At 37.0% G+C, this 144,179-nt stretch overlaps 3 protein-coding genes and 2 long non-coding RNA genes across 13 annotated transcripts; all 5 read left to right on the plus strand.

Moving 5' to 3' along the window:
• Positions 1-13,333: 13,333 nt before the first annotated feature.
• LOC110932911 (receptor like protein 21-like) lies at positions 13,334-71,141 on the plus strand. Of its 9 annotated transcripts, none has more exons than XR_004892034.1 (13): positions 13,342-13,872; positions 14,057-14,218; positions 15,668-15,751; positions 26,590-26,739; positions 64,071-64,145; positions 64,231-64,389; positions 64,490-64,561; positions 64,737-64,877; positions 64,960-65,103; positions 65,229-65,300; positions 67,574-67,691; positions 68,602-68,745; positions 68,878-70,160. XR_004892034.1 is itself a non-coding variant. In XM_035989725.1 (12 exons), exons 1-12 carry the CDS (start codon positions 13,341-13,343, stop codon positions 71,046-71,048), a joined length of 3,909 nt encoding a protein of 1,302 aa, XP_035845618.1. In that variant the 5' UTR covers positions 13,334-13,340; the 3' UTR covers positions 71,049-71,141. The 9 variants fall into 9 exon arrangements, 6 of the variants coding, with proteins under 6 accessions (XP_035845618.1, XP_035845619.1, XP_035845621.1 ...); XR_004892035.1 differs by having other exon boundaries at positions 64,960-65,097; positions 65,226-65,300; XR_004892033.1 differs by having other exon boundaries at positions 13,343-13,872; positions 65,226-65,300.
• Positions 71,142-77,321: 6,180 nt separating this feature from the next.
• Positions 77,322-78,009, plus strand: LOC110932912. Its single transcript, XR_004892037.1, has 4 exons — positions 77,322-77,355; positions 77,441-77,599; positions 77,700-77,771; positions 77,946-78,009. It is a non-coding gene; the product is annotated as an uncharacterized LOC110932912 (long non-coding RNA).
• Positions 78,010-78,022: 13 nt separating this feature from the next.
• LOC118491711 lies at positions 78,023-79,442 on the plus strand. The gene is made up of 3 exons (XR_004892036.1): positions 78,023-78,086; positions 79,100-79,243; positions 79,361-79,442. It is a non-coding gene; the product is annotated as an uncharacterized LOC118491711 (long non-coding RNA).
• A 13,573-nt stretch (positions 79,443-93,015) lies between these two features.
• Positions 93,016-94,830, plus strand: LOC110932913 (receptor like protein 21). The gene has a single exon (XM_022176165.1). The coding sequence runs from the start codon at positions 93,016-93,018 to the stop codon at positions 94,828-94,830; it is 1,815 nt and encodes a 604-aa protein (XP_022031857.1).
• An 18,182-nt stretch (positions 94,831-113,012) lies between these two features.
• LOC110932914 (secreted RxLR effector protein 161-like) lies at positions 113,013-113,471 on the plus strand. The gene has a single exon (XM_022176166.2). The coding sequence runs from the start codon at positions 113,013-113,015 to the stop codon at positions 113,469-113,471; it is 459 nt and encodes a 152-aa protein (XP_022031858.2).
• Positions 113,472-144,179: the final 30,708 nt, after the last annotated feature.

Consider the following 144,179-nt stretch of genomic DNA (forward strand, 5'->3'; position numbering starts at 1 on the left):
ATCTCTCGGGTGTGCTTCTGTCTCACAAGTCTATCTCTGCATCTCTGTCTTCTCACATACACTGCATGGGTATATATATACCCAGCCCAACATGTCTGGTCCGAAGGATCCGATAGATGGTCCGAAGGATCATCTATCGAATACATGGCTTTCGAAGGATCACAAGGACCTCGAAGGATGATCTATCGATCATCCATCAAAGGTTCATCTTTCGAGCACCTCGAAGGATCAACAATATCCTTCGATGTGCTATCCTTCGATCCAGACAATTCAACCAATGACTAACTGTTTGACCAAGTCAATCCGGAGGATGGTTGACTCGGTCAACTTACAGACTAACTAGGACATCGTTTTACATATAGACCGAGTACAGACAAAGTACAGACACAAGTGCATCAACAAAAAGTAATTGGCTAATGTTAGTCTTACCCTTTTAATCTAAAAAATGATCAAGGGTCAACATTAGTTCACTCAGTTCACTCTCAAGAAGTTGTTCACTCATTATCCTAATCATATATATATATATATATATATATGGAGAGGATCATGAAAAAACTACATATAAATGAGAAAACTAGAAAACTAACTAAAAAAACAAAAAAAAAGGCTAAAAACATACCAAATTTTTTTTTTTTACAATTTTGTATAAAAAATCGCTAGTTTTTATATATAAAAAAAATTTAAAAAAAAATTTGTTGTACTGCACATGTGCATTATATGTGTACTACACATGTGCACTATATCCGTAATAGTGCACATGTGCAATACAAAAAAAAATTATTTATTTTTTTTTTTTGAAATTTTTTTTCCATGCATAAAAACCTGTGAATTTTTTTATAAATTTTTTTTAAAAAAAAATTGGTATGTTTTTTAGGCTTTTTTAGTTTTCTCATTTAAACTGGTTTTCTCATGAATTATCCTATATATATATATATATATATATACATATATAATGGAGGTATCTATAGAAAATCTTTATAATTGAGAAAACTTGGAAACTCTAACCTCCCGAATTTAAAAAACAATTACACATGTTATATAGATGTTTTTAAGGGTTTTGGGAAAAAAAAAAATCAAAAAACGCCGAGTGGATATTAAAAAAAATAAACAAATTTCTGGGGTAACATATGTCAGACGAATGTAACATATGTTACACTGAAACTTGTTTATTTTTTTTTAAATATCTACTTGGCGCTTTTTTGATTTTTTTTTTGCCTAAAACCCTTAAAAACATGTATATAACATGTGTAAATTTTTTCAAAAAAAAAAAAAAAAAAAATTCAGGAGCTTTGAGTTTCCAAGGTTTTTTAAACACAAGTGGGTATTCTATACATCCTTCCCCTATATATATATATATATATATATATATATATGGAGGGGCTCATGCGAGAACCACCCTTATTGTGAGAACCTTGAGAACCAATGTGAACACAACCTAACCCCCACCACCCCCCCCCCCCCAAAAAAAACCTAACCCCCACCCCCCTCCCCCCAAAAAAAAAACCTAAACCCCCCCCCCCTCCAAGGCTAAATGCTAAAAACTAAAATCGCAAAAAACCTAAAAAAACGTAAAACCCCCCCCCCCCCAAAAAAAAAAAACCTAAACCCCCCTCCCCCACCCCCACCCCCCAAAAACCTAACCCCCCCCCCACCCCACCCCCCAAGCTAAAAATACTAAAAACTAAACCCCCAAAAAACCTAAAAAAATAAAAAAAAAAATCTAAAATATTTTTTATGCTCCAATCGCTATTTTTTGTGTGATTTTTAGCTATTTTTTGGCATTTTTGATGTGTTCACATTAGTTCTCGCGGTTCTCACAATAAGAGGTGGTTCTCACATGATAATCTCCCTAGATATATATATATATATATATATATATATATATATATATATATATATAGAGAGAGAGAGAGAGAGAGAGAAAGTATAATGTACTTCAAGGCTTAACCTACATTAACATACATGACAAAAAATATAACGTGCGTTATTATCATAGAACGTGCGTGATTATAGTTCCATGCGTAATTATGTGGTCCCACGCGTGATTATGTGGTCCCATGCGTGATTATACCCCTGATCCAACGGTTACCATTGTCTCCTACGTGATGTATGATAAGGCTTTTTGTATGTTAACCTTACTCTATATATATATATATATATATATATATATATATATATATATATATATATATATATATATATATATATATAGTGAAAGTGTAAAATACAATATCTCTTAACGTACAATACGTACGATATAGTAAAATCGCATGTTATAAAATAGCATGGATGAAATCGCATGTGATAATTTTGATGAAATCGCTTGTTGTTTTTTATTAACAATTTCGCATGTGATAATTTTGATGAAATCACATGTTGGTTTTTGTAACAATTTTCGTATGCGGTAATGTTGATGAAATCGCATGTTAAAAAACCAACATGCGAAATTGTTACAAAAAACCAACATGCGAATTCAATGTGGGATGAAGATCTGACGGCTGAGATGATCGCGTACGTAATGTAGGAGTAATGTAGGATAAGGGCTCTAGTATGTTAACCTAACACTATATATATATATATATATATATATATATATATATATATATATATATATATATATATATATATATAGCGCCAGGATCATTTCAGAACTATAAATATTTACAGAACTCGCATAACTCCTAATAAACAATCTTTTTATTTATATATTTTTATGTTTAGGATAATTTTATCATTTATTATGTGTATTTTTTTACGATTACATACATGTTAGGAGTAATTTTGTCATTTTTATATGTAGTTTTATAATTACACATATGTAAACCTACTTTTAACATGTATCTAATCAAAGAAATACATATAATAGATAATAAAAAAATCCTAAATAAAAAAACTTATATATAAATGATTGTTTATTAGGAGTTCTGAAAGTTATGTAGTTATTTAGATTTCTTAAAGTGTGAGAACGGTGAGAATGATTCTCAGCCACAAGATCTTAGTGGTTTGCGGCTGAGATTGATGCGGTGGTAGTTTTGTAAATAATAGGGGCCTTGGAACTACCAGGAGGGGTAAAATAGGAAGATCCAAACAAAGGTGCACATGCTAATCACATGCTGTAGGTCCCTCTCGGAGGATCGAGAACAAACCTAAACCTTGTTATACTAACCAACTAGCGAGTGCGGAATCCAAGCTAGTAGGCAAACCGGAATGATGCAAGAACAAACACAAGAACACACAAAGTTCACCGATTAACACCACTGTATTAATACGTATGAAGGTTTACGGTTACAAGCACGGTGTTTACAATCTGTTTGCAAACTCTCTAAAGTGTGTGTGTGTGTGTGTTTTCCAGCAGAGTTTCTCTAACTCTCTATGTGTGCTTCTATCTAACACTAACACACTGCATGGGTATATATACCCAAGCACAGCAGGTCTGTCCGAAGGATTCGACAGATGGTCCGAAGGATCATCTGTCGATAACAACAAGCTCGAATGATCAGCATTTACCTCGAAGGATCATCCTTCGAGGTCTAATGGTCGAACCATGGTCGAACCATATCTTTCGAGCACCTCGAAGGATTAGTTGCATCCTTCGAGGCTATCCTTCGATCCAGACAAACATCATGTTGTCTAAGTCAAACTAGGAGGATAGTTGACTTGGTCAACTTACAGACTGACATAGGACATCGTTTTCATACAGACCGAATACAGACAAAGTACAGACACAAGTGCATCAACAAACTCCCCCTTGGCTGTAGCTTTGTCTTCGTCTTCTATATACTGATCTTGTCTTGATCTTCTATAGCTGTAGACTCGTTTTGAACTTCGACGATCTTTGGTCTTCGAGTTCCCAAAACTCTGATGTCCTTTCAAGTCTGCATTGTCGGAGGATCTTCAAAGTCTTCACGTCTTGAAAGCAGAGAGTGTATCAACAAACTACCCGTATCATGTAGGAAGTGTGTTGACAAACTCCCCCTTAACATAAGCTCCCCCTTGAGTTATGCTCGTGAAAAACTTTATTTTTATGAAGTGAGATCCTTGAGGTGTTGATAATGGCCAGCGGCAACTCGTTCATCTTCATCACTTGAGTGCCTTCACGTCGTGTCTTCATTCCAAAGCTTGTCATCGACCATGTTCTCCTAGCCTTTAGAATCTGCACATGCAAGAAATCTAAACGCATAATGAGAACAACTGCTTGGAATATAGTTACAATAAACAAGTGACACACAGATGACCATCTCACAATCAAACACCGTCCGACAGTTTGGAAGTGTAACAATTTCAACCTTTTCTTTCAAAAACTTGTAGATTTCGACCGTTTATGAAGATTTAGTCATTTTGGTTTTCGTTCAGACTTTAGGCAACGAAGACTAGAGTTCCAACATCGTACGATCGAAAATAAAGAAGAAATAAAATCTTTTTGGCTTTTTATAAAGTTTAGATTAAAACACACCTAAAATCTTTTTGGTATTTTTGAGTATTTTGAAAGTAAAGACTGAAAGCAGTAAATAAATATATATACAGACATTCTTTTTGCGAGTTTCGAGGGTAAGAGAATCATATCAGTGTACGGTCATGCCAAAACACTCTTGTTGTTCTGTTAGTTAACATTAAGATAAGCATCCTATAACAATTATCAGTATTGTTGTCCACTTAAGCTCAACTTATCAGATGTAATCATGTTTAGAGGATACGTTAATGTATGATTTATACTTACCGACCGGTGTTCATCCACATCACGACACATTCCCGTATCAAGGTATGCACGAGGGTTCATCTTACCGGTGAGTATACCGATTATCATCTGTTTGACCGTATATGATGTGAGATTCTCACTTATTTTGATTTGAAAACAAGCCCTTTGTGATATTATCACTTATTGATGAGGAACTTGATTTTCATATGCATGAGGGCACAGGTGCAAGTCCGTGAACAGGTCAGTACTTCCGTACAGCAGAGAGACGAACTTGACACCCGGATAATGTGATATTTTATCACTTATTTGATTTGGACATGTGATTGTTGATCACTTATTGAGGTCGAATGCAGTATGTATTATGTACACGTATGTATAGTATCATGGAAGATCTTAGACTTAGTCTATTTATAGAAGCAACCATGATACCCAGATGATAAGCAGCATAAAGACCGAATATCTCAGAACCTCGGCAATCTATCAAACGAAATTTCGGTACTAAGACCATATGCCAATGAATGGTTCCCACCTGGTCTTCAGTCGATTAAGATTTATATCCCCTGCACACTTTAAAATGATTGTGAGCCTACCGATACATCTTATATAGAGCTGCTTATCGTTTTTCATTTAAGGTTAAAAGAGGCTTGGATAGACCACTGATGTACTATCACTTTCTCTTTTACTCGCCAGGAAACTCATTTTTGATTTTCTATTGTTTTTGTGTTTTTGAAGTTTTTCGATGTTTTTGGATTTTCTGATTTTGGATTTACTCCCCCTAAAATCAATAAACTAAGATAAATTTAAAAACACAAAGATATTTACAAAAATGATTTTCCGATGTTGGTTTTACTCTTGCTTGACCTTAATGCCGTTTACCAATACTAAAAAGTCAAATCTAGATTTGTCAAATGCTTTGGTAAATAAGTCGGCACGTTGGTCATCGGTGTGGACCTTAACAACATCGATTAATCTTTTTTCAAAGCAATCACGTATGAAGTGATACTTGATTTCGATGTGTTTGGTTTTAGAATGCTGCACAGGATTTCTAGTGATCTGTAATGCAGCAGAATTATCAACGTAAATAGGAGTAGTTAGGAATTCAAAACCGTAGTCCCGCAATTGTTGTTGGATCCACAGAACTTGTGAGCAACAACTTGAGGCGGCAATGTATTCAGCTTCGCATGTTGATGTTGCGACACACGTCTGCTTCTTGCATTGCCATGTGACTAGGCGATTTCCTAAGAACTGACATCCAGCCGTTGTGGATTTGCCGTCGATTTTGCATCCGCCAAAATCAGAATCACTGAATGCGACCAAATCGAAGTTATTATCCCTAGGGTACCACAAACCGGTGTCTGGGTAAGCCTTCAAATAACGAAAAATCCTTTTGACAGCTGCAAGATGAGACTCTTTCGGATTGACTTGATATCTGGCTAGCAGGCACGTTGGGTACATTATGTCTGGTCTTGATGCTGTGAGGTACATAAGAGATCCGATCATAGCGCGGTAATATGAAGGGCTAACAGCTTCTCCCTTCAGATCTGGAGTAATCCCGTGATTTACTGCCAATGGGGTACCAATGGGCGTTGCGTCAGACATCTGAAACCGGTTCAAGACATCACCAACATATTTAGTCTGATGGATGAATATCCCAGACTCTGTTTGTTGTACTTGTAGGCCCAAAAAGAAGTTCATTTCCCCCATAGCGCTCATCTCGAATTTATCCTGCATTATGCGCTCAAAATTCCTGCACAAAACATCATTAGTAGAACCAAAAATAATGTCATCAACGTATACCTGTACCAGAAGAAGATCTCCATCTTGTTCTTTGATGAAGAGAGTACAGTCAATAAGACCCCGTCGAAAACCGTTCTCCAGCAGATAGTTTGATAAGGTTGCGTACCAAGCTCGCGGTGCTTGATGAAGACCATATAGAGCTTTGTTGAGCAACCAAACCCGATCGGGATGGATAGGGTCTTCAAAACCTGGAGGCTGTTCGACATATACCTCTTCTTCTACCACACCATGTAGAAATGCACTCTTCACGTCCATTTGATAAACCTTGAATCCCTTGAAGGACGCATAGGCTAAGAAAATTCTAATTGCTTCGAGACGTGCCACTGGTGCATATACTTCGTTGTAGTCGATGCCTTCTATCTGACGAAAACCTTGAACGACTAAACGAGCTTTGTTGCGAATAACCACTCCACGGTCGTCCTTCTTGCATTTGAAAACCCATCGAGTACCAATCTTCTTGTAGTTCTCAGGTTTCTCGACCAGCTTCCAAACACCAAGCTTTTGAAATTGCACCAACTCTTCCTGCATAGCTTCAACCCATGAGCTATCTTTCATAGCTTCCTTCCACGACTTTGGTTCTTCTTGTGACACATAACACGCGAAGGACCAGTCATTTTGTTGACCAGATTCTCTTATAGCTGAATACAAACCAGCATTCCGGTTGTTTCTCAGCTGATTACGCGTCTGCACACCGCGATGGACATCTCCTATTATGTTCTGCTGGGGATGGGTATCATGAATCCTCATTTCAGGATTATCTGGAACACGAGCATTGATACCCAAATTGTTCAAGTTAAGATCAACAACCAACTCCACACCAGGAATGTGCGTAGAGGTGGATGCATTCCCTTCAGCAGTATCCACATTCTGCACATGAGGTGTATCAACAGAAGCACCTTGAACAGGAGCAACTGGAGCAGAAGATCCTTCAGCTGCATCATGAAATTCATCATCTTCAGAAGACTCATTATAGTCAGCAGCATCTTCATAAACCTCATTTTGAACCGTATTGTTGACTGATGAAGAACCTTGAGGATCAACAACAATAGGTCTAACCAAAGGCGATTCAGCAGCGTTGTCACTTTCCAACAACATTCGAGCCGCTGCCGATTCTTCGTCAAAGGTTGGCAGATTGAAGGAGTCAAACAGTCCATCATAATCGAACATCCACGGATCACCCGGAGCCCTAACAGGACTCGTATACCTTTGAACCCTTACCTCACTCCAGAGCTCTACCTTTCTGGTAGTTAAATTCCAGACACGAAAGTTCGGAGTTTGGTATCCAAGAAAATAGCCCTCGATGGCTTTAGCACCAAATTTGCCATCTGGTTCAATCATAGTACAAGGACCACCAAAGGGTTCTAGGTAAGAAAGATCCGGTTTCCTTTTCTGAAGGAGTTCGAAGCAAGTCTTCCCATGTCTCTTTACTGTAAGAACTCTGTTTAATGTGTAGCATGCAGTCGACACAGCCTCCCCCCAGAATTGAATAGGGAGTTCCGACTCAACTAAACCGGATCTTTCTTACCTAGAACCCTTTGGTGGTCCTTGTACTATGATTGAACCAGATGGCAAATTTGGTGCTAAAGCCATCGAGGGCTATTTTCTTGGATACCAAACTCCGAACTTTCGTGTCTGGAATTTAACTACCAGAAAGGTAGAGCTCTGGAGTGAGGTAAGGGTTCAAAGGTATACGAGTCCTGTTAGGGCTCCGGGTGATCCGTGGATCAAACCCTGGAGCAGGATTTGTCTGAGAAAATGGCAGAGAACTTGTGTTTGACACGAAAGCAGTTTGTAGCTTCGGTTGTTGAGCAGCAGCAGATTTTGCTAAGATGTCGAAGCCTGGAAGATACATTTCAGTATTTTGAGGAACTGGAGCTCTCTTAGCTTTCCTGATCTCCTCCTCATTCTTGTGTTCCAGTTTCTGAATGAACTCATAGATATTCACAGCATCTAGAGTTCCAGTGTGCTTCAACAACTCAATGAACGAGCTCCACTTTGGAGGTAAAGCATCAGCAAACTTATTCACCATGTCTTGTTGAGTGGCAATAACCCCATACGCACACATTTCACTGATCAGATGATAGAAACGTGTGGTCATATCATTCAGAGTCTCGTTTTCCAGAAACTGAAACGAGTCAAACTCTTTCTTCAACAAGTCGTGACGAGACTTTCTTGTAGCTGCATTGCCTTCTCCTCTAGCAACCAAAGCATCCCACAAAGTTTTCGTGTTCTTGCAGTAGGAGAACTGATGATAAATATCTTTGTTGAGCGCTTGGGTAAGTGTTGCAAAAGCCTTCTTCTCTAATTCATAAGACTTCTTATCAGGCTCAAGCATGTTTGCATACCCTTCTGAAGTCGAAGCAGCAACCTCAAGAGCAGCATTGAATGGATTGATGAAGCACGTCCAAAGATCAGTGCTTTGCCCCTGAACATAAGTGTGAAAACGGTTTTTCCAGGATGGAAAATCATTCATGTGATTCAACTTGGGAGGACGATTGTTGCTGCCCGTTTCACTTTCACTGATGAGAAGATTTTGAAGGCTCTGACTTTGATTAGAAACCAACGCCCATTGACTAGGACTGATAGATGGCGATGGAAACATACTCTTGGCCCAAGCATCAGCAGTCGTTAATTCTTGACTAGATTGAGAATTTAAACTCCAATCCCAAGGACTTGTACAGCTCATCTTGATCAAAAATTAACAAATCACCTACACACCACAAACTGTTAAAAAGAAACAGACAACAATTGAAAGATGCAACCTGTTCGAAAGATCAATACTTGTTCGAATGATCAACAAGGTTTGAAAGATCCTTGTTGAGTTTCGAACAGAGATTTCGAAGGATTGACTTCGAAAGATTGACTATACGAAGGGTCCTTATCTTTCGAAGAATGATTTCGAAAGATTCTCCTTATGTTTCGAACACAGGCCTCGAAAGATGACAGTTGTTCGAAGAATCAACAGTGTTCGTAGGATCACTGTTGATGGCTCGAACAATAACCTTGAAAGATTCACCCAACACGAAGGATCCTTATCTTTCGTAATGAACAGTAACTCGAAGGATATATCTATCGAAAAGATTCCTTGATTCGAAGGATAACACACTGACTTCGAAAGATGTTCGAAGGATGGTTATCTTTCGAATCTCCTTGATCGAAGGATGATCCTTCGAGCTCGAAAGTTATCTTTCGACGGCTGACACACTGACAAAAGTACTGATGGGTTGGTGAGAAAAGTGACAGGTTGGTGTACCAACTTTCGGCTGAAAGGATGGTCTGCCAACAACTTTTCACCAAACAATTTGACTTTCAAAAATTTTACCAAAATAGGCAAAACCTTATCTTCAAAGTCAGTCACCGGAGACAAACCGGAAGTATGGCCGGAAAAATCAAAGTTTCAAAAAAACACGATTTTTATGTTACCCAAACCGACCCCGAACACTCCCGATAGGTTTAGTAGCCGTTTTCCAGTTTATAACACCAAAAACGGGTGCTAAACCAAGTGTTCAAAACACACCAAGAACTCGAAACAAACCGGTTTTAAACAAGGTAAAGAGCGAGGCTCTGATACCACTTGTAGGTCCCTCTCGGAGGATCGAGAACAAACCTAAACCTTGTTATACTAACCAACTAGCGAGTGCGGAATCCAAGCTAGTAGGCAAACCGGAATGATGCAAGAACAAACACAAGAACACACAAAGTTCACCGATTAACACCACTGTATTAATACGTATGAAGGTTTACGGTTACAAGCACGGTGTTTACAATCTGTTTGCAAACTCTCTAAAGTGTGTGTGTGTGTGTGTTTTCCAGCAGAGTTTCTCTAACTCTCTATGTGTGCTTCTATCTAACACTAACACACTGCATGGGTATATATACCCAAGCACAGCAGGTCTGTCCGAAGGATTCGACAGATGGTCCGAAGGATCATCTGTCGATAACAACAAGCTCGAATGATCAACATTTACCTCGAAGGATCATCCTTCGAGGTCTAATGGTCGAACCATGGTCGAACCATATCTTTCGAGCACCTCGAAGGATTAGTTGCATCCTTCGAGGCTATCCTTCGATCCAGACAAACATCATGTTGTCTAAGTCAAACTAGGAGGATAGTTGACTTGGTCAACTTACAGACTGACATAGGACATCGTTTTCATACAGACCGAATACAGACAAAGTACAGACACAAGTGCATCAACACATGCCATTTTCCCCATCAAATTTAAACGACAATAAATATTTATACGTGATTATTTTTCGAAAAAAATTACACCAAAAAACTCAGCGTTATTTATCTTTCCAACGAGTATACAATTGATATGCTTTTCGAAAAAAGAATTTAACTGGGTTTTATGGCGTTTTTCTGAACTGCGAGTTTTATGGCATTTTTGACTAGGTATTTTCATGGCGTTTTTATGAACTACATGTTTTTATGGCGTTTTAACTAGGTATTTTCATGGCGTTATTCGGAACTGAGTGTTTTATGGCATTTTCAACTGAGTTTTTCCATGGCATTTTTCTGAACCAGGTGTTTTATACGTTTTTAAAGTACAAATTATGATTTTTCTGAGCTTAAAAAATATTAATTTAGGCACACATTTTTTTGAGCTATATGGCTCAAAAAAAAGTTTTTTGAGCTATTGTAAATTATAGCTCAAAACAATAGTTTTTTTTGTTATGGCGTTTTAACTGGGAGCTATGTGGCTCAAAATTTTTTTTTTTTTGGAGTTGTTGTAAATTATAGCTCAAAAATAGCTTTTTTTATGGGTTTTAACTATATGGCTTAAAAAATGGTTTTTTGAGCTGTTGTAAATTATAGCTCAAAAAATAGCTTTTTTTGTTATGACATTTTAACTGAAAGCTATATGGCTCAAAAAATGGTTTTTTTAAGTTGTTGTAAATTATAGCTAAAAAAATAGCTTTTTTTGTTATGGAGTTTTAACTATATGGCTCAAAAAAATGGTTTTTTTGAGCTGTTGTAAATTATAGCTCAAAAAATAGCTTTTTTTTATGGCGTTTTAACTGTGAGCTATATGGCTAAAATATGGTTTTTTTGAGCTGTTGTAAATTATAGCTAAAAATTTAGCTTATGGCGTTTTATTTGAACGCCCAGTTCATGTGAGTGAGTTTTTTGACAATATTACCCCTTAGTGTACTTTAACATCATTGCCACATGTCACCACCAAAATCGTTCTCACCGTTCTCACACTTTTCATCGTTCTCTATAAATCCTGACCTTATATATATATATATATATATATAGGGGACCGCTAAAATGAAAACCACCTACGGTTGTAAGAACCATGAGAACTACACCGTACGGGACGAGTTGGACCAATTTTTTTATAAACGTAGATGCGTGTATTATAAACACATTTGTAAAAAAATTAAAAAAAATGTCGTTTGTTTAGTTTTGAGCACCAAAAGTTTGTGTTTACGGGTACCGTAAATTTTATTTAAAATTTACGGTACCCGTAAACACAAACTTTTGGTGCTCAAAACTACATACACACCGTTTTTTTTTTTTTGATTTTTTTACAACTGTGTTTATAATACACGCATCTACGTTTATGAAAAAAAAAATTTGGTCCAACTCGCCCCGGATCAAAAAGTTCTCATGGTTCTTACAACTGGAGCTGGTTTTCATTTTAGCAGTCCCTTATATATATATATATATATATATATATATATATATATAGGGGATAGATGTATAGAAAACCCACTTTAATTTAGAAAACCCGGGAAACTCAAAGCTCCCGATGTTTTTTTTATTTAAAAAATTTACTCATGTTATATACATGTTTTTAAGGGTTTGGGGCAAAAAAAAATCAAAAAAGCGCTGAGTAGATATTTAAAAAAAAAATAAACAAGTTTTGGTGTAACACATGTTACATTCATCTGACATACTTGTAACATGTGTTACACCAAAACTTGTTTATTTTTTTTAAATATCTACTCGGCGCTTTTTTGATTTTTTTTGCCCAAAACCCTTAAAAACATGTATATAACATGTGTAAATTTTTTCAAGAAAAAAAAAACATCGGGAGCTTTGAGTTTTCCGGGTTTTCTAAATTAAAGTGAGTTTTCTATAGATACTTACATTATATATATACATATATATATATAACAAGGATATATAACTTTGTCAATCAATAAATGCCTTTTTCAAATAAGAATATCTCAATTTTTTGGGACGATTTAAGGAGACAAAAAAAGTTGAGGGATTTTAAAATGGAGAAAATACAAATGTTTGGGCAAGTTGGATTAGGGGTGTGCAAAAAACCGAATTAATCGAATTATAACTGAATTAACCGACAAAACTGGACTGAAAAACCAAACCAAATAAAAAGCCGGTGGGTCGGTTAATGGTTTTCTGAACGGGTCGGTTATGATTATCATTTTTTCCATACCCACCATAACCGAAATTTTTGTAGGATTTAGGACTTTTCACCACATTTTTAATATTTGATGTTTCTGACTGAAGATTTTTAGTACTTATTGGTTTTTCATATCGTTTTGTGATTTTGGTTGAATGTTAATTTGAATTTATGGAATGTATCATATCACTTAATTTAAATATTCGATAAATTGGTATTAATATTATAGATTATATGTATTTTTTTAATACTATGTAATATACTAATATATACAAATATGCAATAACAATTTATTTCATGTTAAAAAAATTAAGCTATTTTTAGCTGAGCTAAATACACGGTTAAGCACCCATAACCGACCCGCTATAACCATCAAAACCGAATAACCATAACCTCCATAACCGATCGGTTATGGTTATGGTTATTCAATAACCGACATCGTGGTTATGGGTTTTGGTTAAAACCGACCCATGCACACCCCTAAATTGGATATTGTGCGAACAATATTATTTCCACTATTTAAGAGCGTACCTTGTGATACAAATTCGGCCTTAATTTCTTTACTTTGTAAGAAAATGGGGAGTTGGTGTTTAACCAAGCAATCATCATTCTTGATACTTATGATGTTACTATTTTCTTTGGTTGGATGGATACAAGGGATCCATATAGAAGATGATAGAAAAGCACTTCTTGAAATTAAAGCCTCGCTTCGTGAGGCATCAAACTTTTTCGATGTCGACAATCTTCTCCCCACTTGGTCTGATCAAGGAAGCACCGGGGGAAAATATTGTGAATGGGAAAGGATCAAATGTGACGCAACCTCCGGGCATGTAACAGACTTGTCTTTGAGCAACATCTTCTCCTTAGAAGACTACCACTTTGAGAGGTATCGACTTAGAGGGATGATTTGGCCATTAAATGTTTCTCTCTTCCTCCACTTCAAAGAGTTGAGAAAACTTGATTTATCATGGAGTTATATTGGCAATACGTTCATAAGCACAGGTATCATGTGGTTCAGTTTTCTTGACATACTAGTAAACAGAATAATATTCATGGAAGCCTTATATTGCTAGAACAGGGATGCCTATAAGTTGATCATATGTTTACTTTAGATATTTACTATCATTTCAATGAATTAATGTTATCACATATTCACACAAAATTAACAAACATTATTTTTCTGTAGGACTTGACAGACTGTCGGATTTAAAGAAGTTGGAGCATCTGAACCTTAGCTACAATTATATAGATTACAACATCTTTCCATCATTGAGTGAGCTTACTTCACTGAAAATATTGGATCTCAGTAACATTAATAATGAATATGAAGAATACTCATCTACTCATGGAAAGTGTTTGTCTATTCAAATTTTTAATTTTTGTTGGCTGAGAATATTAGCAAGGTGCCTATTTGCACACTTTAGGGTTTATATACGCTGCGTATAGATTTATACGTAACATATAGGGTTGCATAAAAATCAGTGTCTGACTGAGTTAAGTTTTGATCTGGCTGCTCCTATACGCAGCATATATAAAGAGTCAAAAAGACAATATTTTGTAAGGTGTGGGGTTAAAAAAAGAAAACCCTTTATATACCTTGCGTATAGATCTATACGCAGCTTATATAAATGGTCAAAAAGACAATTTTACCCTTGTTTTGGGCTGCGTATAAACCCCAATCCAGAGGTGAAATTGTTTTTTTTACTATACGCCACGTTTGGCCCTGTATGTTGCGTATATATGGGGCAAGTTTGGTAAAAAGGTCCATTTTACCTCTGGGTTGGGGCTATACGCAGCTCAAACCAGGGGTAAAATTTTCTTTTTGACCCTTTATATACATTGCGTATAGACCTATACGCAGCGAATGTAAATGGTTTTTTTTTTTTGTTTTTTTAGAAACATTTATACAATATTAATCGTTTTAGTAAAGCTTTATAAAAAAACCATTTTAAATACATAAAAAAGTATTTATACAACATTTTTAGAAACATTTATACAATATTAATCGTTTCTTACAAACTTTTTTTATAAAACATTAATCATTTTTAAACGATAAATATCGTATCGTATAGGTGTAGTATAGGTCACATATTAACCTCGTATAACCCTATAGGCATATACAAGACATATACGAGACTTATACTACACCTATAGGCCTACGTGGGAACTATATTAAATCTATAGGCCTATACGAGACCTATAAGCCCATTTGGGAGTATGGGACTTATACAAGACTTATACTACACCATATAATATGATACCACACCTATAGGCCTATACGAGACGATACTACACATATATGCATATAAATGACTTATGCTACACTGTATGATACGACAGGATACAATATTATATTACATGTATGGGCCTATAAGAGATTTACATTATACTATATGATATGATACTACATCCATAGATCTGTACGAAACCTATATTATACTATACAATAGAATACTTAACGATATTTTTTATTTATCTATTTTTAAAAATTACTTATTATAAAAGTTTGCTAAAACGATAAATAATATATAACAATATTTCTTAAAAAACTACCATTTATATACGTTGCGTATAGGCCTATACGCGGCGTATATAAAGGGACAAATTCCCACATCATATCAGAGATTCTCTTGGAAATTGAAAAAGGTAGCTATACGCCACGTATAGACGTATACACGACGTATATAAAGCTAGGGTTTAATGTGCAGATAGGCATTTTGCTGTTCAAATATGTACACCCTTTTTGTTACCATATGCATTCAAGATCTGAAAAAATGATCATCACACATGTTTACAGATATCTCTGACTTTCGAGTTCCAGAAAATCTAGAGTTATTGGATCTCACCGGGTGTGGCTACTATGGTACCTTACAAATGCAAGGTATTGATTACATATCCATCCATCTTAGATCTTAAGTTATGGTGGGGCGTGGGTTGGGGGCATGGTGCGACACGTAGAGTATGGGGCACACAAGACCAAAAGCCAATTTCAAAGGGGTTTGGTGGGGCGTGGTTGGGGTGGCGCGAAAAAAAAACCAATTTCAAAGGGCTAGTGCTCTTGGCCAATAAAGTTCCGCCATGTCATGTGGGTAGCCCCGCTCAACGCCCAGGCTGAAACACCTGCCCAAGGGGCCACACCGAAACCCAAGCCCACCCGGGATGGTGACTTGGGCGTTTGTAACCAACCCCCAACCCCCGCCCCATACCCCATAGTCTTAAACCCCTTGTTGTAAGATCGACAACCCGTCATTCGATGAGATGTTAAAGACAAATACAACGTACCTATTACAAAAATATGTTTATTTTCTTGGGAAAAAGAAAATTCTTATAAAATCAGTTAATTTAGACTATGAGTAGTCGTGAGATATGTGATTTGGTATTTTTCCACACGTGTCGTCCACGTCATCAACTCCTCCTGAAAATTGGGTAAAATGAAGTAGTGGTAAGATATGTGGTTTATAATTGAAAAAAAAATATGATTGTTTAAGCCATAGCCCAACCAATCATAACAACTCTCTCTCTCTCTCTCTCTCTCTCTCTCTCTCTCTCTATATATATATATATATATATATATATATATATATATATATATATATATATATAGGGTTAGGATCACGTAAGAAGTACTAAACTAATTGAGAAACTTGAGAAGCATTCTATATCACACATTTCCCATAAGTTTTCGTAATATACACATATATATAGTTTAAAATTGACTATATACATATGTGTATATTACGAAAAGATTAGGAAAAATGTGTGGGTCAGAATGCTTCTCACGTTTTTCAAATAGAGTGAACTTCTATTAGGATCCCTACTATATATATACATATATATATATACACACATATATATATAGAGTAAACTGCCATTTTGGTCACTGTGGTTTGGTCACTTTTGCCACTTTAGTTCAAAACTAAAACCTTTTGCATCTGGGTCCCTGTGTTTTCAGTTTATTTGCCATTTTGGTCCAAAAATGAAATCATGTCATATTTGTCATTATAAAATCCTGCTATTTTGTCCTTTTCCGCAGAAGCAAAATGGTCATTTCTTTTATATAAATAAATACCAGATTTTATAAGACAAATATGACCTTATTTACCATTGAGGAAAATGACAAATTGTAGGATTTTATAAGACAAATATGACATGGACCAAAATATTAGTTTACTCATATATATATATATATATATAGGGAGGGGCTCATGCGAGAACCACCCTTATTGTGAGAACCTTGAGAACCAATGTGAACACAACCTAAAATAGCTAAAAAAAACCTAAAAAAACCTAACCCCCACCCCCCTCAAAAAAAACCTAAACCCCCACCCCCCCCCCAAAAAAAAAAAACCTAACCACCCCCCCCCCCCCAAAAAAAAAAAACCTAACCACCCCCCCCCCCAAGCTAAAAAAACCTAACCCCCACCCCCCCCCCCCCAAAACCTAACCCCCCCCCCCAAAAAACCTAAACCCCCCCCCCCACACCCAATCTAAAATGCTAAAAACTAAACCCCCAAAAAACCTAAAAAAATAAAAAAAAATCTAAATTTTTTTTTTGATTTTTTTAATATTTTATAGGTTAAAATCGCTACTTTTCGAAGCAAAAAAAAATTTAAAAAAAAAAACAAATTAATTTTTTTTTGCTTCGGAAAGTAGCGATTTTAACCTAAAAAATATTAAAAAAATCAAAAAAAAAAAATTTTTGTGTGATTTTTAGCTATTTTTAGGCATTTTTTGTGTGTTCACATTGGTTCTCGCGGTTCTCACAATAAGAGGTGGTTCTCGCATGATCTTCTCCCTATATATATATATATATATATATATATATATATAGGATTAGGTTCAAGAGTGAACACTAGTGTAGCTTGCGAACTGAGTGAACTAATCCTGGCCATACACGTGTGTAGATCAATGGCTAGGATTTGATGTTGAAATACACTAGTGTATTTTACGATTTGATGATGAGATCCTGGCCATACACGTGTGTAGACCAATGGCCAGGATTTGTTCACGCAGTTCGCAAATACACTAGTGTTCACTCTAGAACCCCACCCTATATATATATATATATATATATATATATATATATATATATATATATATATATAGGGGAGGGTTTAAATGAGAACGCTAAATATTTGTGAGAACCGTGAGAACAAATGAAAAAACCATGAGAACTTGGTCAAAAACAATTCAAATTCAAAAAAATTTTCTACACTTATCATTATTATTCGAATACAATGTTAGAAATTCAATTTACACGTTTAAATTTACGTGAATTCATAAATAAAGAAAATTTACACATGTGTAAGTTTGCCATTTACACATGTGTAAATCTGCTATATTTACACATGTGTAAAAAATCTAAAAAGCATGATTTTGAAATAAGAAATGAATTATTTGATGTTATAAATTCTTGTTTTGATGTTGTATCTTAATTACAATGAGGTTTGTATAAAAAAAATTGGTTTTGATTGGTTTTTTCATTCGTTCTCACGGTTCTCGCAATATTTAGCGTTCTCAAGATAACCCTCCCCTATATATATATATATATATATATATATATATATATATATATATAGGGGAAGGTTCATTGGGGAACACTAAAAAAGTGGGGAACAACGGGGAACCGGCTCAAACGAACTCCGATTGGACTCATTCCAGCGGCGTTGGAACCGGCTCGTCGAACTCTAACTAAGATCTCTTAACCCTAAACCCTAAATCCTAACTCCTAAACTCTAAACCCTAAAGCTAAAAAATAAGACTAAAACCTAAGCTAAATCGTAAAATCTAAACTATAAACCCTAAAAGCTAACCCTAAAGGCTAAACCTAAAACTAAACCCTATAGCTAAACCCTAAACCCTAAAGCTAAACTTTAAACCCTAAAACTAAACCCTAAAGCTAAACCCTAAGGCTAAACCCTAAAGCTAAACCCTAAAAGCCAAACCCTAATATATTTAGGGTTTAGGGGTTATGATTTAGGGTTTAGGGTTAAAAGATCCTAGTTAGGGTTCGACGAGACGGTTCCAACGCCGCTGGAATGAGTCGAATCGGAGTTCGTTTGAGTCGGTTCCCCACTGTTCCCCACTTTTTTAGTGTTCCCCAATGAATCTCACACTATATATATATATATATATATATATATAGGGGATGGTTCAAATGAAAACCACTTTTATTGTGAAAACTCAAAAACTATCTAAAAAAAGCCTAAAAAACACATCAAAATTTTTTTTTTCAATTTTTTATAAAAATCACAGGTTTTTTTGAAATTTTTTTCCATGCATAAAAACCTGCGATTTTTTTATAAAAATTAAAAAAAAATTGGTATGTTTTTAGGATTTTTTAGTTAGTTTCTTGGTTTTCTCATTTAAACTAGTTTTCTCATGATCCATCCCCTATATATATATACATACATATATATAGGGGAAGGTTCATTTAAGAAGAAATTTAATGTGAGAAGAAAAAGAAGAAAATGACATATTAGTAAAATGCTATTTCATTTATAACTCATATCATTAATTTTTCTCTATTTAATTAACTAGTCAACTAATCATTAATTATCTTACGTATAATCTACAAAACCTACGTATATCAAAATTTTCCTACATATACCCTACACATTGTAGAATTTTTTCCTACACTGTCGAAATTTATCCTACGCACCATTAAATATATCCTACACAACTCGTAATTTATCATACACAACTAGTAATTTATTCTACACTTTAAATTAAGTTGATTTTTCAATTTGAAAAAAAAAATATATATTTTGAAAAAGGAGTTACAAATTTATTTTAGCTAGTTATTAAAGGGAAAGAATACAAATTAATGATTTATGTAAGTTTACCAATATACCCTTATATTAAAATTAAATATAAATATTAAATGAAGTAAAATGAATCATTTTTATTGGTTGAAACTTTTTTTTTTCTTCTTGCAAAAAAATCTTCTCATTTGAACCCTCCACTATATATATATATTCATGCTCGTATCAACAACCACATGAAGGAAGAGAGGGTTCCAATGTGATTTGCAAACCACATTAAATATCTTAGGTAATAAATAAGGGAGTTAATTGTCAAAATCGTCTCTGATCAAAATTTTCCTACATATACCCTACACATTGTAGAATTTTATCCTACACAGTCGAAATCTATCCTACGCACCATTAAATATATCCTACACAACTCGTAATTTATCCTACACAACTAGTAATTTATTCTATACTTTAAATTAAGTTGATTTTTTAATTTGGAAAAAAATATATATTTTGAAAAAGGAGTTACAAATTTATTTTAGTTAGTTATTAAAAGGAAAGAATACAAATTAATGATTTATGTAAGTTTACCAATATACCCTTATATTAAAATTAAATATAAATATTAAATGAAGTAATTTGAATCATTTTTATTGGTTGAAACTTCTTCTTTTTTCTTCTTGTAAAAAAAAATCTTCTCATTTGAACCCTCCAATAAATATATATATATATATATATATATATATATATATATATATAGTGGAGGGTTCAAATGAGAAGAAATTCTTTGTAAGAAGAAAAAAGAAGAAATTTCAACCAATAGAAATGCTTCATTAGACTTCATTTAATATTTGTACTAAATGTAACTATAAGGGTATATTAGTAAACTTACATACATCATTAATTGGTAGTTTCATCTTTAATAACTAACTATATAAATTTGTAACTTATTTTTAAAATATATATTTTTCACAAAAAATAAAAATAAAAATTCATTTATAGTGTAGGATAAATACGAGGCGTGTAGGATAAATTACGAGTTGTGTAGGATAAATTTCAATATGTGTAGGATAAATTTCGAAATGTGTAGGATAAGTTTTGATGTGTGTAGGCAAAAATATTTAGTGTGGAGGATTATAGTCTTAATGACTAATTAATTAGTCAAACATAATAATAAATGATATGAGAAAAAAACTATTTAATGTTTTACAATTATACCCTTTTATTCTTTTTCTTCTCAATAAAATTTTCTTCTCAAATGAACCTTCCCCTATATATATATATATATATATATATATATATATTCAAGCTTGTATCAACAACCACATGGAGGAAGAAGGGGTTCCAATGTGATTTGCAAACCACATTAAATATCTTAGGTAATAAATAAGGGAGTTAATTGTCAAAATCGTCCCTGAGGTTTGGGGACGTTAGTCATTTTCGTTCAAAATAACGTTTGTAACTTTTTGCCATTTTTATCTAAACCACTAACTTAGTTTATTTTTTTCTGTAAAATTGAGGATATATTTGGATGAATTTGTCAAATATAAAACCACAGGGACGATTTTGGCAATTTACTCAAACTCTTTTAAATTTCTTTTATTTAATTAATTTTGTTACATATATAATAAAAAAGAATATACATGCAGTTTTTATATGAAAAAAATAATAACTCTGTCACATAATTTTTATAAATTTTCATCCAACCACTAACTAATTTAATTTTTCTATTAAGGTGAAGGATGTTTATAAACTAAGCCAAAAACTAATTTCTAATTTTTTATGTAGATCAATTTTATAAAAATAAATTCTACTTAAACATCTAAATTTTATAAAACTAAAATGCTGGTTACCTTATTGAAAAATGTCAAATAAAAAAATCTTATCATATGTACCAAGTTTGTAATTCATCTTCTACTCTTTTAAATTCGCTCATAAGGAAAAACAAAAGCCAGTGCCCCCCCACCCCCCTCTTCTTCTATCAACAACGTATCGTTACCAAACCTTAAAATTGCCCACCAAATTGTAATTATAATACTATGAACCAAAAGTTTCTTTACTCAAGCCACTCAGAATAAGTATTAGTCAGTTACCCTCATAATCTTAATTAAATAAATATTCTATTTCTACCAACATATTTCCTGGGTGCTCAACACATTTAAAAATATGTAATGTTTTACTATTTTTTTTTTCTATCTCTACAACTTCTACAACTGATAAATACTAAAAGTTGTAATCGATTGTTATGTGTTGCACACCAATGATGTTTTCTCTTTATAAAACTGATTTATATAAAAAAGCTGTAAATTAATTTCTGTCTTAATTTATAAAATTTAAAACATCTTTCACCTTAACAGAAAAAATAAACTGAGTTAGTGATTCGGATGAAAATTTAGAAAACTTATGTTACAAAACTATTAATTTTTGTTTTCTAAAAAATCCATGTATATTCTTTATGTAACAAAAATAATTAAATAAAAGAAAATAAAAAGGGTTTGAGTAAATTGCCAAAATCGTCCCTGTGGTTTTATATTTGCCAGTTTCATCCAAATATCCCCAACTTAACCAAAAAAAAAAAAAAAAAAACTAAGTTAGTGGTTTGGATGAAAATGGCAAAAAGTTACAAACGTTGGGGGCAATTTGGTACAAAAGTGTCATTTTGGACGAAAATGACAAAAGTACCCAAACCCCAGGGACGATTTTGGCAATTAACTCTAAATAAGGACATCACACGTAAGATTATTAAATATCATGCAAACATATATAACGAGCACACCTCTTACCAAAGAACTTTTGACCTAGCGTTACAAAGTGTTGGATAAGTCTTTTTCTTTCTAAAGTGTAAGATTTTACGCTATGTGGTAGAATTAAATAGTGAGTGAGTTTTCGTTCTAAAAATAAAGTACTGAGTGAGTTTTCGTTCGACAATCCGTAGCTTTAGGAAGTAATTTTATATTTACTTTTTAGTAAATTTATAAATATTTACAAGAGTTTCAATTTAGATTTTACTTTAGTATTTCTAAAAACAAATTATTTGTTAATTACAAAAAAAGAATAAGAGTCCCCAAAAGAAATTTATGGTGGTAAATTTTGTATTACGACTTTAAAATACACAGGTCAAAAAATTGGATGGTGCAGCTCCTAGACTTGTAAATATTGTGAGCAACTTTTAGTTTTTCTATAATCAAATTGGAATTTACATTTAAGTTATGCAACTTCTATTTCCATTCAACGTTTCTCAAGTGCAAATATATGAGCAACAAAATTTGAATGACATAAATTGTCCACCCCTATTCTCATACCCGACAACCTAACTCGGTATATCGAAGAATAACTCATAGGCCCACAGGAGGATCTTAGTTGGGGCCCAAGGAGACCCCCAACCCCCTTGTTTGTTCGCTTCCAAATGTAAATTATACCGAAAATTTTGGAAATTTCTATATGTATTCAATCCGGTCACCCCTAGTTTTTTCTTTAACCCCTCACCCCCAACCCACCCATCCCCTCCCTCGCACGTTTAAAAGTTTAAGATCCGCCACCATTTAAAGCCCTGCACCTCTGGTGACTGAAATCCAACCAAACCGAATCCACAGCCCTGGGCTTATACAAAAATTATGTTTCTTTTATTTGTTGGCACACGGGGTATGCTTATGAGGTATAAATTTTTTGGCTAGAAACCAAACCCATACCCAATACCATTGGCTTTTTAAATAGGGAAAATGGATTTTATCACCCCAAACTAATCAAAATTGGCCGTTCGATCCACTCTCAACTTTTATTTTGGCTCCCACCACTCTCTACTTAACATTTAGGTTGCTGTGTCACCCCTTCATTAAATAATCACTAACTCAGTTGATTTTTTAGTCCTACGTGTCAAGGGAGTTGTGAGTAGGCCTCGTTACGTGGACTCACCCTTTACTCTCTACCGGACAAAACCTCTGGCGCCACATTCCGGTCATCGTTCCGGCATCACTGATAATGATGCTTTTTTATAAATTTATCATACGTTTTATTAGAACTTTTAATGAGGACAGGTAAATAAGCATGTATTTGCTACAGTACAAAATAATTGAGTATCATTATATCACTTATCAGTGATATGTTGGTAGCCAACCATCAGAAGCTGCCCACCACCACTCTTCCCCAACTTCGAAATCGCAAAAATCTCCTTCTCAAAAGCCACCGTATATTCAACGGAACCCCATCACCAACACCACCAAAATCCGTAATATTAAACGCCACCGGCCGGAACACCGGCACCACTCTTACGGCATGCGATGTGGAAAACTCTAAAGTGTTGCAGTTAGACTTGCGATGTTATACGAAACTGATTGTTAGGGCATCAAGAATACACAGGTGCATAACTTGGAGGTAACAAAGATGAGACCGCAAAGGTGGATATGTTGGCACACAATGTCGGGCTAGATAAGAATTCTTGTTTTTTGACAAAGGTAAAGGGTGGCTAGAATATTGGATAATATTAGGGAGGGAAATTGAGATGATTTGTAAATGTGAAGATGAAACATATCACAATAATGGTTAGATAAATGGAATCCAACAATGTAAGGGAGGGGGTTGAGGCACGCCTAATTTTAATTGGATTTGAGCAGATTAGGAAGAATTTGTTAGACTTGCACCTCTCTAAATACATTGTCAATGATAGAATTTCATAAAAGCGTTTGATCAATATTAGTATTTTTTAGGGGGTGGTAGGTAGTGTTTTTGTCTTGACTCCCTTTAAGAGCATTCACATCAATTCCATCAATTTTTCATTCTAAATTACATTAAAAACACTATATATTCTCTTACTTTTCAATTAAACAATATTTTTTTATACGTTTATCATTACGTTTTCTCTCTTCTCCACTCACAATCACTTTTAAAATATATTAAAAAATTATACGGGGTGAACGATGTCCCCTCAAATATACAGATGGACAGTAACATTTTCTCTCTCCTCCACTCACAACCACTTTTTATACTCTTTATATTATAAAAACTTCACTCACAAATTTTTATGGGTTGGATATGATTGCTCTACATGTACCTTCATCTTTTCTTTTTCATTTATTTTATTTTATTTTATTTTCTGTTATACTTATCACTTGCACATAGAGTTTTCAGAGCCGCCAGAGGTCTAACTAGAAAAAAATATTTCTATTGTTTGGGATAGAGGTATGGTTTCCCTACTTTTTACCCTCATAAACCTTACCAATAACTTGCTATTGATGGGATTTTTTTGTAGGTATGTTTGATCGGTTGAAATTTAGGCTATTTACCAAATATAAATTAGCAACATTTTGTTGCTTTACATTATTGTAACTTATGGATTGGGTGTTTTTCAAAAAAGTTTTAGTATTTTCCATTTTTAACCCAAAAGTCCTTATCTTTTGCATTTAAGCTCTTTAACTTTTTTATTTTTAACCCACATCTTTTCATCTTTTACAATTTACCCCTCATACTTTTTATTTTTAACTTTTGTCCCGTCATACTTTTCATGTTTTGCAAATTTTTCGTTTTACGTTTTGTTTTAAATTTTGCGAGTCAACACGCCTCAACGTGCGTGTGAGGTTCAATCGTTTTTCGTCTGCTTTTTCCTGTTTGACAGACCAGTCACAACGCGTCTATTTTTCTTCGTTTAACAAGTTCGTTGTAACATGCGGGTCCTAGATCGACTTAGTTATTATTTTCAACGTTTAACGTTTATGGTTTATTTTTTCACATTAACACGCCGCAACGGACGTGCGTGGCTGAACGATTTTACGTCTGTTTTTCGTTCGGTGTTATTTTTTTTTACTTTTTTTATTTTATTTTTACGTGCTCTTCTAACGTTGGTGGTCGTTGTCAGTGGTGTGACATTTTTTCTACTTGTCACGATTTTAAGAATGTATTTAACCTATTAAGTTATTACTAATAATTTGTTTTGAGTTTACCACCGTACCCCCTTTACATAAGAAAAAAACTAATTTTTTACGTGCATATTTTTTGTACTTGTCAGTATAAATTCGATTTGCTCTATATTTCGACGTAAAAGTTTTTGGAGAACGAGTCAGGTGAAATATAATATGTTTTGTTGATTATTTTATGAATGTTTTGTAAATTTTATTTCGATCGGAGTGGAGTCAAATTATAGTTTCTTTTTTTCCCTTTTTTAAACGCTCTAATTAATCTCTTTTGATTATACATGTCAACTTTTTTGTTATACCCATTACATTTTCTATGTATGTCTAAGGTCACATGTAATACGTTATGATTGTACGGTATAAATTTGATTTATTTTATGTTTCGATCCAATCACAGTGTTTATATAGGTTACATTGAGTTCAATCGATTACGTCGAAACGTGTGTTTTCATACGGTTAACGCAACACATAACTTTTGGACTCATCTATTTGATGTGTGCGATGTACCAGCGCCGCAACGCCCGCGGGTGTTAATGCTAGTTGCAATTTATTTTAAATATTTATCCAAAATAAAAGCCAATTTAAATTTAAAACAAATTTATTTTGGATAAATTGAAGATAGAAAAGTAAAAAAAAAAAGAAGTTCAAATGCCAGATTATAACTATAATTGATCCTAGTTTCATAACCTACCCTTCCTTACCCGGGTACATATGAGGGTTTTTACCTCGCTACGCGAACCCAGCCCGGTTTTCTTCCAAATGCCTTACCGCGTTGACCATACACCCTCCTGGTTCCATAGCCAGAACCGGGTGTTGAAAACAACTCTATATGTCCAACTCAACTCCTCTGTCTTGTAGCTTGTATATCCCCAATTAGCAGAACCTCTTATCTTCGTTATCTTAATCATTTACAACATAAACTATTTTTTGTTTCACATAAAACTTTGAAATGATTTAATATTACAAAAATTAAACACTGTTCATTTCAGATATATTTGGTAACTGATACATCAACTTATAAAACTCATCAACTAACACCAAAAACTTTCATTCATGACCAGGGAGCATTTCCACATTAAGGAAATTGAGAATTTTAAATCTTGGAGGCAACCGACTCAATGAAAGCATTGTAAAATCTCTTAGTGCTCTACCATCACTTAAAGCTCTAGATCTTGGAGGCAATTTGTTTTCTGGATCATTTCCATTAGAAGGTATGGGTTACAAATATGTATTTTTTTTTTTGAGTTAACTGCCATTTTCGTCCCTGTGGTTTGGTCACTTTGGCCATTTCAGTCCATTTTTAAAAAATGCGCCATTTTCCTCCCCGACGTTCTGGAAAGGTGCCATTTCAGTCCAAAAATCATAACCCAGTTAAGTCGGTTTGTAAATAAGGACTGATTGTGTAAATTTGTAACATAAAGGACCATTTAAGTAAAATGTATAAATATTTATACAATTATAAAATATATATATATATATATATATATATATATATATATATATATATATATATATATATATATATATAATGTATACACACAGACGAGAGAGGGAGAAAGTCGGAGAGAGAGAGAGACGTTTATGGTGGTGGTTCCGGCGGCGGCGGCGGTGGTTCTGGCGGCGGCGGTGGTGATGATGATAACAGATTATATATATATAATGTATACACACAGACGAGAGAGGGAGAAAGTCGGAGAGAGAGAGAGAGAGATAACGACGAGAGAGAGAGATAGAAGGAGGCGGGAGAGAGAACCGGCGACGGTGGGGGTGCCGTTTTTCCGGTGAGTTGCAGGCGGCGGCAGTGGTGATGAAGACCAAGATGATGTACTGTTCATCATCTTCCCCAAATGTTGGTCAACAGAAGTCAAACAGCCCGATTACCATATCTATACTGGATTATATTGCAATTAAGTTTACAGGAACATAGAATAGGCAAGAACATACCGAAATATCGAATAAAACGTGACTGGTATCAGTCGGAAGGGAGAAATCGGCTAAGTCCGGTGACGTTTTCCGGCGACTTCTTTGCAGACGTGAACAGGAGCGATTTCGGATGTATTTGTGAGTTTTGTATGGTGTGTGATGTTCGTGGGTGTACCAGGAGACTTATAACACAACTTAATTGGATCGAATCGACAATTATCAGTGGATAAACCACTTCTAAGTTTTATAAAATAAAAATCGAATGGATGGGTGTCAGGCACGGGTATCGGACAAATAAAACGCGTGGGGAACTTGGTTCAGTCGAGGAGAATAAGCATGCAAACATGGTTATCGCCGGAAAAAACGGCATCACCATCGCCGCCGCCGGAACCACCGCCGCCGCCGGAACCACCACCATCAACGTCTCTCTCTCTCTCTCCGACTTTCTCCCTCTCTCGTCTGTGTGTATACATTATATATATATATATATTATATATTTTCTATAATTATATTAATATTTATACATTTTACTTAAATGGTCCTTTATGTTACAAATTTACACAATCAGTCCTTATTTACAAACCGACTTAACTGGGTTATGATTTTTGGACTGAAATGGCACCTTTCCAGAACGTCGGGGAGGAAAATGGCGCATTTTTGAAAAATGGACGGAAATGGCCAAAGTGACCAAACCACAGGGACGAAAATGGCAGTTAACTCATTTTTTTTTAACATGATTTTTTACTATGATATATATTTGTAGATGTTATCATACACATAGTCTGTGTTAAGCTAATAAAAAACATATGAATTGTATGACGTTGAAGATATTAAATGTTTTGCGGCAAAAGATTTATAAGGGGGTTTTTCATGTTAGATTTATCTCAATAGTAGGTTAGTTCCCCGTGTGTTACACGGGTTGAACAATTTAAACTATATAAGATAGATATTTCCTGTAAATGCAAAACAAAGACATAGACATTTACATACCATACTGACATCAATGAGTTAATATAAATGTAATCCATCAACTCGTACATATTAATTAATGTCGTAGAGTTCGATAAGACGGCTCTAATGTCGGTTGAATGAGGCCAATCAGAGTTTATTTGATACCTTTTATACGACTTCTTATTTTTTGAATCTTTGTATTTGATTCTAAACCTATTACTAATATTATTGATAATAATTTTAGTTATATATATCAATAATATATTATATATATATATATATATATATCAATAATATATTTAGTCTAACATATTAATATTATTATGAATTTCAAAACTTATTTAGCTAGAATTAAAGATTCTATTGAAGTTTTAGTTTAACAATAGGTTATTGAATTAATAATAAGAAATTTGTATTAGATTAGATTAAATATAATTATTATTTGTATTAGATTAGATTAAATATTATTATTATTAGTATTAATTTTAATCAATTAAATAAGAGAATAACAAGTGTCACAAAACAGGTTTCTTTTATTATATAGTATAGATATTATATATTGTATTAAACATATTCATACATACATACATACATACATACATACATACATACATACATACATACATACATACATACATACATACATATATATATATATATAGAGAGAGAGAGAGAGAGGATCGCAAAAATGAAAACTACCTCCAATTGTAAGAACCAAGAGAACCACTTTCTAGCCATTAGATCTTCAAGATCAATGGATGATATTAAAAGTAACTAAAAATAATATTAAATGATTTTTGTCTTATTATGTCTTTAATATTATAATCCAAAAGGGTAATTTTGTAAAATGACTCTATTTTGTCTTTTTGTGTTTATTGTTTTTTATTAGTTTTTTGTATTATTATAATACTTTTTATTTTTTAAAACATAACTTTTTTATTAAAATCATTTTTAAATTCAGAATTTTTTAAAAGATTTTTTAAACTTTTTACCATTTAAGTTTTACGTTAAACTTTTTACGTTTTACGTTTTTTTTGACGCGCCGTTTTTACGCTGGGTTTTTTCAAGCATCGTTTTTTTAACACGCCGTTTTTTTAACGCGCTGTTTTTCACGTGCCGTTTTTTAACGCCGTTTTTTATGCGTCGCTTTTTTAACGCGCCGTTTTTTTAACGTCGTTTTTTACGCGCCGTTTTTTTAACGCCGTTTTTTACGCGCCCGTTTTTTTAACACCGTTTTTTTAACGCGGTTTTTTAAAGCCGTTTTTTACGTGTCGGTTTTTCACGTTAACGTTTTTTACGTTTTACGCGCCGGTTTTTTACGTTAACTTCTTTTTACGATTTACGTGCCGGTTTTTTACCTCAACATTTTTAACGTTTTTACGTTTTACGCGCCGGTTTTTTATGTTTTATGTTTTACGTTTTACGTAAACTTTTTACGTTTTATGTTTTACTTTTTACATTTTACGTTTTACGTAACACTTTTTACGTTTTTACGTTTTATGTAACACTTTTTACGTTTTACGTTTTACGATTTACGTAAAACTTTTTACGTTTTACGTTTTACGGCTAACGTAAAACTTTTTACTGTTGCGTAAACCTTTTAACGTTTTACGTAAAACTTTTTACATTTTACGTTTAACGTTTTTACGTTAAAAAGTTTACATTTTACGTTAAAAAGTTTACGGTTTAACTTTGTTTTTTAACAAAACATTTTTACGCAAAAAACGAATGCACCCATAAATCGCAAACTCTGGAGGTGTCTCAGATATATTGTTATCATCATCGACTAGAGGGGAGGGGAATAAAAAACCAACAACATCAAAACAAAGTGTATCTCGAAAAAAAACGGGGTTCGGCTCAGATTATCCGATAATCAAAAGGCTGCAAAAGTGGGGTTGCAGGTTCAAAAAACCTACCCTCCGCCGACCTTGCCGCGCCATCGTCGTCAAAGTCTACGATTTTTTTTTTGCATCATCATCGCCGCCCAACCAAAAACAGATCAAAACCCGGGAGAATCAAAGAATACAAATGCATCATTCAAAACAACCTGCATCATTCAACAAACATTCAAACCAAATGCAACTCAGTTTTCCCAGATCCAAAAACACATCCAAACATTCAAACAAATGCAACTCAGTTTTCCCAGATCCAAAAACACATTCAAACAACTTGCAAACAGCAAATATTTGGTCAAAAAAAGGGGACACAATATCAGAGATTGGGCAAAAACATCCAAAAAAAATATTCAAAACAGCCTGCAACATCAAAAGATCAGGACCACACATCCAAAAAAACATTCAAGAAACCATTCAAAACAACCTTCATCGGGCCACCCCTCCACCCCTGATTCACCGTCGCCGCCGCCTACGACCACCGCCCCCTAACCAACCGTCGCCGCCGCCTACGACCACCGCCCCCTAACCCACCACAACAACCCCTTTCACCCATCATTCACCGCCACAAACATCAAAAGACCGGGACAAGAAAGGAGACACAATATCACAACAAAAAAAGCATCAAGAAAAACGTTGCTACCTTTGTCGGCAACCCACCGGCCACCGCCGCCGTCCTCTTTCTCTTTCATCGGACTCTCTCTCTCTCTCTCTCTCTATAACGTTTCTTCTTCTTTCTCTGAAAATCCGACCGTATGTGCGTCGGAACCCCCAAAAACGTAGGGTTTTCATAGTGGTGAACGAGTGTGACAGTGAGAGAAACAAGGGTGTGAGAGAGAGAGAAACAGGGATGAACGAGTGTGGGAGAGAGAGAGAAACAGTTGTGGGCGGCGGTTTCATCATCACCGACGATCATCATCATCATCAGGGCTTTTCTTTTCATTACAGGGGGTGGTCGCCGGCAAGAAGAATCGGATGGTGGGGGTTGCTTTTGAATTTAGGTATGGTGTAAGAGGAGAGAGGAGATGAGGTTTTAAATAGGTGAAGAGATTTGGGGTTATATGACAGTTTTAAATAAGAGGAGAGAGGATAGACACTTCTGACAAATATTAAATGAGGAGAGAGGTAGATGAAATGACATTTGGTGTTAAATGACCAAAATAACCTTTTGAGTGGCAAAATCTGATTGGTTAAAAGTGGTTCTTACGGTTCTTACAACTGAAGGTGGTTTCTATTTTAGCGGCTCCCATATATATATATATATATATATATATATATATATATATATATATATATATATATATATATATATATATATATATATATATATATATATATATATATATATATTTCTCTTTCATCGGACTCTCTCTCTCTCTCTATAACGTTTCTTCTTCTTTCTCTGAAAATCCGACCGTATGTGCGTCGGAACCCCCAAAAACGTAGGGTTTTCATGGTGGTGAACGAGTGTGACAGTGAGAGAAACAAGGGTGTGAGAGAGAGAGAAACAGGGATGAACGAGTGTGGGAGAGAGAGAGAGAAACAGTTGTGGGCGGCGGTTTCATCATCACCGACGATCATCATCATCATCAGGGCTTTTCTTTTCATTACAGGGGGTGGTCGCCGGCAAGAAGAATCGGATGGTGGGGGTTGCTTTTGAATTTAGGTATGGTGTAAGAGGAGAGAGGGGATGGGGTTTTAAATAGGTGAAGAGATTTGGGGTTATATGACAGTTTTAAATAAGAGGAGAGAGGATAGACACTTCTGACAAATATTAAATGAGGAGAGAGGTAGATGAAATGACATTTGGTGTTAAATGACCAAAATAACCTTTTGAGTGGCAAAATCTGATTGGTTAAAAGTGGTTCTCACGGTTCTTACAACTGAAGGTGGTTTCTATTTTAGCGGCTCCCATATATATATATATATATATATATATATATATATATATATATATATATATATATAACATTCAAATGAATAGTGCTACAGTGTGCTAGGTGTGCTACAATATTTTTTTTTATCTTTTGACTTTCTTTTGTTTTTTTTTTTTTACTTTTAACCTTTAACTTTCAGTATTAACTCTTACTACCCCTTAACTTTCTAAATACTTTTTAACCGAGTTTTATGTCTTTATTTTTATTTACGTGTCGATATAAACTTAAGTTGATTTACGTTTCGACATAATTTTGTTTGTGTTTTCTCAACTTTTAGTATTTACACTGACAACCCTTTAACTTTCTAAATATTTTTTTAGTCGGTGATTTTTTTTCTTTTTTTTTTGTCTTTTTGCTTCTTTTCTTTTTTTACTTTACCCTTTAATTTTCAGCATTAACTCTTACAACCTCTTAACTTTTTAAATATTTTTTAATCGACCTTTACGTCTTTAAATTTACTTACGTGTCGATATAAACTTAAGTTGACTTATATTTCCACATATTTTTTTTTTGTATTTTCTCAACTTTTAGCATTGATAGTGACAACCCTTTAACTTTTTAAGTACTTTCGTAATCGAGTTTTCCGGTTGATGTAAAACACATATCGACGTACTTTTTTACTTACCACGACTTTATTTTGTAAGTTTTCTCTTTCGACTGCTATATCGGATCAAAAATCGGCTCGCCCCGCCGCAAAGCGCGACTGTTACCCACTAGTTTTATATATATTGTATTTAAACTGATGTAAGGAACAGGGATTATTTGGTTTCGTGGGTTTATCTTAAGACATTAAAAGTCAAAGGAAATTTGCTTTTCATATGATTTAGATTTTGAAGGAAGTTATTATTAATTATTAATATAACAATTCAGCGTGTTCGGAGGCTACATCACCCTTCCATTTTTTAATTTGCGCATCTCACCCTCAGTTCAATCCCCACACTAATTTCAAACTTTTGCCATCATCGAGGATGTCGGCCGGAGGGGGGCTATCATGGGGGATATATCAACAACAACAACTATGAAAGCGACAGCCGCAACAACAATAACCAAGGTCGTAGTCGTGGTGATAACCGCAATCAGTTCTCTTTTGCCTCTACATAAAATACGGTTTATGGTTTGTGCAACAGGCGTGAAATTGCGCATCTTCCTTTTGATTTCCCCAATCATAATCTTTCCACCATCCACAACCGTTCAAATTTCGACCATGCGGATTTTCAGCCTCACCACATTCACCAAGAGGCTGTTGGTTACAGGCCCCTGATTACACACTCTCACAACACACACAAACTCACGTATACGTATGTGAATGAGAGAAGGTTTCCAAGAGATGTTTCAAATGAAAAGAGGTTACTGTATTCAAGTGAAATGGGTACATAACAGAAAAACTAATACACCTATTTATAATAAAACAAAACTAATAAAAACACATGCCAAATTAAACCAAACAACCCACGTAAAGCTGCTTCTCCGATTTACTTGGTCAAACAATTTACCATATCAATAAACGTGCCTCCAAAATCACCAACATTTTCCCATGTACAAAACAGCCATAATTGACCATTTTACCCTTTGAACAGATCTACTCTTGACCCACAACCTGCTGCTCCGAATTGAACCTGCAACCAGTGTTGTAAAAATCGGAATTAATCGGCGCCTAGGCGCTTGTCGGGCGTTAACTGATTAATTTTGAGCTAGTCGGACCATTAGTCGGTAGTCGGTCCAAGTCCGTCCTGGTCGGTGCAAGGCGGCCCAAATCGGCCCAAGTCGGCCAAATCGTTTCTAGTCGGCCCACTCTTTTTTAGTTTAAATCTGGCCCAAACAAATGTTTTTAACCATTAAATGCATGGCCCAAGTTGTTTAGTTCCAACTTGGCCCAAAATAAACTTGCTTTAAGCCATTAAAACATATTCCATAATGCCTTGACTGATGTGTTAATGTTTGAATATTTAAATACTTAAATTGCAATGTTTTAAACTTCGTTGTTTAAATTTTGAACTACTTTTAAGTATTATATTGATATTAATGTGTGTATTGAATGTTTAAATACTTGATTTGTTATGTTTTAAACTTATAGTTGTTTGAATTTTGAACTATTTTTAAGTATTATATTGATATTAATGTATAGTTGTTTGAATTTTGAACAATCACCCCCTTAATCGGTGTTTGTTTACGCCTACCGCAGCACCGAATCACCTCGGTTTCGAACCACTATGACATCTAACGGACACTCGATCTTCACCTCGATCACGTCCAATGTCTCGGTTCAACCCGAATAAAAAAAACACCACGCTCGTAACATGTAACATGGCATAACGTTGGAACACCGTTCATTACCATCACGACTTATCACAGATCAACGAACTCTCCCCGATCACATCCAAAGCCACTCGATTGAACTCCAACGCTATAATGTCACCACTGTGTTCTTCATTTTCTTTCAACAACCTTTTTCCGATCACCCTTGTTCAAGAGGCCTCTCCACCGACCAAGAAAACAAAGCCACCCGCTTTTAACATTTTCTCACCTTGCCGAACGAAGCGAATCCAAAGCCCACATGCTTTGACGGATTTTTCTGCCCATTTTTCACGCACCTACGCCGGTCTCCTCTTATCACGAACCAAGTTAATCAAGGCACCATCATAACACTTCTGCTGTTGTTACTAGTTGTACACCCGCTGCACAAACCTGCAACCATAAACCAAAACAGCCCTGAATCGTCTTTCTTTGATGACCACTTACAGCCACGGAACACACCGGTGTTCACCCGTCACCCCATCGTCCAAACCGGAACTTCACCCACGACAACGACTGAAACGAACACCCTCCGCCTTCAGCTGTATAATAGTCCTGAAACAGCACCAAAAATTGATGTCGATCACCCGTTGTCTAAACCTGTACATCTACCACAACAACGGTTGACCCGAAACATCTTTCTGTTTCCGTCTAACACTGCAACCAGTCCCGAACATCCACCTGTTGTCCCGAACAACCCTTTTTCTTGTTGCGTTTGCCCCGCAGTGACGGGCTACACCCCTTTCTTGAAACCGACTCTCAAACCGCCCTTCTCCGTCTTCACGAGCCCTAGGCTCTGATACCAAATGTTGGTTACTGGCCCCTGATTACACACTCTCACAACACACACAACCTCACGTATACGTATGTGAATGACATAAGGTTTGCAAGAGATGTTTAAAATTAAAAGAGGTTACTGTATTCAAGTGAATTGGGTACATAACAGATAAACTAATACACCTTTTTATAATAAAACAAAACTAATAAAAACACATGCCAAATTAAACCAAACAACCCACATAAAGCTGCTTCTCCGATTTACTTGGTCAAACAATTTACCATATCAATAAACGTGCATCCAAAATCACCAACATTTTCCCATGTACAAAACAACCATAATTGATTTTACCCTTCGAAAAGATCTACTCTTGACCCGCAACCTGCTGCTCCAAATTGAACCTGCAACCCGTGAACCGTGTGACCCGTAAACAAACCCGAATAATCCAACAGAGGCTTTACCTAGCTTCTCGACATCGGGGCCAACAATCATGTAGCATCAGATTTGGTTAGTGTTGACAATTCAAAACATATCATGGTAATGACTTTCTTATGTTGGTAATGGTAAAGGTCTTCCTATTCTTCGTATTGGATCATCAAAAATTCCTTCTTCAAACAAATCATTTTACGTATCTGACATTCGCCATGTTCCTGAATTTAAAAAAGCAACTTTTGTTTGTTACAAAATTGTGTTTAGACGATATTTTTTCTTTGGATTTCACTCTTCATTTTTTGTTGTGAACACACTACCCTCCTCACGGGCCCATAGACAATGCGCTCTACACTCTTCGCCTTTTGCTTCTTCAATCTATTAATAAGCACACATTCTTTCCCTCACAAACATCTTCTGATGTCTGGGACCGAAGTCTTGGTCCACCACATGAGAGTTTTCAAATTTATGCTTTCCAATTGTTCTCTACATGTAACAAAACTTCTAGGCTTATTTCTTGTACTGCTTGTCCTTTAGGCAAATCCACAATGTTACATATACTTAATACCAATTTTCGTGGTACTCCTTATTTTGATATAGTATATTGTGATGTTTGGGCCCTTCTCTTGTTTGAACATCCGATGTCCATCATTAATTAATGTTGTGTGTTGATCATATTTTCTCGTTATATGCGGATTTTCTCTTCATCAACAAGCAGTGTTTATAAAACCTTAACAAACTTTGTTCAAATGGTTGAACAACAATTTAAAACAAAAATCAAACAACTTCTGACAAAATGGGGTGGTGAAATTAGACCTTTGTCAAACTTCTTTACTTCTCTTAGTATTCTTCATCATTTATCTTGTCAACATACAAGTGAACAAAATGACTTCGTCTAGCGTCATCATCGACATGTTGAAACTGTTGGTTCAGGCCCCTTGCAACACACACACACACTCAATACACAAACTCACGTATATGTTATGTATGTAATCTTGCAAATGGAGAAAATAGTAACAATGAAGGTGAAAGCTTTCTATAGAATGAAAATATGGGTGTTTTTATCTCAATAAACAAATGGCCTTTTTATAGCCTATAAGACACAAAATGTGCGAATATAAAAAAGAGTAAACTAATATTCTATCCTAAAAATCAGCACCTCTGACGACCCAATCTTCTACTCAAACAAAATGCAACATATACTTACTTGAGATTCGGTCAAACCTCATACTAATTCCTTACTAATTAAACTATTATATAAAATAGGAATAAAGACTTCATGAGCCATGCAATCAACGTGAATATGAAGATGCCTTTAAATCCACTTGACCAATTAACTAATTAAACCGTGACCTGATAACCTGCTAGCCGTGTGACCCGTGAACCGTAACTAACTGATTAATCCAACAATCACCCCTTAATCAGTTTGGTTACACCCGTCACTTACAGCACTGAACCACCATTTTTTTTCATCCTGAACCATCTCGACTTCTACCGGACACCTGACCTCAACCGCGGTAACGCCCAAAGCCTTCTCGGTTCAACCTGAATTACAAACCACCACACTTGTAACATCTCACATGGCATCACGCTCGAAACGTTCACTAATACCACAACTTTTTCAGGGATCGACGGCCTCACCCTGGTCAAATCCAAAGTCACCGATTTGAACTCCAACGCCATTATGTTTACAACCGTGTACTTCTCCAATATCTTCGTTTTTCTTGACAGCCCGTACCTTTTCCCGATCAAACCTATTCCAGGAGGCCTCTCCACTGACCAAGAAAACAAAGCCACCCGCTTATAACGTTTTCTTTCAACTGCTAAGCGAACCGAATCCAAAGCCACCTACTTTGACGGATCCCTTACGCCCATTTTTCACGCAACACGTCGGTCTCCTCTTATCACAAAACAACATGATTAAGGCACCTGCGAAACCTATTGTTGTCACCGGATATATACCAGTTGCTCAAACCCGCAACTAATAACCAAACAGCCCCGTTCTTCCTCCTTTCATCACCACTAACAGCCACGGAACACAAGTGTTTATCACCGGTCACCCCATCGTCTTAACCGGTACGTCTACCACAACAACGGCCTACTGAAACACCATAACGCCTCCGATTACGACTTCTAAACAGACCAGAAACAACACCCTGCTGTCCCGACCCTTCTTCACCTTCTGTTTGCAACTACGGACCTTCTTTCACGCTGCCCTCCACTGACTGACACACCCGGCGGCGGCGGAGGCTTCCCCGATACGAGCCCTAGGATCTGATACCAGATGTTGGTTCAGGCCCCTTGCAACACACACACTAAATACACAAACTCACGTATATGTTATGTATGTAATCTTGCAAAAGGAGAAAATAGTAACAATGAAGGTGAAAGCTTTATGTGGAATGAAAATATGGGTGTTTTTATCTCAATAAACAAATGGCCTTTTTTATAGCCTACAAGACACAAAACATGCGAAAATAAAAAAAGAATAAACTAATATTCTATCCTACAAATCAGTACCTCTGATGACCCAATCTTCTACTCAAACAAAATGCAACATATACTTGCTAGAGATTCAGTTAAACCTCATACTAATTCCTTACTAATTAAACTATTATATAAAATAGGAATAAAGACTTCATGAGCCATGCAATCAACGTGAACACTATGAAGATGCCTTAAACCCACTTAACTAATTAAACTGTGGCCCAATAACGTGCTAGCCGTGTGACACATGAACCGTAACTAACCGATTAATCCAACAGAAACCGCTCTCGCTCTTCCTTCTCGATTATATATTCCCAAATGTTTTTGGCAATTTGCTTTTGACACTATTGTCTATTTTATTAATTGCACGCCATCTCGATCTTCTTCCAACAAAACTTCACTCGGACACCTCTTGATCACTAATCGCATCTACATTACTGGACATGTTCGGTTCCTGGAACACAACTTTCCCTACGAAAATACATCTACCTCAACTCTTCCTTCACCTCTTGATTCCAATTCTTACACCTCTTTTTCTGACTTCACAATTCCCTTTAATTCCCTTTGACAATCATCAACCTCCACAATCTCCGCCTCCAACCGAACCTAACACTCCTCTAACATCACAAATTAGTCCCACATCCTCTCCTTCTTCATCCACCCCCCACACACATAATTCCTCTCCTACCACAACACCTCCTTCTCCTCATACTCGTCCTTATAATCTTTGTCAAAATCCAAAACCATGCATAGCATACATGAATTATGCAAATATTGCTTTTTCCAACCTACGTACAGTTGAACTATCTTCTTTTAACTTTGCTAACAAACATCTGGAGTGGTATCACGCCATTGCTGACTAATTTTTAGCTCTTGTAAAAAATGGGACATGGAATCTTGTCCCTATTGTCTTTAATCTAGCATTATTGACTAAAAGCAGGTCTACTAGATCCAGAAAATTCAACACGACGATGTTACATGCTATAAAGCTTGAGTTAGGGTTTGTTTCTCTCTCTAGAATACAGTCTTGCACGGGAATTTTTCTCAAAAAGCGTTTCTTATTACTCCAGATTGCATACATTCACTTAATTAGTATATATACAATCACAGGTACAGACACATGAGTCCTTACAAACAAACCCTAGTCCATATATATCACTAAATACGGACATACTAAACTAAATAACCTTGTCAGTACTTAACATATTAAGTACCGACAACACACAAACTACAAATTTGGACAATACAATAAGAACTAATAAGTACTAACAAGGTAATCTACAAATTCGTACACATATGAGCTTATAAGTTCTGACGAATTAAAAAACACAAATTCGGACAACCTAGGCATGAACTTATATGTTCTGACAAGTCCAATTCCACAAATTCGGACACCTTATTACACAAATAAGTCCAAATTTATTGGACTACCTTTCAACAAATTCCAAAACAAGTCCCTGAAGATTCATTCTTTGGTAGGATCCAACATTTATCAACCTTAGGTGCATTTATAGTCTCCCCTTGATATATGCGGGATCGACAAATCTTTATCAAATCTTCGACTAACAACATCGAGCATTTATCATCCTGAGGTGCATTTACAGACTCCCCCTTGATGCATGCGGGGTCTGGGATCTGCAAATCTTCTTCAAATCTTTGAGAAGCCGCTTCCCGCTCCAGCCTTGTTCTTCATGTAGCATCGGACAACTCGAGAACACCGAAAAGCGAGCTTCCTGTCTTCTTTCAATTAATCTAAAATAGCTTGTCAAACCTAAAACTTCATTTGAACATATTAGAATGCTCAGACCTAAACCAATAAAAGTCTAGAAACTTTCTAAGTAACTCATACATAGAAAGATATCAAACAACTTGGAACAAACAGTTTCCCACACAGACAACATACTTAGGCCAACTTAGCAAGATTGATTGTTTTTATTAAAAGACTTTTTTTAAATTACCTCATCGGATTGTTTTTAACCCGTTTTCAAAACAGTAAAAACCTTTTTGAGTATCATTAAAAATACAAAGCCCACACATGGAAACGAGAAATAATTTTTTTTTTGTATTTTTCAAACTTTATATTAAAACACACCGAAAATCTTTTTGTAATTTTCCATATTTGAAACGGAAATGAAAGGAAGATATTTACAAGCAACATCTTTTTGTTAAAACACGGGCAAGAAGATCATAGTGGCTAATCTGTCAAAATCTATCACAGTTAGTACCCATTTAACCAATATAAGCATAAAGAATGATAAGGACAATTCAAGATGTTTAACGATATATTTGTCCACTTAAGCTTTAGCACGTGTTCGAACACAGTTTTTGAGATATGCAATTAAGTGTCTTCTTAGCTGATATAACTGTGTTCCCCACCTCAGAATATACTCCCATATCAAGACTACCAAAAATTACATCTTACAGGTGAGTATATCCAACTATTATCTGTATCTGACTAAAATTGCGAAAACTTGAGAGCTCAGGTTAGTGCCACCGCACCGACAGAGAGATGAAGGCTCGACTTTAGGTGGTGTACCAACGGTTTGGTAACTTTTGCTGCACTTTGGCATTTTTTAGTTTTATGTACCCGGTGGTAACATATATTTTCAGTTGTTCACCCGGTGGTGACAAGCTTTGCACAGATCATTCGGTGATGGCTATTAGGAAGAAAGAAAATCCAACTGGAGGGTTTGCTCACAAACAAAGTGCTTAGCAAAGTATTATATGAGGTCTAGGCCTATACGGACGCAAAATCAGAACACCAAGTATAATCCCCTAGATAATAATCAGATATAAAGACCTAGTATCTCAGAGTTTTGGTAATCTCTCAAATGAAATTACGGTACCAAGACCATATATCCAAGAGTTCATACACAAAAGTTACGCAGTTCGTTATCTTTATACACCAAAAACAGGTTCTTATTAACGCGTAAAACCTATCCTTACAACATATAATGAAGCTGTCAACAGTTTAGGTTTTAATTTTATAAGATACCCTGTAAAAGATATGACTACCGATGTACTATCATTTCTTCTCACAATCAACGCGACCTCAATTTTTCATGTTCTAATGTTTTTGGATTTTTATAAAATTATCCTCCAAGTAAGTAAAATCTTTTTGGATTTTTGTGGTTAACGAAAAGCAGTAAACTGTACAAAGAAACGGAAAATAAAGTTTCCATGAGGGCTTATGCAACCATCCTACTCAGGGTTTATTATCCCGATCATTCAGACTAAGTTCTCAAACCTCGTCTGATCGAATGTCTTTGTACACAGGTCTGCATAGTTGTCTAAGGTGTCAAGTCTAACTACATCAATTAAAATGATGCCTAACATCTATATGTTTAGTGAGTGAATGGTGTACTGGGTTATTTGTTATCGAAATAGCTGAGTCATTATCTACCATGTTGGGAATTTGTCTATAATCTAAACCGTAATCTCGCAATTGCTGTTGAATCCACAAGACTTGAGCACATCAGCTCGAAGCAGATATGTATTCTGCTTCACATGTGGACAGCGACACTGAAAGTTGCTTTTTGCATTGCCAGGATATCAAACGGCTTCCAAGCAGTTGAGCACCACCAGAGGTTGGTTTCCTGTTGATCGGGTACCCGTTAAAATCCGCATCCGTATATGCTATCAGATCTAAGCCTCCCTCGACTGTATACCACAATCCAAGTCTTGGTTTCCCTTTAAGATAACGTAAAATCCGTTTGACGACTTTCGAATGCGATTCTCTCAGAGTGGCTTGGTACCTAGCACATAAATATACGAAAAACATTGTGTCTGGTCGAGATGCAGTAAGATACATTAATGAACCAATCATTGCACAATAAACTGAAGGATCCACTTCAGGATCTTTTTCCTTTTCATCTGGCAACTTATGATTAGTAGGCAATGGAGTTTCGTAGGCAGACTGTCTTCCATGTTGAATCGCTTGAAGATCTTGTGGACGTACTTCGTCTGATGAATATACGTGCCATTTCCTTCTTGATCTACCTGCAACCCGAGGAAAAACCTCAGCTCACCCATTGCACTCATCTTAAATTTCAATTTCATTACTTGTTCGAATTCCCAAAAAAGCTCTTCATTTGAAGAACCAAAAATAATGTCATCGACATATATTTGTACAATCTGGAAATCTCCCCAATTCTTTAAGATGAAGAGAGTGGAATCTATTGCACCACAAGTGAATCCATTTGCCAACAAATGCTTTGACAGCGTCTCGTGCCAAGAACGAGGCGCCTGATGAAGACCGTATAAAGTTTTGTCCAGCAAGTAAACTTTGTTCGACGAATCTAGAGCTTCAAAACCCAGCGGCTGGGATACATACACCGTTTCTTGCAACTGCCCATAAAGGAATGCACTTTTTATGTCTAACTGATAGACTTTAATACACATGCGAGCAGAAAAGGCTAAGAACAAATGAATTGCTTCAAGTCATATTACTGACGCATAAACTTCTGTGTAGTCGATCCCTTTTTCCTGATTGAACCCTTGCACCACCAAATGAGCTTTACTCCTGACGACTACGCCTTTATCGTCCTTTTTACATTTAAAAACCCATTTCGTGTTGATCGTGTGCTGGCCCTTAAGAAGATCTACCAAGTTCCAAACCTTCAGCTTGTCAAACTGAGCCAACTCCACCTGCATCGCCTCACACCACGAGCTGTCTTTTAGTGCCATGTGCTAGTTTTTGGCTCTATTTGTGAAATAAAGCACTCACGCAGGCTTAAGTTGTATATCACTTTCTCTTTGATTTCTGTGAACAAACATTGCATATCATTAAGACTTCTGCTTCGAGTTATTATTCCTCCATGCAGATCTCCGATAACATTATCAATAGCATGATTCCTATTTGTCCAAGTGATAGGAACAACTGGAACTTGCAGATTTGTACCCAAGCTGATGCATAAACTTCTGTGTAGTCGATCCCTTTTTCCTGATTGAACCCTTGCACCACCAAATGAGCTATACTCCTGACGACTATGCCATTATCGTCCTTTTTACATTTAAAAACCTATTTCGTGTTGATCGCGTGCTGGCCCATAGGAAGATCTACCAAGTTCCAAACCTTCAGCTTGTCACACTGAGCCAACTCCTCCTGCATCGCCTCACACCACGAGCTGTCATTTAGCTCCATGTGGTTGTTTTTCGGCTCTATTTGTGAAATAAAGCACTCACGCAGGCTTAAGCTGTAGATTACTTTCTCTTTGATTTCTATGAACAAACATTGCATATCATTAAGACTTCTGCTTCGAGTTATTATTCCTCCACACAGATCTTCGATAACATTATCAATAGGATGATTCCTATTTGTCCAAATGATAGGAACAGCTGGAACTTGCAGATTTGTACCCAAGTAAGGCTGGATCTCCCCCTCTCAGATGCGTTACCGGGTGATTGAACATTTCCAGAAGGCATATTAATATATGGATATGTTGAAAAATCAACATAAAGATCACCATTTGTAGTTTGAGCAACTTCGATGTCTTCGTCGGAATCACTTGAATCTGCATCATTAGAGGTTTGAGTAGCACCGGCATCATTTACATTTGACGTGCTGGAAACGTTTACTCCTGAATCACCATTTGAAGAGACATTTATTGGAATGCTGGTACGCCAACCTGCATCCACTTCATCTTTGTCGATCAAGTTTGAGTACACTAGTTCAGTCTTATCATCTGTTAGATCAGGTCAAGCAAAAGAATCAAACAATTTGTCATATTGGAACTAGTTTTGGGTCCGAACTCAGATGGTGGAGGATCGTAACTCAAAGGAGTTATATTAAAGACTACTTCCACCATCCATTTCCTGACATTGTACACTCGTTTGTTCGGAGAGCCTAGATCGTAACCTAGGAAGAAACCAATTTCTCCGATCTCCCAAAACTTTATAATATCCGATGTCCGTCGGATCATACACTTAACCCCAAAAGGCAAGAAACCATTCAAATTTGGTTTCTTTTTCTCAAGAAGTTCATAACAAGTTTTATCTTCCCGTTTCACTTCACTGTAAGCACATGATTTAGCACACAACATGCGGTGTTTACAGCTTCGACCCAAAAGAACACAGACAATTTGGATTCTATGAGAAGGGTTCTTGCAGCCTCGATAAGGGTCCTTTCAGCAACTCCGTTCGGTTGAGGAACATAAGGAGCGCTAAACTGATGAACAATACCCATATCACGACATAATTCATCCATATTTTGAATTTTAAATTCAGTTCCGTTATCACTTCTGATTCTTTTGATAGGTAATGAGTTATTTTTCTCTAATTGCTTAAATATATCTTTCAAAGTCCCGAAAGTTTGATCTTTCGATTTTAAGAAAAATACCCACAAATATCTTGAAAAATCACCTGTGACAACCAAACAGTAAGATATACCACCAATGCTAGTTACATGGATCGACCAAATAAATCCATGTGAAGCAGCTCTAGTGGTTGTTGGATAGAGTTTATGTGTTTAGGCTTATGAGACTTACGTTTGATTTTCCCTTTTCTCACATAATTCACATTTTTGTGTATATTGAAACTACATAAAGGAACACCCAAGTTGTTCTTTATCAAGTTATTCATTTTGCATAGATGCACATGGCCCATCCTTCGATGCCATAGAAAATATTGATCTTCCGTTCCCTTTGAAAGCAAACACGTCACCGGACCAGAGGAGTTCATAACCGGATGCATGTCCATCACATAGGTGTTGTTCACTCTTGGAGCTCTCATCACGATCCAATAGTTCATAACCGGATGCAAGCTTTATCCGTGAAATGCATTGTATACTTGTTATCACAGATCTGAGATATTGATAGGAAGTTGTGCGTCAGTTCTTCAACATAGTTCACCTTCTACAAGGTGATCTTGCCGTTTGAAACATAACCTTCACCCGTGATGTATCCACCCTTTTCACCTGCAAAGCTAACATAACCACCTCGAATAGATTTTATATTTGACAACAATTCTTTGTTTCCCGTCATATGCTTAGAACAACCACTATCAATATACCAAATATAGATAGCCCGCTTCAGCTGTTACTGCATTCTCAAACAAGAAATCAGTTAGAGTGGGGGACCCAAGCCGTAACGGTCTTGGGTCGTCCAAATTCATCAACAAACGAATATTCATTGAAAAAACCATCTTCATTGTTGTTTCTAACATTTCCACCTCGGTAAGTGTTAGGATGTCCACCCGTAAATCAAGGATTGTGCGGAGTTTGAGACAGTTATTATACCCAGAATTTCCACCAAAATGATTACCCAAGTTTTGATATCCGAATTTTTGACAGTGCTGATGTCTAAAACTTGTATCAAATCTTGGTTGTTCATTATCATGAAAATCATGTCGTTATTGGTATCCTGAATGTTGTCTTTGACCATGAAATCTGGCTGGTGAAACATTTTGGTTATCAACGTAATGATTTTGAGCATGAGGTCTAACATAGTAGTTGTAAGAACCTCCAGATTGTTGATCTTGTTCTTGTGGTCGGAAAGTTACATGAGTTAGTCATCGAGCAGGGATTTTCTGATGACTCACCTTTTGCTGAAGAACTTTCCGATCCATGATCGCTACCATCATCTGAAAAGTCGCCTTCCTGATCTTTTTATCTTTGATTTTTAACCTTTGGTTTAAAAACTGGTTTGCTTTCTTGATTTACAACTTTAGGTTTATCTGCCTTTTGAGTTTTACCACTTTTCATTTCATTCCTTTTAGGTTCATTTTGTGGTTTGGTGACAAAAGGTTTATCAAAATCAGGATCAACACGACTCTTTCCTTTGTCGTTTGGACAATTTGCAGCAAAATGTCCTTTCAAACAACATTTGTAGCATCGTCTTTTATCAATCTTTTCATTCTTTTCTTGTGAACCATCCTCACATTGACTGTTCGAGGATGAGGATGCTTCATTTGAGCCTTTTGCGCTTTGCTTCACAAAGTCAGAGTTTGAACATTTTCAATCTTTTCACCTTCTTTGTTAAAGCTTTCGCCTTTCACAAAGTTGGTTTTTGAAATGTTTTTAACATTCTTTTTAAGTTTGCTATTAGGCTTTGACTTTTGAACATTCTGAACTTGATTTAAGGCTTCCAAAATGTTTGAGTTAATCAAAGTTTCAATTTTTGATCAAATCTATTTCGTTTGTTTTAGCATCACTCAAACTCTTTTGTTTTGATTTCGATTCAGATTCAGATTCGAATTTAGACTCTTCCTCACTTAAAGGATCAACAGTCAATGGAGCAGCCGGAATGAAATTTGCAATTTCAGGATCAATCGAGGATGACGATTTATAGTTATGATTTACAGGTGGTGGAACCTTCTTGTAACCAACACCTAACATCTCATCTTCTGAGTCTTTGAGACGAAGATTGCTTATGCAAAAATTCATCACATATGACGAATTTTTGAATTTCTCAAGTTTTCGCTGCAGATTAATAATCAAGTTATCTTTGTCTAAAATTATTTTGTTCTTTGCTAAAACTGTGTTTGGACAAGTTTCAAGTTCAGCTTTTAAATCTTGATTCTTAACTGTCGCTTGAGCAAGTCGTCTCTCAAACTGAGAGATGTCCTTTTTCAACGCAATCACCTGATTTCTATGTTCTTTGTCGGCACTCGAAAGCGCGATAATCAACTCTATAGATTTCTCCAGATCAGTAATCAAATTACTGTTATGGAGTTCATATCTGTCACAATTAGCAACAAAATCTACGCATCTAGCACATCTATTATCAGCAGGTTTGGATTGTACCTCGATATTAGCCATGAAATCTTAATCCGAGCTTTCTACTTTTCCTGTTTTCATCTTTGCCATTTCTTCATCGGCAAAGCATTGCATTTCTTTAGTTGCGATCTTGAACTCAAATCCATCACTTTCATCTTTCTTTTCGTCTTTCTTTTTGCTTTCTTCTTCTTCATTCTCTCTTCTCTTGTTTTCCTCAGCTTCAGTAATTCTATCCATTTCCAGATTTTCACTTAAAACTTTTGCCACTACAGTCAAATCTTTCACATTTGCCTCTTCAAACAAAACTCTAAACCCCTCTTCAATGATCTCCACAATAAAAGTTTGTGAAACAATAGAAGTAGCTGGTTCTTCCATTACAATCCCCTAGTCATGTGGCATACTAATAGCTTGAAGGGGTTGAACAATCATAGTGTTATTAGAACTAGGAGTAAGGTTATTAGATGAGGCTGTTGTTGAAGTGGTAGAAGTTGTATTGGATGGGGCTAGACTATTGTTGTTGGATCTTGTTGAGCTTCCTTGACCATTGTTGCCTTCTCTTTTCTTTGGTTTTTGACATTCTCTTGTATAATGACCATAGATGCAACAATTGTAGCATTTAACTTTGGTCATGTAAATCCTCATTCGTGTCTTTGTGTTACCGGCAATGAAACACTTTCTCGTTCGCTGAGAAATTTCTTCACTCTACTTACCATTAACGCCATACTTAATTGCAAATCGAGCTCTTTCCAATTCATCTTGATCAATTTGATCAAGATCTTCATCAAGAGTCGATGGTTCAACTAATTTTCTAAGTTCAAAATTCTCAAATGCTGTCATGAACGATGCAAGAAGTGCCATGTTTTCTTGTATGAGCTTTAGACAATGCGAGTCGATTTTAGCAACATTCAAGCTTGGTTCACTTGGTCTAGCATTTGACGATGACGTTCCATGGGGTATATGAGTTCCACCAACGGTACTTCCAATATTGCTATCAACAACAAAGGCACTTTGGTTTGCAGGATCTCCTTGAGTAGCTTCTTCTGAAATAAAAGCAACACCTGAATTGCTTCCCTTTTCAATTAGCTTTGCACGGTACAAAGTCGTATCTTGAAGCTTCTCGAAATCAGAGTCTTGATCTTCTAAGGTCCATGCGTAACCTTTCATATTCTGGATTGCTTGATCAAGAGTCAGTTCTTCATATTGAGCAGTCTCTTTGATTAAGGCAGAAAACATATTCAACTGTTTCGGTAAACAGTTTAGAAATTTTTCTTTTCAAATTTGGTATACAATCCTGGTTGGCTTCGATCTAACTCACTCAACAAATGGTAGAATCTGTTTACCAATTCATCTAACGACTCACCTTACATAGCTTTAAACATTATGAATTGAGTCTTTAGTCGATCGAGTCTCCTTTTCTTGAATAGCTCATTTCCTTCGTACCCGGCGCTCAAACTGTCCCACAATTCCTTTGATGATTTTTGTTACCGAAAGTGTGTAGGATAGATTGTGGTAACGGAATTGTAATCAAGGACATTTCCTTGTCTTCGCATTCGTAATACTTTCTTTGATCATCAGTTAAAGTGAGATAACCAGTAACTGTTAAGCGCGACCAGGTTCTCCGCCAAGACCTGGCGTCATACATAACCACATTCTTACATCTTTCGCTTTGATGTACCTTTCAAAACCTATCTTCCATTCAGGATAATCTAACTTATTCAACAACACGGGAGGTTTCTCACTGCTTCCGACTTCGTTGTTGTGTCATTGTTGTGTCTGATACTTTGAACAACGGTGTTCAAATTGTTTGCCATCTTCACTAGGTCTTGGTAGACACTTCACACAAACACTCACAACTAAAACCTGATCACCGTCCACCATGAAAAATAATGAAACGAGTAAAGAATCCATTAAAAAACATGAGAAAAGTATGAGAAAACCCTAGAAAATCGAAAACACTCTAGAATGAACAAAACCGATCAAAATCTAACCTCTAACATGAAGTCTACGACGGTAAGAGCACTCTCTATACATAGTCTAATTTGATACCACTTGTAAGGCCGTCTTCCACTACGAGAAGCACCTCAAACACACGAACGCGGACCGCTCGACACACACGCGATGTGCGGAAACCACTGCGTGACTCGTACCGTTCCGTAGATCTCGTACATAAGGTGTAGAAGATGAGATAACCGATCAATTGTATTCACAGATGAACACTCATACACAGTGAAGAACACACACAAAGTTACGGTTTGTTTCTCTCTCTAGAATACAGTCTTGCACTTAACATATAAGTACTATACTTAACATATAGGTACTGACAACACACAAACTACTTTGGAAAATACAATAAGAACTAATAAGTACTAACAAGCTAATCTACAAATTCTGACACCCCTCTATGAACTTATAGGTTCTGACAAATTAAAAAACACAAATTCTGACAACCTAGGCATGAACTTATAAGTTCTGATAAGTCCAATTCCACAAATTCGGACACCTTATTACACAAATAAGTCCGCATTTGTTGGGCTATCTTTCAACATATTGTAGAACAAGTCCATGAAGATTCATTCTTTGGCAGCATCCAGCATTTATCAACCTGAGGTGTATTTACACACACACACACTCTCTCTCTCTATAACAATGTTATGGCCACTTCGTCAACTTGATGTTCCAAATGCCTTTCTACATAGCAACCTTACAGAAAAAGTTCACCTAAAACAGCCGCAAGGTTTTGTCGATCCTAAACAACAGGATCATGTATGTGTGCTACACAAGCCCCAAGGGTTTGGTTTCTCTGTCTTTCGCAGGCACACCAAAACCTGGGTTTTCAAGGTTCAAAGAGGGATCCTTCTCTATTTACTTTCAAACAAGAATAAACTTTTCTCCATATCTTAGTCTATATTGACGATATCATAGTAATTTGTAATGACATGTCGCGTCCTCCGACCCACCCTGGACGGAGTCGGGGTCCGCGAGCAGATTTCAGTGTGGTACCCGTGGTATCTAATGGCAGTGGAAGTCTTTTATTACAGGATCTTTTAACCGTAAAAATATGCTCGTTTTAATATATTACACAAAGTTTTTTTAGGGATAAAATCCCATCATTTACAATCAGTTGATTTCACACAGAAATCATTATTTTCCAAAACATGTTTTATTTATTTATTCACAATGAGCCACTTCTCTGAGCTTGTAGTGCTTTACTGCACTTTTCCTGGATCACACAGATCACCTGAAACATGTTTGAAAAAGGTTTTGTCAGCGGGGAAATACTGAGTGAATCATTCTGTTTTCTAAAACGACCCGTTAGTTATAAATCACAGTATTAAGAGCGATTACAATGTTTCTATCAACCAATTATCAAGAATGGGTATTTGTTACTCGACCGGATCTGTGACTGTGGTCATACCACTATTGGGTCCCGTCGCCCCAATAATGACGGTTTACTCACACAGAGTAATAATCACTCACATAGAGTAATACTCACTCACATAGAGTGATAAAAATAGTAATGTGCACAATACCCCACATACCAGCTGTAATTTGGTGATTACAAAGACTTAATCCCTGTAATTATAACCTTGAAAATAATTTGAGGTATTGTAATACTTACTCACAAACTGTGAGAAAACAATTTAAAAAGGAGAATGACTCACATTGCAGATTAACGAGCAAATAGATAATGCCTACTGATTAGCCTTGATTAAACCTAATTTAACATAATGCACACACACAGGTTAGTAACTAATACAGCAATTACGTCAATTCACGAGATTAAACCTTCACAACGATTAATTAGTGCAATACTCGATAATTCAATCGGATTCACAACGAATAACAGAGCATAGTCCGAATTCGAACAGCACTCTAATATTCAAGTCGAAATCACGACGAATAATCAAAGTACAAGCTCAATTGAGCAGCACCTGGACTATCGTTGGATAGTTATAATCGATCGGATGTTGAATCGTAATAGCGATCGAGTTATTACCCTGATTGCGGCAGCGATTCGAGATCTGTGTGTGTTTGTGTAGTATATAGCTGATAACTCAGCGTGTATTTTGACGTTTTACGTCGTTTCAACTCTCAAATTCAAGTCCCAGACACCTCTATTTATATACGAAATTTGACCCCCGTCGCGTAGCGCGAGGGGTACCCCCCATGGGCGTCGCGCTACGCGAGGGGTCACCCTATTTCATAGGGTAGCCCTTCGTGCATGTAGGCTGGATGAGTCGACAGTTTCTTAAAATTCGATTTTGACAGATAGTTATTAAGATAATCGTTGGCTAGGGTTTATCCCCCCCTGAGTTTTAGGGGCCCTGATCCTGATTCTGATTGTTCTGGAAATTTTAGGGTTAGTGCAGAATTTCTTGGGTTTCTTAATTAGGGTTTCCTTAATAGCTAATTACCATCCTAATTATGGATTTTAGTGACAGTTGTTACATCCTCCCCACCTTAAGAAAAATCTCGTCCTCGAGATTTATTGGAATAAATGAGGATATTTGCGCTTCATTTCTGATTCCAGCTCCCAAGTGTATTCTGGTCCTCTTCTTGAATTCCATTTGACTTTGACCAACACCAGTCGTTTGTGTTTGAGAAACTTGACTTTTCTATCTTCGATCTGTAGTGGTTTCTCTATAAACTTTAATTTTTCGTTCACCTCTACATCTTGAAGAGGTACTACCAGGGATTCGTCTGATAGACATTTCTTGAGATTGGATACATGAAATACATCATGTACTCCAGCTAGTTCTTCTGGTAGTAGTAAGCGGTAGCAACAGGTCCTATTCGTTGGCTTATTGGAAATGGTCCTACGTATCTGGGACTCAACTTTCCTTTCTTACCGAATCGTACTACTCCTTTCCAAGGAGAAACTTTTAAAAGTACCTTTTCTGATGATCTCGAGCTGTTATCAGTCTTTCCTTGATCTGAGTTATCTTGCCAGTAGTTTCTTGTACGATCTCAGGACCTGATAATTGACTTTCTCCGATTTCTGCCCAACATACTGGAGTTCTGCACTTACGTCCGTACAGTGCTTTGAATGGTGCAGCTTCGATACTTGAATGATAACTATTGTTATAGGAGAATTCAATTAATGGCAAATGGCTATCCCAATTACCACCAAAGTCAATTACACATGCTCGGAGCATGTCTTCTAGCGTTTGTATTGTCCTTTCACTCTGTCCGTCTGTTTGTGGATGATAAGCAGTACTTAGATTTAGTCGAGTTCCCATTGCTTTCTGAAAACTTGTCCAGAAATGAGATGTAAAACGACTATCTCTATCCGATACAATGGAGAGCGGGACTCCATGTAGGGATACTACCTCGTCCACGTAGAGTTGTGCTAACCTTTCCATGCTAAAGGTTTCTTTCATTGGTAGGAAATGAGCTGACTTGGTTAATCGGTCTACGATTACCCAAATCGCATCATTACCTCTTTTGGTTTTGGGTAACTTTGTAACAAAGTCCATTGTTATGAGTTCCCATTTCCATACAGGCATTTCTAACTGTTGTAGTAGTCCTGAAGGTTTCTGGTGTTCAGCTTTAACTTGTGAACAAGTTAAGCACTTGGATACGTATTTGGCTATATCCTTTTTCATTCCTATCCATCAGAAATTATTCCTTAAATCTTGGTACATCTTATTGTTTCCTGGATGCATAGTATACCTAGATTTATGAGCTTCTTCTAAAATCTTATTTCTTAACTCTCCTTGCTTAGGTACCCAAATTCGTTTCTTATGGAATTTTCAAATTCCATCATTTCCTTGTTCTAATTCTTTTAGGTAACCTTTCATTCCTTCAGCATCGTCTTGGATTGCTGTTTTCTGAACTTCTTTAATTTGTGCCATTAAATCTACTTGTAGATTTAACCTCAGAGCACGGACTTGTTTCTGTTTCTCATGGTACTTACGACTTAAGGCATCTGCAACTACATTTGCCTTTCCTTCGTGATATTGGATATCACAGTCGTAATCACTTAGCATCTCCATCCACCTTCTTTGCCTCATGTTTAATTCTTTTTGCCCAAATATATATCTTAAACTTTTATGATCTGTATAAACAGTAAACTTATTTCCATACAGATAATGTCTCCATATCTTAAGGGCAAAAATTATGGCTCCTAATTCTAGATCATGAGTCGTATAATTTTCTTCGTGCTTTTTCAATTGTCTAGAAGCATACGCAATTACCTTCTTGCGTTGCATTAACACACATCCATAGCCTAATTTTGAAGCATCACAATATACTTCAAAATCTTCTGTTCCTTCGGGTAAAGCTAAGATTGGTGCATTCGTCAACCTATGCTTTAAAATCTTAAAGGCTTCTTCTTGTCTAGGTCCCCATTCAAACTTAGCAGCTTTACAGGTTAACTTAGTTAATGGTACGGCTATCTTAGAAAAATCGTTGATAAATCGTCTATAGTATCCAGCTAAGCCTAGAAAACTTCTTATCTCCATTGCTGTTTGTGGGACTTTCCATTTTGTAATTGCTTCTATCTTAGCAGGATCTACATGGACACCTTTGTGATTTACCACATGACCTAAGAATTGTACTTCTTGTAGCCAAAATTCACATTTTGAGAATTTGGCATAAGCCTTTCTTTTCATAACAAAGTTAAGAGTGCATGTAAGTGTTCACAATGTTCTTTTTGGCTTTTGGAATAAATAAGTATATCGTCGATGAAAACGATCACAAATTTATCCAAGTATGGTTTACAGATTCGATTCATCATGTCCATGAATGCTGCTGGGGCATTTGTTAATCCAAAGGGCGTGACTGTAAACTCATAATGACCATATCTAGTTCTGAAGGCAGTTTTAGGTATGTCTTCTTCTTGTACCTTCAACTGGTGATATCCAGATCTTAAATCTATCTTAGAGAAATACTTAGCTCCTTGCAATTGATCAAAAAGATCATCAATCCTAGGTAGTGGGTATCGATTCTTAATTGTAACCTTATTCAATTCTCTATAATCGATACACATTCTCATCGATCCATCTTTCTTCTTCACAAACAGTACCGGTGCACCCCAAGGGGATGAACTCGGTTGTATGAATCCTTTGCTTAATAATTCATCTAATTGCTTTTTCAATTCTAGCATTTCGGTAGGTGCTAATCTATATGGTGCTTTGGCTATTGGTGCAGTACCTGGAATTAAATGAATTCTAAATTCTACTTCTCTATCAGGTGGTAATCCAGGTAATTCTTCTGGAAAAACGTCTGGGTATTCTGAGACTACGGGAATGTCCTGGAGTTTCTTATCTTTAGTGTTAATGATTGCGGAAATCATATACACCATTTCCTGTTTTCTCGAATAACTAGCCAATTTCATTATTGATATGAATTTCAATGGCTTTCGAGGTTTATTTCCAGTAATTAAAATTACTTCTCCTGTAGGGGTTTGAATTTCTACTGCATTTTTATCACATAGGATTCGTGCATGGTTGGCTACTAACCAATCTATTCCTAATACTACATCGAATCCGGCTAAATTCATTGGTAACAGATTTGCAGAAAACTTATGGCCTAATAGTTCTACTTTTCCTCCTTGCCAGATTTTATCTATGTTCACAGAATTTCCTTCTGCGGTTTCAACTGTGAAAATTTGCTTAAGAGAGGTTAAAGGTAACTTAAGATCTTGACAAAATGAAGTATTAATAAAACTTTGGTTCGCACCAGAGTCAAATAATACTTTTGCAAATACGTCATGTACTAGGAACGTACCAGCTATCACATCTGGAATGAGTTCGGCCTCTTGAGTGGTTAGCTGGAATGCACGCGCATTTCTCTTGGTTGCTCCTTCAGCTGGTTTGGTTTGGTTGGCTATAGGTTTAGCTAACTTATAACAAACTCTTGTTTTCTTTCTACAGTCTTCTTCCCGATGTCCTTTCATTTTGCAAAAATTGCAAACCATGTTGCATTGTCCATAATGCTTCTTTTTGCAATTTCTGCAGAAAGGAGGTGATGAGAATTGCCCTGTTCCTCTTTTCTTGGTATTACCCGCACGAAACCCCTGGGTAATCTTCTGAGCTATTTCCTTCTTACGATCTTCCTCTCTTGTGCGTACCAACTCATCCGTCAGGGTATTAGCTAATTCTACCGCATCGTCAATGGTACGAGGTCTCGCAGCTTTAACGATGTTTCGGATTTCACTAATTAACCCCCAGATGTAACGAGAAATAAGTACCGGTTCTGGCGAAGCCAGTGATGGCACTACCCTTGCGTATTCAAAGAATGTCGAAGTATAGCCCCGACAATCTACTCCTGTCATACGGTGACTAAGGAATTTGTTTGCCATCTGTTCCTTCTCGTATTCGGGACAAAATTTTCTTTCTACCAAACTCTTAAATTCTTCCCAACCTATGGCGTAGGCTATCCTTCTTCCTTTTGCCTGGAGGACCGTGTTCCACCATTCGAGTGCCCCTTCTTTGAACAGGTTTGATGCATACATCACCTGGTCTCCTTCGGCACATTTGCTTATTGCAATTACTGCTTCGGTTTTCTCTAACCAACGCAGTGTTGCAGTTGCCCCTTCGTTACCTGCAAATTCAGCGGGTTTGCAAGCAAGAAATTCTTTGTAAGTGCAACCTGGCGTTGCAGCTTTCATTCTTTTAGGGAGTGGGGCCTGCTGCGGATCATGATCGTCATGATTGCCGCCTCCATTTATGCTATTACTGCCGTTATCGTCTGAAATAAGTTTACTAGGAATTAATTGTGGTTCGGCAGGTTTTTGAACAGCAGCTACAATTTCTGGAATAGCATGAGCTATCCCTTGGGCGATAAAGTGCTCGATATCTTGTCGAGTTATATACTGATCTTCTTGTTCTTGCTCAGATTGATTTATTTCATTAATTGGTTCATTGTTAGCGTTTTCCATCTGCTAATTTAGTAGGAATTTATTAATGTCTAGCTTATCAATAAAAATTTCACATAGATAAACACATAGATTATCACAATATACAAGTATAACCAAAATTGTCGATTTTCTCGACTTTTACTTTGTTGGTATATGCATCCATACACACTGTATTTTACAGAGTTTTATTGCCCATTTTACAGAATTTTAAGTTACAATCATACAATACGGCTTTCTGTGGTTTAACTGACGGTTCTAGTAACGATGCTCCCTCTCATCGTACTTCCAAGTTAGATGCTCTCCCATTTCCCTGATCCTATTACCTGTACTTATCAGTTCTTCACCGAACTGACGGAGTTCAGCTAGGTTTTCATTACTCATGGGAGGATTTGGGAGTGGTTCTGGGTCAAATTGTGGAAGAAAACTATAAGGACTATTGACTATGTTTTGGAATTGCCAGTCGTTTGTCCACCATTCTTCCAGTTCTCCTAGTGGTTGGGTATGGATTAAAGGTTCGGGAATAGCCGGTGTTATGTTTAAAGGAAATTGGACTGTAGCCGGGTAAGGATATAAATTAGTGCGGATTGGGCTTATGACCTCACAATTTCCTAATAGACGGTCTATTTCGTCTTGAAACGTAAGTTCTTCTGGCTGTTTAGAACTTTCGCCAACCTCTATTCCCTTTTGTTTCAGATCTATTCCTATTTCCTTTTCGGGTGGTTTCGAACTTTCTCCAGTTTCTATTTCCTTTCCCTTGATCATACTCACAGGATTTTCTATTTTAGGGAGTCTCCTAGTGGCAGGTTTCCTACGGCGTACTTTCCTCCACCCTACGTATCTTCTCTTCTTTTTCGGTTTAGCTTTTTCCAACGGTGGAGTTTGGAATTCCACAGGTTCTTCTATGTCAGCAATGTAACCAGTAAAGTCGTGAGAGACTTCAATAGGCACTGGATATAAGTTGAGATTTTGGAATGCTTCCGACATCTCATTCATGCTGCATAGCATATATGCAAAATGCAATGTTAAAACTTTGGAACAAAGTTTAACAAATAAACACTGAAGTTTTATTGCATACCAATTTATACAAAGGATAACAGAAATAAATACACTAGGACTTTATTTATTTACTGGATTGTGATTTCTCTTACTAGGCCCAACTTATCAGATATTTAGAGATTTGTGTTTTCTGCTATAGTAGCTAGCATATAGAGATTTGCCCATTTCTTGTCTATTTTATCTTCCCAAGGTGCACTATTACCCAATTCTTGAACTTCTGGGTTAAACCTAACTCTCTTGGTTCGGGGTTTCTTTTTCTCCTGACTCTTTTTAAGTATCGAATCCCTTTTCTCTGGGGAAAGAGGATTTTCATAATTTGCCTTGCGGACAAAGATTCCTTCTTCTAAATTTACTGGGTTTTTAGAAGAAGATGCAACATCTAGTTTGTGGTAGATGGCAGACAACTTTTGTTTACCCATACTGTAACTATCAAATAATCAGTTAATAAAACAAATAATCACAGAATGATAACTAGTAGAATTAAGTATTTTGTCCAATACTTAATTCCGTAATAGGCTTAAATTAGTGGCTCGATCATTGGCTCAATTTAATTATTAGCTCTGATACCACCTTCTGTCGCGTCCTCCGACCCACCCTGGACGGAGTCGGGGTCCGCGAGCAGATTTCAGTGTGGTACCCGTGGTATCTAATGGCAGCGGAAGTCTTTTATTACAGGATCTTTTAACCGTAAAAATATGCTCGTTTTAATATATTACACAAAGTTTTTTTAGGGATAAAATCCCATCATTTACAATCAGTTGATTTCACACAGAAATCATTATTTTCCAAAACATGTTTTATTTATTTATTCACAATGAGCCACTTCTCTGAGCTTGTAGTGCTTTACTGCACTTTTCCTGGATCACACAGATCACCTGAAACATGTTTGAAAAAGGTTTTGTCAGCGGGGAAATACTGAGTGAATCATTCTGTTTTCTAAAACGACCCGTTAGTTATAAATCACAGTATTAAGAGCGATTACAATGTTTCTATCAACCAATTATCAAGAATGGGTATTTGTCACTCGACCGGATCTGTGACTGTGGTCATACCACTATTGGGTCCCGTCGCCCCAATAATGACGGTTTACTCACACAGAGTAATAATCACTCACATACATAGAGTGATAAAAATAGTAATGTGCACAATACCCCACATACCAGCTGTAATTTGGTGATTACAAAGACTTAATCCCTGTAATTATAACCTTGAAAATAATTTGAGGTATTGTAATACTTACTCACAAACTGTGAGAAAACAATTTAAAAAGGAGAATGACTCACATTGCAGATTAACGAGCAATAGATAATGCCTACTGATTAGCCTTGATTAAACCTAATTTAACATAATGCACACACACAGGTTAGTAATTAATACAACAATTACGTCAATTCACGAGATTAAACCTTCACAACGATTAATCAGTGCAATACTCGATAATTCAATCGGATTCACAACGAATAACAGAGCATAGTCCGAATTCGAACAGCACTCTAATATTCAAGTCGAAATCACGACGAATAATCAAAGTACAAGCTCAATTGAGCAGCACCTGGACTATCGTTGGATAGTTATAATCGATCGGATGTTGAATCGTAATAGCGATCGAGTTATTACCCTGATTGCGGCAGCGATTCGAGATCTGTGTGTGTTTGTGTAGTATATAGCTGATAACTCAGCGTGTATTTTGACGTTTTACGTCGTTTCAACTCTCAAATTCAAGTCCCAGACACCCCTATTTATATACGAAATTTGACCCCCGTCGCGTAGCGCGAGGGGTACCCCCCCCATGGGCGTCGCGCTACGCGAGGGGTCACCCTATTTCATAGGGTAGCCCTTCGTGCATGTAGGCTGGATGAGTCGACAGTTTCTTAAAATTCGATTTTGACAGATAGTTATTAAGATAATCGTTGGCTAGGGTTTATCCCCCCCTGAGTTTTAGGGGCCCTGATCCTGATTCTGATTGTTCTGGAAATTTTAGGGTTAGTGCAGAATTTCTTGGGTTTCTTAATTAGGGTTTCCTTAATAGCTAATTACCATCCTAATTATGGATTTTAGTGACAGTTGTTACATGACACCATTGCGAAAAATCAAGTTATTCAATTACTCAGCAAAACATTTATTGTCACAACCCCCGTCCCTCTATACAAAGACAGGAAGGGCGGCTACGGCCAGTTTCGGTGGTATCTTGTTATTGTCTAATTTGGTAGCGGAATTTTCATCAGGACCGTACTTAGGAAATATTTGATCAGAGTAAAATACCACATTTCCATAATATTTAATACATGGGCTAAACCCAAGTTTGCATTGCACACATTTTCATAGGAATAAATCCTATTTTATTTTAATAAAAACATCTGTTTTATTTTAGGTAACTTTATTGCCACTTTTCCAAGCCTTCAGTGCTGCCCAGCTGGCTTTTATTTGGCTTTCACATATTGTTACCTGAAACGCGTATAAAAACATTTTGTCAGTGGGAAATACTGGTGAGTGAATCCCAGTTAAATCAAGTTTTACTAAAAACCATTATACAGTATTGAGGGATATCTCGCAATTACATTTGTTTCCAAGTTATACCAATTACCACCCACGGTACTGTCGAACCCGACTTGTGGAATGTTACCCCTCCAGTAACAAATTTTGTATACAAAACCCCAACATACCGACGATAATTGTATCCTTAAAACTACTCAATATCTGTCTAATGTATAATTAACTAAGTGAGGTTTTGTAAAAACAATTTGCAAAAAGGAGATTTGGGATATTTTTAATGTAATATATTTTGGGCTTGGTTTTCACATACGGGGTGTATTTAAAGACATATTGGGATATTTTAAAATATATTAGGGTGTCGGAATATATTACGAGGGTGTCGGTTTAGGGTTGTTATATTTATTGTCAAGGATCTTGGTGCTTTTGACTATTTTCTAGAGATTGAACTAGTCCCTTAAGGCAAGAATTTTATTCTTTCGCAAAGAAACACATCTCTGACCTCGTGCAACACACTAGCTTACCTGATTGCAAACCTGTTTCATCTCCCATGAGCACCAGCCAACAATTAACTCTTGGTGGTAGTACTTTGTTTCTAGATCAAGTAAAATATCGTCAGTTAGTCGCGTACTTCAATATGTCACCTTGTCCACACTAGACATCACATTTGTGGTTAACAAGGTGTGCCAATATATGGACACCCCTACAAAATACCACTGGTCTACTGCAAAACACATTCATTGATATCTGATAGGAACAACTGATTATTGATTGCTAATTCATCATACCTCCAGCTCTCATCTACAAACTTTTACAAACGCCCATTGGCAGTGTTCCTTCACCTTGGGTGCTTTCTCAGATATCAATTGTGCTGATTTCCCAAATGACCATCGATCCACGGATGATTTTCCATATACATGGGCTCTAACCTCGACTGTTAGATTAATCTTGACGGGTCAAGTTGGGTCGGTAGCAGTATGTTTTTAATGGGTCAAGTATTTTTAATTAGTCATGTGTTTTTAATATTGAAGTGTTAAGCAAGATTAAGTTAGTGGGTTAATGGGTTAGTGGCCCTAATTATTAGTTAGGGGCTGTTTGTTAGCCTCTTAATGACCATTCAGATGTTACCTCTTAATGGTTTAAAACCTCTGAATGAATAAGAGGTAACCTCAAGTCTGAATGGTTAAGAGGTAACCTCTGAATGGTAAATCATCACATGTCACATACTTCTACCTTCTCATTGGTAAAATTCTTAATGGTTCCATTAAGATGTAGCCTCTTAATGATCATTTAGAGGCTACCAAACAGCCCCTTAGCGGGTTAGTGGGTCATTGTTTGTTCCTATATATTGTACGTTTTCTTTAGAATGAGATGTAGGGTTTTTTTTAGCAGCAAACACATTCTCTGTACGTGAGTTTTCTTTGTGTGATTAAAGCCTTCAAAACCAACAATTGGTATCAGAGCCCTAGGCTCATACCTGGTTCGTAGTACGAGAGAGAGGGCCGTTTTGAGAGTCGTTTTGGAGTAAGAGAGCAGCCCTTGGCTGCAGGGCAGAAGAAAACACATAAGAGGAGAGCAACCGTTTTTTTTTGGGAGGTAAAAATCGACAGGATGAAGTATAGAAGCAGCAGTTCACGAAGGTAAGAGTTTAAAATAAGGGGAAGTCAACAAGATGAGACGGCAGTACGGTTATGACCGCAATTGATGTGCGGCACTAGTGGAATGAATTTGAAAAGAAGCAGGATGTAGAAGTTCAACGCAGGATGTAGCGATTAAACTAAAAAACCAAGCACGTCAAGAAATGGAAACTTACGGCTAGATTTGGTTGAAGGATTTTATATTTCAAGCAAGCAGGTGCCAAAATAATAAAATCAAAGTAAAGGCAAGAAAGGGGTAACGTGTCTTTGTTGATAATAATTGCACGCAAGTAGGCAAGTGAAAGAAGTAAGCAAAGCAGCCACACATCTCTTGACCTTCAGCCTTGAATACCAGAGGAATAACAACAAACCAGCAAGAAATTGGGAAAATCAAGAAGACAACAATCAAAGAAGGTATCGATTTTTTAGATGGTGATCGATAAACGTCATACCGGTGGGATTGGACAATTGAATGGCGGGTTGTTTCGGGGCTGAATCGGTAACGAAAGAGTATCAAGTGGCATTGGTATAGGGTTGCCAAATCTGGTCATAGCAAGAAAATGCAAGAATAAGGCAAACAAGCTAGCAAGAAAGTAGAACGGTTTGGAACGAGCAGCAAGGTTATTTTTGGCGATGGATAGCAACCAAGAAGCATGTTTAAAGTAAGTTAACTAGCAAGATCAGTAAGAAAGAAAGTCGGGTTCAAATAATTGAATCCTTAAGAAAGAAAGAAAGAAAGAAAGAAAGAAAGAAAGAGGTGGCGCCACAAGAAAGAAGAAAGAAGGAAAGAGGCCGGGGTCGCTTAGCAAGAAAGAAAGAAAGAAAGAAGGCCTCGCAAGAAAAAGAGAAAAAAAGAGACCGGTGTCACAGGAAAGAAAGAGCAAGCACCAGTCAGAATGAAGAAAGAAAGAAAAGGCGTCGATTATAAAGAAAGAAGAATATCGATAGCCAAAAGAAAGAAAGAATCGAACCTTAACGGTTCGTATGGCAAGAGCAAGACCAGAACCTATGTGGTTCAATCAACGAGCAAGAAAGAAACGGGTCAAAATGTCAATATTAAGGGGGTGAATGTTAGATTAATCTTGACGGGTCAAGTCGGGTCGGTAGCAGTATGTTTTTAATGGTCAAGTATTTTTAATTAGTCATGTGTTTTTAATGTTGAAGTGTTAAGCAAGATTAAGTTAGTGGGTTAATGGGTTAGTGGCCCTAATTATTAGTTAGTGGGTTAGTGGGTCATTGTTTGTTCCTATATATTGTACGTTTTCTTTAGAATGAGATGAGGGTTTTTTTTAGCAGCAAACACATTCTCTGTACGTGAGTTTTCTTTGTGTGATTAAAGCCTTCAAAACCCAACATCGACTTCTGGATCACACAAAAACAGAAAACAACCTCTCGGTCTTCAACATAATTTGGTCACAAAGCTTTGGTAGACATAGTGGCCGAACTGAGATGGTTAGAAGTTTAACAAAAAGAACTTGTACTGTTGGTACCAACAACATCAGATCACAAAGCTTTGGCAGGCACAATAGTCTTCCTGCCAATACGCTTAACACGTTAGCACAAATTCCTCTCGTGAATCATATGGTTAATACTCTTGGTCATCACATTGCTGAGGTTATTTGAAGAGAAAGTGCACATGGTTGGGATAAAATTACACCGACTGAGGCAAAGGTTGTTAAGGAGAGGTAGAGAAAACATCATGTTACAAATAAGCTGTGGGTTTCATATGTTTATCCACTAGTTATGGTTAAGGAAAGGGCGTCTTTCAACAAGATCAAGCAAAACTTCCTCGTCAAAGATTTCAAATGGTGGTGGTATGATGGGTTAACTACAGAAGCAGTTTTTGAGACCAACACAAAGGTATAGGTTCTTAGTATATTTGATTAACTCAATTTAATAAATTTCTCAAAGAATGATTTGTAGATTCTGAAGGACAACAAGATCTTGTTCGACAAAAAGTACGAAGATGAAGCAATGAACTTTCAGAAGCTTGTCAGGTTTTGCATCAGAAAAGAGGTTCATGCTGGGAGCAATGCATCTGGCTTGAACAGAGTTTAAAGACATATCGAGCTAATGCCAAGGGACAGTTTGTTGATGCTTATTTTGACAGTTAGCTCGATTAATCATTTTGGTTTAGATGTAATTACTTGTATTTATGGTCGCCCAGCTTGAACATGTAATTAGGGCCCTAATGGTGATTTAAGCCCAGTTAAGAGCCTAAGACCTCATAGCCCATAGCTATAAATAGTGCAAGAAAAAGGATTTTTGTGGTTAATGGTTTTCTAAAGGTTTTAGAGAGCTTGAATCCTTTGCTTAGAATACCATCCAGATTATTGTAGTGTTGTGTGGGTTTATTATTGAATAATAAATCCAGTTAAGATTTTTGAAGATCTGACAGTGTGAAGAATGAACCATCACCAGCAACATTCAAGTGGGAGTTTGTTGATGCATTTTTGTGGTTGTGGCTAGTGACGGTTTGGTTTTCGACCGACGTCGACGACGTTCTTCTGTCGTGTGACTCAGAGAACAGAGATTCAAGTGACTTTAAAGACTACATGGGCCAACGATTGATATATTATAAAGACAAACATGGACATTTGATGAAGAAAGACTTGGGCCATTGTCAATAACAAGGCCCAATCTATACAAACATGGTCCTGTGCATAAGTGACTGTCGCTTTGGATCCAATAGAAGAATACAAGGACTGTCGTTTAGGACTCCATGCTTATTAACCTTCGTTTGGATCCACAATGGACTGTCATTTGAGGACAAGTCCAAACGACTGTGAGACTGTCGTTTAGCATGTCTCTGTCGTTTGGGTCTTCACTTGTGTTACTATAAATAGCTGTTCTTTGTCACTTGTAAGGTGAGCTTGAATGAGCTAGAGAAAGAGTGTAGAGAGAGAGAGAGAGAGTTTTGGAGAGCTCATATTTGTTAAACGTTGAAGCCTTGTTTATTGATTACGTAGCGTCGCTCAGTTCATGGTGTAACTTGGATCATGATCATGCATGTGAAAGATAAATAGTTTGAATAGAATAAAAATTGATAACGTAATTATGAATGTATGAATAATTGTTTTATTTTGTATTACAGGATTATGCCATTTGACTTCCCTGGAGAAGTTGGATTTAGGTGGTGGAAACTATTCCGAAACACCAAGTATCCAAGGTAAAAGGAGAATGAAAGCCTCATTCCTCAATTCATCTGGTACTACAAACATATAAGACAATACTTTTTCTAATCAATTTTACAGCTTGTAAGTGCCTAATGAGATTGGAAAGACTAGAGAGTGTATCTCTTAGAGGTAACTATTTCAACAAGAGTATTATATCATGCATAAGTTTCCTCCCATCCCTCAATATTCTTGATCTTAGCGGTTCATTTAGACACGGAAGTTCTTTTCCAATGCAAGGTATGTAGATATCTTGTGAAATCCTCATCATAAAGAATGCAATTAAAATGTTATATCTCATTTTTACTGCTATTTATTAACTTATATAATTTTTTTGCAGAGTTATCTTCCTTGAAAGAGTTAACAACACTTGACTTGAGAGGGTCCGGTCTTAAGTCACTCACATTAAATGGTTAAGTTGTTAAAGTGCGATTTTAAATGCTAATACGTTTACAAGAAGAAACAATTTTAACAAGAAAAAAAAACATAAAATGATGATTATTTATGTAATCGAGATCACATCTAAAAAGACTTTAACAAGAAGAAAAAGCCAAGATAATCATTCGTGTATCCATCCTCAAATTCAGGTTCCATGAGCAACCTGCTGCACTTGAATCTTGAGGGCAATGAGTTCAGTGATGACATCATGAGGTCCATGGCTGCTTTTCCATCTCTAATATATCTTTCTTTAGACTATTGTTCATTGGGAGGAAGACTTTTCGGTAATGGTATGTTTGTGTCACATGCTTGCCTTCTTTTGTGTTGATCTTTCACATGTCTAGCTAATCATTGTCTTAATTGGACATTTAGGTACCAAATTGAGCAACCTAGTGCACTTGAGTCTTGTCGAAATCGAGTTCAATGGTGACTTCATGAGATCTATGGTTGCTTTTCCATCCCTAAGATTTCTTGATTTGGGCTATGCTGGCATAACAGGAAGACTTTTTGGTAATGGTATGTTTATGTCGTTTTTTATTAGCTTTTAATTGAATTGCATTTATCTACCTTTCTCTCTCTCTCTCTCTTTTCTTTTCTTTTATATTTTCTTTTATTTATTTATTTTTTTTGTTTTGCAGTAGTTCCCAGTATACCTAACTTGCAAGTCCTCATCTTGAACGAAAATCATTTTAGTGGACCTATACCGATTGAAGGTAGGCACTTCTTTGTTTTCCAACTTTGCTGTCACAATGTTGTGATCATGACCACCCTATAAAATGTGGTCATGACCCAAACCATGTCATTCAACACTCAAATCAACCACCCTATATATGTGGTCATGATCCAAAACACAATCCAAGTTTTATTTTAAATTTATTTTATGTAAACTATATTTAATTAATTAAGGAAAGGGGAGCATGGTTGTCATGGTTTAAATGATAAATAATATCCAAATATATGGTCTCCTAGTTATCCTAATAAATGTAAGAAATTCCATACTAACCATGGTGATTCCCTAATGAGGGTGGTGTAGCAAATCATCCACCATCCTAGGTGACAATACATGACGCATCTCATACCCCCATACCCCTTAGCTAGTAGCCTAATAGCATCCGCAATGAATTTATTTTTCAGAAATCACAACCACCCTACCATATCTCCCCTTATTACTCCACATCAGAATCACCAAATCTACACCATACTTTTATAATTTGAAAAATTGCTACAATAGTTTTTTACATATAAAAACTACTATTCATCTTCCATCAAATTGTTGTGAGTTTATGAAAACCAATAAACTAAATACTTGTAAGTAAGATAAATATAAAAGGGTGTACCTATTGGCACACTCAAATGCCTATATGCACACCAAAAAGGGCTTTTTTGTCTTATATGGACACCCTACAGTGTTGAGCTGTGTTCAAAGCGCGACGTTTTGCTCCGGTCAACCAGACAAAAGATTGACGGGTGTCTGACGGGTCTGTTGACCGGATCAAAACGCCGAGCTTTGGCCGCGTTTTGGTCCTGTCAACCAGACAAAAGACTAACCGGGTTTCTGGTTGACAGGATCAAAACGCGGCCAAAGCTCGGCGTTTTGGTCCGGTCAACAGACCCGTCAGACACCCATCAGTTTTTGTCTGGTTGACCGGACCAAAACGCCACTCTTTGACCACAGCTCGACACTGTAGGGTGTGCAAATAGGACAAAAAAACTTTTTTGGGCTGACTATCTCACACCAACTGTGCAAATGGTCTCCCCCATATAAAAATGGTGGAGGAGATATGAAAGGTTTTTAAAATGATAGATAAATTTTGAAAAGTGTGCTTTTTAGTTAAACTATAGGTAGAATATGATCGGTTGAGTTATAGTACAAATAGGTTAAAAAATAAGAAGGGTAAGAAATCATAGAGTGACAAGTGTGCAAGAAGGAATCAAGTGAGAAATGTAATTTTGTCAAAGAGAAAAAAATAATATACACATGCAATTCATATGTTAATTTACTATTTTTTAACCGTCGGTAACTTTTTATATGTCATTTGTTTAAAAAAGAAAATTATATCATAAAATCGAGTGTCTTATGATCTTTAACACGAGTACCCTATTGATAAACTTTTAACAAAATCCAAATACCCAGTTGCGTATTACAAAATGGACATTACGTAAAACACAATTAGTATCAAACTAAAAACACAATGGAAATTAGACTAAAAACACAATCGATGACAACAGATAAAAGACACAATAGACAAGATACTAAAACACAATGGACGTAACATAAAACGCAATGAGTATAAAACTAAAAACTCAATACAAAGTAGACTAAAAACACAACTGATAACAGCACATATAGGACACATTGGACAACAGAGTGTAATACAATGGACAATAGAGTAAAAACACAATGAATAGCAGACATACTAAAAACATAATGAATAATAGACTAAAATACAATGAACAAAAAAGTTAAAACACAGTTGACAACAAAACAAAAATACAATGGATAATAGATTATAACACAATGGATAGTAGACTAAACACAAAGACGATAATCTATAACACAATGCATAAAAAACTCACCTAGCTGTAGAACACAATAATCATAACCTATAACAAATATATAACTCAAAGATAACCCTGTCTTCATTCTGTCATACATTGTGTTATACATTTTCATAAAAGTGCAATAGACATAACTCAAATTAATATTTTGTTATAAATTTTAATAGTAACACAATGCGTAGAAACCCTAATAAAAATGTAATGACTAAAACCTAGTTGAAAGACACAATAACTAGAATCTTTACCCAATGCAATGAAAACTTAGTAAAAATGATTTTATTTTTATTTTTATATATAATAATATTTCACTCATATTAAATACAAAAAACCTTCGTTGTTATCATGGTGACTTTTTTTAAATGTTGTATGAAAAAGTTATAGACATTTTAAATTGATTGGGGGATTTGACGTATGGCCTGTTGGGCAGGAAGGTGGCATGGAGCTTTCCACCACGCCGTCACACCACCCAGTGCCATGGCTTGGAGGGGAGGGCATGAAGAATCCACCGGCATGAAAGGGAGGGAGGTGTGGCGTGACGGCTCTAGGTTGGTTGTTGAATAAGTTTGTTTAATTGGTTGTTGAATTTTAATTGTTTTTTTATTTTTATTTTTTAAAACGTCACGTGACCCTTTATGCTCCCACTGACCGGTCTGAACCTTAAATAAGGAAGAACAAAAATATTCCAACTTACTTTATCAATAAAAATAATTTATCCTAACCGGCTCCAATGATTACCGTCCACACTCTTATCCCTCATATTATGTCGGTAACTCTTAATACTAGTTCATCTTCATAGGTATTTTTTTTCTAATTTAGATGTTTTACTTATATTTGTTAAAGGAGTTGTTAAAAGTGGTCTATAAATTTTTTGCTATGCTATTCAATAATAATATTTAATAAACTTCAACTTATATTTGTTAAAGGAGTTGTTAAAACTTAAAAGTGATATAAATCTTATGTTATAATCTTCATTAATAATAGTTAAGTTTTATCCTCTATCTTTATACCACTTTTCAGTCGGTTTCCATTTTAACGAATCTTGACAGGCGGTGTCCTTTACTAGGTATTTTGTTGCAAGTTTAGTCATTTACACCCAACACAGTTAAAAAACCCTGTTAATTGTTGACAGGTGGTGTCCTTTACTAGGTATTTTGTTGCAAGTTTAGTCCTTTACACCCAACAACTAACAGGGTTTTTTTTAACTGCGTTGGGTGTAAAGGACTAAACTTGCAACAAAATACCTAGTAAAGGACATCCTCTATCAACATTCGTTAAAAATGACACCGCCTGAAAAGTGGTATAAAGATGAAGGATAAAACTTGTAATTTTTCCTTAATAATATTCAATGAACTGATCCATAATACCGAGCTTAAATTATCTTGACTCGTTATAATATTTTAGTCTTTTTTTAGTAATCCGTCTATCTAATTATCTCCTCTTGTGTATTTCATGTAGCTTTAGTGTCCTTCCACCGTCTTGAGATCTTAGATTTGAGTGGAAACAATTTTGTTGGAAGCATCCCGTCAACAATAAAGTTCTTATCTTCTCTTAAAGCTCTCTCATTTTCTTTCAATAGTCTCAATGGGTCATTAACTAATGGTAAGTTATGTAGAACAAAATTGTTTCAATTTTCTTTTTACATTACTTTTGCCCACTAGTTGTTAATATCCGTGCAAGTGCAAGCCATTTTTTGTCTTGAATGGTGAAACACATTTCTCTCTGTTTTGATAGGGTTGTGTGAGTTAAAGAACCTCAAGCAAATGGATTTTAGTGCCAACATGTTTGATGGAAACCTACCAGAATGTTTCAACAGGCTATCATCACTTAAGTTCCTTGACATCTCTAGAAATCAATTTACCGGAAAAATTCCGCCATCTCTCATAGCTAATCTCACATCGCTTGAATACGTTGATTTTAGTCATAACAAATTTGAGGGTTTGTTTTCGTTTAGCATGTTCTCCAATCACAGAAAGCTTGAGTTTGTTTCATTCAAAAATGATAATGACAAGTTTGAGGTAGAAACAGAAGAGCCTATAGGTTGGATTCCTATGTTCCAGTTGAAAGTTCTTGTGCTTTCAAATTGCAATATAAAAATGCCTAAAAGAAGCAGTGTTCCTTGCTTTCTACTTCACCAGCGCAAGTTAAAGAAGCTAGATTTGTCACACAACTCCTTGGAGGGGATGTTTCCAAATTGGTTGATCGACAATAACAGAATGTTGGAAGTTTTTAATCTAAGGGACAACTCATTTGGCAATATCTTTTATATGCCGTTATATAGAAATCCTAATACAATGTGGGTGGATATGTCTGGAAATCGCATGGTAGGTTCAATCCCGAGATATATGCCAAAGTTTTTTCCCCATATAACTTACTTAAACTTGTCCATAAATTCGTTAGACGGTGTTATCCCTTCTTCAATCGGTGATTTAGTTGAACTATACGAATTGGATTTGTCTCATAATAAGTTGTCTGGAGAAGTACCAACTGGGTTGTTGACCAACCTCTCTCAGCTATTTGTATTAAACCTTTCAAATAATAGTTTGCATGGCGAGGTAATTTCCACAAACTTAAACTTGGGAGACAAAGGAAGGCTTTGCTTAGATAACAATTATTTCACTGGTAAAATTCTACACACCTGGTCTATGTTAGAACTTGTTGATATTAGCAACAACTTTTTTACAGGTTTCAACCCTTGTTGGATAAGCAACATCACTACCTCATTTGAACCTGAAGGTTCATTGTTGTTTCTTGATATCTCACAAAATAGTTTTTCAGGGCCCATCCCATCCTGCCTAATTTCTCAAAGTTTAGAGCATCTCCATTTGGGTTCCAACAAATTTACTGGATCAATACCAAATTCCTTTGGTACTTTGAAAAATGTTTTGACTTTAGACATAGGCAACAACTACTTGTCACACATGATTCCTAAATTTCTTGGTGAATTGTCTAGTCTAAGGATTCTTCTTTTGGGAAAAAACAACTTTAGTGGTTCCATTCCAAAACAACTATGTCGATTAACTAATGCGAGTCTGATTGATCTATCCAATAACTTTCTTTCTGGCTCAATACCAAGTTGTCTACAAAATATTAGGGGCCCAAGTTACCAAGCTTTCATGCACACCAGGTATCTAGATGGTTATGATACTGATGGTCGATGGCGTAATTCACCAAATTTCTATTATCAGAGTATCATAACGAACAGAGTTACATTTCGAGAAGATCTGTTTAAAATAAAAGACGAAGTTTTGTTCACAACAAAAGCTCTCTCCCTTACCTACAAGGGTGACGCTCTTGATAGCATGTCAGGATTGGATCTCTCCTCTAACAAACTCACAGGTTATATTCCAGAAGAACTAGGGTTGTTGACCCATATTCATGTTTTAAACCTGTCTCACAATAAGTTGACTGGACCCATTCCAACTAAATTCTCTAATCTTGCTAGTATTGAGAGCTTGGACCTTTCTTTTAATAATTTGTCTGGCAAAGTTCCATCCGAACTGATTAAGCTGAACTCATTAGAGGTTTTCAATGTCTCGTTCAACAACCTATCAGGCACACTCCCAATGAAAGCACAATTTGGTACATTTTCCAAGGAGAGTTATGAAGGAAATCCACTTCTTTGTGGGCCACCATTGGAAAACAAATGCACAATGGAAACAAAGGAAACTCACCCATCAATTGAAGAAGGAGATGATGTGAAATGGTATGATATGGATATGACATCATTCTATGGAAGTTTTGGTTCCACATGGTTTGTGTCTATGTGTGGATTTGCAACACTTCTTTGGGTCAATCCTTACTGGCGTAGAAGATGGTTGGAATTGGTTGAAGAATGTATGTATACATGTTATTACTTCCTTTATGATTCAGTAAGGAAAGTCTCTATGTACTTATTTAAGTAAGGACTATCTAATTAACAGTGTGTATTAGAATAAAGACAATACTTGCATTCATATGTTTTTATACTTGAGACTCCTTTGTTTTATTTATGCAAAGAAGCGCATTGTTATCAATAAAATAAGCAATGGATACTTTTATCTTATTAACGTTTCGATATTAACCTTTAGAAACTAACTTAGACCTTTCTTGATTCCTAATATCTGATTGAATCTGGAAGTTCTTTTTATCAGTGTTTGAATGTCAAAGTTTTTAGTTATGAAGTGTATATGTATATTTTTATGTTAGTAGTTCAATTACTTGGTACTTCGTAATTCTGAGTGTAGTAGCAGTAGCAGTAGCAGTAGCAGTAGCACTAGCAGTAGCAGTAGTAGTAAAACGTATTCCAAAGATTTTGAATCATGTTGCAGTTCTTGACAAACATCAAAAATGCATTTCAACAGTTTTTAAAATTACTTCTGTTGCTTGCCCAGACCCGCCTACACCAGCATTGCATTGTTGATTTCCTACGACATAGAAAATCACTTCCAGAATATCTGGTAACCATCAGTTTAAGTTTAATGAATATTTAAATATGACGCTTTCTCATTTGTAATAACAGAATCATCTTGGCTTCATCTGCAGTTAGAACAAATGCTCTAGCATTTTTAGTGTTCTTGTTGTTCGCTGGTGGAGCTAATTTCGAACTATTTGGATTGATATAGCCTTTTTCTCCACAGTTGAAGCATAATCCATTACTAGATTTTCTCCTGCAATCTTCTTCCTTGTGTCCTGGTGCCTTACAGAAATTACAGTGAGTGGAGCATTTTCCCGAATGCTTCTTCTTGCAGATCCTGCAGTAGGGTGTAGAGGTAGAACCTATATTCCAACCACGGTTGGAATTACCATAGTGAAATTCCTGAGTGAGTCTTTGGGCTAGATTCCTCCTCTGGTCTTCTTCTCTAGTACGCACTAACTCATCTATCAAGGTGTTTGCTAGTTCTACCGCTTCTTCTATTGTTTGAGGTCTAGCTGCCTTGACTACATGCCTAATCTCCCCGATCAGTCCCCAGATGTAACGGGAGATTAATACTGGCTCAGGTGATGCAAGAGTTTGTACTATTCTAGCATATTCAAAGAATGTGGTAGTATAACCCTTACTATCTACCCCGGTCATCCTAAGGTTCAGAAACTTATTCGCTATCTGTTCCTTTTCATTAGGAGGGCAGAATTTCCTTTCTACCATATTTTTAAATTCCTCATATTCCATGCTATATACTCTGTCACTTCCCCTTGAATGGAGGATAGTGTTCCGCCATTCTAAGGCTGAGTTCTTAAACAAATTAGAAGCAAATATTAGTTTGTCTTCTTCAGCACACTTGCTTATTTTTAAAACAGCCTGAGTCTTTTCTATCCAACGTAGAGCTGCAATGGGTCCTTCATTGCCCGAGAATTCTATTGGTTTGCAAGACCAGAATTCTTTGTAATAACAACCATGAGAGATGGTTCTTCTTCTTTTGGGAATGGGCGCTTGAAGCATGGGTCCATTGTTCATGCTGTGTTCGGGTTCAGTTGGTCGCTTACTGCTATGCTTACTTTTATTATCAGCTTCCTTAATGGCTTGAATAATAAACAGCATTGCATCTATGATTCCTTGTGCCACTATGTGTTGGATAGCACTATTATCCACTTGGTTTCCATTGTTATTGTTGTTCGGATTCTCATTAATTGGGTTATTGTCATGCTGAATATTATCATTCTGGTTTTCCTGGTTCACTTCGTTGTCCATCTGAATTTTAAACATTTACCACATATTAATATTACAGAATAATATTTAATACAACCAATCACACAACAACACAGGTTGATCAAAAACGTCGAGCATTGCGACTTTTACTCTTTCTTATAGTGTGCATCTATTACAATACCGACTGAAATTTAAAATTACACTACTAGTAGTAGGCATCCGTAGTTTTTGTTTTCTAACACACATATTATATATTATTATATTGTATTATATTACTATTATTATAAACTTCTTCACCAACACCTCTACGAATATGGATTCATCCAGAAATCCATATTGCGCTCGTCGTACTTCCAGACGAGTCGCTCTCCCACCTGCCTCATCCTTTCACTATTCTCTAAGATTTCCTCACCAAATGTCCTATCTCCATAGGTTGGTTAGGGAACAGTGGTAGGGGTTGAGGTGCTAATATTTGCTCCAAGTTAGGGTCAGCTGCAGTGGTTGCTAAGATATGGAAGTTGGCTAGGATTCGATTAAGCAAATCTTGGGTATGAGCATCGGTTTCTCTTTTAGCTGCTGCTAACACTCTCTGTTCTTGTAACCTTTTCATAGATTTTCTACGCTCGTGTGCTCCTCTACTGAACCATCCCCTCTTTTTCTGAGGAAATGGCTCTTCAGATTGAGCCTTAAATACGAATATTCCTTCTTTCGTATCAGCAGAGTACCCCGAGAGGGCAGGCTGAGAAGAGGCACCTTCGCTTCTAGGCGAACCAGATAATTGACGGTACGCGTCAGATGGTCCTTGGTCGCTCATACTGTAAACTAACAAATAGTCAAATAACACATAACAATAATATGCACGTATTTCCGTAATTTATTTCCTAACAAATTGAATATTGGTGTCAGCAAAACACTTCAGTGGCTGAATCAGTGGCTTAGCTCTGATACCGTCTTCTATCTCAACCCCCGTCCCTCTATACAAAGACAGGAACGGGCGGCCGCAGCCAGTTTCGGTGGTATCTTGTTATTATCTAATTTGGCAGCGGAATTTTCATCAGGACCGTAATTAGGAAATATTTGATCAGAGTAAAATATCACATTTCCATTATATTAAATACATGGGATAAACCCAAGTTTGCATTGCACACATTTTCATAGGATTAAATCCTACTTTATTTAATAAAAAAATCTGTTTTATTTCAGGTAACTTTATTGCCACTTTTCCAAGCCTTCAGTGCTGTCCAACTGGCTTTTATTTGGCTTTCACATATTGTTACCTGAAACGCTTTTAAAAACATTTTGTCAGTGGGAAATACTGGTATGTGAATCCCAGTTAAATCAAGTTTTACTAAAAACCATTGTACAGTATTGAGGGCGATCTTGCAATTACATTTGTTTCCATGTTATACCAATTATCACCCACGGTACTGTTGAACCCGACTTGTGGAATGTTACCCCTCCAGTAACAAATTTTGTACACAAAACCCCAACATACCGACAATAATTGTATCCTTACAAATACTCAATAACTGTTTAATGTATAATTAATTAAGTGAGGTTTTGTAAAAGCAATTTGCAAAAACGAGATTACTCACATTGCTGTCTTAGGTTTCTTGTAAGGGTTTCCTAAGGATTATCTATAATTTACACAAATGCACACGTGTTAGTATAATAACCCATTTTAACATTAGTAATACCCTCCCCGAGACGGCATTCCAACGACTGCGTCGGACAGAACCACGACAGCCGTTACGGAACCCTAGATCAATCGGGCAGCGTAACTAATACGTATCCAGGGGTTATGATACTTACAACGGAGCAGAACTTCGTTATTTAGGGGGGGTATTATGCCCGAGATTATGCCTATTCTTTAAGAAATTCGAGCGAGAAAGTATTCGTGAACGATTTCTGACCGAAGGCCAATGCATGCTACTTATAGGGCTTCAATTCGGGTTCTACGCGGCCCGCGTAAGGGAAGACAAGGGGCTACGCGGCCCGTGTCAAAGGAGGTCAACGGCATAGCTAATCCAGGTCAGCATATAGGGTTGCCGGGTGTTGGGCCACGTGGCGGCCCAGGGTTTTGCCATCTTTCACCTTGTCGCGACCCGCGTAAGGGTTCAACAAGGGTTACGCGGCCCGCCTGAAATACGATTTCTTTGTTTTTATTTTATTTTTAATGTTAAATTATATTTTGGGCTTGGTTTTCACATACGGGGTGTATTTAAAGACATATTGGGATATTTTAAAATATATTAGGGTGTCAGAATATATTACGGGGGTGTCGGTTTTGGGTTGTTATATTTATTGTCAAGGATCTTGGTGCTTTTGACTATTTTCTAGAGATTGAACTAGTCCCTTAAGGCAAGAATTTTCTTCTTTTGCAAAGAAACACATCTCTGACCTCGTGCAACACACTAGCTTACCTGATTGCAAACCTGTTTCATCTCCCATGAGCACCAACCAACAATTAACTCTTGGTGGTAGTACTTTGTTTCTAGATCAAGTAAAATATCGTCAGTTAGTCGGGTACTTCAATATGTCACCTTGTCCACACTAGACATCACATTTGTGGTTAACAAGGTGTGCCAATATATGGACACCCCTACAAAATACCACCGGTCTACTGCAAAACACATTCATTGATATCTGAAAGGAACAACTGATTATTGATTGCTAATTCATCATACCTCCGGTCATCTACAAACTTTTACAAACGCCCATTGGCAGGGTTCCTTCACCTTGGGTGCTTTCTCAGATATCAATTGTGCTGATTTCCCGAATGACCATCGATCCACGGATGATTTTCCATATACATGGGCTCTAACCTCGACTTCTGGATCACACAAAAACAGAAAACAACCTCTCGGTCTTCAACATAATTTGATCACAAAGCTTTGGTAGACATAGTGGCCGAACTGAGATGGTTAGAAGTTTAACAAAAAGAACTTGTACTGTTGGTGCCAACAACATCAGATCACAAAGCTTTGGCAGGCACAATAGTCTTCCTGCCAATACGCTTAACACGTTAGCACAAATTCCTCTCGTGAATCATATAGTTAATACTCTTGGTCATCACATTGCTGAGGTTATTCGAAGAGAAAGTGCACATGGTTGGGATAAAATTACACTGACTGAGGCAAAGGTTGTTAAGGAGAGGTAGAGAAAACATCATGTTACAAATAAGCTGTGGGTTTCATATGTTTATCCACTAGTTATGGTTAAGGAAACGGCGCCTTTCAACAAGATCAAGCAACACTTCCTCGTCAAAGATTTCAAATGGTGGTGGTATGATGGGTTAACTACACAAGCAGTTTTTGAGACCAACACAAAGGTATAGGTTCTTAGTATATTTGATTAACTCAATTTAATAAATTTCTCAAAGAATGATTTGTAGATTCTGAGGACAACAAAATCTTGTTCGACAAGAAGTACGAAGATGAAGCAATGAACTTTCAGAAGCTTGTCGCTAGAAAAGAGTTTAAAGACATATCGAGCTAATGCCAAGGGACAGTTTGTTGATGCGTATTTTCACAGTTAGCTCAATTAATCATTTTGGTTTAGATGTAATTACTTGTATTTATGGTCGCCCAGCTTGAACATGTAATTAGGGCCCTAATGGTGATTTAAGCCCAGTTAAGAGCCTAAGGCCTCATAGCCCATAGCTATAAATAGTGCAAGAAAAAGGATTTTTGTGGTTAATGGTTTTCTTAAGGTTTTAGAGAGCTTGAATCCTTTGCTTAGAATACCATCCAGATTATTGTAGTGTTGTGTGGGTTTATTATTGATTAATAAATCCAGTTAAGATTTTTGAAGATCTGATAGTGTGAAGAATGAACCATCACCAGCAACATTCAAGTGGGAGTTTGTTGATGCATTTTTGTGGATGTGGCTAGTGACGGTTTGGTTTTCGACCGACGTCGACGACGTTCTTCTGTCGTGTGACTCAGAGAACAGAGATTCAAGTGACTTTAAAGAGTACATGGGCTAACGATTGATATATTATAAAGACAAACATGGACATTTGATGAAGAAAGACTTGGGCCATTGTCAATAACAAGGCCCAATCTATACAAACATGGTCCTGTGCATAAGTGACTGTCGCTTTGGATCCAATAGAAGAATACAAGGACTGTCGTTTAGGACTCCATGCTTATTAACCTTCGTTTGGATCCACAATGGACTGTCATTTGAGGACAAGTCCAAACGACTGTGAGACTGTCGTTTAGCATGTCTCTATCGTTTGGGTCTTCACTTGTGTTACTATAAACAACTGTTCTTTGTCACTTGTAAGGTGAGCTTGAATGAGCTAGAGAAAGAGTGTAGAGAGAGGGAGAGTTTTGGAGAGCTCATATTTGTTAAACGTTGAAACCTTGTTTATTGATTACATAGTGTCGCTCATTTCATGGTGTAACTTGGATCATGATCATGCCTGTGAAAGAAAAATAGTTTGAATAGTATAAAAATTGATAACCTAATTATGAAAGTATGAATAATTGTTTTATTTTGTATTACAGAATTATGTCATTTGACTTACCTGGAGAAGTTGGATTTAGGTGGAAACTATTCCGAAACACCAAGTATCCAAGGTAAAAGGAGAATGAAAGCCTCATTCCTCAATTCATCTGGTACTACAAACATATAAGACGATACTTTTTCTAATCAATTTTACAGCTTGTAAGTGCCTAATGAGATTGGAAAGACTAGAGAGTGTATCTCTTAGAGGTAACTATTTCAACAAGAGTATTATATCATGCCTAAGTTTCCTCCCATCCCTCAATATTCTTGATCTTAGCGCTTAATTTAGACTCGGAAGTTCTTTTCCAATGCAAGGTATGTAGATATCTTGTGAAATTCTCATCATAAAGAATACAATTAAAATGTTATATCTCATTTTTACTGCTATTTATTAACTTATATAATTTTTTTGCAGAGTTATCTTCCTTGAAAGAGTTAACAACACTTGACTTGAGAGGGTCCGGTCTTAAGTCACTCACATTAAATGGTTAAGTTGTTAAAGTGCGATTTTAAATGCTAATACGTTTACAAGAAGAAACAATTTTAACAAGAAAAAAAACATAAAATGATGATTATTTATGTAATTGAGATCACATCTAAAAAGACTTTAACAAGAAGAAAAAGCCAAGATAATCATTCGTGTATTCATCCTCAAATTCAGGTTCCATGAGCAACCTGCTGCACTTGAATCTTGAGGGCAATGAGTTTAGTGATGACATCATGAGGTCCATGGCTGCTTTTCCATCTCTAAGATATCTTTCTTTAGACTATTGTTCATTGGGAGGAAGACTTTTCGGTAATGGTATGTTTGGAGTTTTTTTCTAAAAGGGTGTTGGTGAAAAACTTATTTACCAAAATAGGTGATTTGAAAAATAATTACCAAAATGGAGTTTTTTCTATATTTCTTTATTTTTTAACTAATCTGTTATAATTCTTCTATTTTTATTTAATCAGCCTATCACATTATATTCTTTTCTTCCATCTAACTCATTATATAGATTTTTTTAACTAACTTATTAATTATTATATATATATTTTTTCTTTTTTTTATAATGAAACCCATGTTAAAACAAACTGAGTGCTAATACCTCTCATTTACTGTTTTAATTTAATTTTTTTAAGATTAATTTTTCATTTACTATTGTTTGTGTAGTTGATTACCAATTCAAATGAAAACCCCTAATATAGTATTTCCTAAAGTCACATAAATTTTGTTAACAATGGGTTGATGTAAACATGAACACATGCCTCGTTTACAAAAAAAGAAAACCATGTTTGTGTTTGATTGTTTGTTCGATTAACGTTAAATAAATGAACATGAACTTGCTACTTTAGTGATTGTTTACATCTCTAAAATTAGAATGATTTAGCTCACATAAATGTAAAAGGAAATAAAAGGAAAAAATGTTATGAAAAAAGAATTATATTTTGGTTGGTTAAAAAGTAAATACAATATAAAGAGTAATTGTTTGGAGAAAATAGATTAAAAACGTATTAGGTTAATTGGAAAAAAAAAGAAAAAAATATAATAGATTAGTTAATAATAAAGAAATAAGAAATAACACTCATTTTAATAATTTGTTTTTAAAAATCACCCATTTTGGTAAATATTTTTTCCACCCTCACCAATTTGAGAAAAAAGTCATTGCAAAACATCTATTTTGGTAATTATTTTTCATATCACCCATTTTGGTAAATATTTTTCCACCTACACTCTTTTGAGAAAAAACTCGGTATGTTTGTGTCACATGCTTGCCTTCTTTTGTGTTGATCTTTCACATGTCTAGCTAATCATTGTCTTAATTGGACATTTAGGTACCAAATTGAGCAACCTAGTGCACTTGAGTCTTGTCGAAATCGAGTTCAATGGTGACTTCATGAGATCTATGGTTGCTTTTCCATCCCTAAGATTTCTTGATTTGGGCTATGCTGGCATAACAGGAAGACTTTTTGGTAATGGTATGTTTATGTCGTTTTTTTTATTAGCTTTTAATTGAATTGCATTTATCTACCTTTCTCTCTCTCTCTCTCTTTTCTTTTCTTTTATATTTTCTTTTATTTTTTTTTGTTTTGCAGTAGTTCCCAGTATACCTAACTTGCAAGTCCTCATCTTGAACGAAAATCATTTTAGTGGACCTATACCGATTGAAGGTAGGCACTTCTTTGCTTTCCAACTTTGCTGTCACAATGTTGTGATCATGACCACCCTATAAAATGTGGTCATGACCCAAACCATGTCACTCTACACTCAAATCAACCACCCTATAAAATGTAGTCATGATCCAAAACACAATCCAAGTTTTATTTTAAATTTAGAGTAAATTACGTTTTTGGCCCCTGTGTTATATCACTTTTACTATATTGGCCCAAAATAAGATTTTTTAACAGATTTGCCCTTGTGGTCCCTATATCTAACTATTTTGACCCCTGAGGCTAAATCCATCCCAAACCCTAGTTAATTATTAGACACATGACATGCACATGATGGGTAAATTGGTAATTTTCCCTCCCATCATCATCTAACCCGGATTTTTCAAGAACATCATCATCTTCAGCCAAGATTTTTCAAGAACATCATCATCTTCAACCATCATCATCCCCAGATCTTATTTAAATCTAACCCAGATCTCATCATCTTCAACCATCATCATCATCCCCATATCTTCAATTAAATCTAACCCAGATCTTTAAAGAACATCATCATCTTCAACCATCATCATCATCCCCACATAAACTTCAAACACAGATCAAAAGCCATCATAAAATTCAAAAGATAAACAGAAGAAACAGAGCACTACAGTCAACAAGCACGAGCATCAGAAGCAGTACAGTCAACAAGCACAAGCAATCGGAGCATATTAGGCAACTAAACCAAATCATAGATGACTGACTTGTGATTTCTAATCGAGCATATTAGGCAACTAAACCAAATCAGTCGATTCACTCATATAACAGAAGAAACAGAGCAGTACAGTCATGGGCTGCTGATGAGGTTGCGGATGTAAGGGGATGATGATGATGATGGTTCTTCATCTGGATTTGCGAAGATCATTGGGGGAAATCGAAGATCATGGGCTGCGGATATTGGGGGAAATCGAAGATTAGAGCAGTTCAATCCCAGATGTAAGGGCAATTGAATATTGGGGGAAATCGAAGATCAGAGCAGTTCAATGCCAGATGTAAGGGCTATTGCATATTGCGGGAAATCGAAGATCATGGGCTGCGGATGAGGTGGGCTGCGGATGAGGGGATGATGATGATGGTTCTTCATCTGGATTTGCAGTGCAAAAAGTGGAGGATGAGGGGATGATGATGATGGTTGAAGATGATGAGATCTGGGTAAGAAGTGGAGAAGGTTGATGGGAATTTAGGGCTTTTGTATATATATATATATATATATACATATATATATATATATATACATATATATATATATATATATATACATATATATATATATATGGGGGGAGTTTGACCCACAGTCATCACCAATGTTGCTAGTAAATTAAATAATGCCTAAGCAAAAGATAAACACAGATCTTCATTTAATATGTTTTTAATATGTGGGAGAGAGGAAATTACCATATTACCCATCATGTGCCCATCATGTGCCTAATAATTAACCAGAGTTTGGGTTTGGTAAGATTTAGGGGCCAAAACGGTTAGTTATAGGGACCACAGGGGCAAATCTGTTAAAAATCCTTATTTTGGGCCAATATAGTAAAAGTGATATAACCACAGGGGCTAAAAACGTAACTTACTCTTGAATTTATTTTATGTAAACTATATTTAATTAATTAAGGAAAGGGGAGCATGGTTGTCATGGTTTAAATGATAAATAATATCCAAATATATGGTCTCCTCGTTATCCTCATAAATGTAAGAAATTCCATACTAACCATGGTGATTCCCTAAGACCATGTGTAGTGGTGAACAAAAATAATGCCCCCACCATGGGGCATTATCCGACACGTGGCATTCTAGTCAACATGGGGCATTATTACAAAAGTGGTGTAGTGGGAATAATGCCTAATAATGCCCCTTCCAATTATTAAAAAAAAGGAAACTAATGTTGATTGCCTAGTCAAACACATGTCACATGCAAAGGTGGGGTTTTCAGACCATTGATTGGTCACATGCAAAGCTATTAGGCGTTGTTATTAAAACGCCGAAATCAAAGTTTTGAATTTTTTTTTAAAATAACGCCGGGCGTAATGGGTATATGGGCGTTTCCGGGCGTTTTTTTTTTCAATTTAAAAAAAACGCCCAACTACGGGTTGTCTAATGAGGGTGGTGTAGCAAATCATCCACCATCCTAGGTGACAATACATGACGCATCTCATACCCCCATACCCCTTAGCTAATAGCCTAATAGCATCCGCAATGAATAGCATTTATTTTTCAGAAATTACAACCACCCTACCATATCTCACCTTATTACTCCACATCAGAATCACCAAATCTACACGATATTTTTATAATTTGACAAATTGCTACAATAGTTTTTTACAAATAAAAAATACTATTCATCTTCCATCAAATTGTTGTGAGTTTATGAAAACCAGGAATATAATAAACTAAATACTTGTGAGAAAGATAAATATAAAAGGGTGTACCTATTGGCACACCCAAATGCCTATATGCACATCAGAAAGGGCTTTTTTGTCCTATATGCACACCCTACAGTGTTGAGCTGTGGCCAAAGCGCGGCGTTTTGCTCCGGTCAACCAGACAAAATACTGACGGGTGTCTGACGGGTCTGTTGACCGGATCAAAACCCTGAGCTTTTGCCGCGTTTTGGTCCTGTCAACCAGACAAAAGACTAACCAGGTGTCTGGTTGACAGGATCAAAACACGGGCAAAGATCGGCGTTTTGTTCTGGTCAACAGACCCGTCAAACACCCGTCAGTTTTTGTCTGGTTGACCGGACCAAAACGTCACTCTTTGACCACAGCTTGACACTGTAGGGTGTGCAAATAGGAAAAAAAACCTTTTTGGGCTGACTATCTACACACCAAGTGTGCAAATGGTCTCCCCCATATAAAAATGGTGGATGAGATCTGAAAGGTTTTTAAAATGATAGATAAATTTTGAAAAGTGTGCTTTTTAGTTAAACTATAGGTAGAATATGATCGGTTGAGTTATAATACAAATAGGTTAAAAAATAAGAAGGGTAAGAAACCATAGAGTGACAAGTGGGCAAGAAGGAATCAAGTGAGAAATGTAATTTTGTCCACGAGAAAAAAATAATATACACATGCAATTCATATGTTAATTTACTATTTTTTAACCGTCGGTAACTTTTTTATATGTCATTTGTTTAAAAAAGAAAATTATATCATAAAATCGAGTGTTTTATGATCTTTAACACGAGTACCCTATTGATATACTTTTAACAAAATCCAAATACCCAGTTGCGTATTACAAAATGGACATTACGTAAAACACAATTAGTATCAAACAAAAAACACAATGGAAATTAGACTAAAAACACAATCGATGACAACAGATAAAAGACACAATATACAAGATACTAAAACACAATGGACGTAACATAAAACACAATGATTATAAAACTAAAAACTCAATACAAAGTAGACTAAAAACACAACTGATAACAGCAGATATAGGACACATTTAACATCAGAGTGTAATACAATGGACAATAGAGTAAAAACACAATGAATAGCAGACATACTAAAAACATAATGAATAATAGGCTAAAATACAATGAACAAAATAGTTAAAACACAGTTGACAACAAAACAAAAATACAATGGATAATATATTATAACACAATGGATAGCAGACTAAACACAAAGACGATAACCTATAACACAATGCATAAAAAAACTCACCTAGATGTAGAACACAATAATCATAACCTATAACAAATATATATATATAACTCAAAGATAACCCTATCATCATTCTGTCATACATTGTGTTATACATTCTCATAAAAGCGCAATAGACATAACTCAAATTAACATTTGGTTGTAAATTTTAATAGTAACACAATGTGTAGAAACCCTAATAAAAATGTAATGACCAAAACCTAGTTGAAAGACACAATAACTAAAATATTTACCCAATGCAATGAAAACTTAGTAAAAATGATTTTTTTTATTTTTATATATAATAATATTTCACTCATATTAAATACAAAAAACCTTCGTTATCATAGTGACTTTTTTTAAATGTTGTATGAAAAAGTTATAGACATTTAAAATTGATTGGGGGATTTGACGTATGGCCTGTTGGGCAGGAAGGTGGCATGGAGCCTTCCACCACGCCGTCACACCACCCCGTGCCATGGCTTGGAGGGGAATGCATGAAGAATCCACCGGCATGAAGGGGAGGGAGGTGTGGCGTGACGGCTCTTGGTTGGTTGTTGTTGAATGAGTTTGTTTAATCGGTTGTTGAATTTTAATTGTTTTTTATTTATTTTTTTAAAACGTCACGTGACCCTAGCTTTATGCTCCCACTGACCGGTCTGAACCTTAAATAAGGAAGAACAAAAATATTCCAACTTAATTTATCAATAAAAATAATTTATCCTAACCGGCTTCAATGATTACCGTCCACACTCTTATCCCTCATATTATGTCGGTAACTCTTAAAACTAGTTCATCTTTTCATAGGTATTTTTTTTTCTAATTTAGATGTTTTACTTATATTTGTTAAAGGAGTTGTTAAAAGTGGTCTATAATTTTTTGCTATACTATTCAATAATAATATTTAATAAACACAACTTATATTTGTTAAAGGAGTTGTTAAAACTTAAAAGTGATATAAATCTTTATAATCTTCATTAATAATAGTAAAAATTAGAAGTTTTATCCTTTATCTTTATACTACTTTTCAGGCGGTTTCCTTTTTAACGAATGTTGACAGCCGGTGTCCTTTACTAGGTATATTGTTCCAAGTTTAGTCATTTACACCCAACACAGTTAAAAAACCCTGTTAATTGTTGACAGGTGCTATCCGTTACTAAGTATTTGTTGCAAGTTTAGTCCTTTACACCCAACAATTAACAAGGTTTTTTTAACTACGTTGGGTGTAAAAGACTAAACTTGCAACAAAATACCTAGTAAAGTAAATCGTCTATCAACATTCGTTAAAAATGACACCGCCTGAAATATGATATAAAGATAAAGGTTAAAACTTGTAATTTTTCCTTAATAATATTCAATGAACTGATCCATAATACCGAGCTTGAATTATCTTGACTCGTTATAATATTTTAGTCTTTTTTTAGTAATCCGTCTATCTAATTATATCCTCTTGTGTATTTCATGTAGCTTTAGCGTCTTTCCACCGTCTTGAGATCTTAGATTTGAGTGGAAACAATTTTGTTGGAAGCATCCCGTCAACAATAAAGCTCTTATCTTCTTTTAAAGCTCTCTCATTTTCTTTCAATAGTCTCAATGGGTCATTAACTAATGGTAAGTTATGATAGGGTTGTGTGAGTTAAAATTTTCTTTCAATAGTCTCAATGGGTCATTCTCTTTCAATAGTCTCTCATTGTTACAATTTTCTTTTTACATTACTTTTGCCCACTAGTTGTTAATATCCGTGCAAGTGCAAGCCATTTTTTGTCTTGAATGGTGAAACATATTTCTCTCTGTTTTGATAGGGCAAGCAAATGGATTTTAGTGCCAACATGTTTGATGGAAACCTACCAGAATGTTTCAACAGGCTATCATCACTTAAGTTCCTTGACATCTCTAAAAATCAATTCACCGGAAAAATTCCACCATCTCTCATAGCTAATCTCACATCGCTTGAATACGTTGATTGAGTTAAAGAACCTCAAGCAAATGGATTTTAGTGCCAACATGTTTGATGGAAACCTACCAGAATGTTTCTGTAGGTCCCTTTTCGCGGAGGAGTACGAACCTAAACCTTGTTATACAAACCTACTAGCAAGTGCGGAATCCAAGCTAGCAAGCAAACCGAGTTAGTAGCAAGTAGAGAAACAAACACACAAGTTCACCGATTAACACAACTTGTATTAATGCAATGAGGGTTCGGTTACAAGCTCAATGTTTACAGAAGTGTTCTATAAACTCTCTAAGATGTGTGTGTGAGTTTGGACAGAATGCTCTCAAAGAATACTCTCTCTTTCTGTCTGTGTGTCTGTCTGCCGAAACTCAACACATGCATGGGTATATATACCCAGCTCAGCAGGTCTGGTCGAAGGATCCGAAAGATGGGCCGAAGGATCATCTTTCGGATACAATGCTTTCGAAGGATAAGCAGGGACCTCGAAGGATAGTCTTTCGAGGTCTATCGTTCGAAGCATATCTTTCGATGAGATCGAAGGATCCAAATTATCCTTCGATCTCTACATCATCCTTCGATCAGAACATCTCTCAACATACAATCTGTTGTCCAAGTCAAACCGGAGGATGGTTGACTTGGTCAACTTACAACACAAATCAGGACATCGTTACATAAGACCGAATACAGACAAAGTACAGACACAAGTGCACCAACAAACTCCCCCTTGGCTGTAGCTTTGTCTTTGATCTCTAAGCTTTGTCTTGTTCTTCTAAAAGTGTAGACTCGTCTTGAACTTCGACGGTCTTTGGTCTTCAGGTTTTCAAAACTCTGATGTCCTATCATGTCTTCAATGTCGGAGGATCTTCAAAGTCTTCACGTCTTGAAAGTAGAAAGTGTATCAACAAACTACCCGTATCATGTAGGAAGTGTGTTGACAAACTCCCCCTTAACATAAGCTCCCCCTTGAGTTATGCTCGTGAAAAGACTTTATCTTTATGAAGTGAGATCCTTGTGGTGTTGATGATGGCCAGCGGCAACTCGATCATCTTCATCTTTTGAGCGCCTTCTCGTCGTGTCTTCATTCCAAGGCTTGTCATCGACCATGTTCTCCTAGCCTTTAGAATCTGCACATGCAAGAAATCTAAACGCGTAATGAGAACAACTGCTTGGAATAGTATAAACAAATGACACACGAGTGACCATGTCAAAATCAAACACCGTCCGACAGTTTGAAAGTTTAATAAAATTTGTCAATTTTAGTTTTTAACTTTCAAAACATGCAAATTTCGACCGTTTATGAAGATTTAGTCAGTTTGGTTTTCAGTCAGGTTTCAGGTAACGAAGACTTGAGCTCCAACATCGTACGATCGAAAATAAAGCAGAAATAAAATCTTTTTGGCTTTTATAAAGTTTATATTAAAACAAGCCTAAAATCTTTTTGGTATTTTTGAAATTAAAAGACAACAATTTAAAATCCTTTGAGTGTTATCAAACGACATCACCGCTAATGTCGTGCTGATATGCACCAAACGACGAAACTGTTTAAAAGAAATAATAAAAGTTAAGCAGTAAATAAATATATACAAACATTCTTTTTGCGAGTTTCGAGGGTAAGAGAATCATATCAGTGTACGGTCATGCCAAAACACTCTTGTTGTTTAGTTAGTTAACATTAAGATAAGCATCCTATAACAATTATCGGTATTGTTGTCCACTTAAGCTCAACTTATCAGATGTAATCATGTTTAGAGGATACGTTAAGGTATGATTTATACTTACCGACCGGTGTTCATCCACATCACGACACATTCCCGTATCAAGGTATGCACGAGTGTTCATCTTACCGGTGAGTATACCGATTATCATCTGTTTGACCGTATAAAATTGTGAGATACTCACTTATTTTGTTTTGAAAACAAGTCCTATGTGATATAATCACTTATTGATGAGGAACTTGATTTTCGTATGCATGAGGGCACAGGTGCAAGTCCGTGAACAGGTCAGTACTTCCGTACAGCAGAGAGACGAACTTGACACCCGGATAAATGTGATATTTTATCACTTATTTGATATGGACATGTGATTGTTTATCACTTATTGAGGTCGAATGCAGTATGCAATATGTACACGTATGTATAGTATCATGGAAGATCTAGACTTGCGTCCCCGTTATTTTTCGGTAAAAGATACAACCATGATACCCAGATGATAAGCAGCATAAAGACCGAATATCTCAGAACCTCGGCAATCTATCAAACGAAATTTCGGTACTAAGACCATATGCCAATGAATGGTTCCCACCTGATCTTCAGTCGATTAAGATTTATATCACCCTGCACACTTTAAAATGATTGTGAGCCTACCGATACATCTTATATAGAGCTGCTTATCGTTTTGCATTTAAGGTTTAAAGAGGTTAGGATAGACCACTGATGTACTATCATTTTCTCTTTTGCTCGCCAGGAAACTCATTTTTGATTTTCTATTGTTTTTGTGTTTTTGAAATTTTTCGATGTTTTTGGATTTTCTGATTTTTGGATTTACTCCCCCTAAAATCAATAAACTAAGACAAATTTAAAACACAAAGTTATTTACAAAAATGATTTTCCGATGCTGGTTTTACTCTTGCTTGACCTTAATGCCGTTTACCAAAATTAAGTTTTATCAGAAAAGATTTAACAAATTTTGGAAAAATGAGTTGGCATGTCGGTAAGCGGTGCGAACCATGACAACATTGATGAGTTTCACATTGAAACAATCACGTGTGAGGTGATATCCGAGATCAACGTGTCAGGTCAAAGAGTGCTGTACGAGATAATAACAATTCACAAAGCAGCTAAAATATCGACAAGTATAGGAGAGATTAAGGATTTAAAGGCGTATCCTGCAACTGTTCCGTGCATTGCAAGGAATCTAAGCACTCCCCCAACTTAATATTCACCCGGTGTGAACTTCAAGGTCGAATGTGCAGCTACTGAGAAATCTCTTGACAGCAACAAGCTCATAAACCTCCGGGTCCGGCTGGTCTTCCACATTGTACCAGCGAAGGTCTTGACTTTCTCTTTCAGAAATGGTGTGCGGATGTTCAATCCACGCCAAGGCATCGACACACATTTCACTTCATTCGTTCCTGTGGACCCGATCAAAAACCATAATGACCAAATTTTTGGCACGTTCTTCATTTGGTCAAATTTTGCAACTTCATTCAGCCACATTCTCTTTTTCTTTTCTCTCTCTCCATCAAAGGCAACAATTTCTTCTGTCGCCTATCTTGTGCAAGGACATTCCACTATCAACAATCCTAAGACTATTAATAGTTCCTCCTGGAATTTCCTGCACACTCACTCAGAGATTAGTTGGAGAGTGGGACCCAAGCCTTCACAGACTTGGGTCGTCCGTCATCATCGAGAATTGTAACATCCATTTCCCGATGATTCGGAATTGATGTAGCTCCCCCTGAAACAGTTACCGGTTTTGGTATCCAAATCTCTTTCTGTTTTTCATGTTTAACATCTGATTTAACAGATTTTGTTTGGATAATCTCCGGTTTTAAAAACTTTTCAACTTCTTTTCTTTGTTTCTTTTTCTGTTTCTTTGCTCGTTGTTTAACAAGACGAGGGTCCTGTTTTGGTGAAACAGATCTTTTATGGTAATTGTTACCATGGGGGGCATCAATTTTTGTCTTTCTTTTGGTGAGATATGGACAATTCTTAATGATGTGCCCATACTCACAGCATTCAAAGCATGATCTCCGCTCAACAAACCTCGGAGTATCATAACTGCAATAGCCGGATGATGAACTTCGTGATCTTGAGGTACTTGGTCCTACATCACAACCGTTTGTGTGTTGTGTATAGTTGTTTTGACTGTTTCTTTTCAAAATTTTACTTTGTTTAACAAAATCCTTGTTGGATTTGTTTTTGGAAGTATCAATTTTATCAGTCCCTCTTGATTTCACGAGGTTTATCTTCCGAACCTTTTTCTTGTTTTCGCCCTGTTTGCCTTTACTATTCTCTTGGGCGGCACGATTTTGTTCACGGGGATCATCAACCTTTGCTTTCAGCTTATGAAGATATGGACAATTTCGAATGATATGTCCAATTGTTCCACACTCAAAACAATATCTTCGTTCAACAATCCCCGAAGCATCATGTGTTCTCTTAGCCGATGATGTTGAACTTTGTGAACCCGAGGTACTAGGCTGTGAACTGTTTTGTTCATTTCTTTTCAAAACAGTAGCTTTCTTGACAAAATCTAAGTTAGATTTATTTTCAAACGTTTCAATTTTGTCTGTTCCCGTCGATTTCACAAAGTTAACATTTTTCTTCTTCTTTTGATTCGGCTTCTTCTGGACTTGAGCCGGTGCCTTTCCTTTGGGCTTGGTGTGATTTTGCTGTTTTGGCATTGCTGGTAATTTCTTGTTGCCAAATTGTTTTCGAACTTCAGCCCTTGGGATTGGAGGACACTGTGTAACTGTAACACGTGGTCCTGTCTTTCCCAAAAACTTACTTGTCGAATCTTCAAAGACTTTACTTATTAAAGATTGATTAACATTTTTAATAGGAAAATCTTTGTCAGAGTAGATTTTATCATTACCAACGAGAGTGTACAGCAAGTTCACACCCTCCGACTCTTTTTCAGACGAGGACTCGATTGCAACAGTCTTAGCGGGTTTTGCAGGGGGATCACATAGAATGTGATTCTCAAGAGGTATGTCCTCATTTTTGACTACCGCATCAGACTTTGCTGGGACAGCATTATCAGATTCATCATCAGACGAATCAGCATCCTCAATCACAACTGGAGGATCCTGTTTCTGTTCAGCAGTTACAGATGTATCTGCTGACACATTTGAATCTGAGGATACTTCTTTCTGGTATCCGAGTCCTGCTGCAAACTCCTTCACATCAAGAGGAACAGATTGTTCGAAGAACACTCTATCCTCCTCGTCAGGCATCGCATCATAATTGTGTCTCACAGGTGGTGGACATTTCTTATATCCTATGCATGTGACATCCCGTTTTTCTTTCTGAACGTCAATGATGTGATCCAACACATAGCTAGAGCTCAAATAACTATCTAGCTTAAGTTGGATCGCATCACTTTCGGTTTTCACACAAGCCATTTCTTTTTGCATTGTCTCAAGACGTGAGATATACAAATTAATTTCCGTTTGTTTTCTGGAAACCATTTTAGTCAATTCAGTTTTATCTTTCTTTAACGTCTCAATCATTGACTTAAATTCTTTTTCATGGTTTTCATAAAACATATTGGCTTCTGTGCATTTTGAAAGATCCACGGTCAACTTCTGGTTGTGGATAAATGTCACATCATATTTCTCTTGCAAAGCTTCGTGTTTGCTTTGCAATTCACACCACTTGGCATTCAATGAAACATGTTTGTCTTGCAAGTCAAACAAACTAGCTTGTAAAGCATCATGTTTGCCTTGCAACTCAGACATGTTTGCCTTTAATCTAGCACAATTATCACAATCTACAGCAGTTGGTTCATCAACACATACCTGACTGGAATTACTCTCAGGTGTTGGCCTTTCTGCATCAGAATCAACAATCTCTCTTGATGATTCACATTCAGATCCATCCTCACTTGAACTTGAAGTTGTATCACCTTCCACTGAAGTTGAAACATCTTCACCTGAACTTCTAACATGTTCAGAACTGTCATCATTCCCCGAGGATCCACCATTGCTGACATCTTTGACAATTTCAGCGTACAACGCCGTTTTTGTCTGACTACTGTTCTTGGGATTAAGAAATGACGATTCTACAGTAGAATAATGGTGTTGCACGGCAACTGGGGGTAATGGATTTCCATACATGTCTGTGGTGGGAGCTGGCTTTACAGGAACTAGTTTTGGATTGCCAAAACAATCTGTGATTGTGACGTACTCCGTTTTTAATGGAGCATGTGAAACGGGTCTTGCAAACGAAGTACTGGAAGTTCCAAAATACATATCAGAATTGCATGGCACACTGGATCTTGCAGAAAACGTACTGCTCTCTGCAGTTGACGGATTACCCCATGCTGGATTCATTTTTGATCAGAAAAATGAAAACTATATCAATGTCTCAAAGGATAATAGCCACCCGAAAGATCACACAGCCGAAGGATCCTGGTTGCAAGATCTGAGATCACAGAAACTTGTTAACAATAAACTGACCACAATCGAAAGATCAACTATTGTTCGAAGGATCAACAGTACTCGAAAGATTACTGTTGAGTCTTGAACAATAATATCGAAAGATTCAAGAACTCGAAGGATTCCCTTTTGAAAGATCCTTATCTTTCGAGTCAAATCCCTATCTTTCGGACACTTATCTTTCGAATAGCTAACTTCCGAAGGATCACACTTGTTCGAATGATCAACAGTGTTCGAAGGATCACTGTTGACTTTCGAGCACTGGCTTCGAAAGACTCAAAATCTCGAAAGATTCACACTTGAAAGATCCTTATCTTTCGAGATAAAACAACTATCTTTCAAAAAGATTCCCTGATCGAAAGATGTGTTTCGAACTTCGAAGGACTACTCGAAAGATGTTTATCTATCGAGCTGTCACTGATCGAAGGATGGTCTTTCGATGTCGAAGGATATCTTTCGATGTCGAAGGATATCTTTCGAATGTGCACTGACACACTGACACAGATGTGACGGGTTGGTGAAAAGGTGATGGGTAGGTAAGTCAACTTTCGGCAGAAAGGATGTGCAGGCTGTCCTTTCACCACCAACTTTGAAAGTTTGCCAAAAATGACAACAACACCAGTCACCGGAATTTTGAACCGGAATATAGCCGGAAAATTCAAAATCACTTAAAACAATTTTTCAAGTTACCCAACCCCACTTTAAACACTCCCGGTTAGTTTAGACACGTTTTTACTCAAAGAAAAAACAAGAAAACAAGTAAAAACAGGTGCAAAACCAAGTGTTTCAACACACCACAACTTGTAAAAACCCGGTTTTAAACAAGGTAAAGAGCCAAGCTCTGATACCACTTGTAGGTCCCTGTTTCGCGGAGGAGTACGAACCTAAACCTTGTTATACAAACCTACTAGCAAGTGCGGAATCCAAGCTAGCAAGCAAACCGAGTTAGTAGCAAGTAGAGAAACAAACACACAAGTTCACCGATTAACACAACTTGTATTAATGCAATGAGGGTTCGGTTACAAGCTCAATGTTTACAGAAGTGTTCTATAAACTCTCTAAGATGTGTGTGTGAGTTTGGACAGAATGCTCTCAAAGAATACTCTCTCTTTCTGTCTGTGTGTCTGTCTGCCGAAACTCAACACATGCATGGGTATATATACCCAGCTCAGCAGGTCTGGTCGAAGGATCCGAAAGATGGGCCGAAGGATCATCTTTCGGATACAATGCTTTCGAAGGATAAGCAGGGACCTCGAAGGATAGTCTTTCGAGGTCTATCGTTCGAAGCATATCTTTCGATGAGATCGAAGGATCCAAATTATCCTTCGATCTCTACATCATCCTTCGATCAGAACATCTCTCAACATACAATCTGTTGTCCAAGTCAAACCGGAGGATGGTTGACTTGGTCAACTTACAACACAAATCAGGACATCGTTACATAAGACCGAATACAGACAAAGTACAGACACAAGTGCACCAACAGTTTCAACAGGCTATCATCACTTAAGTTCCTTGACATCTCTAAAAATCAATTCACTGGAAAAATTCCACCATCTCTCATAGCTAATCTCACATCGCTTGAATACGTTGATTTTAGTCGTAACAAATTTACAAATTTGAGGGTTTGTTTTCGTTTAGCATGTTCTCCAATCACAGAAAGCTTGAGTTTGTTTCATTTAAAAATGATAATGACAAGTTTGAGGTAGAAACAGAAGAGCCTATAGGTTGGACTCCTATGTTCCAGTTGAAAGTTCTTGTGCTTTAAAATTGCAATATAAAAATGCCTAAAAGAAGCTGTGTTCCTTGCTTTCTACTTCACCAGCGCAAGTTAAAGAAGCTAGATTTGTCACACAACTCCTTGGAGGGGATGTTTCCAAATTGGTTGATAGACAATAACAGAATGCTGGAAGTTTTTAATCTAAGGGACAACTCATTTGGCAATATCTTTTATATGCCGTTAAATAGAAATCCTAATACAATGTGGGTGGATATGTCTGGAAATCGCATGATAGGTTCAATCCCGAGATATACGCCAAAGTTTTTTCCCCATATAACTTACTTAAACTTGTCCATAAATTCGTTAGACGGTGTTATCCCTTCTTCAATCGGTGATTTAGTTGAACTATACGAATTGGATTTATCTCATAATAAGTTGTCTGGAGAAGTACCAACTGGGTTGTTGACCAACCTCTCTCAGCTATTCGTATTAAACCTTACAAATAATAGTTTGCATGGCGAGGTACTTTCCACAAACTTAAACTTGGGAGACAAAGGAAGGCTTTGCTTAGATAACAATTATTTCACTGGTAAAATTCGACACAGTGATCTCTGGTCTATGCTACAACTTGTTGATATTAGCAACAACTTTTTTACAGGTTTGAACCCTTGTTGGATAAGCAACATCACTACCTCATTTGAACCTGTAGGTTCATTGTTGTTTCTTGATATCTCACAAAATAGTTTTTCAGGGCCCATCCCATCCTGCCTAATTTCTCAAAGTTTAGAGCATCTCCATTTGGGTTCCAACAAATTTACTGGATCAATACCAAATTCCTTTGGTACCTTGAAAAATGTTTTGACTTTAGACATAGGCAACAACTACTTGTCACACATGATTCCTAAATTTCTTGGTGAACTGTCCAGTTTAAGGATTCTTCTTTTGGGAAAAAACAACTTTAGTGGTTCTATTCCAAAACAACTATGTCGATTAACTAATGAGAGTCTGATTGATCTATCCAATAAATTTCTTTCTGGCTCAATACCAAGTTGTCTACAAAATATTAGGGGCCCAAGTTACCAAGCTTTCATGCACACCAGGTATCTAGATGGTTATGATACTGATGGTCGAAGTCGTAATTCACCAAATTTCTATTATCAGAGTATTATAACGAACAGAGTTACATTTCCAGAAGATCTGTTTAAAATAAAAGACGAAGTTTTGTTCACAACAAAAGCTATCTCCCTTACCTACAAGGGTGACGCTCTTGATAGCATGTCAGGATTGGATCTCTCCTCTAACAAACTCACAGGTTATATTCCAGAAGAACTAGGGTTGTTGACCCATATTCATGTTTTAAACCTGTCTCACAATAAGTTGACTGGACCCATTCCAACTAAATTCTCTAATCTTGCTAGTATTGAGAGCTTGGACCTTTCTTTTAATAATTTGTCTGGCAAAGTTCCATCCGAACTGATTAAGCTGAACTCATTAGAGGTTTTCAATGTCTCGTTCAACAACCTATCAGGCACACTCCCAATGAAAGCACAATTTGGTACATTTTCCAAGGAGAGTTATGAAGGAAATCCACTTCTTTGTGGGCCACCATTGGAAAACAAATGCACAATGGAAACACAGGAAACTCACCCATCAATTGAAGAAGGAGATGACGTGAAATGGTATGATATGGATATGACATCATTCTATGGAAGTTTTGGTTCCACATGGTTTGTGTCAATGTGTGGATTTGCAACACTTCTTTGGGTCAATCCTTACTGGCGTAGAAGGTGGTTGGAATTGGTTGAAGAATGTATGTATACATGTTATTACTTCCTTTATGATTCAGTAAGGAAAGTCTCTATGTACTTATTTAAGTAAGGACTATCTAATTAACAGTGTGTATTAGAATAAAGACAATACTTGCATTCATATGTTTTTGTACTTGAGACTCCTTTGTTTTGTTTATGCAAAGAAGCACATTGTTATCAATAAAATAAGCAATGGATACTTTTATCTTATTAACGTTTGAGCATCCGAACTTCGATATTAACCTTTAGAAACTAACTTAGATCTTTCATGATCACCACAAGAAAGGGACACCTTTAGCGGCGACAGGTGTCGCCGGTATTGGTCGGATTTGTCGCCGCTATTGACCTTTACCGGCGACATGTCGCCGGTAAAGGGTCGCCGGTATTGATAGGCCGCTATTGACTATGCAAGCAGTGTAAGTGTAAGCAGTCATTTTCGCACAAATTGAAAGAGCATACAACTCCGGGTGGAATTTTGGAGAATTTTGTGTTTTCATCGAATGGACCTAACAAATATAGAGTATAATGTTTATTATATGTGTATTACCTAGCAAGTGTAGAGTAATGTGTGTTATATATGTATTATACCTTATGGAGAAACCATCCCGGAAATTTGGTTTTATGATCATCTTGGGGATGTGTATGTTTGAATTCACTACATTCATGACAAATATAAGAAAGGAATGAAAAATACCAATTAATAGATTATGAAAAGTTAAAGATAGAAGCACTCACTTCATGTACTCCCTAACTTCTGCGCAGTTTTCAAGGACAAACCATTCCATCTTGCTTTTTTCGATGAATGATAGATATTTGTCCTTTGTTGCGCCAACAGGACGACATTTGGACTCAAACACCCATAACTTTCTTTTTTCAACAACATCATCGTTTCTATCTGGGTGATTGAACTTAGTCTGAACATCTTTAAGGTACATTGAACAAAATGTTAGAGCTTCTTCAAACACATAACCTTCAGCTATACAACCTTCAGGCCTTGCCGGGTTTTTAACATAGTTCTTTAGTTTTTTCATGTAGCTTTCAAATGGATACATCCATCTAAAAGCTGCTGGATCTCCCGCAATCGCTGGATCAGGGAAATGCACAAGTAAATTAACCATAATGTCAAAAAACGCAGGTGGATAGATCATCTCTAACTTGCATAAGATGGTAACAATGTCATCCTTTGCTTTCTTCATATCATCCACCGATAGTGTTCTAGAGTAAAGTTGCTTAAAGAACATACAAAGGTCTACTACTGGTGTAGATGTATCTTTAGTCAAAAGCCCTCTAACCCCAATCGGTATCAAACGTTGCATGAGGATATGACAGTCATGAGATTTCAACGCGGTAATGTTAGCATCGTTATCTGTCACCCTCTTACTGATATTAGATCCAAACCCATCTGGTAATTTAACATTTTTTATAAACTGACAAAAAAGTTTTCGATCATCGGACTTGAATGAGTACTTTGGGTAGGGACTTAAGAACTTGCCACCCGATTGTTTCAGCCATTGTGTCGGCCGAATGTTTAGTTTTTCCATGTCGGACCGCGCATTTGGCGTGTCTTTGCTCTTATCGTTCATTAGAAGAGTACCGAGCAAGCTGTCGCACACATTTTTCTCTATATGCATTACATCTAAGTTATGTTTCAGCTGCAGAGAAGACCAATACTCAAGGTCAAAAAATATGCTTCTTTTGGACCAGTTCAACTCGAAAGCTGATCGGGTTATCCTCCCACCTCCAAAATCTGGATGCTTGCCTGGTAGACGATTAATTAAACGACCGAGTTGAGCTTCTATGTCAGCTAGGCTAAACTGTCTCGGAGGGTCTCGTGTCTCGGGTCTCCCGTTAAAGTCGAGACTTGTTCTCCAACGATGGTTGGCATCTAAGAACCGGCGATGACCAACATAAGCACATTTACCAGTTACACGTATTGAAGGAGTGTCTTGGTTACAAGTTGGGCATGCCATGTAGCCTTGTCCGCTCCAACCTGATAGACTACTATGGGCTGGAAAGTCATTTATGGTCCATAACAACGCCGCCTTCATTGTGAAGTATGTGTTTGTTGCTGCGTCTTTAGTACGTACACCTATCTGCCACAATTGCTTAAGCTCATCCACTAACGGTCTAAGGAAAACATCCATGTCTTTCCATGGTGATTTAGGGCCAGGAATCAACAAGGTCAACATGAATATGGACTCTCGCATGCATAGCCGGGGAGGCAGATTATATGTCGTGAGTATAACCGGCCACGTGCTATGAGTCGAGGATCCACTACCGTTGTTAAAGGGATTAAAACTGTCAGCTGCAAGCCCTAAGCGAACATTTCGTTTCTCCATCGCGAAGTTTGGGTACTTTTTATCAAAGTCTTGCCATGCAGATCCATCAACTTGATGACACATAGTCCCATCTTCCGATCGTTCGGTACTATGCCATATCATATCTTTCGCTTTGTGCCTTGAACAATACAAACGTCGTAGTCTAGGCGTCAAAGGAAAGTATCGTAACACCTTACGAGCCACCTTCGTGCCTTTTGTGTCTTTATCGACCCATCGACTCTCATTACAAACGGGACAATTTTGCAAGGACTCGTTTTCTTTCCAAAAGAGAGCACAATCATTTGTGCACACATCTATCATCTCATATGCCAAACCAATCTTCTTAAATGTCTTCTTAGCTACATAATACGTAGGGGGAATCTTGTTGCCTTCTGGCATTAACTCTCGCAACAACGAGAGGAGTCGATCTACTGCTTCATTTTGCAAATGGTACGTATCCTTTATATTCAAAAGCTTTGCTAAAAATTCGATAGAAGAAAACTTGGTACAACCAGGATATAATTATGTTTCAACTTCCTTTACCAGGTCTTCAAAATCATCAACAACACCGCTACTATCTCCATCCGAGTTCTCTTGGTTAAGGTATGTATCTTCTTCCATACGCTCCCCCCTAATGTCTTCAATAACGTTTACCATACCGTCTTGTGGCGCAACATCTTTTACTTCTGCAATTGGATTTGTGTCCCCGTGACAGGTCTACTTCGTGTATTCCTTTCAAAAACTGTTAATACGCAAATGGTATTTCATTTCTGCCATAGTTTTTAAGCCGGAATTTTTACATTTGGTACACGGACATCTAACTTCATCGTGGTTTTTTATCACTCTTTCACACATCTCGATAAATGACTTGAGTCCTCGCTTGTAGTGAGGTGAATAACGTGGGGAATCAGTCCAACTTTTATCGATAGGCATTATGCAACTGAAAGAAAATCTAATTTAGGATTAACAAGACAAGGGTAGGCTGCTAAACCCACTTTTTGAACACTTTATCTCATACGTGAATGAGTATTACATGATTGTTTCTTTAAGAAAAATTCGGCAGCATTTCCTCTTAGCTCCCAAGTATATATGTAATGATATATATACCCGAGGAGCAAAGAGAAAATGATATCCGAATCCTTCTTAAACAAACAATTATGTAATACACATTCACATCCTAAATGAGATAAAGTATTCAAAAAGCAGTCCCAAGATAAACGGGGACAACCCGAAATTAATTTCTAAATCAATTACGGACGGGTATTTCTAAGCTCGTTATGTTTAAAATGATTAATTCAAACACGGGCACAGTTTTTTAAGCTTGTTATGTTCTTAATGATTGTTTTAAATTTTGGGCCGAACGTTATGTTTTAGATCATGATTTCAATTTCGATTGGGTGTTTTCTTAGCTCGTTATGTTTGACATGATGAATTCAATATCAGGCACAATTTTTTAAATATGTAATGCTCTTCATTTTGTTAGCTCCTTTTGTTTTAAATGGTGATTTCAATTTTGGCGGGTATTTTCTATGTTTGTTATGTTTTAAATCAGAATTTAAATTCAAGGAGGGTATTTCCTAACTAATATACACCTACATTATACATTTGACATACTAACATACACCAACATACATACATTCATAGACTTACATACACTTGGCCTGTCGCCGCTAATGGTGTCGCCGCTAATGGTGTATAATTCTTGTAGTGATTTTAATAATTTGTAAAGGGTGAACTTTTTTACAATACACTTTGTGAAATTCTTAAAAAAATAGCTTGTAACCCATTTGAACAGCATGTTAATTTAAAAAATGATAAAGTGAAAAGTTTCTACTGGTTATGTAAGATGATATCTATTTGTATGTAAAGCTAGAAAAATTGATAAAATAGTATTCATTAATCATTATCACTAAAAAAATGTTTACATTGATAATCTCACTACATAGCATGCATTCACTATTGTGCTACTAAGCGAAGTCAGCCAAAAAAAAAAAGAACAAAAAAATCGTATTTAACCCATTTTTGACACAAAAACACATTATATATCAAACAAATGTGCAGAAATACAGTCCCAAAAAATCGTATTTAACCCATTCTTCACTGTGGTTACTGAGATAAAACTAATGAACATTTTAACATCTATTTTTGGACTAAAAAATAGGTGGGTATGTAAAGTAAAATGACTGGGTGAAGTTCTTAAGGGATGATGACTGGGCTGACCAACATATTTAGCCAATTTGTGAAGAAATGTTCAAGCTAACATTCATCCTAACATACGTTCATCCTAACATATATTTACTTCTAAACATTTTCACCAAGCTAACATTCATCCTAACATATATTTACCAACATTTACATCTTGGAACAAAAATAAACATACACTAACCTTTTTTGAAGGAGGAGAAGAGGTGGTGCCGGTGGAGATGAGGTGGCGGCCGTGGAGATGAGGTGGTGCCGGTGGAGAAATTCTCTAGCATACACCCGAACATACACCAAGAATCAAGAAATTAACAACATATATAACAAAATAAACAAGAAATTCAACATATTACTAACCGATTTGAAAAGATAATGCCGAATAGTGGAAGAACCGGAGAAGTGATGGTGATGATCCAATTTCACTACCATAAACACAAAAACACACAAAAATATACAAAAATTAAATTCTATAACATGTATATAACAAAATAAAGAACAAATGTAACAAAAACAAAGGTTCACTTACCGATTTGGGTGAAAATCGCGTGTTTCCGGCGGTAGAGGGAAGGTTTTGGGGGAAAAAGTGAAGATAGAGGGAAAAAAAGGAGCTGATATGGGTCTGATATCGTAACACCATTAGCGGCGACGTGCTGTCGCCGGTATTGACCCTTGTCGCCGGTAAAGCTTTGACCACAGATAAGGTTTGTGTGGCTAGGGTTTAAAGTTCTGACACCTACTTTTAGCGGAGACACATGTCGCCACTATTGACCCTAGTCCTGTCGCCGCTAATACCTTTTAAATCCCCAACCGTTAGATCAGGATTTTGATCAACGGCTGGGGTTTGGTCTCAGGCTCCATGACACGGATCGACCAATAGCGGCGACACTTGGCCTGTCGCCGCTAATGGTGTCGATGCTAATGGTGTGTAATTCTTGTAGTGGATTCCTAATATCTGATTGAATCTGGAAGTTCTTTTTATCAGTGTTTTTGAATGTCAAATTTTTTAATTATGAAGTGTATATGTATATTTTTATGTTAGTAGTTCAATTACTTGGTACTTCGTAATTCAGAGTGTGAAATTTTCTTTATGAGACGTTAAACTATAATATTAACGAAAAATAAAAGTAATAATAAATAAGGAATAATCAATACTAATCTTATTTTGTAAATTAAAGAAGTGGGTGACTTGGATCTGCTCCTATGAATGACAGCAAAAAAGTGATTAAGAATCTTCCTAATATAATAAAACAAAGGTCTTTAAGCTTACTTGTCAATACCACAAGAAACCCTCATAATCTCTTTCCTACTTGGCAATTTCTGCCTTCTTTTTAAGTTTAATGTTGATGTGGAATATTTGACGTGGAAATTAATCAGTTTATGTAGACCAAGTATTCAGCAAGTTTAGCGCATGATCTGTTGATGGTGAATTGCTATGAGAACGTGTGTGTGCATGACCACGTAATGGAGTAGAAGTTACTTTTATTAGTTTATTGTTATTTTCATTCTAAGTCGCACAAGTTGTTTTTGTCAGTTTTCTATTTTTCTATTCCATGTAATTCGTACTTCATTTTTTTGAATCAATCAAAGAACCCAGAAAATTCTCCAAACTCTCGTCCATCTTCACAATCGATTCTATTGATTTGAATATCTGATTACCAACATTTGGTAATCAGAGCTTGCAAGATCCATACCCTTTTGATGCCCAAGATCATTATTTACGAACCCATGTCTTCATCTTCAGCCCTTACCAATCCCTCCAAGGAAGGAGGTTTGATGTCTTTGCAATGTCCCGTTTTGACGCCTCAAAACTACACTACATGGTCCATCAAGATGGAAGTGATTCTGGACGCACAGGGCCTGTGGGAGGCCGTTGAACCAGCCGAAAGAGAGGCTGCGGATGAAAAGAAATCGAAGCTAGCATGCGTGTTTCTGTTTCAAGCGATTCCAGAGGATGTGTTGTTACAGGTGGCGAAGAAACGAACAGCAAAGGAGGTTTGGGAGTGTCTAAAGATGAGGTTTCTCGGTGCTGAGCGGGTTCAGAAAGCACGGGTTCATACGCTTCAAAGTGAGTTTGACGGGATGCGTATGAAAGACGGAGAAAGTATTGATGAATATGTTGGTAAGTTGTCTGGTATGATCTCCAAATTCTGTAGTCTTGGGGTCACTTTGGAGGATAACAAAGTGGTTAGAAAATTGCTTGATACGGTTCCAGAAAAGTTTTTTGCAACTAGTGGCTTCTATTTAGCAATATGCGGATCCTGATACGATGCCGTTTGAAGAGGCAATCGGTCGTCTAAAGGCCTATGAAGACCGGCTGAAGGTGAGACAAAACAATTCAGTCGGTGAGGACGTGGTGGTCATTGGAATAATGGTCAATCTCAGAATGATTCGGGTAACAACAGTAAACCGAGAGATAAGAAGGATGTCAAGTGCTATAAGTGTGAGACTTTTGGTCATTATGCTTCGGAGTGTGATAAGGGCAAGTGATGTGTGTAAAATGCAACATATAAATTTACACCAAATGAGGCATAAAACTAACCCTTTTTAAGTACTAATGTTGGAAAAAGTGTGTTTTTGTCTTCCTTTTGTATTTTCAGGGTTAAAAGAGCTTAAATGAACAAAAGAAGCAAAAATGCAGCCAAATCCAACATAAATACAAAGAAAAGGAAGAAACGTGGCATGCCCGACTCCTCGACATCATCTCCCAAAGCAAAAACAAGAAGAAAGCTGAGCATGGGGCTGTGCCCAATTGAGCACGGGGCGTGTCCAGCTCAACACGGGGCATGTCAAGCTCAACACGGGGCCGTGTCCAGGATGGTCAGCCCTGGCACTAAAGACAAAGTGGTAGAATCTTCTATTGCCCACCACGGGGCCGTGCCTAGCGGGCACGGGGCCGTGGTCAGCTTCCTGCAGGCGCATTTATTGTAATTGCGAATTACAATTAATGAAGAGAGAGAGTATCAGATGGACACGGGGCCGTGCCCAGCGGGCATAGGGACGTGCCCAGGCTTCTGTTCAGCCTATAAATAGGAGTGCTTGGAGCCATTTCCACTCATCCCTTGGCACACCACCTCTCTCACACTTCATCCACCACCCACCACCATCACAACACCATCATCCACCACCATCATCCATTATCCATCATAGAGTGTGTGAGTCATCTCGGGATCCAAGATTGATCTTAAGAGTTCTTGACAATCAAGGCCATGTTTGCCTAAGTCTCTTACATCACTTGGTAAAGACAAGTGTTTAGTATAATACTTTTTATTTTTAAACTTTTGCACTTTTTATTTGGTTTTGTATTAATGACTTTAATAACTAGTTGCTTATGTTGAAGGTGACTTTTGCTTATCGTTTGTCCGTGGTTTCTTGGCATTATTTTACTGTCTATATAAATTAAAAGATTTTCACCATTCATATCTCCACGGTCTATATGGAGGTATGTTGGCTACCTGGTCGGGGGTTAAGGGAACGGTTTGGTAAGGGTCTTGCCCTTGTTCAACGTTTAGAGGTCCTGCAAGGGACCTGGGTCAAATTTAGTAGGATCTCCTTCAACACCCAAAGGTATTGGATGGCGGGGATCCAAACTCTTTGACCTCCTCATAAGTTAACTACTATTAATACTATAACCCGACTATTTAGGATTGTATCCCTGCTGACTCAGACTACTTAGTCGAGGGTAACGTCACCTCCAAAAGAGGGGCCTACCATAATTTGCATTAATAACTTAATTCATTATCTTTCAATAATCTGACCCTTTAGGATTGTATCCTTGCTGACTCAAACTACTGGGTTGAGGGTAACGTCGCCTTCAAAAGAGGGGCCTACTACAATAACTAAGATAATCTATTAAACAAGTGCAAAAGTGCGAAAATAATCAAAGGTTATACTAATACACGAGTCGGATCCAAGTGATTCATCTTGTCTATCTTTTTTTTTTTTTTTTTTTCAGCATTTAGTTAGTTTTATTTTCTTAGTTTAAAAATCTTTTTTCTAACATTTTGATTTGATTAGACGTTGAGGATAAACCGGTACTAAAAGCTCTTGTGTCCTTGGACGATCTCGGTATCTTACCAACACTATACTACGTCCATGATGAGTGCACTTGCCCATATGTGTGTTTAGTGTTAGTAAATATCGTGTTTTATAAATTTAAAACTTGGCTAAAAGTGTAAAAAGGGCTTAAAATATACATCTAAAAAATATAATACACTTCACGCACATCAAGTTTTTGGCGCCATTGTCGGGGACACAAGGATTTTAAGAAAGCTTAAAATCAACGGCCTAATCAGTTTTTCAAAACCTTTTTAAAACACGCGCTCATTTTTCTGCATTTTAGTTTAGTTTGCATTTACAGTAGCCTGAACACGGGGCCGTGCTCACTGAACACGCCCCCGTGCTGCATATTTTTAGTTAGATACCCAGATACAGAGTCTGAACACGGGGCCATGCTCACTGAACACGCCCCCGTGTCCAACGAGACCAGTAACTTTAATTAAAAACGCCCAGATACAGATCCCGAACACGGGGTCGTGTCCAGCCTCTGTTTCCGTCTTTATTTTTGTTTTCTGGTCCCGAGACTCAGTTGTGGTCTGTTGAGTGATTCTTATGGATCAATACTCACTAGGCTACAACTACATCCTATGAGGATGATGATTATATGAGAGACTAATGCACTAATTGTGGAAACCGGCACTCGGTACAATATTGTAACTTATTTCAATCATCCGCTTCATACAACCATTATGAGGAACCCAGGTACGAGCCATCGACTTCATACACATCCTATGAAGACCCAAGGTATGAACCTCCTCCCTCATACTCATATTTAGATGAACCAAGGTATGAGCCTTCATATTGAAGAGTCAAGATATGAGCCACCACCTTCATACACTTATTATGAGGAATCATGGCATGAACAACCCGCCTCATATGAGTACTATGAAGAACAAAATTACGACCCTTATCCATCATATGCTTACAATGAAGAACAATGGTATGAACCATCTACTTCATATGAGTACTATGAGGAACCAAGGATCGAACAACCAGATTCAAGCCATGAGGATCCCGATCCTTACTCTATCACCGACATAGCCGATAGGATAATAGAAAAACTCAAATTTATCGAAAGATGCATAAAAGAATCTCGCGCAAGGGAAGAGGAGTCCCGCACAAGGGAAGAGGAGTCCCGCGCAAGAGAAGAATTAAAAAAAGGAAGAAACGATAATTGAGGAATTAAAAATGGAAGAACAAATAAGTGAAAAACCGACACATGAGCTAAACAACGAGAAAGGTGAGGCCGATAACGTTAAATTTCAAGAAGAATCTAATTTTGAAGAAATTAATCTCTTGTCACCTTCTTTTGAAAATCATTGTTTAGTAACCACTCAAGCTAAGTTTTTAAAAGAGTTAAACACTAACACTAAAATTGAAGAAATGTTAAGTGTTAAGTTAACTAATGATCAAACTTCACTAGTAAAAGAAGATCCTTTTGAAATTAACATTACACCGGTTCCATGTTTCTTTCAAAATTCCTTTATTAGTAATATCACCATTGATAAAGATCTTTGTGTTAACATAATGCCTAACTACATTTTCGAAAAATTAAGCATTAGTGATTTTTCTCCACTTCAAATACCCATTTTTCTATCCGATCGGAAAGTAATAAAATCAATCGGTGTAGTGGAGGATGTCATGGTTCAACCAAATCAAATGGTAATCCCAACCGACGTTGTCATCCTCGATGACGCTCCTCTAGTGTTGGGACGACCTTTTGTAAAAACTCATGAAGCTTTGAAAAACCGGAAGTTCAACAATCTACCTCTTCAATTAGGGGCATTCAAAAGGAGTATAGATCTTGAGCGCTCAATGAAATATCCTTTTGGCAGTAATGACCCCCTAATTGAAGATGAGCCAGAACCACCTGATAAGGAGGGTTTAGCCAAGGACCCTTATAAACGTGGCGCACCACAGAGGCATTCTGCGGAACTATCCTTAGTTTTAGATTAGTTTAACTTTCATGCTTTCTAGTTTAGTTTTAATTTGCAGTAATAAAACACACTCGGGATTGTGAAGGATACTAAGGGAAGCTTGAACCAACACCCTATGCACAAAAACAGAGCCTCTCGACAATTTTTCTTCATTACAGCAAGTTCAGCACGGGGTCGTGCTCAACCCAACACGCCCCCGTGCCCAAAAATCTGCAGAAATGCCCAGTTCAGGTACATGGACACGGGGCCGTGCTCATTGAACACGCCCCCGTGCCCAGCCTTATGTTTACTTTTGGTACTGGAAGTCTGGACACAGGGTCGTGCTCAGCCAACATCACCCCGTGTTCAGCTACCCAGTAACATAAAATCTTGTTTTTAACCCACTTTTACACATTTTAATCAACCAAAAAAACTTATTTTTGGGACACATTGAGGACAATGTGTAATTTAAGTGTGCGGGGATGCTAAAACCTTGAATTTTGCAAGTCCTAATTACAAGCCTTACAGAAAACTCTAATGGAACCGCTAAACACCCCAAAATTTTTCAAAAACTTTTATTTGTTTTACTTGTCTTAGTTTAATTTGGGAATAACAAGTTCTAAAAAGGTTATATTTTTACAAATTTACAACCGATAGCGTCGTGATAAAAAGAACCAACATAAGAAAATTATGAAACGACATGACAAATCTAGTTAAAATTTTATTATATATACTTGATCACATAAAAACCCATTCCCACAAAAAGTGAGTTTTGAGCCTTTATAGAGCATACAAATACATATCTTTAAACTAAATGCTCATTTTTCATTTATTGTGTGAATAGCCGCTTGGTTTCTTACGACTCTAAAACTTGCCATGACGATACATTCCCAGTCCTTACCAACTTAAACCCGAGTAAGTAAATGATGGAGGCATTAGGACTAACCCCTTTTTATTTCTACACCATTATTTTTCTTTTCTTTTATCACCTACCCAAAATCCCCCTAGTTAACCCCTTTGAGCCTAAACCTTTTCATTTCTTAACCCAAAACAAACACCCTTTTTCCCACCAAAACCCCCTTTTCATTTTAAACTCTTTATTTTAGTAACAAAGCGCGGTTTTTCTTATGACTTCCTTATGGAAAAAAAAAAGAAAAAAAAACAAAAAAAAGAAAAATGATGATAATAATGAAGCCAAATGAAATAAACAAACAAGGTTATCAAAAAGAACTTTTTTTTGAAAAATTGCTTCATTCAAATAAAAAGTCAAAAAAAAAATCTTACGAAAACCGATGCTTTTTACGCTTTTCGCCCTTTTACTAACCACTAACCCAACCACCCACCTTTAGCCCAAGCCTAACCCTTCACCCAAAAAGTCTTCTTGATATTTACAAAGGTATAAAGTTAAAAAGGAGGAGGATTGATTGCTTGGCAAGCTTATGGTAGGAATAAGTTCCATGCCGCTCTCGAGTAATTCACTAAAAATACACCTTCGACCGAGTGTTGAGTGATCCCCCGTGAGGTATGTGAACTTGTATATAAATGGAATTTTAAAAAGGCATGTTATGCCCTAATACGTAATTTATCCTATGAAACATTCTAAATAAATCATAACGAATAGGATTGTAAATAGTATAAAAATAAAACCCAATAAAGATCTTGGATTCCCGACACTCAAGACAAGCCCAAAACCTTCTCTTCTACCCATTCCATTTGGGAGTGTAAGCCACATATTAAAGAGTTTTGCTTGAGGACAAACAAAGATTCAAGTGTGGGGGTATTTGATGTGTGTAAAAATGCAACATATAAATTACATCTAATGTTGGAAAAAGTGTGCTTTTGTCTTCCTTTTGTATTTTCAGGGTTAAAAGAGCTTAAATGAACAAAAGAAGCAAAAATGCAGCCAAATCCAACATAAATACAAAGAAAAGGAAGAAACGTGGCATGCCCGATGATCGATGTCGTTTGGTCGGTCAAAAAAAATTTATAAAAAGTTCCTAAATACCTTAACTAGTTAGGGTAAGTAGGGTGTCGGTCCACGAGGAGTATGTGGTCAGAATTGGTTTTCTATCTAAATTAACTAAATAAAATAAATAATTGATTGGTTTGGTTGTTTTGTTTTTTTTTTAGAAAATAAAATCTAAACTAATGTGATTTAGAAAACAATAGTGGTAAAGGTAACCTCCTCCAAACTTCAGGTTCTAGGTTTACAAAATCTCAGTTTAATTCAATAATTGACACCACATAGACATGGTGTGGAAAAGTTGATTAGTTTGATTGGTTACTGAAAACGGGTCTTTGTCATCAGATCTCTTATAAGTCAATTAACCCTATTCACTAGCGTGAATCAACCTACTCTATGTCACCCAATCCGCTACAAGGTTTTGTCAATCCAAAAGTAATTCCAAACATGAATAAAACTGGAAAGAAATAAAACCTAACTGAACCATCTGTCTGGAGGAGGCCACGTATGATTTAGCCGCTCATGGCTTGAACAAACCTCATCATAAGAGTATTATTGTTCATCCAAATCAAAGCAACAAAAACTAGATGAAAAGATAATGTTTTTCTTCCCAAAAAGTCTCCAAACTTGCTGTTCACCCCCGTGCCAAAGTCGTTCACCGGTGAGGTTCCTAAGTGATGTGTTAAGCCAGTAATGTGTAACCCCCGACAAGTGAAAAGACCTCCTCCAAACTCCATAAAAAAACATTAAATGTAATAAGTTACATCTCTTCTCATGATGATATCAATTAATGATGATGCTTGTTTTGTTAACATGTGCTGTCAAATCCCACCGTCAAAGATGATGGATGATGATGTAGATGATATCGGCCCACTAAAAGAAATCCATGTGTCCATATGTGCGGCCCAATCAAACCAGCCGCCCAAGATGATTATTGGCCCAATAACAAAAATCCAAAACTCCCCTCAATATTCCTATGATGCTGCCAATCACAAGTCTGCGTGATGGATGATGAATGACTATTGGTATGTTGACTTCTTGTGTTGTGCCTGTTGCCTCTTCTCTTGTTTTGATGTGCCGCCAAAAGCCCTTCAAAAGCCACATGATGATTACGATGTCGTCCTCTTGACTTTTGTACCTCTCCTGTACACGTGTGCTTTAGGTGATAATTATAATGAAGATTAATAAAAGCCTCCACCCAAAAATCGTTCAACCCTCACTCTCGATGTCGGCTGTGATGATGATTATGTTGTCTTCAAAAACCTCAATTGATGTGACTTTGTCAAAGATGATGAGTGATGAATGATGTTGCTATCGGCCCACTCCCTGTGCCCAAAGAAGTTGCCTACAAGATGCCTAATCGGCTGCATGTGAAAGATTTCCAAAAGTCAACATGTGATGCCGTAACCTACGGCACTAGCCGTAGGCTAGGGTGCCAATCATGAATCTTACGGCTATGAGCTTCTGATTTACGATGGTGACAATCTGAGAGAGGTGGAACCGTAACCTACGGCCAGATGGCGTAGGTTACGGCTCTGAACTTTATTTTTTTTTCTTATTTCTTCACCAATGGTTCACTTCTTTCACTCTTTGACTCCACCAACTTCTAGCATTCATTTATGCCTCCTAAAATCCTCATCTTGAACACTTTAACACCTGCATCATCAATATCTTGTGATTACCTAATTCACGCAAATAACCGGATAAAATATGGGATTTGCACGTATTTAGCTTATTTAAGGGTTGTCCTACAGACCACCCGTCACCCGACTCCTCGACAACATCTCCCAAAGCAAAAAACAAGAAGAAAGCTGAGCATGGGGCTGTGCCCAGCTGAGCATAGGGCTGTGCCCAGCTGAGCACGGGGCGTGTCCAGCTCAACACGGGGCGTGTCAAGCTCAACACGGGGCCGTGTCCAGGATGGTCAGCCCTGGCACTAAAGACAAAGTGGTAGAAGCTTCTATTGCCCACCACGGGGCCGTGCCCAGCTCATCTCTTGACACACCACCTCTCTCATACTTCATCCACCACCCACCACCATCACAACACCATCATCCATTGTCCATCATAGAGTGTGTGAGTTGTCTTGGGATCCAAGATTGATCGTAAGAGGTCTTGACAATCAAGGCCATGTTTGCCTAAGTCTCTTACATCACTTGGTAAAGACAACTGTTTAGTATAATACTTTTTATTTTTAATCTTTTGCACTTTTTATTTGGTTTTGTATTAATAACTTTAATAACTAGTTGCTTATGTTGAAGGTGACTTTTCCTTATCGTTTGTCCGTGGTGTCTTGGCATTATTTTACTGTCTATATAAAATAAAAGATTTTCACCATTCATATCTCCACGGTCTATATGGAGGTATATTGGCTACCTGGTCGGGGGTTAAGGGAACGGTTTGGTAAGGGTCTTGCCCTTGTTCAGCGTTTAGAGGTCCTGCAAGGGACCTGGGTCAAATTTAGTAGCATCTCCTTCAATACCCAAAGGTATTGGATGGCGGGGATCCAAACTCTTTGACCTCCTCATAAGTTAACTACTATTAATACTATAACCCGGCTATTTAGGACTGTATCCCTGCTGACTCACACTACTTAGTCGAGGGTAACGTCACCTCCAAAAGAGGGGCCTAACATAATTTGCATTAATAACTTAATTCATTATCTTTCAATAATCCGACCCTTTAGGATTTATCCTTGCTGACTCAAACTATTGGGTTGAGGGTAACGTCGCCTTCAAAAGAGGGGCCTATTACAATAACTAAGATAATCTCTTAAACAAGTGCAAAAGTGCGAAAATAATCAAAGGTTATACTAATACACGAGTCGGATCCAAGTGATTCATCTTGTCTATCTGTTTTTATTTTTATTTTATTTTTCAGCATTTAGTTAGTTTTATTTTCTTAGTTTAAAAATCTTTTTTCTAACATTTTGATTTGATTAGACATTGAGGATAAACCGGTACTAAAAGCTCTTGTGTCCTTGGACGACCTCGGTATCTTACCAACACTATACTACGTCCACGATGGGTGCACTTGCCAATATGTGTGTTTAGTGTTAGTAAATATCGTGTTTTATAAATTTAAAACTTGGCTAAAAGTGTAAAAAGGGCTTAAAATATACATCTAAAAAATATAACACACTTCACGCACATCAGCAAGCAGCCGGAGCAAGAGTCTTACTTGGCGGAAAAACAACAAGATGAACCCAGCTTGTTACTCACAATGCATGGAGAAGAGGAGGATTCAATGGTTTTGCTAAATGAAGAAAGTGTCTACCCACGCAAATTCCAACAGGAAGATAGCAAAGAAGAGATGTGGTATCTTGATAATCAGGCAAGCAACCACATGACAGGTCACCAAGAGATGTTTGCGGAGTTGAACGAGACGGTGACGGGACTTGTTCGGTTTGGTGACGAGTCCAAAGTTGAGATAAAAGGTAAAGGCACTATCTTATTTGATTGTAAAAATGGTGATCAATTCATGGTGTTTAATGTGTATTACATACCCTCTCTTAAAAGTAATGTGATTAGTTTGGGTCAAATGACTGAGAATGGTTATGAGGTTGTCATGAAAGATGAGTTTTTGAGGATGATTGATGAGAAGGGTAGGTTGGTTATGAAAGTGAAAAGGTTAGTGAATAGGTTTTATAAGATTGCTTTAAAAGTGGGAAGACATACATGTTTGGCTATGAAGTTGAGTGAAGAAGCTTGGTTATGGCATGCACGTATGGGCCATGCAAACTTTAGCTTGATAGAAGAAATGGGTAAGAAAAATATGGCAGAGGGTTTGCCTATTATTCCCAGAAAAGATTTGTGAAGGGTGTCTCCTTGCCAAACAAACAAGACAACCATTTCCACAAGAAACTAGTTGGAGAGCTTCTAAACCCTTGGAGCTTATTCATGCGGATATATGCGGGCCAATATCCCCACAACGAAAGGAGGTAATTGTCGATATTTCATCTTGTTTGTTGATGATCATTCAAGGTTTATGTGGGTTTCTTTGTTGAAAACAAAAGATCAAGCATTTGGTGTTTTTAAAAGATTTAAAGCACTAGTTGAGAAACAAAAATCAGTGTCATTAAAGGCGTTGAGAACGTACCGAGGAGGTGAGTTTACTTCATCCGAATTCACTGTTTTTTTGTCGAGATGAAGGGATTGTTAGAAAATTTACAATGCCCTATACACCACAACAAAACGGTGTAGTAGAGCATGTAACCAGACCGTTACGGGGATGACAAGAGCCTTGTTAATAACATTAAACGTACATGATCCGTATTGGGGCGAAGTGGTGCGACATTTGGTGTATCTCTTGAATCGAATTGGAACTAAGGCAATTAAAAATATGACTCCTTTTGAGGTTTGGAAAGGATATAAACCAACACTTGAGTATGCTAAAGTGTTTGGATGTATGGCCTTTGAAAAAGTTGTGAAACCCGGTATTCAAAAGCTTGCAGACAGGAGCAATCCAATGGTGTATTTTGGAAGAGAAGAGGGGAGTAAAGGATACAGACTCGTTAATCCATAGACTCAAAAAATAGTGATTTCACGTGATGTTGCATTTGATGAAGATATAGGCTGGTCATGGAGAGAAGCCCAAGATGGTCCATCAAATTCCCACATTTTACCCTTTTTTTACTGTGCAAACGGTCGAAAATATTAACCCAAGAAATGAAATCAATGATAAGTCTTATCATGATAAGTCTCCATGTGGTTCATGGGGGGGGGGGGGTCCCACAACAACCAAGACATGTCTCCTAATACAACACTAGCTTCAAGAAATCAGGATGGCTTGGCAACGGTCAATTTGGAGGGTACAACTTCACGTGGTGGAGACCTACTTTCACCTACATTATCTTCACCAAGTACAATCCTTGGTTCGAAGTCGGCATCTTCATCAGAAAGTGCACCTTTTCTTGGGTATCGTCCAATTCAAGAGGTGTGTAATCAATCTTCTCCAATGAATTTAAATGAGAAGTGGTTTAAAGAAAATTATTTTTTGGAGAAGCTTTTATTACTTGATGATGAACCTGTCTCGTATGAAGATGCATTTAAAGATCCAAAGTTGAAGATTGCAATGAATCAAGAGATTGAAGCCATTGTAAAGAACAAAACATGGTCTTTAGTGCAACTACCATGTGATAAAATGGTGGTTGGTTTGAGGTGGATCTTCAAAGTTAAAAGAGATGCAGAGGGTAAAGTTACAAAACGCAAGGCAAGGCTTGTTGCAAGAGGTTTTGTTCAGAAAAAAAGGTGAAGATTTTGAAGACGGGTTTGCTCATGTTGCGCGTCTAGAAACGATCCGGTTGATTCTCGCATTGGCAGCAAAGAACGGTTGGCTCGTGCATCACCTTGATGTCAAGTCGGCTTTCCTAAATGGTGATCTTGTGGAAGAAATTTATGTGGCTCAACCAACCGGGTATGAAGTTAAAGGCAAAGAACACATGGTGTATCGTTTAAACAAGGCGTTGTATGGTCTTCGACAAACGCCTCGAGCATGGAATGCTAAGTTGGATGCGGTCTTGAAAGGAATGGGGTTCACTAGATGTCTTCAAGAGCATGCGGTTTATCAAGCAAAGAAAGGTGATAAACTAATTATTATGGGCACTTATGTTGATGACTTGATTGTAACAGGAAGTGAAGAAAGCATTCTCTTGAAGTTCAAACAGAAAATGAAGGAAGTTTTTGAGATGAGTGACCTTGGCAAGTTGTCATTCTACTTGGGTATTGAAGTTGATCAAGTGGGTGATTCTATATTGCTAAAACAGTCCGGGTAGGCAAAAAAGATCTTAAAGTCAGTTGGTATGGCTGAATGTAACTCAGCCAACTTTCCTATGGAACACAAGCCTCAGTTGACCAAAGAAGGTGAAGGGAAGGACGTGAATCCAACATTGTATCAAAGACTTATCGGTAGTTTGCGGTATCTTCTTCATACTCGTCCCGATCTTGGTTATTCAGTAGGTGTTTTGAGCAGGTACATGGAGAAACCTAAAGAGAATCACATGGCAGCCATCAAGCAAGTATTGAGATATGTCAAAGGAACCATTCAGTTTGGTTTGAAGTATCATAAAGGAAGAGACAGTGAGATAGTCGGGTATAGCGACAGTAGATTCGAGACTGATTTGGATGATAGGAGAGGCACAATGGGGACTATGTTCTTTTACTCAGGAAACTTGGTGTCTTGGACGTCCCAAAAGCAAAGAACAGTGGTTCTTTCGTCTTGGCTATTGCGCTTACGAAGAATCTGGTGTGTTTCACGGTAGAAGTAAACACATTTACAAGAGATTTCATTTCTGTCACACCCCAACCAATGGCGGAAACATCAGGACGAGACGAAGTGTGAAGATTGCTCGAGACATCCTAACGCTAATATTTGTGACAAGTATTTAAATAATCATTTCATTTCTAAAGAATCAAGTACAAGGTTTTGAAACAAAGTACAACAACATGAATAATAAAATGGTACAATACGAATACAATTCTTTCTAAGTGGGTATCTAAGCATCCTACAAGATTCCATGCATCGTCAACATCCACCTGTAACATGTTAAAATAAAGTTCAATGCAAAAGCAAAGGCGAGTATACAAGTTTGATACGTACATAGCAAAAGATAAGTTTTGAACAATTCCTCATAGCAAGCATGTGATTCAAGAGAAGCCTTTAAATATGGTATGTGTCTAACATATCAAACCAAGGAAACGCAATATGCTCACGAGTTGATGAGGTTAGAAGATTGAATGTGTAGGGTTAAAGTTCAAGTATGCTTAGAGTCGAGATTCGGTATTCAAAACAAAATAAAAAGTAAGATATGTGAATAGCATGTGAAAATAATCATCTTCAACACTTAACACTTGTATGACACTTGGTAACCACAAGGGTTATGATAATGTTTTCATGAGTTGAACACCCATAAGAATCACAACAAGGTTTAGGTCTTAGGTGATGTTCTACTACTTTAACATATAAACATGAGTTCAACATCAAAGGTTCGAATGAGTGTATATATATATCTAGGTTAAGTACTACATATTATTTAGTCCAATAATTGAAGTAGGAGGTAGAAGGTTAGGATCTTCATTTAGGCACCTCGTGTTATCATAGATGTCATGTATGGGGTAGGAAGGACATGCTTCCATTTAGGAACCCCTTGAATGTTCACCACTTCACTTGGTTTAACAACAACCAAGGAGGGTCACGAACTAGGATTTGCACAATAACATAAACAACCTAACTATAGAGAAATCATCAAATCACGTGAGGATTGTATGTAGGACAACCCAAGTTGTTCCCTAATCACTCATGTATCAAAGGCTATGTTTGACATGATTTGTGGGTTGAAACCCTAGACAAAACACCAAGTTTATGAGGTTTAATCCTCTGATCTTAAATGTCTCAACGTTGTTTTTAATCTTAACCAACCATGGGATAAGTTGTAAGCATTAGGACATAGGTATGAGATGTGTTGAACACAAGTTACATAGGTATAAACAAGTTTTTGATAAACATAAAAACAAACAGAAAGTTTATGGATGATTTCGGGGCATTTCCAGGTCTGATTCCTCCAAGGAGAAGTCTAGGAATCGAACCCCATGATTATCCAAGTAAGTAGGAAAAAGAATCAAGTGATTTCCTTAAGAAATGAGTGAGTTATGCTCATTTTCGTGAAGGGGTGTCAATCTGCTCGAACCTTTGCTTTCAGCTACGGTTTGGAGGATGTTTTGAGAGTTTTTAGTGTTGTAAAAGAGGTAGAGAGGCTGGTTATAAGTGGTATTTATAGGGGGAAGGATTAGGGTTTCAATGGGTTGGGCTTTGGAAGTGTTTAGAAGGGGTTACACCTTGAAACTAGCCCACAAAACCCAACTATATGGGGCTGAATTTTGCTGAATTGGGGCTGTCATATTTCTTTATTTTTTTTATTTTTTTTAAAACATTATAATGAGTAATTTTGTTAGTTTAGTTGTGTAATAATATGCAACAATGTTTCCCCTAACTTGTAACAAGGTGAAATATGAAATAAAACATGATTTAACTAGGTAAAAAGTGCAATGTACAAGTATGTAACATGTTTGTAAGTGACAAGTATATGTCACATATTAGATGATTAACCGTTGTATAAATAAGCATATTATTAGGGGTTTTTAGGTATCAACAATTTAAGGACAAGCATGGACATGCATCGTGAATAAGTATCGTATAAGTATGAATTACAAATAAGGATTCGATGTACAATGAATTTGAACGTATGAACATGTATGAATATGTAGATGGTGAATTTAAAGAAATACGAATTTTATTTATGATCCAAGTCTCGGATTTTACAACGAGAAGACGACTATAATAATACAAGATTTCCAAAAATAGCATTACAAGGCGAGCTTTCTAATTATGGAAAGTACGTAGAAGCAGGGCGTTACAATTTCATTCGTGAATGTGTCGAGAGGCTAGAAATCAAAGTTGAACACGTGAGTGGTGATCAACAAAAAGCAGATTTATTGACAAAGGCATTGCCTCGGGTCAAGTTTGAAGAGACACGAAAGTTGACGGGTATCAAAGATCATGGTGACAAAGTTCAACATTAAGGGGGTGAATGTAAGTTTAATGTTGACGTGGAATATTTGACGTGGAAATTAATTAGTTTATGTAGACCAAGTATTCAGCAAGTTTAGCGCATGATATGTTGATGGCGAATTGCTATGAGAACGTGTGTGTGCATGACCACCTAATGGAGTAGAAGTTACTTTTATGGTGCATGACCACGTAATGGAGTAGAAGTTACTTTTATTAGTTTATTGTTATTTTCATTCTAAGTCACACAAGTTGTTTTTGTCAGTTTTCTATTTTTCTATTCCATGTAATTCGTACTTTGTTTTTTTGAATCAATCAACCCAGAAAATTCTCCAAACTCTCGTCCATCTTCACAATCGATTCTATTGATTTGAATATCTTGTTGGTGCACTTGTGTCTGTACTTTGTCTGTATTCTGTCATGATGTAAAACGATGTCTTTGTTAGTCTTGTAAGTTTGACCAAGTCAACCATCCTCCTGGTTTGACTTGGACAAACAGTTAGAACATGATTGTAATATGTCTGTGTCGAAGGATGGGTCATCGAAGGATTGTTTCTATCCTTCGATGAGCTCGAAAGATATCCTTCGATGGACACAGATGGACCTCGAAGGATATACCATCATTCGAGGTGTATGTGGATCCTTCGATAGCTGTCTGATCGAGAGATGATCTTTCGATCAGACTGTTTGATCCTTCGACCAGACGATCTGTCATGGGTATATATATACTCATCTAGTGTTCACTTCAGTGGACACACAGAAGATAGACAGAAACAGAGAACACATAGTGAAAATCTGAGAGAGCTTTCTGTTGAGAGCACACACACACGAGTGTCTTAGAGGGTTTGCAAAACACATTTGTAAACATAGCTTTGTAACCGAACCTTTCATTCGTATTAATACAAGTGGTGTTAATCGGTGAAGATTGTGTGTTGTGTTTGTGCTTGTTCTATCTCGGTTTGCCTTTCCGGTTGGATTCCGCACAACCGGGTTGGTTAGTATACAAGGATTGGACGACTAGATCCTCCTAGTCGGACCTACAAGTGGTATCAGAGCCGTGGCTCTTTTCCTTGTTAAAAACCGAGTTTATACAAGACTTTGGAGTGTTTGGACAAAACTCACTTGGTTTAGCACCCGTTTTTAGTGTTTTTCTTGCACTTCTTGACGTAAAAACGTGTTCTAAACTAACCGGGTGTGTTAAAGGAAGGTTTGGGTAACTTAAAATCTTGTTTTAAAAGGTTTGGTAATTTCCGGCCAAAATTCCGGCTTACTCCGGTGACAGGTTTCTGGATAAGATCATTCCATTTTTAGTATATTTTATTGGTCAAATTGGTTTTGGTGAAAAGGTATGGTCTGAACATACCTTTCTGCCGAAAGCTTTCTACCAACCCATCACCTTTTCACCAACCTGTCACCTTTTTGTCAACTGTGTCAGAAGAGATCGAAGGATATCCTTCGAAGTCGAAAGATCATCTTTCGATCAAGGGAATTTCGATAGATAATCATCTTTCGACCATCCTTCGAAGTCTGTGACTTATCCTTCGATCCAAGGAATCTTTTCGAAGGATATATTCGAAAGATAAGGATCCCTCGATTGGAGAATCTTTCGAAATCATTGTTCGAAATTCAACGGTGATCTTTCGAACACTGTTGATCCTTCGAACAAGTCCTTATCCTTCGATCCTAGTCTGTTTATGTTTAACAAGTTTGTGTTTTTCAGGTCTTTCGATCAGGGATCTTTCGGCTGGTCACTTATAACTTATTAGTTGATTTGAGTGTGATTTCCAGGAATTCATTTTATCAAAGATGAATCCAAGTTGGTGGGGAACTCCGGCTCCAGATAGTGGAAAGTACACGTGTACAAGTTTATCTCCATCATGGGCCGAATCTCTGGTATCGACATCTTCACAAGCAAATGCCGTATCAACCGGTCAATGGGCATTCGTGTCGAATCAAACTCCGAGCATTCAAAGCATTCTCTTAAGCGAAAGCGAAACCAGAAGTTTGAATCGACCTCCAAAATTGATGCACCTAAACGAATATCCGGGTTGGGTTGACAGATTCCGTACATATGTTCTTGGTCAGAATACAGAGCTGTGGATACGTTTTACCACAGATTTCGATCAAGCTATAGAGGTTGCTGCTTCATCGACTGCTACGTTTGCCGATCTTCCAGAAGATCAAAAGAAAACGTATGATTTGGAAAAGAAAGCGTACGCCATTCTCACTCAGGCGTTAAGCAAGGATATCTATCACGAGTTTGTCAGCTTCAAGACAACAAAGAAGTTGTGGGACGCGTTGAAGACAAGAGGGGTAGGGAATGAAGCAACACGTCAATTGCGTCATGATCTTCTCAAGAAAGAATTCGACGGTTTCACGTGTATGGATAAGGAGTCTTTGGGAGATATGACAAGCCGGTTTTATCATTTGCTTACAGAGTTGAACAATTTCGGAGTTGTGACAACTACAGCAGAGGTGGTGAAGAAGTTTGCTGATGCGTTGCCTCCCCAATGGAACAGTTTCTTGGAGATTTTGAAATATAACGGGGTTTTGGCTACTACAAACATCAACGATTTCGTGCAGCTTTTAGAGAACAAGGATTAAGAGGAAACCTTAAAAGCAAAAAGAGTTCCAGTGCCACAAAATCCTGAAATGTATTACGGAACTTCAAGTACTTTTTCTGCAAGATCCATTGTGCCAAGCAACCCTCAGATGTATTATGGAACTTCCAGTTCTTCGTCTGCAAGACCTGGTTCACATGCTCCACTTCAGACGACTTTTGTTACAAGCACAGATATGTATGGCAATCAGATACAAGTCCCTGTTAAGCCAGCTCCCACCACAGACATGTATGGAAATCCAATACAACCACCTCCTCCTACTCAAGCATGTTATGGAGGTACATCATCTGCTGGTCAGCAATCAAAGCCAGATACAATACGGCTCAACACTTCAAGCTTCTCAAAGGTCAGTGTGGAAGTAGCAAAGGAACACATGGAGCTGCTTAACACTTTAGTGAGTGCGTACTGCGGGCTAGTGGAAGGTCAGATTGGTAACATTAATCTGACACAAGAAGACTATCAGCAGATCGATAAGGAGGAGATGGAGATGATGGACATCAAGTGGGCCTTTGCCAGTGCCGTTAGACGAGCAAAGGATTTCATGGAGAGAACAGGCAGAACCAGCTTGGAAAGCAAGAAAGACACCAAGTATGGGTTCGATAAGCAGGCTGTTAAGTGCTTCAATTGTGGTGAACGTGGTCACTTTAAGCTTGAATGTACGAGGCCATCTCAACATGGGAACCAAAATCCTTTCAGAGGTCAAGGCAACAGGGCAAATCAGAACCAAGTGACGAACAATGAGCGCACATTGGTACCTGTTAACAACCAGAGCCAAGCGGGACCATCAAATGCCAACCAGGCACTTGTGGTTCAAGTTGATGAAGGTTGTGACTGGTCAATCCAACTGAGTGGTGATGCTCCAGATGGAACGGCATGTTCTGCTGAGGTTGTGAAGGATCTAGTTCACACCAGTGGTGGAGAATCTTCCGCCAATGGTGGTGAATCTTCTGAGGATGAAGACTCCTCTGGTTATAGCAGGAGTTCAGATGAAGAATCCTCGAGTTCAGGCGATGAGCATGTAGGTGAGACATCTAGTATGTCAGTTGATGCAGATATTGATGAGCTTTCGGAGGAAGCTGCAGCAGGAACTCAAAGAAGATCTATCTTGGTGGATCAAGCTGCTTATTCTTCGTCTTCTCTCCATTCAGCCTTTATGGCTAATGTCGACAGTTCATCAAGTCAGGTATGTGTCGATGAACCCACTGCTATTATTTGTGATAACTGTGATAGTTTGCGTGCTAAATGTGATGATTTAGAAGCAAACATGTCTGAGTTGCAAGCAAAACATGATGCTTTACAAGCTAGTTTGTTTGACTTGCAAGACAAACATGTTTCTTTGAAGGATAAGTGGTGTGACTTGCAAAGCAAACATGAGGCTTTGCAAGAGAAATATGATGTGACATTCATCCACAATCAAAAATTAACTGTGGATCTTTCGAAGTGCACTGAAGCCAACATGTTTTACGAAAACCATGAAAAGGAATTTAAGTCGGTAATCGAAAAATTAAAGAAAGATAAAACCGAACTGACAAAAATGGTTTCAAGAAAACAAACTGACATTAATTTGTATATATCTCGCCTTGAGATTATGCAAAAAGAGGCGATCCAACTTAAGCTAGACAGTTATTTGAGCTCTAGCTTTGTGTTGGATCACATCATTGACGTTCAGAAAGAGAAACGGGATGTCGCATGCATAGGTTACAAGAAATGTCCACCACCAGTGAGACATAATTATGATGCAATGCCTGACGAGGAGGATAGAGTGTTCTTTGAACCATCTGTTCCTCTAGATGTAAAGGAGTTTGCCACAGGACTCGGATACAAGAAAGAAGTATCCTCAGATTCAGATGTGTCAGCAGATACATGTGTGTCTTCTGCTGAACTGAATCAGGATCCTCCAGTCATTATTGAGGATGCTGATTCCTCTGATGATGAATCTGATGATGCTATCCCAGCAAAGTCCGATGCGGTAGTCAAAGATGAGGACATACCTCTCGAGAATTACATTCTTTGTGATCCTCCTGCTAAAACCGCTAAGACTGTTGCAATCGAGTCCTCTTCTGAAAAAGGGTCGGAGAGTGTGAATTTGTTGTACACTTTGGTTGGGGATGATAAAATTTACTCAGACAGAGACTTCCCTATTAAGAATGTTAATCAATCCTTAATCAGTAAAGTCTTTGAAAATTCGACTAGTAAGTTTTTGGGAAAGACAGGACCACATGTTACAGTTACACAGTGTCCTCCTATTCCAAAGGCCGAAATTCGAAAACAATTTGGAAATAAGAAATTACCAACGGTGCAAAAACAGCAAAATCACACCGAGGCAAAAGGAAAATCACCGGCTCAAGCACTGTTGGTGCATGTTTGTGACAACAGCTTAGATTTGGTCTTTTGATATCTTGTAATTAGTTAAACGATAAACAGTTAGCGGGTTTAGCTTTGTAATAGTTAGTTGTAATGTTTGGGCTAACTAAACCCAAAGAATTGGGTGATGGGGGGGCGAATTGGGCCTGTCCAATTCGCAGCCCATGATGTTTGACCTAGCCCACTTGTAAACCTTGTGATATATAAACAAGGTTAGGCTTTAGGGTTTAGGTTGATCAGTTAATCAGTTAATTAGCCAAAACAGTATTTGTGAGAGAGAATTCGTGATAACCTTTACAGCTTGGACGAATTTGTGAGAGAGGATTAGGGTTTTGATTGATTGTAATACTTTGGTTTGATAATCAATAGAAAACCCGGATTGAAAGTGAATTCTGTTTCTACACGTTTTCTGCTAATTCTGATCAAGAGGATTCCACACTCTTGATTGGAAAGACGATTCTGTGAAGATCCATACACATCAAGGGGACCTACAATTGGTATCAGAGCATTAGGCTCTTGAAGAGGCTCGGTTCAGAATTGGTTGCTGCAGAAAACTAGGGTTTTGAAGGATTTTCGAATTTTTTGGATATTGTTCTTGAGATTTTCGAAAATTTTAGGGTATTTTGATCTTATTTGGTATTTAATTTTGCTGTTTAAGTGTTTTTGGTTGCAGGTTTGGTTGACTTTTGAAGGATTTTGGCAAGAAAGTCTTGAAGATTCGAAGATTGTTCTTCGTGTTCTTCGTATTTTCTTCAAAACATTCGGCTGATTTGGTGTTTAATTTTGCAGGAAACTGTTAGAAGAATCTAGAAAATCTTTAGAAATTTCGAACAGATTGAGTTTCCAAAATTTTCAAGCAAATTTGCTGAATTCGGATAAATACTCTGACAGACCAGCAAATTTAACCTCGGTGACCGGTGAAATTAAATTTCCCAATCATCTGATCCAGCAAATTTAACTTCGGTGACCGGCGAAATTAAATCCAAAGGCGACTTTGGTAACCGTATAATTTTCCTCAGCGAAATTATTACGGTGATCGGTGAAATTAACCGTCGTGCCAGCGAAATTGACTTGCCAGCGAAGTTATCTAGAGAAATTAACCAGCAAAATTAATATGATCAGCTAGCATATTTATTCCAGCGAATTTAAAAATCTAGCATAATTATAATTCCTCTACCAGCGAAATTAACTTGGTTTGCCAGCATAATTAGCGTGACACGGTGAAATTAGCTTGGTTTGCTAGCATAATTAGCGTGACACGGTGAAATTAACTTGGTTTGCTAGCATAGAGGAATTAACGTTTTCGTGAATAGAAAGTGATCCATAGCTCGTTTGACGAAACCGTTTGCACCATTGGACTCGGTTGATTTTTAGGACGAAAAAAAAAAAAAAACCTCTGGAAAATCCCGAAATCGGTTTTTGACATTATATATCATCGGACTCGTCTTTTAGAGACGATTCTAAAGGTGTAATTTGGTAACCACTGTTTTCGGATATATTTTGTACGGTTTTCTCAGTCTGCAACGTTTAAAATGTCGAACATGGCCAACTTGAATGCTCCTAAGATGATGAAGGTGGAGAACTATCTTACTTGGAAGAACAGCTTCAAATCCTTTATTAAATCTCAGGATGCACGCATGTGGGTATGTATTGAAGATGGGTACATAAACCCAGTACATGATTTTGAGGGCAGACCACGAGTAACAGCCTATGTCAACATGAAAGCTGATGATAAAAAGATGTATGATGCTGAAAAGAGAACTTTGGGTGCAATAAAGAAATCCCTACCTGATAGCATCAAGCATACATTCACAAAGTACACAAATTCAAAGGATATGTGGGATGCATTACAAAAGCGATATCAGGGAAATGAGTGTGCCACTCAGGCATTCATGGCAGAGATAGTGCCAGTTGATGGGCTGAAACTAGTGTGAGTGATGCTGAATCTCAAGTGGAGAATGCTGAAGCAAAAGTGAATGCTGAAGTAGAGAAAGAGAGTGAAGCTGAACAGGTTGTTGCTGATCAAACCACAGAAGTTCATGAGAAAGAGGTACAATCTAATTCTGTGTGTTTGAGGTGTTGTGAACTACAGGGTGAGGTTGATAGATTGTCAGCTCAAAATCAAAGTCTGGTGAGCGAGATGTCTAGCATAAAAGAGTCAAACTTTTTTGCTAAAAGAAATGAATCTCAATACTTGAAGAAGATAAAAGGTTATGAAAGTGAAATCGAAGCTTTAACATGCAAATTAAACGAAAAACTTCAAGTAATAGACTTAGCTCACGAAATGATGGCTAAGAAAACAAAAGAGATTTCTGAAAAATGCAAAGAGTTGTCAGATGCACAACTCAAAATTATTGAACTTGAACAGAAATTAAGTCAATTCAGAGATTCGTCTTTTGTAATGAAACACATGATGGGTGGGTTAAAGAAAAGTAATGACAAGACCACTGTGGGCTTCCAGGGCTTTAATGAAGTTCCACCTCCTCTTAGTCATGACTATTCTTTCCTCCCTGATGAAGATGAGCTAGCAGCATGTATGTCAACTGCACCAAGTAGTTTCGGATCTACATCAAGTCAAGGTGAGGGGTCTGAGAGTGGTGATGCTAAGAAGAACAATAACAGGGAACCTTTGAAAAAGGAAAATTCACCTCCTAAGAGCAAAAATCAAACTTTTGTTAAAAAGATTAATTTTGTTCAAGGTAGTGATATGAAAAATGAAACTGCTGTTATTGAAAAAGAATCAAATGTAGAGTTTGCAAAAAATAAGAACATAGAAATATCTGAAATTAAGCAAACTGAACAAAATTCTTCCAAGGCATCATCACCATCAGATAAGGGATCTACCTCAGAGACTCCAGCTAAGAAGTATTTGAAAAGGAGATCGTGCTTCAGGTGTCACACCAAGGGACATGTAGCTAGCTACTGTCCTAACAAAAATAGTGAAGCACAAATGAGTGACAAACAGAGAGGGAAATTACCAGAGAAGAGTGGTGATGGTGAGGAGAAAGGTTCAAATTCTCCAAAGAAATATGTTTCTAAGCAACCACGGAATGTTGCTGTTGGTGTAGATAAGGCTGGAACAGGAACTCCACAAGTTCCACGTTTTCAAAGAAATCAACAAAGATTTCAGCCTAGATCTCCACCAGGAAGATATCAGAGACCTAGAAGCAGTTCACCTAAAATGAACAATTATAATTCAAATAATTTCAGAAGTCAAAGTCAATATCAAAATCGATACCAGAATAATGGTGGTCGAAATTGTTATAACAATGGCTTTAGAAATTACAATAATAATGCTTCTTGGAATCAAAGTTCAAGGTGTCAAAATCAAAATTTCCAAAGGTCAAATTGTCCAAATTTATATAGAAACCCTCAGGACCAAAGACCTAGTGGAAATCAAAATCAATTTCCAACAGGTCTGAGATCCAAGACTCCAGTTAGGAGTAATGGATATTGGATGGATGTTCCAGTGGTTGGTGAATTTGGACGACCCAAGACCATTAAGGCTTGGGTCCGCCAATCTAACTAATTTCTTAAGTTAGCGTGTGCAGGAGCTGCTAAGGAGGAGTATCAACTTATGTTGATATTGGCTGCTTCAGGCACATGAAGGGGGGTGTGAGATTGTTGATATATTTTTTTAAATGATTTAAATTGAAGTTCAAAGTGCTAAGTCGACACAGAAGATAACCTGGCAGATCTTTATACTAAAGCATTTGACAGGGCTCGCTTTGAACACTTAGTCGAACTCAACGGGATGAGGAATCCTGAATAACTGGTTTTTCATAAGAATTTTTGTAAATACTTTACTGTTTTTCTTAAGAATCAAAAATAAAAAAAAAATTGAAAAATCAAAAACATAAAAAAATAGAAAATCAAAAATGAGTTATCACTGTGTGAAAAGAAGAAATGATAGTACATCAGCAAGTTAGCCTGTCACACTGAACTTGAACCATAAATTGCTTACGTGTGATAGCAGCTTCATCATATGATGTACCAGTAGGCAAAAAGCATGAAATAATCAACTTACCAATGTGATATAAACTAAATGAACTGAATATGAGTGGGGAACACATCAGTGGTGTTTGGTTTAATGACCTTAATTCTTGCGTTGATAGGTTGCCAAAATCTGAAGTTTTGGGTCTTTATACTGTTATTTCATCTAGGGATATCTTGGCTGTCTGTCTGTTAGAACTAAAATTGTACATGACCTCAGGAAAGAAAGTCACTTGGAATTAGCTCATTTCTATTTGAATGTCTGTATGTGTCCCGATACACACAATGTTGATCTGATTCTGAAATCTTCTCTGAAAAAAGTCGTGTACCTCCTCTGCTGCATCCAGATATATGCTGACCTGGAGGTGCTAGGCAACGACAGCTTCTGCTGCATCCAGATACATGCTGACCTAGCTGTACGTTGTCGCGCTATAGATCTAATACACCCGAAAGAGGCCCTCAAGTGCCCAAAAGAAACCCAACAAACCTATATCAAACTGAGAAAATCTCATTTGATCTGTATATTATACCATCTCTCCTAAAGATCTATTCTTTTCATTTCTCAACCTATTCCCAGTTAAGATTTCAGAACTCTGGATTGGACTTGTGAAATATGTGGTAGGGAAGATACTTGCATGATAGAGTGTGCTGTTTATATTTCCAGGATTTGATTATTCTTTATTTGGGTGTTCATTGTTAAACAATCAAAACATGATAAAAACATATTATATGCAGATCTAGACACCGTCATGATATCTTAAAGTATGACTTCAGTATACTCACCTACTACGATGAATCTTTGTGCATACCTTGATCGTGGGGGTATATCCTGATGTGGGACACGCTCGTATTTCAGTATAATAAAATTACCTTAATATATCATATGGTAATGGTACTTGAAAGGTTCATGCATTTTGTTTAAGTGGACAAACATACTGGTAATCGTCTTGAACTGCTTTTCACTGGACATTAAATAAAGAATTATCTAATTGTGTGAAACAGTTTGCTTGTGCTGATATGATCTTCTTACCAGTGATTCTCACAAAAATAGAGTGTTTATTGTTTTTGTATTTACTTGCTTTCAGAAAATATAAAAATCAAAAAATAGTGTCTTTTTCTGTTTAAAATTCTTAACGTACAGAAAACTGTTATTCTTGGAGGAATTGTTACTGATAGGGGGAGACGGTGTTAGTAAGCGAGTTCAAAATTTTCACTTCTGCAGGTTCTTGTGTGTTGAACAAAATGTTTTGCGTGTTGGTGATAAATTGAAAAAGCTTAATCTGTTATACAGTTTAACTAATCTCTTGAAAAATAATAATTTATTTAACTTTGTTGAAAAATTCTTATGGTTTCTCGAGATGTTTGTTTTATAGTATACAGATTGAAGCGGTTTGTAGCTGAGAAGTTGATGTGAAGTGTGAAGATGAGAGTTTGATTGGATGCATGGTAGAACCTCCTTTCTATATTGCAGACAAGTTGAAGAGTTTGAAGATTGCTGTGCAAATGCTGAACTGGAGTTTACTCAAACGCTAACGTTTTGAAGATTTGGTGATTGGATGCATCAGCTTAGGGGGAGTCTGTTGCTGACAGAAGGTATTGAAGCTGAAGCTATCCAAAGACCAAAGACAGTGCAAGATTACTTGAAGATTGCAAGAAGACCGAAGACAAAGTTTTGACTCAAGACAAAGTTTTTATGAAGCTATTGTCAAGGGGGAGTTTGTTGGTGCATGTTTGTGACAACAGCTTAGATTTGGTCTTTGGATATCTTGTAATTAGTTAAACGATAAACAGTTAGCGGGTTTAGCTTTGTAATAGTTAGTTGTAATGTTTGGGCTAACTAAACCCAAAGAATTGGGTGATGGGGGGCGAATTGGGCCTGTCCAATTCGCAGCCCATGATGTTTGACCTAGCCCACTTGTAAACCTTGTGGTATATAAACAAGGTTAGGCTTTGGGGTTTAGGTTGATCAGTTAATCAGTTAATTAGCCAAAACAGTATTTGTGAGAGAGAATTCGTGATAGCCTTTACAGCTTGGAAGAATTTGTGAGAGGGGATTAGGGTTTTGATTGATTGTAATACTTTGGTTTGATAATCAATAGAAAACCCGGATTGAAAGTGAATTATGTTTCTACACGTTTTCTGCTAATTCTGATCAAGAGGATTCCGCACTCTTGATTGGAAAAGACGATTCTGTGAAGATCCATACACATCAAGGGGACCTACAAGCACAAAAGAAGCCGAATCAAAAGAAGAACAAGGATGTGAACTTTGTGAAATCAAAGGGAACGGACAAAATTGAAACGTTTGAAAACAAATCTAACCTAGATTTTGTCAAGAAAGCAACTGTACAGAAAAGAAATGAATCAAACAGCTCAAAACCTAGTACCTCGGGATCACAAAGTTCATCATCATCGGCTAGACAATCACATGATACTTCGGGGTTTGTTGAACGAAGATCATGTTTTGAGTGTGGAACAATTGGACATATAATTCGAAATTGTCCATATCTTTATAAACAAAAAGGAAAAGTTGATGTTCCCCGTGACCAAACTGACCGTAAGCGATCTGTTTCTGTAAAACAAGATCCCCGCCTTGTAAAAGAAAGGGAAAAGAAACAGAATCACCAACAGGTCAAGAAAATTGAAAAGGCAATAAAAACCGATGTGGTTAACAAAACAGCTGTTTCTGTAAAACCAGACAATTCAAAAACTTCAGACAACCATGAAGCTAAAATTATTAAGAACAACACTGGTAAAACAAAACAGACCTGGAAACAAAAAACGGTTACTGAATCAGGGGGACCATCACAATTTACCAATCATCAAAGACAAGAAGTTATTGTTATTGATGAAAATGGAAGACCCAAGACCACAATGGCTTGGGTCCCCATCTCCAACTAATCATTTGAGTTCATGTGCAGGGTGTTCCAGGAGGAACTATCAGTAGTCATTGGATTGTTGATAGTGGGGCATCCAGGCACATGACAGGCGACATGAAGCTTCTCTACGACGTCAAATCTATTAGAGGAGGTTATGTTGCTTTTGCTGGAGATAAGGGTGGTTATATTACGGGTGAAGGAATGATATCCAACGGGATTGTCAGCTTTGACAAGATCAACTTTGTGCAGCAACTTGATCACAATCTTCTTAGTGTTTCTCAAATCTGTGACAAGCAATTCTCAGTACACTTTGATGCTAATGGATGTTATGTACTGAAACCCGGCTTCAAAATTCCAAAAGAATGGATTCTCTTGTCAGCTCCAAGGATAAATGATTTGTATGTCCTTGATATGAGCCAAGCTATTACAACGTCTGCACAAGCAACATGTTTCGTTTCTAAAGCCACAGAAAAAGACTCTATCTCTTGGCACAGACGAATGGGTCACATTCACTTACGCAAAATGAATCATTTGGTCTCAAATGAATTAGTGAATGGTGTTCCTCTCAAAAATTTCCATCTTCAAGACATCTGTGTTTCGTGTCAAAAGGGAAAACAAACGAAGAAGAAGCACCCTACAAAGAAGATCAACACGGTGGCAGTTCCTCTTGAGCGTTTGCACATGGATTTGTTCGGTCCTGTCAAGCACAAAAGTATTCGGAATGATCAATACTGCCTCGTGATTACCGATGATTATTCAAGATTTTCTTGGGTGGCATTCATGGCACACAAGAGTGAAACCTTTGGTATTATCAAAAACTTAATCATTCAGATTGAGAATTTGTACAAGTTGAAGGTTAGGCGGAAACGTAGCGACAATGGTACTGAATTTAAAAATCATGCCATGGCGGAGTTTTGCACCTCAATTAGTATTCTTCATGAATTTAGTGCAACTTATACTCCTCAGCAAAATGGCGTCACTGAACGTAAGAACCGCACTTTGATCGAGACTGCTAGGACAATGTTGGTAGAGTGGCAGTTGCCCATTCCTTTCTGGACTGAAGCTGTGGCCTCTGCATGTTATACATTGAACCGAGTCCTTACAGTCAAAAGGCACAACAAGACCTGCTTTGAGCTTCTTAACAAACGGAAACCAGATCTGTCTTATCTTGAACCGTTTGGAGCTCCATGAACAATGATCGATCCTAATGGAAAGTTTGGGGCAAAAGCAATTGAGGGATACTTTCTTGGGTATGCCACCCCTAACTTACGAGTCTGGAATCTAGAGACAAAAAGGGTCGAAGAATGGTCTGAGGTCAGAGTACAAAGGCACACATTGCCAGTCAAATGTCCTGGTCAGCCTTGGATGTTTGAATACGATGACTTTTTCAATTCGATCAATGTTGAAGCCGTTGAAGAAAGTGCTGCGGCAAGGATGTTTTTCGAGAGTGACAATGCAACAGTTTCACCGGTGGTGCGTCCAATTCTTGTCAATCAAGAACCATCTTCGGTGAACAATAATACTTTCGACAATGAGGATTTTCATGATGCAACCGAATTGAACGAATCTTCAGAGGATGATGAATTTCTAGATGCAGATCAAGAAGCTCCAACAACAGCAGTTCATGGTACTTCAGAGGGTACTCCTCCAGTGGATGCCCATAGAACAGCTGAAGCTACTGCATCATCCTCTTCGTCAATTCCGGGCATTGATTTAGTTGTTGATCTCAATCTCAACAACCTGGGTATAAATATTCCAGTTTGAGATAATCCTGAAACGAGGATTCATAATACCGATCCTCAACAAAACATCATCGGAAATGTGCAAAGTGGCATTCAAACAAGAAACATGTTGCGGAACAACAACAATGCAGGCTTGTATGCAGCTATTCGAGAATCCGGGCAACAAAATGATTGGTCTTTCGCGTGTTATGTTTCACAGGAAGAACCAAGAACTTGGAAGGAAGCCATGAAAGATAACTCTTGGGTGGAAGCAATGCAGGAAGAACTGCAACAATTCCAGAAGCTTGGTGTTTGGAAACTCGTAGAGAAACCTGCTGGTTACAAGAAGATTGGTACCCGTTGGGTGTTTAAATGCAAAAAGGATGACCGCGGAGTTGTTATCCGAAAAAAAGCACGTTTAGTCGTTCAAGGTTTTCGTCAGATTGAAGGGATCAACTACAACGAAGTGTATGCACCTGTTGCACGTCTCGAAGCAATTCGAATCTTTCTAGCCTATGCGTCCTTCAAAGGATTCAAGGTTTATCAGATGGACGTGAAAAGTGCATTCTTACATGGTATGGTTGAAGAAGAGGTGTATGTCGAACAGCCTCCAGGTTTTGAAGATCCTATCCATCCTGATCGGGTTTGGTTGCTCAACAAAGCTCTCTATGGTCTTCATCAAGCACCGCGAGCTTGGTATGCAACCTTATCTAACTATCTACTGGAGAACGGTTTTCGAAGGGGTCTTATCGACTGTACACTTTTCATCAAAGAACAAGATGGAGATCTTCTACTGGTACAGGTATACGTTGATGATATTATTTTTGGTTCTACTAATGATGTCTTGTGTAGGAATTTCGAGCGCATTATGCAGGATAAATTCGAGATGAGTGCTATGGGGGAAATGACCTTCTTTTTGGGCCTACAAGTGCAACAAACAGAGTCTGGGATATTCATCCATCAGACTAAATATGTTGGTGACATCTTGAGCCGGTTCCAAATGTCTGATGCAACGCCCATTGGTACCCCATTGCCAATAAATCACGGAATTACTCCAGACTTGAAGGGTGAAGCTGTTAGTCCGTCATACTACCACGCGATGATCGGATCTCTTATGTACCTCACAGCATCAAGGCCAGACATAATGTACCCAACGTGCCTGCTTGCCAGATTTCAAGTCAATCCGAAGGCCTCACATCTTGCAGTTGTCAAAAGGATTTTTCGTTATTTGAAGGGTTACCCTGACACTGGTCTATGGTACCCTAGGGATAATAACTTTGAATTGGTCGCTTTCAGTGATTCTGATTTTGGCGGATGCAAAATCGACGGCAAATCCACAATGGCTGGATGTCAGTTTTTAGGAAATCGCCTAGTCACATGGCAGTGCAAGAAGCAGACTTGTGTCGCTACATCAACATGCGAAGCTGAATACATTGCTGCCTCAAGTTGTTGCTCCCAAGTTCTTTGGATTCAACAACAATTACGCGACTACGGTTTTGAATTCCTAACTACTCCTATTTACGTTGATAATTCTGCTGCATTACAGATCACTAGAAATCCTGTACAGCACTCAAAGACCAAACACATCGAAATCAAATATCACTTCGTACGTGATTGCTTTGATAAAAGACTAATCGATGTTGTTAAAGTCCACACTGATGACCAACGTGCCGACCTTTGTACCAAAGCATTTGACAAATCAAGATTTGACTTCTTATTATTGGTAAACGGCATTAAGGTCAAGCAAGAGTAAACCAACACCGGAAAATCATTTTTGTAAATACCTTTGTGTTTTAAATTTGTCTTAGTTTATTGATTTTAGGGGGAGTAAATCCAAAAATTTGAAAATCCAAAAACATCGAAAAATTTCAAAAACACAAAAACAATAGAAAAACAAAAATGAGTTTCCTGGCGAGCAAAAGAGAAAGTGATAGTACATCAGTGGTCTATCCAAGCCTCTTTAAACCTTAAATGAAAAACGATAAGCAGCTCTATATAAGATGTATCGGTAGGCTCACAATCACTTTTAAAGTGTGCAGGGTGATATAAATCTTAAACCGACTGAAGACCAGGTGGGAACCATTCATTAGCATATGGTCTTAGTACCGAAATTTCGTTTGAGAGATTGCCGAGGTTCTGAGATATTCGGTCTTTATGCTGCTTATCATCTAGGTATCATGGTTGTATCTTTTACCGAAAATAACGGGGACGCAAGTCTAGATCTTCCATGATACTATACATACGTGTATATACTGCATTCGACCTCAATAAGTGATAAACAATCACATGTCCAAACAAATAAGTGATAAAATATCACATTTATCCGGGAGTCAAGTTCGTCTCTCTGCTGTACGGAAGTACTGACTTGTTCACGGACTTGCTCCTGTGCCCTCATGCATATGAAAATCAAGTTCCTCATCAATAAGTGATTCTATCACATAGGGCTTGTTTTCAAATCAAAATAAGTGAGAATCTCACATCATATACGGTCAAACAGATAATAATCGGTATACTCACCGGGAAGATGAACCCTCGTGCATACCTTGATACGGGAATGTGTCGTGATGTGGATGAACACCAGTCGGTAAGTATAAATCATACCTTAACGTATCCCCTCGCCATAATTACATCTGATAAGTTGAGCTTAAGCGGACAACAATACCGATAATTGTTATAGGATGCTTATCTTAATGCTAATTAATTGAACAAGAGGAGTGGTTTGGCATGACCATACACTGATATGATTCTCTTACCCTCGAAACTCACAAAAAGAATGTCTGTATATATTTATTTACTGCTTTCAGTCTTTACATTTCAAATATTCAAAAATACCAAAAAAATTTAGGTGTGTTTTAATATAAACTTTATAAAAGCCAAAAAGATTTTATTTCTATCTTATTTTCGATCGTACGATGTTGGAGCTCGAGTCTTCGTTACCTGAAACCTGAACGAAAACCGAATTGACTAAATCTTCATAGACGGTCGAAATTTGCAAGATTTTGAAAGTTAGAAATTAAAACTGACAAATTTATTAAACTTTCAAACTGTCGGACAGGGTTTGATTGTGACATGGTCATTCGTGTGTCTTTTGTTTATTCTAACTAAATTCCAAGCAGTTGTTCTCATTACGCGTTTAGATTTCTTGCATGTGCAGATTCTAAAGGCAAGGAGAACATGGTCGATGACAAAGCTTCGGAATGAAGACACGACGTGAAGGCACTCAAGTGATGAAAATGATCGAATTGTCGCTGACCATCATCAACACCGCAAGGATCTCAATTCATAAAGATCAAGTATTTCACAAGCATAACTCAAGGGGGAGCTTATGTTAAGGGGGAGTTTGTCAACACACTTTCTACATGAAACAGGGAGTTTGTTGATACACTCTCTGCTTTCAAGACGTGAAACTTTGAGGATCCTCCGACATTGAAGACTTGAAAGGACATCAGAGTCTTGAAGACACGAAGATCAAAGATGATCAAGATCGAGACAAAGCTACAGCCAAGGGGGAGTTTGTTGGTGCACTTGTGTCTGTACTTTGTCTGTATTCTGTCATGATGTAAAACGATGTCTTTGTTAGTCTTGTAAGTTTGACCAAGTCAACCATCCTCCTGGTTTGACTTGGACAAATAGTTAGAACATGATTGTAATATGTCTTTGTCGAAGGATGGGTCATCGAAGGATTGTTTCTATCCTTCGATGAGCTCGAAAGATATCCTTCGATGGACACAGATGGACCTCGAAGGATATACCATCATTCGAGGTGTATGTGGATCCTTCGATAGCTGTCTGATCGACTGTTTGATCCTTCGACCAGACGATCTGTCATGGGTATATATATACTCATGTAGTGTTCACTTCAGTGGACACACAGAAGATAGATAGAAACAGAGAACACATAGTGAAAATCTGAGAGAGCTTTCTGTTGAGAGCACACACACAAGTGTCTTAGAGGGTTTGCAAAACACATTTGTAAACATAGCTTTGTAACCGAACCTTTCATTCGTATTAATACAAGTGGTGTTAATCGGTGAAGATTGTGTGTTGTGTTTGTGCTTGTTCTATCTCGGTTTGCCTTTCCGGTTGGATTCCGCACAACCGGGTTGGTTAGTATACAAGGATTGGACGACTAGATCCTCCTAGCCGGACCTACATATCTGATTACCAACATTCTTCATATCCCATGTGTCAATTTGTGAGATTTTTCCTTTTTTTATAAACAATTTTCTTATTCAAATTCAAATTCACATTCAAAATTCAAATTCAATCTATCCTGGGTATTGAATCAAAATCCTTTCTCTCTCTTACACCGCACTTTCCTCTTTCCTTTCTACTGCTTCAAATCAAAAACCCTAAAATGTAATTCTCTTACACCGCACGATTTTTAATAGTTGCAGTGAACAACATGACACTCATTTTCTGTAACATCTCGATTTTTCTTTGAAGTTTATAATATATTTCTTTATATATAAATAATATCCTCGTAACGAGTTTACTTATTGTGAAATCGTATATGATGAACTTCATTGAATAACTTTTAAAAAGGTTTTGAGTGTTGGAGAAAAATATCAGATGAGATAATTAGAATTCATAATAAAATTTCATAAATTATCAAAGGTTGTTTATAGTTTAATTTAGAGTTAAATTCTTGGTTGGTCCCTGTGGTTTTCAAAAATTGCAGACTTGGTCCTACTGGTTTACTAATTACACGCGTGGTCTCAAAACTTGTCAAAAATGAACTCGGTTGGTCCCCAACCCTAACATAAGTTAAATTTCTCAGTTAAGTCCATGTTGAATAACCAAAATACCCTTGCTTATTAACTCTCTTCTTCACTGTGAGACCACCCCATCATCTATCAGGCATCATCTGGGCAACCACAATTGCAATCCCTGTATTTCCACAATAGGAATTCCAATTGCAAACCCTAATTCAAACGAAAATGGTTCAGGTGCTTACACCATCAACGTTGATTGATTCATGGTAATATTGGGCCTCAAGCTGTTCATCTTGTTTCTCTAAAGGACCCCAGGACTGATAAATCAGTATCGTTTCTACGCTTGATAATCTCCACCGCCACTACCCCAGAGTTTAAGGTTGTTGCAGATTGGATGTTTTATTAGTGATTTGAAAGGGATTCAGGATGGGATGCACTTGTGGGTGACAAATATTGGGGGTGGTTTTGAAGGTTGTTGTCTAATCGTTAAAAACAACTGTTTGTCTAATCAAATTACAGTTACACTATCGGATCTTTTGAATTTGTTTAAATTACCTAGATCTTCATATACACTCTGTTTTATTAGACGTTGTAGTAAATTATGAACTTATGGATCTAGAACAATGGTGATTTTGTTCTAAGGCTTAAAAGATGGTAATGTTGGGGATTTATAACCAGATGGTCATCTTTAAATAAAAGGGATTAGGGAAGTTCGTATCGATATTAAAATGTGAGTTGAAGTTTATGCCCACAAATTGTTTGATTAAATATCTAAATTAATATAAAATAGTGAAAAGAAAAACCTGAATGGCAGTTGAATTAGTGAGCATAAAGCTATGATAAACCTTGTTGTCATGGAAAGGGATGCAATATAAAAGTGTAATATTCAGCTCAGGTGGATCAAGGGAAAGGTTAATACTTCAAGTGGGTTATTTTGGTGAATGGATCTAAAATGGTTTAATTTACAACCGCAACCATTGCTAACTGGTGATTTAAAAGTGATGTGCCATGAATTTAAATTAGTAATAATGACCCATAGATTATAGTTAAACTACGTTGGGTAATAACGGGTCAAATAGGTGGAAATAAGCTAATGATCAATGGTGAATGTATAAGTGTGAGTAAAGAAAACATGTTAAGATATGGGTGGATAAATATTCATGTTTTAAATGAAATGAATATACATATTATGTGTTCTATGTGGTTTAGAGATTTACTTGTTGTCAAGGCAGGTGTGGCATATTGATGCGGGCCCAAGCGTAGAAGAGCGGGCCATCCGGTACTTGGAGGCCCAAGATCGCGTCACAAAAGGGGCTTCGCTGAAATGGCTCTAACTTGGGCTACGGAGGTCCGTTTGGGGCGTGTGACCAGTCAAAACGAACGGGAGAACGAAATGATCGAATTGCCGCTGACCATCATCAACACCACAAGGATCTCAATTCATAAAGATCAAGTATTTCACAAGCATAACTCAAGGGGGAGCTTATGTTAAGGGGGAGTTTGTCAACACACTTTCTACATGAAACAGGGAGTTTGTTGATACACTCTCTGCTTTCAAGACGTGAAACTTTGAGGATCCTCCGACATTGAAGACTTGAAAGGACATCAGAGTCTTGAAGACACGAAGATCAAAGATGATCAAGATCGAGACAAAGCTACAGCCAAGGGGGAGTTTGTTGGTGCACTTGTGTCTGTACTTTGTCTGTATTCTGTCATGATGTAAAACGATGTCTTTGTTAGTCTTGTAAGTTTGACCAAGTCAACCATCCTCCTGGTTTGACTTGGACAAATAGTTAGAACATGATTGTAATATGTCCTTGTCGAAGGATGGGTCATCGAAGGATTGTTTCTATCCTTCGATGAGCTCGAAAGATATCCTTCGATGGACACAGATGGACCTCGAAGGATATACCATCATTCGAGGTGTATGTGGATCCTTCGATAGCTGTCTGATCGACTGTTTGATCCTTCGACCAGACGATCTGTCATGGGTATATATATACTCATGTAGTGTTCACTTCAGTGGACACACAGAAGATAGATAGAAACAGAGAACACATAGTGAAAATCTGAGAGAGCTTTCTGTTGAGAGCACACACACAAGTGTCTTAGAGGGTTTGCAAAACACATTTGTAAACATAGCTTTGTAACCGAACCTTTCATTCGTATTAATACAAGTGGTGTTAATCGGTGAAGATTGTGTGTTGTGTTTGTGCTTGTTCTATCTCGGTTTGCCTTTCCGGTTGGATTCCGCACAACCGGGTTGGTTAGTATACAAGGATTGGACGACTAGATCCTCCTAGCCGGACCTACATATCTGATTACCAACATTCTTCATATCCCATGTGTCAATTTGTGAGATTTTTCCTTTTTTTATAAACAATTTTCTTATTCAAATTCAAATTCACATTCAAAATTCAAATTCAATCTATCCTGGGTATTGAATCAAAATCCTTTCTCTCTCTTACACCGCACTTTCCTCTTTCCTTTCTACTGCTTCAAATCAAAAACCCTAAAATGTAATTCTCTTACACCGCACGATTTTTAATAGTTGCAGTGAACAACATGACACTCATTTTCTGTAACATCTCGATTTTTCTTTGAAGTTTATAATATATTTCTTTATATATAAATAATATCCTCGTAACGAGTTTACTTATTGTGAAATCGTATATGATGAACTTCATTGAATAACTTTTAAAAAGGTTTTGAGTGTTGGAGAAAAATATCAGATGAGATAATTAGAATTCATAATAAAATTTCATAAATTATCAAAGGTTGTTTATAGTTTAATTTAGAGTTAAATTCTTGGTTGGTCCCTGTGGTTTTCAAAAATTGCAGACTTGGTCCTACTGGTTTACTAATTACACGCGTGGTCTCAAAACTTGTCAAAAATGAACTCGGTTGGTCCCCAACCCTAACATAAGTTAAATTTCTCAGTTAAGTCCATGTTGAATAACCAAAATACCCTTGCTTATTAACTCTCTTCTTCACTGTGAGACCACCCCATCATCTATCAGGCATCATCTGGGCAACCACAATTGCAATCCCTGTATTTCCACAATAGGAATTCCAATTGCAAACCCTAATTCAAACGAAAATGGTTCAGGTGCTTACACCATCAACGTTGATTGATTCATGGTAATATTGGGCCTCAAGCTGTTCATCTTGTTTCTCTAAAGGACCCCAGGACTGATAAATCAGTATCGTTTCTACGCTTGATAATCTCCACCGCCACTACCCCAGAGTTTAAGGTTGTTGCAGATTGGATGTTTTATTAGTGATTTGAAAGGGATTCAGGATGGGATGCACTTGTGGGTGACAAATATTGGGGGTGGTTTTGAAGGTTGTTGTCTAATCGTTAAAAACAACTGTTTGTCTAATCAAATTACAGTTACACTATCGGATCTTTTGAATTTGTTTAAATTACCTAGATCTTCATATACACTCTGTTTTATTAGACGTTGTAGTAAATTATGAACTTATGGATCTAGAACAATGGTGATTTTGTTCTAAGGCTTAAAAGATGGTAATGTTGGGGATTTATAACCAGATGGTCATCTTTAAATAAAAGGGATTAGGGAAGTTCGTATCGATATTAAAATGTGAGTTGAAGTTTATGCCCACAAATTGTTTGATTAAATATCTAAATTAATATAAAATAGTGAAAAGAAAAACCTGAATGGCAGTTGAATTAGTGAGCATAAAGCTATGATAAACCTTGTTGTCATGGAAAGGGATGCAATATAAAAGTGTAATATTCAGCTCAGGTGGATCAAGGGAAAGGTTAATACTTCAAGTGGGTTATTTTGGTGAATGGATCTAAAATGGTTTAATTTACAACCGCAACCATTGCTAACTGGTGATTTAAAAGTGATGTGCCATGAATTTAAATTAGTAATAATGACCCATAGATTATAGTTAAACTACGTTGGGTAATAACGGGTCAAATAGGTGGAAATAAGCTAATGATCAATGGTGAATGTATAAGTGTGAGTAAAGAAAACATGTTAAGATATGGGTGGATAAATATTCATGTTTTAAATGAAATGAATATACATATTATGTGTTCTATGTGGTTTAGAGATTTACTTGTTGTCAAGGCAGGTGTGGCATATTGATGCGGGCCCAAGCGTAGAAGAGCGGGCCATCCGGTACTTGGAGGCCCAAGATCGCGTCACAAAAGGGGCTTCGCTGAAATGGCTCTAACTTGGGCTACGGAGGTCCGTTTGGGGCGTGTGACCAGTCAAAACGAACGGGAGAACGAAATGATCGAATTGCCGCTGACCATCATCAACACCACAAGGATCTCAATTCATAAAGATCAAGTATTTCACAAGCATAACTCAAGGGGGAGCTTATGTTAAGGGGGAGTTTGTCAACACACTTTCTACATGAAACAGGGAGTTTGTTGATACACTCTCTGCTTTCAAGACGTGAAACTTTGAGGATCCTCCGACATTGAAGACTTGAAAGGACATCAGAGTCTTGAAGACACGAAGATCAAAGATGATCAAGATCGAGACAAAGCTACAGCCAAGGGGGAGTTTGTTGGTGCACTTGTGTCTGTACTTTGTCTGTATTCTGTCATGATGTAAAACGATGTCTTTGTTAGTCTTGTAAGTTTGACCAAGTCAACCATCCTCCTGGTTTGACTTGGACAAATAGTTAGAACATGATTGTAATATGTCTTTGTCGAAGGATGGGTCATCGAAGGATTGTTTCTATCCTTCGATGAGCTCGAAAGATATCCTTCGATGGACACAGATGGACCTCGAAGGATATACCATCATTCGAGGTGTATGTGGATCCTTCGATAGCTGTCTGATCGACTGTTTGATCCTTCGACCAGACGATCTGTCATGGGTATATATATACTCATGTAGTGTTCACTTCAGTGGACACACAGAAGATAGATAGAAACAGAGAACACATAGTGAAAATCTGAGAGAGCTTTCTGTTGAGAGCACACACACAAGTGTCTTAGAGGGTTTGCAAAACACATTTGTAAACATAGCTTTGTAACCGAACCTTTCATTCGTATTAATACAAGTGGTGTTAATCGGTGAAGATTGTGTGTTGTGTTTGTGCTTGTTCTATCTCGGTTTGCCTTTCCGGTTGGATTCCGCACAACCGGGTTGGTTAGTATACAAGGATTGGACGACTAGATCCTCCTAGCCGGACCTACATATCTGATTACCAACATTCTTCATATCCCATGTGTCAATTTGTGAGATTTTTCCTTTTTTTATAAACAATTTTCTTATTCAAATTCAAATTCACATTCAAAATTCAAATTCAATCTATCCTGGGTATTGAATCAAAATCCTTTCTCTCTCTTACACCGCACTTTCCTCTTTCCTTTCTACTGCTTCAAATCAAAAACCCTAAAATGTAATTCTCTTACACCGCACGATTTTTAATAGTTGCAGTGAACAACATGACACTCATTTTCTGTAACATCTCGATTTTTCTTTGAAGTTTATAATATATTTCTTTATATATAAATAATATCCTCGTAACGAGTTTACTTATTGTGAAATCGTATATGATGAACTTCATTGAATAACTTTTAAAAAGGTTTTGAGTGTTGGAGAAAAATATCAGATGAGATAATTAGAATTCATAATAAAATTTCATAAATTATCAAAGGTTGTTTATAGTTTAATTTAGAGTTAAATTCTTGGTTGGTCCCTGTGGTTTTCAAAAATTGCAGACTTGGTCCTACTGGTTTACTAATTACACGCGTGGTCTCAAAACTTGTCAAAAATGAACTCGGTTGGTCCCCAACCCTAACATAAGTTAAATTTCTCAGTTAAGTCCATGTTGAATAACCAAAATACCCTTGCTTATTAACTCTCTTCTTCACTGTGAGACCACCCCATCATCTATCAGGCATCATCTGGGCAACCACAATTGCAATCCCTGTATTTCCACAATAGGAATTCCAATTGCAAACCCTAATTCAAACGAAAATGGTTCAGGTGCTTACACCATCAACGTTGATTGATTCATGGTAATATTGGGCCTCAAGCTGTTCATCTTGTTTCTCTAAAGGACCCCAGGACTGATAAATCAGTATCGTTTCTACGCTTGATAATCTCCACCGCCACTACCCCAGAGTTTAAGGTTGTTGCAGATTGGATGTTTTATTAGTGATTTGAAAGGGATTCAGGATGGGATGCACTTGTGGGTGACAAATATTGGGGGTGGTTTTGAAGGTTGTTGTCTAATCGTTAAAAACAACTGTTTGTCTAATCAAATTACAGTTACACTATCGGATCTTTTGAATTTGTTTAAATTACCTAGATCTTCATATACACTCTGTTTTATTAGACGTTGTAGTAAATTATGAACTTATGGATCTAGAACAATGGTGATTTTGTTCTAAGGCTTAAAAGATGGTAATGTTGGGGATTTATAACCAGATGGTCATCTTTAAATAAAAGGGATTAGGGAAGTTCGTATCGATATTAAAATGTGAGTTGAAGTTTATGCCCACAAATTGTTTGATTAAATATCTAAATTAATATAAAATAGTGAAAAGAAAAACCTGAATGGCAGTTGAATTAGTGAGCATAAAGCTATGATAAACCTTGTTGTCATGGAAAGGGATGCAATATAAAAGTGTAATATTCAGCTCAGGTGGATCAAGGGAAAGGTTAATACTTCAAGTGGGTTATTTTGGTGAATGGATCTAAAATGGTTTAATTTACAACCGCAACCATTGCTAACTGGTGATTTAAAAGTGATGTGCCATGAATTTAAATTAGTAATAATGACCCATAGATTATAGTTAAACTACGTTGGGTAATAACGGGTCAAATAGGTGGAAATAAGCTAATGATCAATGGTGAATGTATAAGTGTGAGTAAAGAAAACATGTTAAGATATGGGTGGATAAATATTCATGTTTTAAATGAAATGAATATACATATTATGTGTTCTATGTGGTTTAGAGATTTACTTGTTGTCAAGGCAGGTGTGGCATATTGATGCGGGCCCAAGCGTAGAAGAGCGGGCCATCCGGTACTTGGAGGCCCAAGATCGCGTCACAAAAGGGGCTTCGCTGAAATGGCTCTAACTTGGGCTACGGAGGTCCGTTTGGGGCGTGTGACCAGTCAAAACGAACGGGAGAACGAAATGATCGAATTGCCGCTGACCATCATCAACACCACAAGGATCTCAATTCATAAAGATCAAGTATTTCACAAGCATAACTCAAGGGGGAGCTTATGTTAAGGGGGAGTTTGTCAACACACTTTCTACATGAAACAGGGAGTTTGTTGATACACTCTCTGCTTTCAAGACGTGAAACTTTGAGGATCCTCCGACATTGAAGACTTGAAAGGACATCAGAGTCTTGAAGACACGAAGATCAAAGATGATCAAGATCGAGACAAAGCTACAGCCAAGGGGGAGTTTGTTGGTGCACTTGTGTCTGTACTTTGTCTGTATTCTGTCATGATGTAAAACGATGTCTTTGTTAGTCTTGTAAGTTTGACCAAGTCAACCATCCTCCTGGTTTGACTTGGACAAATAGTTAGAACATGATTGTAATATGTCTTTGTCGAAGGATGGGTCATCGAAGGATTGTTTCTATCCTTCGATGAGCTCGAAAGATATCCTTCGATGGACACAGATGGACCTCGAAGGATATACCATCATTCGAGGTGTATGTGGATCCTTCGATAGCTGTCTGATCGACTGTTTGATCCTTCGACCAGACGATCTGTCATGGGTATATATATACTCATGTAGTGTTCACTTCAGTGGACACACAGAAGATAGATAGAAACAGAGAACACATAGTGAAAATCTGAGAGAGCTTTCTGTTGAGAGCACACACACAAGTGTCTTAGAGGGTTTGCAAAACACATTTGTAAACATAGCTTTGTAACCGAACCTTTCATTCGTATTAATACAAGTGGTGTTAATCGGTGAAGATTGTGTGTTGTGTTTGTGCTTGTTCTATCTCGGTTTGCCTTTCCGGTTGGATTCCGCACAACCGGGTTGGTTAGTATACAAGGATTGGACGACTAGATCCTCCTAGCCGGACCTACATATCTGATTACCAACATTCTTCATATCCCATGTGTCAATTTGTGAGATTTTTCCTTTTTTTATAAACAATTTTCTTATTCAAATTCAAATTCACATTCAAAATTCAAATTCAATCTATCCTGGGTATTGAATCAAAATCCTTTCTCTCTCTTACACCGCACTTTCCTCTTTCCTTTCTACTGCTTCAAATCAAAAACCCTAAAATGTAATTCTCTTACACCGCACGATTTTTAATAGTTGCAGTGAACAACATGACACTCATTTTCTGTAACATCTCGATTTTTCTTTGAAGTTTATAATATATTTCTTTATATATAAATAATATCCTCGTAACGAGTTTACTTATTGTGAAATCGTATATGATGAACTTCATTGAATAACTTTTAAAAAGGTTTTGAGTGTTGGAGAAAAATATCAGATGAGATAATTAGAATTCATAATAAAATTTCATAAATTATCAAAGGTTGTTTATAGTTTAATTTAGAGTTAAATTCTTGGTTGGTCCCTGTGGTTTTCAAAAATTGCAGACTTGGTCCTACTGGTTTACTAATTACACGCGTGGTCTCAAAACTTGTCAAAAATGAACTCGGTTGGTCCCCAACCCTAACATAAGTTAAATTTCTCAGTTAAGTCCATGTTGAATAACCAAAATACCCTTGCTTATTAACTCTCTTCTTCACTGTGAGACCACCCCATCATCTATCAGGCATCATCTGGGCAACCACAATTGCAATCCCTGTATTTCCACAATAGGAATTCCAATTGCAAACCCTAATTCAAACGAAAATGGTTCAGGTGCTTACACCATCAACGTTGATTGATTCATGGTAATATTGGGCCTCAAGCTGTTCATCTTGTTTCTCTAAAGGACCCCAGGACTGATAAATCAGTATCGTTTCTACGCTTGATAATCTCCACCGCCACTACCCCAGAGTTTAAGGTTGTTGCAGATTGGATGTTTTATTAGTGATTTGAAAGGGATTCAGGATGGGATGCACTTGTGGGTGACAAATATTGGGGGTGGTTTTGAAGGTTGTTGTCTAATCGTTAAAAACAACTGTTTGTCTAATCAAATTACAGTTACACTATCGGATCTTTTGAATTTGTTTAAATTACCTAGATCTTCATATACACTCTGTTTTATTAGACGTTGTAGTAAATTATGAACTTATGGATCTAGAACAATGGTGATTTTGTTCTAAGGCTTAAAAGATGGTAATGTTGGGGATTTATAACCAGATGGTCATCTTTAAATAAAAGGGATTAGGGAAGTTCGTATCGATATTAAAATGTGAGTTGAAGTTTATGCCCACAAATTGTTTGATTAAATATCTAAATTAATATAAAATAGTGAAAAGAAAAACCTGAATGGCAGTTGAATTAGTGAGCATAAAGCTATGATAAACCTTGTTGTCATGGAAAGGGATGCAATATAAAAGTGTAATATTCAGCTCAGGTGGATCAAGGGAAAGGTTAATACTTCAAGTGGGTTATTTTGGTGAATGGATCTAAAATGGTTTAATTTACAACCGCAACCATTGCTAACTGGTGATTTAAAAGTGATGTGCCATGAATTTAAATTAGTAATAATGACCCATAGATTATAGTTAAACTACGTTGGGTAATAACGGGTCAAATAGGTGGAAATAAGCTAATGATCAATGGTGAATGTATAAGTGTGAGTAAAGAAAACATGTTAAGATATGGGTGGATAAATATTCATGTTTTAAATGAAATGAATATACATATTATGTGTTCTATGTGGTTTAGAGATTTACTTGTTGTCAAGGCAGGTGTGGCATATTGATGCGGGCCCAAGCGTAGAAGAGCGGGCCATCCGGTACTTGGAGGCCCAAGATCGCGTCACAAAAGGGGCTTCGCTGAAATGGCTCTAACTTGGGCTACGGAGGTCCGTTTGGGGCGTGTGACCAGTCAAAACGAACGGGAGAACGAAATGATCGAATTGCCGCTGACCATCATCAACACCACAAGGATCTCAATTCATAAAGATCAAGTATTTCACAAGCATAACTCAAGGGGGAGCTTATG

This window comes from Helianthus annuus, chromosome 4 (assembly GCF_002127325.2).
Source record: "Helianthus annuus cultivar XRQ/B chromosome 4, HanXRQr2.0-SUNRISE, whole genome shotgun sequence".
Classification (NCBI taxonomy): Eukaryota; Viridiplantae; Streptophyta; class Magnoliopsida; order Asterales; family Asteraceae; genus Helianthus; species Helianthus annuus.

Excerpts from the sequence above, each read along its gene's own strand:
- LOC110932911 (XM_035989725.1), top strand. The coding sequence starts at position 13,341 with ATGCACACCCCTAAATTGGATATTGTGCGAACAATATTATTTCCACTA. Across the intron at positions 64,562-64,736 it reads TAAGTCACTCACATTAAATG|GTTCCATGAGCAACCTGCTG; the intron begins GTTAAGTTGTTA and ends CCTCAAATTCAG. Across the intron at positions 68,746-68,877 it reads CAATGGGTCATTAACTAATG|GGTTGTGTGAGTTAAAGAAC; the intron begins GTAAGTTATGTA and ends CTGTTTTGATAG.
- LOC110932913 (XM_022176165.1), top strand. The coding sequence starts at position 93,016 with ATGCCTAAAAGAAGCTGTGTTCCTTGCTTTCTACTTCACCAGCGCAAG.
- LOC110932914 (XM_022176166.2), top strand. The coding sequence starts at position 113,013 with ATGGCTGAATGTAACTCAGCCAACTTTCCTATGGAACACAAGCCTCAG.